General features: G+C 43.6%; 1 protein-coding gene across 1 annotated transcript; it reads right to left on the bottom strand.

Moving 5' to 3' along the window:
• Nucleotides 1–23219: 23219 nt before the first annotated feature.
• On the bottom strand, nt 23220–104731 carry LOC123482170 (DNA-directed RNA polymerase subunit beta''-like). Its single transcript, XM_045208938.1, has 2 exons — nt 104728–104731; nt 23220–24037 (listed from the first exon to the last, which is right to left on the bottom strand). The coding sequence occupies exons 1-2, from the start codon at nt 104729–104731 to the stop codon at nt 23220–23222; spliced, it is 822 nt and encodes a 273-aa protein (XP_045064873.1).
• Nucleotides 104732–144179: the final 39448 nt, after the last annotated feature.

Raw genomic sequence — 144179 nt, 5'->3', positions numbered from 1 at the left:
ATTTAAGTCAAAACTGTAACTCAGCCACTCAGGAACATTCCCTTTCTTCTTGGTAAGAAACTCCAGTGAAGATTTGGCATTGTGTTTTAGGTTATTGTAATGCTGAAAGTTGAATTAATCTCCCAGTGTCTGGTGGAAAGTAGACTGAACCAGGTTTTCCTCTAGGATTTTGCCTGTGCTTAGCTCCATTCCGTTACTTTTTTAACCCCAAAAAACTCCCCAGTCCTTAACAATTACAAACATACCCATAACATGATACAGCCACCACTATGCTTGAAAAAATGGATTGGTACGCAGTAGTGTGTTCTATTGGATTTGCCCGAAACATAACACTTTTTATTCAGGACCAAAAATGTATTGATTTGACAATTATTTTGCAGTAGGATGCCTGTAACTTTGTAGTGACTGGATGTATTGACACACCATCCAAAGTGTAATTAATAACTTCAACATGCTCAAAGGGTTATTCAATGGCTGCTTTTTTATTTGTACCCATCTACCTATAGGTGCCCTTCCTTGCGAGGCATTGGAAAACCTCCCTGGTCTTTGTGGTTGAATCTCGGATTGAAATTCACTGCTCGACTGAGGGACCTTACAGATAATTGTATGTGTGGGTTACAGAGATGCGGTAGTCATTCAAAATCTTAAACACTATTATTGCACACAGAGTCCTTATTACAGTGCATTCGGAAAGTATTCAGACCCATTGACTTTTTCCACATTTTTTTACTTTACAGCCTTATTCTGGTCTGATGAAACCAAGATTGAACTCTTTGGCCTGAATGCCAAACGTCACATCTGGAGAAAACCTGGCACCGTCCCTACGGTGAAGCATGGCGGCGGTTTTTCAGCAGCAGGGAGACTAGTAAGGATCGAGGTAAAGATGAATGGAGCAAAGTACATAGATATCCTTGATGAAAACCTGCTCCAGAGCGCTCAGGACCTCAGACTGGGGCGAAGGTTCACCTACCAACAGGACAACGACCCTAAGCACACAGCCAAGACAACGCAGGAGTGGCTTTGGGACAAGTCTCTGAATGTCCTTGAGTGGCCCAGCCAGAGCCCGGACTTGAACCCGATCGAACATCTCTGGAGAGACCTGAGTGGCCCAGCCAGAGCCCGGACTTGAACCTGATCTAAAATCTCTGAAGCGATGCTCCCCATCCAACCTGACAGAGCTTGAGAGGATCTGCAGAGAACACTGAGAGAAACTCCCCAAATACAGGTGTGCCAACCTTGTAGCGTCATACCCAAGAAGATTCAAGGCTGTAATCGCTGCCAAAGGTGCTTCAACAAAGTACTGAGTAAAGGGTCTGAAAAAGTACACTACTGGTCAAAAGTTTTAGAACACCTACTCATTCAAGGGTTTTTATTATTTGTACTATTTTCTACATTGTAGAATAATAGTGAAGACATCAAAACTGTGAAATAATACATATGGAATCATGGAGTAACCAAAAAAGTGTTAAACAAATCAAAATATATGTTATATTTGAGATTCTTCAAATAGCCACCATTTGCCTTGATTACAGCTTTGCATACTCTTGGCATTCTCTCAACCAGCTTCATGAGGTAGTCACCTGGAATGCATTTAAAATAACAGGTGTGCCTTCTTAAAAGTTAATTTGTGGAATTTAGGTTATGGCAAGAACAGCTCAAATAAGCAAAGAGAAACGACAGTCCATCATTACATTAACATTTCAATAACTTTTAACGTTTCTTCAAGTGCAGTCACAAAAACCATCAAGCGCTATGATGAAACTGGCTCTCATGAGGACTGCCACAGGAAAGGAAGACCCAGAGTTACCTCTGCTGCAGAGGATAAGTTAATTACGGTTACCAGCCTCAGAAATTGCAGCCCAAAATAAATGCTTCACAGAGTTCAAGTAACAGACACATCTCAACATTAACTGTTCAGAAGAGACTGTGTGAATCAGCCCTTCATGGTCGAATTTCTGCAAAGAAACCATTACTAAAGGACACCAATAACAAGAAGAGACTTGCTTGGGCCAAGAAACACGATCAATGGACATTGTCCAAATTTGAGATTTTTGGTTCCAACCGCTGTGTCTTTGTGAGATGCAGTGTGGGTGAACGGATGATCTCCGCATGTGTATTTCCCACTGTAAAGCATGGAGGAGGAGGTGTTATGGTGCTTTGCTGGTGACCCTGTCTGTGATGTATTTAGAATTCAAGGCACACTTAATCAGCATGGCTACCACAGCATTCTGCAGCGATACGCCATCCCATCTGGTTTGGGCTTAGTGGGACTATCATTTGTTTTTCAACAGGACAATGACCCAACACACCTCCAGGCTGTGTAAAGCTATTTTACCAAGAAGGAAAGTGATGGAGTCCTGCATCAGATGACCTGGCCTCCACAATCCCCCGAACCTCAACCCAATTGAGATGGTTTGGGATGAGTCAGACGGCAGAGTGAAGGAAAAGCAGCCAACAAGTGCTCAAAATATGTGGGAACTCCTTCAAGACTGTTGGAAAAGCATTCCAGGTGAAGCTGGTTGAGAGAATACCAAGAGCGTGCAAAGCTGTCATCAAGGCAAAGGGTGGCTATTTGAAGAATCTCAAATATAACATATATTTTGATTTGTTTAACACTTTTTTGGTTACTACATGATTCCATATGTGTTATTTCATAGTATTGATGTCTTCACTATTATTCTACAATGTAAAAAATAGTACAAATAAAGAAAAACCCTTGAATGTGTAGGTGTTCTAAAACTTTTGACCGGTAGTGTATTTAAATGTGATATTTCAGTCATTTAATTTTTCTATACATTTACATTTTTGTCATTTTGGGGTATTGTGTGTAGATTGATGGAAAAAAAACAATTGAATCTATTTTAGAATAAGGCTGTAACGTAACAAAATTTTGAAAAAGTCAATGTGTCTGCTGAATACTTTCCGAATGCACTATATGTGACTTGTTAAGCACATTTTTACTCCTGAACTTATTTAGGCTTTCCATAACAAAGGGGTTGAATACTTATTGACTTAAGACATTTCAGCTTTTGAGTTTATATTAATTTGTAAAAATTTTGAAATTCCACTTTGACATTATGGGTTATTGTGTGTAAACCAGTGGCCCCCAAAAAATCTAAATTTAATCAATTTTAAGGGATGTGAATACTTTCTGAAGTCACTGGATGACCAACTCTTCCAGGGCAATAGGATAAACCATTTCTCTCTATACTCATCCAGGGGGCAGAAGAATCATGTCTAAACCAATTTAGTATACAGTGGGGAAAAAAAGTATTTAGTCAGCCACCAATTGTGCAAGTTCTCCCACTTAAAAAGATGAGAGGCCTGTAATTTTCATCATAGGTACACGTCAACTATGACAGAAAATTGAGAAAAAAAATTCCAGAAAATCACATTGTAGGATTTTTTATGAATTTATTTGCAAATTATGGTGGAAAATAAGTATTTGGTCACCTACAAACAAGCATGATTTCTGGCTCTCACAGACCTGTAACTTCTTCTTTAAGAGGCTCCTCTGTCCTCCACCCGTTACCTGTATTAATGGCACCTGTTTGAAGTTGTTATCAGTATAAAAGACACCTGTCCACAACCTCAAACAGTCACACTCCAAACTCCACTATGGCCAAGACCAAAGAGCTGTCAAATGACACCAGAAACAAAATTGTAGACCTGCACCAGGCTGGGAAGACTGAATCTGCAATAGGTAAGCAGCTTGGTTTGAAGAAATCAACTGTGGGAGCAATTATTAGGAAATGGAAGACATACAAGACCACTGATAATCTCCCTCGATCTGGGGCTCCACGCAAGATCTCACCCCGTGGGGTCAAAATGATCACAAGAACGGTGAGCAAAAATCCCAGAACCACACGGGGGACCTACTGAATGACCTGCAGAGAGCTGGGACCAAAGTAACAAAGCCTACCATCAGTAACACACTACGCCGCCAGGGACTCAAATCCTGCAGTGAAAGACGTGTCCCCCTGCTTAAGCCAGTACATGTCCAGGCCCGTCTGAAGTTTGCTAGAGTGCATTTGGATGATCCAGAAGAGGATTGGGAGAATGTCATATGGTCAGATGAAACCAAAATATAACTTTTTGGTAAAAACTCAACTCGTCGTGTTTGGAGGACAAAGAATGCTGAGTTGCATCCAAAGAACACCATACCTACTGTGAAGCATGGGGGTGGAAACATCATGCTTTGGGGCTGTTTTTCTGCAAAGGGACCAGGACGACTGATCCGTGTAAAGGAAAGAATGAATGGGGCCATGTATCGTGAGATTTTGAGTGAAAACCTCCTTCCATCAGCAAGGGCATTGAAGATGAAACGTGGCTGGGTCTTTCAGCATGACAATGATCCCAAACACACCGCCCGGGCAACAAAGGAGTGGCTTCGTAAGAAGCATTTCAAGGTCCTGGAGTGGCCTAGCCAGTCTCCAGATCTCAACCCCATAGAAAATCTTTGGAGGGAGTTGAAAGTCTGTGTTGCCCAGCGACAGCCCCAAAACATCAGTGCTCTAGAGGAGATCTGCATGGCGGAATGGGCCAAAATACCAGCAACAGTGTGTGAAAACCTTGTGAAGACTTACAGAAAACGTTTGAGCTGTGTCATTGCCAACAAAGGGTATATAACAAAGTATTGAGAAACTTTTGTTATTGACCAAATACTTATTTTCCACCATAATTTGCAAATAAATTCATAGAAAATCCTACAATGTGATTTTCTGGATTTTTTTTCTCATTTTGTCTCATAGTTGACGTGTACCTATGATGAAAATTACAGGCCTCTCTCATCTTTTTAAGTGGGAGAACTTGTACAATTGGTGGCTGACTAAATACTTTTTTTCCCCACTGTAGTTCGAAATGTTAGTGCCTGGAAATACAATTTAAAGTTTGGTACGGATAGTCCTCCTAAGTATTTCCCTTTTTGTAATTGTGTTAATTTTATCCGGTATCTTTTACCTTGCCATTTAAATGTTGAAACCGCACCATGAATTTTATCCCAATAGCCAGAAGGGGGAGCCATGGGAAGCATTGAACTACAATACGAGGCAATACCTTCATGTTGACATTAGATATTCTGCCGGTTAAAGCAACTGGGACATTATTTCATCTACTGAGGTCGGATTGAATTGATTTGAGTGTTCCGTTAATTAAAGTTTCAGGCAATGGTTTTATCAAAGGAAGGAAATACATCTACTCACAAATATTTAAAATGGGAAACAATTGGGAATTCCATAAATAGAGATGGAGTCCTCCATTTGGGTCTTGAGAGGCAGAAGGGCTGATTTGGGGATGACATGTCCCCGCCACATTCTGAAATTGCATTTTTATCCCCCCTAGTTTTATAATTGGAATGTGATACAAAACAAAGCATCGGTGTGCTTTAGGACCATGCGGACACCTCCGAGCAGTCGGGTAGGCTGTTTGGAGTGTTTATCCGACTGGATAAAAAATAATATATATTATGTCCCCCCCCCCACTTCTAAAACCAAAGTTGTGCCCCTGCCTTAACCACTCGAAAGTTAATGCCTAAACTTAATTGTAAAAAATTGATGTTTACTTTCACTTCATAAATAGATGTTTATCCCCGCCATCTGAAAGTCTGATTCTGAAGTGAGACCGTGATACCTTGTTGACTGGATAGACTTAGTCAGAAGCTTGATTTGAACACTCACATAAATTCACAGGCGCACATAAAGTATCGGCATAGACAACAACGTGACACATACACACACACAGGTGCACCAATGCACATACTCACATGTGGTTTCCACATCAAGAAAGACCAATTGCTTCTTTGTCTACACGGCTGTCAAATACCACACACACACACACACTGGACACACCTTGAAAAAGCAATTACTTATGACTACACGCCTGTCACATACAGTAGAGCATGCTGCACATGATATCCCCCTCCCCCCACACACAAACACACAAACACACTATTAATCATTTAGCAAATCTACATCCACCCATGGTTTATCATTCCCAATTACTGTTCTCTCCCCTAGTCATTTATGCAGACCTATCTTCCCCTGCTTCCCCCTGGCCGGCTATATTTTTTCGTTTCATCCCTTCTTCATCTGGATGCTAAACACACTGTCAGAGTCTCTCTCTGTCTCGCTCTCTCTGTGTGATCATTAAAGAGAGGCTCTGTGGTCTACCACTGCTGTCCTCTTGCACTGAGAGGTCTTTAAAGAGCCCCAGGGGATGAACTGAGACCAAGGTCTCATTTGCAGAAGAGCCCTGTTTACAATACAAAGGAAAAAAACACATTTATGCACAAATACACAGACAAAAGACACATTAAGAAAAACAATCGCAATTAATATTTAACATTTAAAAGATCATAAATCATTTTTTTTGAATTGCCCAAGAGGCACCAGAACATCCATTCTACGAGTTTTTTGTAAATTGTTCCACATATAAGGTGCAGCATAACTGAAAGCGCATTTTCCGATCTGTGTAAAAAGTGGGGGGATCTGAAGTGTAATGTAATTCATTGACCTAGTTTTATCATTAGTAATTTTATAAGAGATTAGAGATCTCAGATACAGTGGCTTGCGAAAGTATTCAACCCCCTTGGCATTTTTCCTATTTTGTTGCCTTACAACCTGGAATTGTTGTATCATTTGATTTACACAACATGCCTACAACTTTGAAGATGCAAAATATTTTTTATTGTGAAACAAGACAAAAAAACTGAAAACTTGAGCGTGCATAACTGTTCAACCCCCCAAAGTCATTACTTTGTAGAGCCATCTTTTGCAGCAATTACAGCTGCAAGTCTCTTGGGGTATGTCTCTATAAGCTTGGCACATGTAGCCACAGGGATTTTTGCCCATTCTTCAAGGCAAAACTGCTCCAGCTCCTTCAAGTTGGATGGTTTTCGCTGGTGTACAGCAATCTTTAAGTCATACCACAGATTCTCAATTGGATTGAGGTCTGGGCTTTGACTAGGCCATTCCAAGACATTTAGATGTTTCCCCTTAAACCACTCAAGTGTTGCTTTAGCAGTATGCTTAGGGTCATTGTCCTGCTGGAAGGTGAACCTCCGTCCCAGTCTCAAATCTCTGGAAGACTGAAACAGGTTTCCCTCAAGAATTTCCCTGTATTTAGCGCCATCCATCATTCCTTCAATTCTGACCAGTTTCCCAGTCCTTGCCGATGAAAAACGTGGTGGTGGATGGTGTTCTTGGGGTGATGAGAGGTGTTGGGTTTGCGCCAGACATAGCGTTTTCCTTGATGGCCAAAAAGCTCAATTTTTGTCTCATCTGACCAGAGTACCTTCTTCCATATGTTTGGGGAGTCTACCACATGCCTTTTGGCGAACACCAAACGTGTTTACTTATTTTTTTCTTTAAGCAATGGCTTTTTTCTGGCCACTCTTCCGTAAAGCCCAGCTCTGTGGAGTGTACGGCTTAAAGTGGTCCTATGGACAGATCCTCCAATCTCCACTGTGGAGCTTTGCAGCTCCTTCAGGGTTATCTTTGGTCTCTTTGTTGCCTCTCTGATTAATGCCCTCCTTGCCTGGGCCGTGAGCTTTGGTGGGCGGCCCTCTCTTGGCAGGTTTGTTGTGGTGCCATATTCTTTCCATTTTTTAATAATGGATTTAATGGTGCTCTGTGGGATGTTCAAAGTTTCTGATATTTTTTTATAACCCAACCCTGATCTGTACTTCTCCACAACTTTGTCCCTGACCTGTTTGGAGAGCTCCTTGGTCTTCATGATGCCGCTTGCTTGGTGGTGCCCCCTTGCTTAGTAGTGTTGCAGACTCTGGGGCCTTTCAGAACAGGTGTATATATATAGAGATCATGTGACAGATCATGTGACACTTAGATTGCACACAGGTGGACTGTATTTAAATAATTATGTGACTTCTGAAGGTAATTGGTTGCACCAGATCTTATTTAGGGGCTTCATAGCAAAGGGGGTGAATACATATGCACGCACCACTTTTCCGTTATTACTTTTATAGAATTATTTGAAACAAGTTATTCTTTTCATTTCACTTCACCAACTTGGACTATTTTGTGTATGTCCATTACATGAAATCCAAATAAAATCCATTTAAATTACAGGTTGTAATACAACAACAAAAACGCCAAGGGGGATGAATACTTTTGCAAGTATTTGCATTAATGCTTTATAGATAAATAACATAAAACGCTGCTCTCTTCTGGTGGTTAAAAACCCCCAACCTACTTCTAGATATAAGGAACAGTGGTGAGTTTTAAAACCAGAGCCAGTAATGAACCTCAGGGTTCCAAGGGTTAATGCGTGCATGTACATTTTCTTTCTATTAACAGATGATAAACAGGTTTTGTTTTTGTAAAATAAACCAATCTTAAACTTCAACTTTCTTACCAGCTCCGATATACAGTATGTGTTTTGAAAGACAACCTGTCATCTAGCCATATACCAAGAAATGTATAATAAGGAACTAGTTCAACTTCTATACCAGATGGGATGGTGTATTGCAGATGGGATGGTGTATTGCTGCAGATGGCTGTGGTAGCCATGCTGGTTAAGTGTGCCTTGAATTCGAAATAAATCACCAACAGTGTCACCAGCAAAGCACCCCCACACCATAACACCTCCTCCTCCATGCTTTACGGTGGGAACTACACATGCGGAGATCATCCGTTCACCCACACCGCGTCTTCCAAAGACACAGCGGTTTGAACCAAAAATCTCAAATTTGGACTCCAGACCAAAGGACACATTTCCACCGGTCTAATGTCCATTGCTCGTTTCTTGGCCCAAGCAGGCCTCTTCTTCTTATTGGTGTCCTTTAGTAGTGGTTTCTTTGCAGTAATTCGACCATGAAGGCCTGATTCACGCAGTCCCCTCTGAACAGTTGATGTTGAGATGTGTCTGTTACTTGAACTCTGTGAAGCATTTATTTGGGCTGCAATTTCTGAGGCTGGTAACTCTAATGAACTTATCCTCTGCAGCAGAGGTAACTCTGGGTCTTCCATTCATGTGACGGTCCTCATGAGAGCCAGTTTCATCATAGCGCTTGATGGTTTTTGCGACTGCACTTGAAGAAACTTTCAAAGTTCTTTACATTTTCCATATTGACTGACCTTCATGTCTTAAAGTAATGATGGACTGTCGTTTCTCTTTGCTTATTCGAGCTGTTCTTGCCATAATATGGACATGGTATTTTACGAAATAGGGCTATCTTCTGTATACCCCCATACCTTGTCACAACACAAATGATTGGCTCAGACGCATTAAGACGGAAATAAATTCCACAAATTAACTTTTAAGAAGGCACACCTGTTAATTGAAATGCTTTCCAGGTGACTACCTCATGAATGCTGGTTGAGAGAATGCCAAGAGTGTGCAAAGCTGTCATCAAGGCAAAGGGTTGTTATTTGAAGAATTTCAAATATAACATATATTTTGATTTGTTTAACACCTACTACATGATTCCATATGTGTTATTTCATAGTTTTGATGTCTTCATTATTATTCTACAGTGTAGAAAATAGTAAAAATAAAGAAAAATCCTTGAATGAGTATGTGTGTCCAAACTTTTGACTGGTAGTGTATGTATTTTCTTTACATTTACATTTACATTTTAGTCATTTAGCAGACGCTCTTATCCAGAGCGACTTACAGGAGCAATTAGGGTTAAGTGTGGTCCTCTGTAGCTCAATAGGTAGAGCACGGCGCTTGTAACGCCAAGGTAGTGGGTTCGATCCCCGGGACCACCCATGCACAAAAATGTATGCACGCATGACTGTAAGTCGCTTTGGATAAAAGCGTCTGCTAAATGGCATATTATTATTATTAAGTGCCTTGCTCAAGGGCACATCGACAGATTTTTCACCTAGTCGACTCAGGGATTAGAACCAGCGACCTTTCGGTTACTGGCCAACGCTCTTAACCACTAAGCTACCTGCCGCAAATAAACTGGCAAATAAAATCAATCAATCAATCCAAACTGTGCAGCAGCCAACTGATGAATGGAAAAATCAATATTTTACAAAACACCAAAAAGTGTAATGACATTTGGAAATTGTCAAGCCAAGCCTTCGATACTGGTTAAGCCTACAAGGTAGGGAGGGATGTATTTTCTGTTTGTTGAGATTGACATAGTCTATTTATTGTGGTGTTGAAAACGCAAACCATGATATTGAAGTGCCCGAAGTCAGTATGCTTTGTTTATTGGTTGTGTGGTGCATTGGCACAGAAACATGTTAGTGGAAAATATGTTACATATATTTTATACAAATACATAAATATAAATATGGCATAAACATTTTGAAAATCTGATTTCCCCCTAGCTGATCATTGTCTGCAGCCTCCTCTGATCGTAGTGTAATGAAACAGGCAGGAAGAGTGAGCTCGTATGTGGTGGTCAGCGAACCCTCAACCTTCTGGCCCGTAGGCCTGCGTGGCATCAACTGTGCCACAAAAGCATGCTGAAGTGGCAAAGTCGATATCCATATTTATAAACGCAGGGTTGTTATTGCTATTTGTGGTTTTAAACATTATTTTGAGTTAATTATATTAGGGGGGAGGGTGTTCAATTTATTTCACAGTACAAGGAGAGGGTCATGTGAAAATATTTGTTACTTTGGGGAGGGGGGTGCATTTTATTTATGGCACCTTGAGTTGGACCAGCTCCTCCCCCCCAGTAAATTTCAACTCTCCCTGTCTATTGTATGTTCTCTGCATATAGATATACTGCAAGCCACTGAAGGAGTGAAATGCACTAGCTGAGAGCTTCTACTTTCTGAGTTACATCAGACTGTTGCATACAAATGTAACGCCAGAGAGGAGGCTGGAATTTTTCTGCATACATACAGTGGGGAAAAAAAGTATTTAGTCAGCCACCAATTGTGCAAGTTCTCCCACTTAAAAATATGAGAGAGGCCTGTAATTTTCATCATAGGTACACGTCAACTATGACAGACATATTGAGAAAAAAAAATCCTGAAAATCACATTGTGTCAGGGCGTGTGTAGGTGTAGTGTAGGAAATCAAATGCAGGACGCCGACTGTAGGTTCCAAAATGCTGTATTACTGGCCCGACACAGGCAACAGGACAACTAAGCCCAACAGCTAAATTACGCACAAGGCGAAAAGGCAAATGCGCACAAACAGGTGCGACAAACGAAGTGGTGCACGAACAAGTGCAACTATGCTCCAGCGCAGTGGAGAACCTATGCTCAACCGAGCAAACACAACACTGACGAAAAACAATCATACACAACACATGACAAACACAACGAGAAACTTATAGGACACTAATTACGTAAAACAGAAACAGGTGTGACACAAACAGACAAAAGCAAACGAACATGAAACATCTATCGGTGGCAGCTAGAATTCCGGAGACGACGAGCGCCGAAGCCTGCCCGAACAAGGAGGAGAGGCAGCCTCGGCCGAAACCGTGACAGTACCCCCCCCTTGACGCGCGGCTCCAGACGCGCGCCGACTCCGGCCTCGGGGACGGCCAGGGGGACGCGGCGCAGGGCGCGTCGGACGCCTCCGATGGAACTCCGTCAGGAGCGACGGGTCCAACACGTCTCTCCTCGGCACCCAGCACCGCTCCTCCGGACCGTACCCCTCCCACTCCACTAGATACTGGAGACCCCCCATCCGACGTCTCGAATCCAAGATGGATCTCACGGAGTACGCCGGTGCCCCCTCGATGTCCAACGGGGCGGAGGAGTCTCCAAGATCTCATCTTCTTGGAGTGGGCCCGCTACCACCGGCCTGAGAAGGGACACATGGAACGAGGGGTTAATACACTTATACTCCACAGGAAGCTGTAATCTATAACAAACCTCGTTCAACCTCCTCAGGACTTTAAATGGCCCTACAAACCGCCGACCCAGTTTCCGACAGGGCAGGCGGAGGGGCAGGTTTCTGGTAGAGAGCCAGACTCGATCACCAGGTGCGTACACCGGTGCCTCACTGCGGTGGAGATCAGCGCTCGCCTTCTGACGTCGGAGGGCCCGCTGCAGGTGGACGTGTGCAGCGTTCCAAGTCTCCTCCGAGCGCCGCGCCCACTCATCCACCGCAGGAGCCTCGATCTGGCTCTGCTGCCAGGGTGCCAGAACCGGCTGGTAACCTAACACACATTGAAATGGGGTTAGGTTCGTGGAGGAATGGCGTAGGGAATTCTGGGCCATCTCGGCCCAGGGAACGTACCTTGACCACTCCTCCGGCCGGTCCTGGCAGTATGTTCTGAGAAACCTACCCACATCCTGGTTTACGCGTTCCACCTGCCCATTGCTCTCCGGGTGGTAGCCCGAGGTGAGGCTCACCGAGACCCCCAACCGCTCCATAAACGCTCTCCAGACCCTGGAGGTGAATTGGGGACCCCGATCAGCCACAATGTCCTCGGGCACCCCGTAGTGCCGGAACACATGGGTAAACAGTGCCTCGGCAGTTTGCAGGGCCGTAGGAAGACCCGGCATGGGGAGCAAACGACAGGCCTTAGAGAACCGGTCCACAACGACCAGGATGGTAGTATTCCCTTGGGAGAGAGGAAGGTCAGTTATAAAATCCACCGAGAGGTGGGACCATGGTCGTTGTGGAACGGGCAGGGGCAGTAACTTACCCCTAGGCAGATGTCTAGGCGCCTTACACTGGGCGCACACCGAGCAGGAGGAAACATAAACCCTCACATCCCTGGCCAACGTGGGCCACCAATATTTGGCACTAAGACAGTGCACTGTCCGGCCGATACCCGGGTGTCCAGAGGAGGGTGACGTGTGAGCCCAATAGATCAATCGATCCCCGACACTCGAGCGGAACATACTTCCGACCCTCCGGGCATTGTGGTGGACTAGGGTCGGTGCGTAATGCCCGCTCGAGCTCAGAATCGAGCTCCCACACCACCGGTGCCACTAGACACGACTCCGGCAGTATGGGAGTGGGCTCCACGAACCTCTCCTCCCCGTCATACAGCCGAGACAGCGCATCTGCCTTCCCGTTTTGTGACCCAGGGATGTAGGTGATCTTAAAAGAGAAACGGGTCAAAAACATACTCCATCTAGCCTGCCGAGGGTTCAGCCTCCTCGCTGCCCGGATGTACTCCAGGTTACGGTGGTCCGTCAAAATGAGGAAAGGGTGTTGAGCCCCTCAAGCCAGTGCCTCCACACCTTAAGGGCCTGTACCACAGCTAACAGCTCCCTGTCCCCTATGTCATAATTTCGCTCCGCCGGGCTGAGCTTCTTGGAATAGAAGGCACAGGGGCGGAGTTTAGGTGGCGCGCCTGACCGTTGTGAAAGCACGGCGCCAATACCGGCCTCAGACGCGTCCACCTCTACCTGAAATGGTAAAGAGGGATCCGGATGCGCCAGCACCGGGGCCGAGGTAAACAGGTCCTTCAGCCTCCCAAACGCCCTGTCCGCCTCGACTGACCACTGCAGACGCACCGGACCCCCCTTCAAGAGAGACGTGATGGGAGCTGCCACTTGCCCAAAACCCCGGATAAACCTCCGGTAGTAATTCGCAAACCCCAAAAACTGCTGCACCTCTTTCACAGTGGTTGGTGTTTGCCAATTACACTACGGCCGGCCTTCGGTCTACCTCCATCTTCACCCCCTGACGCTGACAACTGATACCCCAAAAAGGAGATCGACTCCTGGAAAAACAGACACTTCTCTGCCTTCACATACAGGTCGTGCTCCACCAGCCTCCGCAACACTCTGCGCACCAGGGCCACATGCTCGACACGGGTAGGTGAGTACACGAGAATGTCATCTATGTACACAACGACTCCCAGTCCCTGCATGTCCCTGAAGATCTCATCCACAAATGATTGGAAAACCGATGGAGCATTCATCAACCCGTATGGCATGACTAGATACTCGTAATGGCCCGAGGTGGTACTAAAGGCTGTTTTCCATTCATCATCCTTCTTGATGCGCACCAAGTTGTACGCGCTCCTGAGATCTAATTTCGTGAAGAAACGCGCCCCATGCAACGACTCAGTCATGGTCGCAATCAGCGGGAGTGGATAACTATACTTCACCGTAATCTGATTGAGACCACGGTAATCGATGCACGGACGCAAACCACCATCCTTCTTCTTCACGAAAAAGAAACTCGAGGACGCGGGGAAGTGGACGGCCGTATGTATCCTTGTCTCAGCGATTCGTCTATGTAAATCTCCATAGCTTTCTTCTCCTCCTGAGACAGAGGATACACATGACTCCGTGGGAGCGCAGCTCCTGCCTGAAGGTTTATCGCACAATCCCCCTGCCTATGGGGTGGCAACCGCGTCGCCCTCGCCTTACTAAACGCGATAGCCAAATCCCCATACTCAGGTGGAATGTGCAATGCGGGCACCTGGTTTGGACTCTCCACCGAGGTAGCCCCTACGGAAACACCCAAACATCTACCCACACACTGAGCAGACCACTCCATCAGAGCCCTCTCCTGCCACGAAATCACTGGGTTATGGGTACTCAACCAGGGCATGCCCAGCACCACCGGATACGCAGGAGAGTCAATCAGGAACAGCTGAATCATCTCCTGATGATCCCCCTGCGCACACATCCTAAGTGGCGCCGTGACCTCCCTGATCAAGCCCGTACCCAACGGACGACTATCTAGGGCGTGAACGGGAAAAGGAACATCAACAGGAATGAGGGGAATCCCTAACGCTAAACAAAACTTTTTATCAATAAAATTCCCAGCTGCGCCTGAATCTACCAGCGCCTTATGCTGGGCATGAGGTGCTACCTGTGGAAAACATACAGGCATACAGAAATGGGCAACAGAGAGCTCTGGGTGAGTGGGGCGCCTACTCACCTGGAAGGAATCCCCAGTGCGGGGCCTGTCGTCATCTCCCCTAGGAGGCCATCCCCAGCACCTAGCCGCGGTGTGTCCTCCCCGACCACAGTTGGTGCAGTGGATGGACCCCCTAGCCTGCCGACCCCTCCTCTCTCTAGCGCCAGCGCCCCCGAGCTCCATGGGACAAGGCTCGGAGGCGCTGGAGGGTGGAATGGACGGACCCTCCGCAAGACGTCCGCGGGTAGCCAGCAGGTTATCCAGCCTGATGGACATATCCACCAGCTGGTCGAAAGTGAGACTGGTGTCCCTGCACGCCAGCTCCCGACGGACGTCCTCACGTAGGCTGCATCGGTATAGATCGATGAGGGCCCGATCATTCCACCCTGCATCTGCCGCCAGAGTACGGAATTCGAGCGCGAATTCCTGGGCACTTCTCTTCCCCTGTCGGAGGAAGACCAGACGCTCCCCGCCGCTTTCCCCTCCGGGGATGGTCAAACACCGCCCTAAAGCGGCGGGAGAACTCGGTGTACGTGATGGTCGTGGCGTCGATCTTCCTCCACTCCGCGTTGGCCCACTCCAACGCTTTTCCCGGCCAGGCAGGAGATCAGGGCGGACACGCTCTCATGCCCTGAAGGTGCCGGGTGCACGGTGGCCAGGTATAGCTCTACCTGGAGCAGGAATCCTTGACACCCAGCCGCTGTCCCGTCGTAAGCCCTCGGGAGAGATAGTCGGACTCCTCGAGGTTCCGGCGCTGGAATGGCCGGGCTGGCCGATGGTGCTGGCAGGGCGGGCGGTGGTGGAGGCGAACCCCAGCCTCGGAGTGTGGTAATCACCTCCTGCAGGGCGTTCCCCATCTGCAGGAGTTGCTCTTGCTGGTCCCGAACCTGGGCTTCCAGTCTTGTCTGGGCTGCTTCGGCTCCTGCTGATTCCATGACTGGTTGTATGATTCTGTCAGGGCGTGTGTAGGTGTAGTGTAGGAAATCAAATGCAGGACGCCGACTGTAGGTTCCAAAATGCTGTATTACTGGCCCGACACAGGCAACAGGACAACTAAGCCCAACAGCTAAATTACGCACAAGGCGAAAAGGCAAATGCGCACAAACAGGTGCGACAAACGAAGTGGTGCACGAACAAGTGCAACTATGCTCCAGCGCAGTGGAGAACCTATGCTCAACCGAGCAAACACAACACTGACGAAAAACAATCATACACAACACATGACAAACACAACGAGAAACTTATAGGACACTAATTACGTAAAACAGAAACAGGTGTGACACAAACAGACAAAAGCAAACGAACATGAAACATCTATCGGTGGCAGCTAGAATTCCGGAGACGACGAGCGCCGAAGCCTGCCCGAACAAGGAGGAGAGGCAGCCTCGGCCGAAACCGTGACACATTGTAGGATTTTTAATGAATTTATTTGCAAATTATGGTGGAAAATAAGTATTTGGTCACCTACAAACAAGCAAGATTTCTGGCTCTCACAGACCTGTAACTTCTTCTTTAAGAGGCTCCTCTGTCCTCCACCCGTTACCTGTATTAATGGCACCTGTTTGAACTTGTTATCAGTATAAAAGACACCTGTCCACAACCTCAAACAGTCACACTCCAAACTCCACTATGGCCAAGACCAAAGAGCTGTCAAAGGACACCAGAAACAAAATTGTAGACCTGCACCAGGCTGGGAAGACTGAATCTGCAATAGGTAAGCAGCTTGGTTTGAAGAAATCAACTGTGGGAGCAATTATTAGGAAATGGAAGACATACAAGACCACTGATAATCTCCCTCGATCTGGGGCTCCACGATCGGTGAGCAAAAATCCCAGAACCACACGGGGGGACCTAGTGAATGACCTGCAGAGAGCTGGGACCAAAGTAACAAAGCCTACCATCAGTAACACACTACGCCGCCAGGGACTCAAATCCTGCAGTGCCAGACGTGTCCCCCTGCTTAAGCAGGACAAGCAGGCGAGGTGAGTAGTCATGCTGTACTTCGCTCCGCAGGTAATATGACACATTACATTACAACGGAACGATTTGATTAGTGTAATGTTGGCTAGCTACATAGTTGTATTTGTATCAAAGATAAAGGTGTAGTATAGAGTAACTATCGAGGTTAGCTAGCCAGCTATATTCGTTCGCAGCGACGCCGTTTTTCAAACAAAGTCAACACCGCAGCCATTGCTAGCTAGCCAACACTACCAGCACTGTAGCAACTAAATACAATATCCTTTTAGCCAGCTACATTCATTCGCAGCGACGCCGTTTTTCAAACAAAGTCATCACCGCAGCCATTGCTAGCTAGCCAACGCTACCAGCTGGCAGTACTATAGCAACTAAATAAAATATAATTTTAGCCAGCTACATTCGTTCGCAGCGACGCCGTTTCTCAAACAAAGTCAACACAGCAGCCACTGCTAGCTAGCCAACGCTAGCAGTACTGTAGCAGCTAAATACATTATCTTTGTGCTAGCTAGCCAATGTTTAATTATTGCTGTGTTATGAAAGGAACTAGACACGGACACAAATTATCCGTTTAGCGTGTTAACACACTATTGGTAGTTTGTTGTAACCAAGTATTGGTGCTAAACCGTGTGTTATTGGATGCTAGCATGCTAGTTAGCTATGGCGTCATAGTTAGCTAGCTGAATAAAGTAAGTTGAGTCTATTCCTTGAAACATTGAACCGCTGTAGCTTACAACAATTCTAATTTCTAAAGTGGAAGTTGGGAGAGTTTTATTCGGGTGTTTCAGTGAAACAATTATAGTTTCTGAGGTGGAAGTTGGGAGAGTTATATTTGGGTGTTGTGGTAAGGGAGGCCCCGCTTTCTCCTTTCCCAGATGTTTAGTTCATTTCATTCCGATCTCCTCTGCATTATTGTAGCCATTTGCTACAGCCTGTCAACTATGCCTCTGCCTATCCCTGTTATCTCCTCTCCGCACAGGCTACACAAACGCCTCACACCGCGTGGCTGCTGCCTCTCTAACCTGGTGGTCCCTGCACGCACCACACACCTGGAGTTCCAGGTCTCAGGCAGCCTCTGGAACTGCCGTTCTGCTGCCAACAAGGCTGACTTCATCCCAGCCTATGCTACCCTCCAGTCCCTCGACTTCCTGGCGCTGACGGAAACATGGATTACCACTGAAAACACTGCTACTCCTACTGCTCTCTCCTCGTCTGACCATGTGTTCTTGCATACCCCGAGAGCATCTGGTCAGAGGGGTGGTGGCACAGGAATCCTCATCTCTCCCAAGTGGACATTCTAAATTTTTCCCCTAACCCATCTGTCTATCTCCTCATTTGAATTCCATGCTGTCACAGTCACTAGCCCATTTAAGCTTAATATCCTTGTCATCTATCGCCCTCCAGGTTCCCTTGGAGAGTTCATCAATGAGCTTGACGCCTTGATAAGTTCCTTTCCTGAGGATGGCTCACCCCTCACAGTTTTGGGGGATTTCAACCTCCCTACGTCTACATTTGACTCATTTCTCTCTGCCTCCTTCTTTCCACTCCTCTCCTCTTTTGACCTCACCCTCTCACCGTCCCCCCTACTCACAAGGCAGGCAATACGCTTGACCTCATCTTTACTAGATGCTGCTCTTCTACTAATCTCACTGCAACTCCCCTCCATGTCTCCGACCACTACTTTGTATCCTTTTCTCTCTCGCTCTCCTCCAACACTACTCACTCTGCCCCTACACAGATGGTAATGCGCCGCCGCAACCTTCGCTCTCTCTCTCCCACTACTCTCTCCTCTTCCATCCTATCATCTCTTCCCTCTGCTCAATCCTTCTCCCTCCAATCTCCTGATTCTGCCTCCTCAACCCTCCTCTCCTCCCTTTCTGCATCCTTTGACTCTCTGTGTCCCCTATCCTCCCGGCCTGCTCGGTCCTCCCCTCCAGCTCCGTGGCTTGATGACTCATTGCGAGCTCACAGAACAGAGCTCCGGGCAGCTGAGCGGAAATGGAAGAAAACTAGACTCCCTGTGGACCTGGCATCTTTTCACTCCCTCCTCTCTACATTTTCTTCATCTGTTTCTGCTGCTAAGGCCACTTTCTACCACTCTAAATTCCAAGCATCTGCCTCTAACCCTAGGAAGCTCTTTGCCACATTCTCCTCCCTGCTGAATCCTCCCCCTGTGGATGACTTCGTCAACCACTTTGAAAAGAAGGTTGACGACATCCGATCCTCGTTTGTTAAGTCTAATGACACTGCTGGTCCTGCTCACACTGTCCTACCCTATGCTTTGACTTCTTTCTCCCCTCTCTCTCCAGACAAAATCTTGCGACTTGTGACTACAGGCCGCCCAACAACCTGCCCGCTTGACCCCATCCCCTCCTCTCTTCTCCAGACCATCTCCGGTGACCTTCTCCCCTACCTCACCTCGCTGATCAACTCATCCTTGACCGCTGGCTATGTCCCTTCCGTCTTCAAGAGAGCGAGAGTTGCACCCCTTCTCAAAAAAACCAACACTTGATCCCTATGATGTCAACAACTACAGACCAGTATCCCTTCTTTCTTTTCTTTCCAAAACTATTGAGCGTGCCGTCTTTAGCCAACTCTCTTGCTATCTCTCTCAGAATGACCTTCTTGATCCAAACCAGTCAGGTTTCAGGACTGGTCATTCAACTGAGACTGCTCTTCTCTGTGTCACGGAGGCTCTCCGCACTGCTAAAGCTAACTCTCTCTCCTCTGCTCTTGTCCTTCTAGACCTGTCTGCTGCCTTTGATACTGTGAACCATCAGATCCTCCTCTCCACCCTCTCCGAGCTGGGCATCTCCGGCGCGGCTCACTCTTGGATTGCGTCCTACCTGACCGGTCGCTCCTACCAAGTGGCGTGGCGAGAAGCTGTCTCCGCTCCACGTGCTCTCACCACTGGTGTCCCCCAGGGCTCAGTTCTAGGCCCTCTCCTATTCTCGTTATACACCAAGTCACTTGGCTCTGTCATATCCTCACATGGCCTCTCCTATCATTGCTACGCTGACGACACACAACTAATCTTCTCCTTTCCCCCTTCTGATAACCAGGTGGCGAATCGCATCTCTGCATGTCTGGCAGACATATCAGTATGGATGACGGATCACCACCTCAAGCTGAACCTTGGCAAGACGGAGCTGCTCTTCCTCCCGGGGAAGGACTGCCCGTTCCATGATCTCGCCATCACGGTTGACAACTCCGTTGTGTCCTCCTCCCAGAGTGCGAAGAGCCTTGGCGTGACCCTGGACAACACCCTGTCGTTCTCCGCTAACATCAAGGCGGTGACCCGATCCTGCAGGTTCATGCTCTACAACATTCGGAGAGTACGACCCTGCCTTACACAGGAAGCGGCACAGGTCCTAATCCAGGCACTTGTCATCTCCCGTTTGGATTACTGCAACTCACTGTTGGCTGGGCTCCCTGCCTGTGCCATTAAACCCCTACAACTCATCCAGAATGCCGCAGCCCGTCTGGTGTTCAACCTTCCCAAGTTCTCTCACGTCACCCCGCTCCTCCGCACACTCCACTGGCTTCCAGTTGAAGCTCGCATCTGTTACAAGTCCATGGTGCTTGCCTATGGAGCTGTGAGGGGAACGGCACCTCCGTACCTTCAGGCTCTGATCAGTCCCTACACCCAAACGAGGGCATTGCGTTCATCCACCTCTGGCCTGCTGGCTCCCCTTCCTCTGCGGAAGCATAGTTCCCGCTCAGCCCAGTCAAAACTGTTCGCTGCGCTGGCACCCCAATGGTGGAACAAGCTCCCTCACGACGCCAGGACAGCGGAGTCACTCACCACCTTCCGGAGACATCTGAAACCCCACCTCTTTAAGGAATACCTGGGATAGGATAAACTAATCCTTCTACCCCCCCCACCTAAAAAAATAGAGGGTGAATGCACCAATTTGTAAGTCGCTCTGGATAAGAGCGTCTGCTAAATGACGTAAATGTAAATGTAATGTCCAGGCCCGTCTGAAGTTTGCTAGAGTGCATTTGGATGATCCAGAAGAGGATTGGGAGAATGTCATATGGTCAGATGAAACCAAAATATAACTTTTTGGTAAAAACTCAACTCGTCGTGTTTGGAGGACAAAGAATTCTGAGTTGCATCCAAAGAACACCATACCTAATGTGAAGCATGGGGGTGGAAACATCATGCTTTGGGGCTGTTTTTCTGCAAAGTGACCAGGACGACTGATCCGTGTAAAGGAAAGAATGAATGGGGCCATGTATCGTGAGATTTTGAGTGAAAACCTCCTTCCATCAGCAAGGGCATTGAAGATGAAACGTGGCTGGGTCTTTCAGCATGACAATGATCCCAAACACACCGCCCGGGCAACGAAGGAGTGGCTTCGTAAGAAGCATTTCAAGGTCCTGGAGTGGCCTAGCCAGTCTCCAGATCTCAACCCCATAGAAAATCTTTGGAGGGAGTTGAAAGTCCGTGTTGCCCAGCGACAGCCCCAAAACATCATTGCTCTAGAGGAGATCTGCATGGAGAAATGGGCCAAAATACCAGCAACAGTGTGTGAAAACCTTGTGAAGACTTACAGAAAAAGTTTGACCTGTGTCATTGCCAACAAAGGGTATATAACAAAGTATTGAGAAACTTTTGTTATTGACCAAATACTTATTTTCCACCATAATTTGCAAATAAATTCATGAAAAATCCTACAATGTGATTTTCTGGATTTTTTTTCCTCATTTTGTCTGTCATAGCTGACGTGTACCTATGATGAAAATGACAGGCCTCTCTCATCTTTTTAAGTGGGAGAACTTGCACAATTGGTGGCTGACTAAATACTTTTTTTCCCCACTGTACTACATACTGTACATAGACTACATCTCACCTAGAGTTCAAGCACATACAGTAATATGACAAAGAACTGACCTTTAAAAATCACCAACCCAATCTTCTAGTACATTTCCTCCATCTCCTTTTCCACTCCTCCATCTCCTCCATCCCCCACATTTTCTTGACTCATCTCTCCTCTTCTCGGCTTTCTCACCCAATTAGATCCTCCCATTCCACGGAAGACAGCTGCAAATTGGAGTGTTGTGACTGAAATGACTCCTCTGTCCCTCCTGTGTGTGTGTGTGTGTGTGCGTGTGTGTGTGCATGTGCGTGTGCGTGTGTGAGTGTGTGCATGTGTGCGTGCGTGTGAGTGTCTGTCCTTCTCAGACCTATTCTTAGATTTTAATCTCAGGTCTGCATTACCTCTGTTTTGTGGGGTCACATGGGTCATGCTCAGTAGGCACAAAAACAGGAGATAATGTTTGGAAACAGATTGAAACAACAAAGGTGTGTGAATTACAGGGCTGTGTTATCTAGGAGACCATCATCAGGGTGACTCAGTGACTGTTGATGAGCTTAGAACATATGGGAGGACACAAGTGGTCATTAGATAGGAAAGCTCTGTATGTTTCATTATTCAAAGCATGTGTGTGGTCGCCGTGTCTGTGAATGTGGGTCAGACGTGAATAATCACAGTGACTCTCCAAACAGCACTATAATAAAACAAATTCATCAGGGGAAGAAATGTTTTACCAATCAGAGAACTAACAAAGCTTGCGGCATGGCGACGAGCATTGCTGTAGATGATTAACTCCCCATGTGATTGACCTTGACAACTTTATTCTCCTCTCTCTACTATGAGACACTAACACACAGTACAAACTCAACACTAGCTGAAATTCTCTCTCTCTCTCTCTCTCTCTCTCTCTCTCTCTCTCTCTCTCTCTCTCTCTCTCTCTCTCTCTCTCTCTCTCTCTCTCTCTCTCTCTCTCTCTCTCTCTCTCTCTCTCTCTCTCTCTCTCTCTCTCTCTCTCTCTCTCTCCTTTGCTAACATCCGTAATACAGGAAGGAACAGATGTGAGACGAAGCTATAAAGAAGTGATGGGCTATAACAGGCCCCTCATCATTCCTAAAGTTCGGTATATGTTTGTGTGTGTGATCCTCTGGGAAATGATCTGAGACCAGAGTGCAGTCCCCTCATGGCTGGCAACAGATGCTGGATATGCTAACCCCCTTTAATACCCCTATAACAAGGTCACTCACCCACAGAGATGGGAAGACAGAGCTATTACTGTATGGGACACACAAACACACTGCCATGCTATGGCACACTTCTGGGTATAGAGGGAACAAGGCCCGCCAACCTAACTCCACTTCCATCTAATTCACAAACATTTTGAAAGTTAACATGCCAGTATGTGTGTAACCATTCAAATAAATTACATGACAGAGGACTCAAGGCACGGAGGCAGCTGTAGCACATAAAGGTGTTACATCCCCTATTAAAAATGCTCTAGATAGACAGTTGGTCTGAATCCACAGATTAGACAGTGGCAGTCTCCAAGAGCATGTTTAAATTAGTCTCTGTCACTTTGTCATTCTAATTCATTATAACCACAGTTATTTCTGATCTACAGTCTCCTCACACTGTCCCTTTACTCTCTTCACTTCTTTCTCACAGGTACTCCCTTCTCTTAATCCTTAACAGGCCTCTCTGTTGTCGCCGCTCTCTCCTCCATGACTTGTCAACCATCTTGTCAAGTCTCTCCTCATCCCCTTTTTTTATATCTTTGTCTATTGTGTACTCCTCTTCTATTGTGTACTCCTCTTCTATTGTGTACTCCTCTTCTATTTTGTACTCCTCTTCTATTGTGTACTCCTCTTCTATTGTGTACTCCTCTTCTATTGTGTACTCCTCTTCTATTGTGTACTTCTCTTCTATTGTGTACTCCTCTTCTATTGTGTACTCCTCTTCTATTTTGTACTCCTCTTCTATTGTGTACTCCTCTTCTATTGTGTACTCCTCTTCTATTGTGTACTCCTCTTCTATTGTGTACTCCTCTTCTATTGTGTACTCCTCTTCTATTGTGTACTCCTCTTCTATTGTGTACTCCTCTTCTATTGTGTACTCCTCTTCTATTGTGTACTCCTCTTCTATTGTGTACTCCTCTTCTATTGTGTACTCCTCTTCTATTGTGTACTCCTCTTCTATTTTGTACTCCTCTTCTATTGTGTACTCCTCTTCTATTGTGTACTCCTCTTCTATTGTGTACTCCTCTTCTATTGTGTACTCCTCTTCTATTGTGTACTCCTCTTCTATTGTGTACTCCTCTTCTATTGTGTACTCCTCTTCTATTGTGTACTTCTCTTCTATTGTGTACTTCTCTTCTATTTTGTACTCCTCTTCTATTGTGTACTCCTCTTCTATTGTGTACTCCTCTTCTATTGTGTACTTCTCTTCTATTGTGTACTCCTCTTCTATTGTGTACTCCTCTTCTATTGTGTACTCCTCTTCTATTGTGTACTCCTCTTTTTCTCTCTCTTTCCTCTGCTCTTATCCTCTATAATCTCTTATCTCTCCTCTCCTCTTTTCTTGCATGTGTGTGTGTGTGTGTGTGTGTGTGTGTGTGTGTGTGTGTGTGTGTGTGTGTGTGTGCGCATGCTTGCATTTGAGTCACCAATTACACTATGCTGTGAGTTACAAAAACTGTCAAAACATACTTCCCTATTCCTGATTTAGATGTAATTACATGACCCAGAACATTACAGGTCGATCAAACATAATTACATGATTGTCTCTTTATTTTACTGCATTCTGCCGTAATACTTCTGCCTGTTTCTTTTCTTTTTCTTCATCTTTCATTTCCCTCTATTTTTATCATCACTCTTTTCAGGTCTCAGAGCAGTTGACATCACTACTAGCGCACCGCTAACTAGCTAACCATTTCACATCGGCTACACTACCATTTCTCTCAATCTGTCTTCCACTCTAACCCAATATGAAATGTTCTCCCTCTCATCATCCTGTCCGTCTCTCTCTCTCTCTCTCTCTCTCTCTCTCTCTCTCTCTCTCTCTCTCTCTCTCTCTCTCTCTCTCTTCTCCTCCTCTTCCTGCTACAATTATCTTAAACCTTTCATCTGTAAAATAACTCGCCTCCTCCTAACCTTTCACTTCAAAGGTTCCGCAGGGCAGGCTGTTCTCCACCAATGACTTTGGCCTAGCCGACTATTACCACCGTAACACACTCACACACGCAATCACTCGCATGCACACAAGTGCACGCGCATGTACAGGCACACACACACACACACACACATGCAGACGCAGGTGCGCTCGCACGCACACACACACACACACACACACACACATGCACACAGGTGCACATGCACGTACATGCTCCCACACCTAGGCACACACACACACACACACACACACACACGCAAACACAAACCCTCCCTTGTTAAGTCTGTTTTTCCTGTGTCTCTCTGTCTGGTCCTTTGGCTCCATAAATACTGATGAAAGGTAAATGTGGGGTACACTTTTCTGTTACCGTGACGACAGACAGAAGACGAGTGAAGAGAGCAGGTCCATGAGAGGAATGCCGCTTTCGTGTGTGTGTGCGTGTCTCAAAGACAATACAAAAGAAACATTGATCACCTCGGGACACATACTATTGATGTCTGTCTCAGCAGACAGCCTTGGGATTGTAACACTCTTTCATAGACAGTATAAGGACCATATGAACCAGGGATTTCAGTCTATCCTGCATTCTTTTCAAACATTGTCGAGCAGAGGAGGCTGGTGGGAGGAGCTATGGGAGGACGGGCTCATTTTAATGGCTGGAATGGGACAGTATCAAACACATCAAACATATGGAAACCACGTTTGACTCCGTTCCATTAATTCCATTCCAGCCATTACAATGAGCCCGTCCTCCAATAGCTCCTCCCACCAGCCTCCACTGCTGTCGAGATGTGTGACGGCGTTCACCACTCAGCTGTCCCCACTGTTACATACCTGTAGGAGAGAGAGACAGAGAGAGAGGATGAAAAGGGAGGGCAGAGGAGTGATAACAGTGCAAATGCTTATTGGATCTGGTGCCAGTTGCGTAAGGTCAGGGCCCTGTATTTCATCGCAGATGCATTTTGTGTGTGTGTGCGCGCATGTGAGCTTTCATACAGTGTTTGTGTGTGCGCACTTTCATTCAGTGTGTTTGTTTGTGTGTGCGTGTGTGTGTTTGTGTATTCGTGTGTGTATGTCTCAACGTGGGTTGTGTTTAAAATGCCTGTGTATCCAGGCCTGTCAGAGGTCTCTGGTGACATGTTACAACATACTACCAGCAATATTCATCAACTATCTCTGCTCATCAAGCCTCTGTGGGGGGTTGGGGTCCAATCAGTTCATTTTAATGTGAGTTCAATGACAAAACACACTCACACTGAAAAACATACATACCATACATACCACCCTGCAACCCACAGCAGCATCCCACTGCTGCTTGCCTCTGAAGCTAAGCAGGGTTGGTCCCTGGATGGGAGACCAGATGCTGCTGGAAGTGGTGTTGGAGGGCCAGTAGGAAGCACTCTTTCTTGTCTAAAGAAATATATACTGTATATGTCCCAATGCCCTAGGGCAGTGATTGGGGACATTGCCTTATGTAAGGTGCTGTTTTTAAGGATGTTAAACGTGTGTCCCATGGCACTTATGGGACACACTGGCCCTCATACCATCATGGCCACCTAATCATCCCCAGCTTCCAATTGGCTCATTCATTCCCCCTCCTCTCCCCTGTAACTATTCCCCATGTCGATGCTTTAAATGAGAATGTGTTCTCAGTCAACTTACCTGGTAAAAAATAATATGAAGAGGCAGAAAGTTTCAGCACAAACATTGCACCATTATTGTACGTTTAGTTCGATCGATTTGCCTTCCCCCGTGTTTGAAATGCCTACATGTTTCTATCGAGCTAATTAAACCCTCAAGTGTTTGGAATTTTAAAAAATCGTTATCCAGGACTGCTACACAATCCCCCATGACATTTTCTTGTGTTTAGTATGCCAAGATGGGGTCTGCGATAATCACACTCACATTGTGGAGTCACAACATTAATTAAAAATGACCTTTTGGAGGCGGCAATTAGCCAGCCTAGGCTCCACTCCCTCCAAAACAAAAGCGTAGAATTAACAACAGTTAACAGATATCAACAGCCATGTCTATTATCAGGCTGGGGTCTGGGTAAAGCGGTTCAGATGCAGGGAGATATAATCAGTCAGGATCACAACAGCATTATATAATGGGACAGAATGCTGAGGAGGAGACAGACGGCGTGCACAGCTTAATCTGGTGAACAATAACCTCTCACGCTTATGGGCAATCATTATTTACCGCAAAAGATGCTTTCAGCTAAAGCTCCTGGACTCCAAAGTGTTCATGGACAGTTGTTCTTTGCTTTCTAACTCTACAGTAGCTCAACATTTGACTGAACCAGCTTTCAAAATCTTGACCCTTGCCTCACCTTCTCCCAAACACTTTCATTATCCAACCCTTCTCTAAAAGCCTATGCTAGCCTTGACTTCTGCACTTCAGTCTTACATCTTCCCCACTGGGCAAAAACTGGTTGAATCAATGTTTTTTTCAAGTCATTTCAACAACAAATCTACGTGATGACATTTAATCAACATTACATTAATATTTTTTACTAAACTTATTGGAATGCTCTGTGCTCTGGTAAGCGTGACCAAGGTTGTTGGCTGGATTTTTTGGTATATCAGAAACTCTGTGTTTTCAGACTTGCTTTCTTCCTCGCCAAACGTAGACAATTACAAAAAGTGAGGGGAACTTTTAATCTGGTAGGATACAGTGCATTCGGAAAATATTCAGACCCCTTCCCTTTTTCCACATTTTGTTACATTACAGCCTTATTCTAAAATTGATTAATAGTAATAATAATAATCCAATATACACACAAAACCCCATAATGACAAAGCGAAAACAGGTTTTTCGAATTTGTTTCTAATTTATAAAAGACATTTATTTAAATAAGTATTCAGACCGTTCGCTATGAGACTCGAAATTGAGCTCCGGTGCATCCTGTTTCCATTGATCATCATTGAGATGTTTCTACAACTTGATTGGAGTCCACCTGTGGTAAATTCAATTGATTGGACATGATTTGGAAAGGCACACAACTGTATATATAAGTCCCTACTGTTGACAGTGCATGTCAGAGCAAAAACCAAGCCATGAGGTCAAAGGAATTGTCAATGGAGCTCTGAGACAGGATTGTGTCGAGGCACAGATCTGGGGAAGGGTACTAAAACATTTCTGCAGCATTGAAGGTCCCCAAAAACACAGTGGCCTCTATCATTCTTAAATGGAAGAAGTTTGGAACCACCAAGACTCTTCCTAGTGCTGGCTGCCAGGCCAAACAGAGCAATCGGGGGAGAAGGGCCTTGGTCAGGGAGGTGACCAAGAACCCGATGGTCACTCTGCTATAGCTCCAGAGTTCCTCTGTGGAGATGGGAGAACCTTCCAGAAGGACAACCATCTCTGCAGCACTACACCAATCAGGCCTTTATGGTAGAGTGGCCAGACGGAAGCCTCTCCTCAGTAAAAGGCACATGACAGCCCGCTTGGAGTTTGCCAAAAGGCACCTAAAGGAAACAAGATTCTCTGGTCTGATGAAACTAAGTTTGAACTATTTTGCCTGATTGCCAAGTGTCACGTCTAGAGGAAACCTGGCACCATCCCTACGGTGAAGCATGGTGGTGGCAGCATCATTCTGTGGGGATGTTTTTCAGCGGCAGGGACTGGGAGACTAGTCAGGATCGAGGGAAAGATGACCGGAGCAAAGTACAGAGAGATCCTTGATGAAAACCTGCTCCAGAGCACTTAGGCGAAGGTTTACATTCCAACAGGACAACGACCTTAAGCACACAGCCAAGAAAATGCAGGAGTGGCTTCGGGACAAGTCTCTGAATGTCCTTGGGTGGCCCAGCCAGAGCCCGCACTTGAACATCTCTGGAGAGACCTGAAAATAGCTGTGCAGCGATGCTCCCCATCCAACCTGACAGAGCTTGAGAGGATCTGCAAAGAAGAATGGGAGAAACTCCCCAAATACAGGTGTGCCAAGCTTGTAGCGTCATACCCAAGAAGACTCGAAGCTGTAATCGCTGCCAAAGGTGCTTCAACAAAGTACTGAGTAAAGGGTCTGAATACTTGTAAATGTGATATTTAATTGTTTTAAATTAAATAAATCTGCTAAAATTTCTAAAAACCTGTTTTTGCTTTGTCATTATGGGGTATTGTGCGTGGATTGATGAGCAAAAAATACAATTCAATCCATTTTAGAATAAGGCTGTAACAAAATGTGGAAAAAGTCAATGGGTCTGTATAATTTCCGAATGCACTGTATGATGAAGCTTTGATGGTATGTTGCCTAGAAAGGGTGAGTGTGAGTAGGATGCTGCAAATCTGTTTTCCCAAGGCAGGGGGGTATACTACAAAGCAGGATCAACGAGTTAGCCAGCTGACTTTGATAAACAACCAGAAATAACTACTGATTTTCTGGTTCATTAAACTTAGATATGTGTTTTTGGTTGTTAAGGCAATTACACCATGCCCATTTCAAGCTTAGCCATTTTTTTTTTTTTTTTGAAAGTTAACTAATTGATACTGCTTCATAGTATACCCCTCAGGAGGGCATATAGGGTAGGATGGCAACTGACAGACATCTGTCTCCTCAGAGCCAGAGGTTATGTTGAGCATTTCATTAAACCCCATTATACCCCAGCTAATGGAGAGTTAATGAGGACAAGCTCGGCGGAGCGTCCTTCAAGTCTGGCTCAGGGGAGACTAATCGCTGCCTGATTTCCTGTCTGGGAGGATGGGACTTTAAACGTACACCTTACGAATCGACTGATGCTTGGGAGACCGGACCACATGCAGGAGACCTGGAGGGTCGAGAAAGAGAGATAGAGAGGGGGGAGAAAGACTGTGCATAGACAGATACAGAGAAAGTATGGTGCTCAGTATGGCAGAGAGAGGAATGTCTTTGCAGTGTATCACTTCTTCTATTGCTTCCTTCAGTGATGGATTGTCTTTTGCTTTGTGAATGTATATCTGTCCCAACAGGTCCAGGTGCCCGTTGACTGAAGAAAGTTCCCAACCAACAGACCACTTTAACTACAATGACATTCAAAGTAACGGTTACAGAAACGTTAAACTTTTTATGTGGTTGTCGCTCTGGATATAATAGTTTGTTAAATGACCAACATGTAGTTGTAAGTGTAAATATTAACACTTGCAACGCATGTACCGAATAAAAAATACAGGTTAAATGGGTTTCCATCACATTTTCATCTCTAATAATGGTTCTCTCACAAAAATGTTTGCATTATATAGTGAGTGTGCCCACTCTTGTATTGGCACATGCGCTCTAGCGAACAGCGCTATCTGCACGCTGTTGGCTACAACGCACGTATAACCTACAGGATGAGATTATTATTATTATTATGGACAAAAGAGCCAGTGTATAACAGGCTATGAGTACTTCCTTTAACCTGTCACACATGCAGTTTATTAGGCTACAAATTAAATAAATTATGATGAACTTCACTGGGTGGTGAAAGTGCAAGGTGATGAGTTTGATGCTCCTTTCCAATAAATATCCAGGATCTTACTCTAGTGACATGATAATCAATGCTTGGCTGCCATGTGTAAACGTTATATTGACTACTTTATTTTGTGGTGCCTAATTTAAGGGTAAAAGTGTTAATCTGTAATCTACTAAATGCTCTTAATCTATGAGCCTGAGATCGATTGCTCTGGTCTCCACCCAAGTTCCCGGGGAAATCGCGGTCTTTTCCTCATTACACTAAAGTTCTCAGTGAGAAAACATAACTGCATCACTCTCGTGATTATTTCTCCCCTTTTTCAGGTACGTTATTGATATAAAACAGAGTTAATTTAAATGTAATAACTTGCTAACATGTCAAGAGTGTTTAAGGTGTGTTTTAGTAACATATTGAGTAAGTTAGAGTTAAGTTTGCAGAGTATAATATGTGCGTGAGTGGAGCCCCGCTCGGTTGCAGCGAAGAATAGCTTTGTACTGAGAGTAGTTGCCATTTTATGTTAATTGTGAATGAACATGTACGCTGTTAATAATATATTTTGCGGTTATTTGTATAATGTGTTTCGAACACTTTATTGACATTGTTGATTAATTTAGTTATGGTTTATTTTATTCATTTTAGTCATTTAGCAGACACTCTTATCCAGAGCGACTTACATGAGCAATCAGGGTTAAGTGCCTTGCTTAAGGGCACATCGACAGATTTTTCACCTAGTCGGCTCAGGGATTAGAACCAGCAACCTTTCGGTTACTGGCACAACGCTCTTACCCGCTAAGCTACCTGCCACCCTCGTTTACTGAGCTAAAGCTACTTTATGCTTGACAAATTTCAATATTGAAATTAGTATATGTTTCAGTGAATTACAGTGTATGCTGTTGTGACTTGAAAAAGCCTTGTACCCTACAAAAATATATATTTCCTGTAGATATGTTGTTCTGTAAAATGTGGTATTTTTGTAAAATGATTACACTAAAGTCCTCAGTGAGGAAACATAACTGCATCACTCTCGTAATTATTTCTCCCCTTTTCAGGGGCGTAACACATGCTTTCTCGACGAGTCATAGTGGGAGGACCACACAACATGTCATCGCGTGACTCCAAGTTTACTTTGAAATGATGGTTATTATATCAATATTTGAGCATAAAAGCGTTTCCACCGACATTTCTCGCATAATTCATTTTACAGACACAAAAAGATCCCACCTTGTCCAGCGTATTTTGTTTTGTCAATTTGTTTTGTTTCCATCAGGCCTGTCATTACACTTTACTCGCACAAAAAGGTTGGATGGAAACCTGGTTACTGATACATTTTTTGTTGTTTTGGCTCTGTACTCCAGCACTTTGGGTTTGAAATGATATAATGACTGTCAGCTTTAATTTGAGGGTATTTTCATCCACATCGGGTGAACTATTTAGAAATTACAGCACTTTTTGTACATAGTCCCTCCATTTCAGGGTACCAAAAGTATTGGGACAAATTCACTACTTTGTCCGAAAGTAGTCAAAAGTTAAGTATTTGGTCCCATTTTCATAGCACGCAATGACCACATCAAGCTTGTGACTCTACAAATGTTGGATGCATTTGCTGTTTGTTTTGGTTGTGTTTCAGATTTTTTTGTGCCCAATAGAAATGAATGGTAAATAATGTATTTTGTCATTTTGCAGTCACTTTTATTGTAAATAAGAATATAATATGTGACTAGTTTCAGGAAACTAGGCATATGTCGCGCGTCACTAATTCCCAGGAGCGCCATTTTTTATCAAAATGTGTCAACCTTCCCGCTATCCATGATTGGCTGAGATAATGAGTGGGCTGGACATGCCGAGAGTTCGGATTGGTCTGCCATGTATCATGCTTCTGTCTATAATATGAGCTGGTCAGTATGTGTAGGAAATCCTTTCTAATGCAACTTTTTTGAAAGATATCATGTAGTAGAAGTGCATAAGTGTTGCTTTCCACTTTTTGGAGGACCGCGTTTTGAAATCAGTGGAATTAGAGTATGATAGCTAAGGAGATGGAGAAAATTCTGGCGTTTGATTGCAAAAATGCTGACGGAGTCGAAAAGACAACACAGAAGGCTCCGGATTACATCTTCAAACTAAGGGCAACCATGGCATCCGTGACAGAGAGGGAGAAGCGTCCATCCATGTATACGGGTAAGAGAGTTTAGCTAGCTCAATTTTCAGATATTACACGTTTCTAATTTTGTAGAAAGTTGTTTACATTTCAAGTTAAAGTGTACTGTTAGCTAGCTAGCTAAAGTTAGCTGGCTGGCTAGCTAGCTAACGTTACGTTTATGATCTGTCTAGTAATATTATTCGTATCTCAGAGCCATTTGCATTGCTTGTTATAGCCTAATGTTAGCTAGCTAACATTGAACATGGTTGGTTAGCTACCTGCAGATTCATGCAGGGTAGTAATGTTATGTGTTGGGATTATGGTTAATTGTTTAGCTAGCTAGCTCCACTATGCAAGGAACTATTTCAATAGAATGTTTATGATGTCACTGCGACAACTGTCGATAGACGTAGCTGGTAAATTCACTCTGGCTATCTACTCCGATTTCAGAGCACTCTCGTCTGAGTATGCCAGAGCGCAGAATAACTGACACATTTACGAACACTCAACACCCGTTGAATATGGCCGGTGTCAGTAAACGTTGGCAAAAGAAGCGTAATTAAATTGTTGCCAGCAGCACAGTTGCAGTCACCAACGCTCTGGATAACATAAAAACAGCCTAACCAGCTCTGCTAAGGCGAGTAAAATGGTCAGAGTGAGCTGTTCTCTCATTTGTGTCTGGAAGTAGCTAGCAAGCTAGCCAACGTTACCCAGTTAGCTTGGGTGCTTGACTGCTGTTGTTTGGTCAGAATGCTCGTATCAACCCTACTTTTCTGCCAGAGTGTCCAGTGTGCGCTCCAAGAGCGAAACACTCTGAATTTCCGAACGGCCAATCTGACAACGCTCCGAGTTTACGAACACCCAGAGCACACTCTGGCACTCCAGATTAAATGTACGAACACACCCGTAGTATAAACTAGCCTTTAGTCTGAAATCTTTGGTTGTTTAGTACATAGCCTCACATGTGAATCCTTAAAGAGATGGGTGGGGCTAAAGCTTAAAAGGGTGTGAACGATGCTGAATGGGTGTAGACAAAGAAGAGCTCTCGAGTAGCTACCAAAACATTCAAGGGCATTTTTCTCAAAAGTGAGGTTACAAGTTGATCAACTTTCAAAGCAGAATTACTTTCCCATTGTTCCTCAACTGTAGTGTATGATATACCATTTTCTAGCTCGGAGTCTCTACTTTTATCCAATGTAAAAAACACAATTTCAAATGTTGCTACATAAGACTGAATTGAGCCGGTCGGTGACATATGTTTCTAAACACTACTACATTAATACGGATGCTACCATGATTATGGATCATCCTGAATGAATTGTGAAAAATTATGAATGAGAAAGTTAGACGCACAAATATCATACCACCCCCAAAATGCTAAGCTCTCCTGTTATTGTAATGGTGAGAGGTTAGCATGTCTTGGGGGTATGATATATGTGTGTCTGTAACTTTTGACTACTTTAATACACATAAGTGAATTTGTCCCAATACTTTTGGTCCCCTAAAATGGGGGGACTATGTACAAAAAGTGCTGTCATTTCTAAACGGTTCACCCGATATGGATGAAAATACCTTTTAAATTAAAGCTGACAGTCTGGACTTTAACCTCATAGTCATTGTATCATTTCAAATCCAAAGTGCTGGAGTACAGAGCCAAAACAACAACAAAAATGTCACTGTCCCAATACTTTTGGAGATCACTATATGTTACTCTTACCCTTTTAGGTACAGTCAGGTCCATAAATATTATGGACATTGACCAAGTTATTATTATTTTAGCTGTCTACCACAGCATATTGGAGTTGAAATTAAATAATGAATATGAGCTGAAAGTGCACTTTCAGTTTAAATTTGAGGGTATGTACATCCAAAGCGGGTGAACGGTGTAGGAATTACAGCACTTTTTATATGTGGTCCCCCCCCCCCTTTTTAAGGGACCAAAAGTAATTGGACAATTGGCTGCTCAGCTGTTCCATGGCCAGGTGTATGTTATTCCCTCATTAGTTCATTTACAAGTAAGCAGGTAAAAGGTCTAGAGTTGATTTCAAGTGTGGCATTTGCATTTGGAATCTGTTGCTGTTAACCCTCAGTATGAAGTCCAAAGAGCTGTCGCTGCCAGTGAAGCAAGCCATCATTAGGTTGAACAATCAAAACAAACCCATCAGGGAGATAGCGCAAACATTAGGTGTAGCCAAATAAACTATTTGGTACATTCTAAAAAAGAAAGAACTGGTGAGCTCAGGAACACCAAAAGGCCCGGAAGACCACGGAAAACAACTGTGGTGGATGACAGAATAATTATTTACCTGGTGAATAAAAATCCCTTCACAACAGTTGGCCAGATCAAGAACACCCTCCAGGAGGTAGGCATATCTGTGTCAAAGTCAACAATCAAGAGAAGACTTCACCAGAGTAAATACAGAGGGTTTACCACAAGATGTAAACCATTGGTAAGCCTCAAAAACAGGAAGACCAGATTAGATTTAGCCAAAAAACATCTAAAAAAGCCTGTACAGTTCTGGAACAACATCCTATGGACAGATGAGACAAAGATCAACTTGTACCAGAATGATGGGAAGAGAAGAGTATGGAGAAGGGAAGGAACTGCTCATGATCCGAAGCATACCACCTCATCTGTGAAGCATGGTGGAGGTAGTGTTATGGCGTGGGCATGTATGGCTGCCAATGGAAAGGGTTCCCTTGTATTTATTGATGATGTGACTGCTGATAAAAGCAGCAGGATGAATTCTGAAGTGTTTAAGGTTATATTATCTGCTCAGATTCAGCCAAATGCTTCAAAACTCATTGGACGGCGCTTCACAGTGCAGATGGACAATGACCCGGGTAGCCATGATTAGCTGTTCAGGAGTCTTATGGCTTGGGGGTAGAAGCTGTTAAGAAGCCTTTTGGACCTAGACTTGGAACTCCGGTACGCTTGCCGAGCGGTAGCAGAGAGAACAGTCTATGACTAGGGTGGCTGGAGTCTTTGACCATTTTTAGGGCCTTCCTCTGACACCGCCTGGTATAGAGGTCCTGGATGGCAGGAGCTTGGCCCCAGTGATGTACTGGGCCATACGCACTACCCTCTGTAGTGCCTTGCGGTTAGAGGCCAGGCGGTGATGCAACCTGTCAGGATGCTCTCGATGGTGCAGCTGTATAACTTTTTGAGGATCTGAGGACCCATGCCAAATCTTTTCAGTCTCCTGAGGGGGAATAGGCTTTGTCATGCCCTCTTCACGACTGTCTTGGTGTGTTTGGACCATGATAGTTTGTTGGTGATGTAGACACCAAGGAACTTGTAGCTCTCAACCTGTTCCACTACAGCCCTGTTGATGAGAATGGGGGCGTGCTCAGTCCTCTTTTTTCTTTCCTGTAGTCCACAATAATCTCCTTTGTCTTGATCACGCTGAGGGAGAGGTTGTTATCCTGGCACCACACGGCCAGGTCTCTGACCTCCTCCCTATAGGCTGTCTCATCATTGTCGGTGATCAGGCCTACCACTGTTGTGTCGTCGGCAAACTTAATGATAGTGTTGGAGTTGTGCCTGGCCATGCAGTCATGGGTGAACATGGAGTACAGGAGGGGACTGAGCACGCACCCCTGAGGGGCCCCCGTGTTGAGGATCAGCGTGGCAGATGTGTTGTTACCTACCCTTACCACCTGGGGGCGGCCCGTCAGGAAGTCCAGGATCCAGTTGCAGAGGGAGGTGTTTAGTCCCAGGGTCCAATCCAAGCCAGAAGCAATGTATAGAAAACAGCAGACGCTTTGAGATGCCCCCCAACAAGACCAAGCTACTACAACTACTACTACTTTCTTCATGATAGCTGTCAGTTCTGAAGCTACTCAAAAGGCTCACAGAAGTGCAAGAGACAGATGGGAGCATTAATGTTCCCTACTGAAATCTCTGTTATGCCATTGTTAATTGGAAATAAAAATGTTTGAAGGTGATGTAGTGCTTTTTTTCATAAAGTTGGACGAATTATGTCAAATAGCTAGAACTGACGTAAGAGAGGTATTTTTTCCAGTTGTGTTGAAACATGATTACATGAATATATTTTGTAAATCTGACAATCATTTCTAACGATTATTTCTCAATTCAATAGTGTTTGAATAACACAAATAAATTAAGTACATCTGTAATATAATAATAATAATAATAATAATTTAATGTAAAAATGTCTCAGTTTGGTGTTACCACTGTCCAAAAGTAGATCCAAATACTTTTTTTGAGTTAGTCTGAAACCCAGACATAATACAGATTTCACTATTCAGAGCAAAATCCCAGTTGGCAGATACACTATTGTAGTATCTTGACAAGGAATGCCCACACGCATTTCAATATTACTTTCCTTTACTTTCAACCCATTAAATAAAAGGTGTACAGCCATGTACAAATGGTACAAAAACAGCAGAACGATACAGCCCACTCAACCTGTGGTAGATTCACATTGTACTGATCTGACTCTTGGTGATGACATCATCAAAGGGGAAAGGTCACGGTCAATGCCAATAATAACCATGCACACATGAATAGCAATCATACTATACTGCAGGTAAGTACAACACATATTCAATGTAATTATTTATATAGTGTCCACACTATAACAACTATATATACAAAAGTATGTGGACACGCCTTCAAATAAGTGGATTCGGCTATTTCAGCCACACCCGTTGCTGACATGTGTATAAAATCGAGTACACAGCCATGCAATGTCCATAGACAAACATTGGCAGTAGAATGGCCTTACTGAAGAGCTCAGTGACTTTCAACGTGGCATTGTCATAGGATGCCACCTTTCCAACAAGTCAGTTCGTCAAATTTCTGCCCTGCTAGAGCTGCCCCGGTCAACTGTAAGTGCTGTTATTGTGAAGTGGAAATGTCTAGGAGCAACAACGGCTCAGCCGCAAAGTGGTAGGCCACACAAGTTAACAGAACAGGACCGCCAAGTGCTGAAGTGCGTAGAGCGTAAAAATCGTGTGTCCTCGGTTGCAAAACTCACTACCAAGTTCCAAACTGGCTCTGGAAGCAACATCAGCACAATAACTGTTCGTCGGGAGCTTCATGAAATGGGTTTCCATGGCCGAGCAGCCGCACACAAGCCTAAGATCACCATGCGCAATGCCAAACGTAGGCTGGAGTGGTGTAAAGCTCGCCGCCATTGGACTCTGGAGCAGTGGAAATGTGTTCTCTGGAGTGATAATCACGCTTCACCATCTGGTAGTCCGACTGACGAATCTGGGTTTGGCGGATGCCAGGAGAACGCTACCTGCCCCAAAGCATAGTGCCAACTGTAAAGTTTGGTGGAGGAGGAATAATGGTCTGGGGCTGTTTTTCATGGTTCGGGCTAGGGCCCTTAGTTCCAGTAAAGGGAAATCTGAACGCTACAGCATACAATGACATTCTAGACAAGGGTTGCCCAACCCTGTTCCTGGAGAGCTAGATTAGGGTTGGAGCAAAAACCTACAGGACGGTAGCTCTCCAGGAACAGGGTTGGGCAGTCCTGTTCTAGACGATTCTGTGCTTCCAACTTTGTGGCAAGAGTTTGGGGATGGCCCTTTACTGTTTCAGCATGACAATGCCCCCGTGCGCAAAGCAAGGTCCATACAGAAATGGTTTGTCGAGATCGATCTGGAAGAACTTTACTGGCTTGCATTGAACCCTTACCTCAACCCCATCGAACACCTTAGGGATGAATTGGAACGCCGACTGCGAGCCAGGCCTAATCACCCAACAACAGTGCCCGACCTCACTAATGCTCTTGTGGCTGAATGGAAGCAAGTCCCCGCAGCAATGTTCCAACATCTAGTGGAAAGCCTTCTCAGAAGAGTGGAGGCTGTTATAGCAGCAAAGGGGGGGGACCAACTGAGATGTTCGACGAGCAGGTGTCCACATACTTTTGGTCATGTTGTGTATGTCACTGCCTCACAGGTTAATTTGAGCTAAATAGGAGAAATCTCTCCCTCTGTGCGATCTCGTAAACATTACTGGACCGTTAATGGATTGCTATACCCTACAGGTGGAAGACCTTTAATTATTGGATAACGAGCTGATTCCTGTTCATTAAAAGACAGGATTAGCCAGTGTGTGGGAGGGATGGAGGGAGGGAGGGAGGGAGGGAGGAGCCACAGGCAGACACGCTCAAGGTGACCTCTGACAAAAACATGCAAACAGAAAACTCCGTGGCCACACAGACGGATGAAAACAGATAAAAACGCACATGTATTTGTCACTGTCCATTTCAAAATGGCCCAACAAGACACATACAGTATATTACATTACAACAGGTAGAAACCTTTTCGCTCTAGCTCCCAATTTGCTTGCCAGATATGATGCATTACTAGAGGTGCTCGTCCCGTGTCTTATTTTATTGCATACAGATCTTCTCCTTGCAGTTGTTACAGATTTAAAAGGAACTTTATTCCTAATCTACCCGGTGACCGAAAATGGTTAGCTTGGAACTCTCGCTATAGTATCTCCCTGATTCTAGAGCTTGAACACCATTAAGTACATTGGCTCTCAGAACATGAGCTTTGTGCAGTAAGCTTCCTCGGCTGCTCTCAGAAATCTGGCTGCAGAGCCATGACGTTTAGCCAAGGATTCCACTCCAGTCCCTGCACCTTTTCCCATTCCTCCATTATCCTATACCACAATGTTGCTCTCCCTCTCTCTCTCTCTCTCTCTCTCTCTCTCTCTCTCTCTCTCTCTCTCTCTCTCTCACTCTCTCACTCTCTCACTCTCTCTCTCACTCTCTCACTCACTCACACACACACACACACGCACGCAAAGAGTTGACCCCCCCCACACACACACACACATATCCTCTCCTCATCCCCTATTTCTCCTCTCTCACCCTCTCTTTTTTTCCATCTCTCTCTTTTCACAGTGGGGTAAATCACATTAAGCTCTAATAGGCAGCTTAGATGAGCACCCAAAGCACCACGGGCCATTACCTACTCCATTTTAAGAAGATCTATTCAGTAATAACCGCTGGTTACTGGAAATGAAGGCACCTGCCTTCCGGCCACGGTCTGTCATGTCCGCGGAGATTTGGAGATGATCAAGTCCTACCGACGTGGCTTTACTGAGGAAGCAGGAGTGTTGAAGAGGAGGAGAGGAAAGAGGGAGAGAATGTGTGTGAGAGTGCAAGGGAGAAAGGAGATAGAAAGAGAAAAAGAGGGTCAGACAAAGAATGCACACACACACACACACATGAAACTGCCATGGTAAAATATATTTATTCAATACATGGTGGTCAGATAAGAATTGATACATTGTATTCCCTCCTAGACAGGTGGGTTTCTTCTACAAACCAAATAAACTACAAGCCCAAAACAGACTGGTATACTTCACTGATTTTACATTCCACACCGCCAAATCATTGCCTTCAGCAAGACAATACCAAGTTTTTAGCTATAACCTCCCACTGGGCACAGATGTCAGTTCAACGTCTAGTTTAAATTTATATTTGGTTGAGTTGTCAACTAACGTGAATTCAATTTGAAATCAACAAAAAATGTTACCATGTCATTGGATTTAGGTAAAAAAAAAAACATATGTTGATGACTTTTTGCAAATACAATCAGTTTTCCACATTGACTCAACGTCATCACATTGAATATTTGTTTTGAAATTATGTGGAAACAACGTTGATTCAACCCATTTTTGCCCAGTGGGCTACATACCTAGGCTAGGTTGCTGTAGATTTCCTTGAGCAATCATAAAACAATGAGACCAGCTAAAGCCCTGGGAATCCTCCCTCTAGAAGTAGTGAGAAATTGTGTTGATTACAGAAACATCTGTACCTATCTCCACCTACATGTCTCAGCCCAGGGCCTCTATCAGTTCATTCTCACACTCATCAGTTCCTGCCTGACCTTTGTTTGCCCCGAGAACTTCATCCCTTCATCTCTGTAAACCTTTTCATTGTCTTCTTCTTTGTGATTCTCTCCATCTCCTCCCCGTAACCTGGCAAACGAGAGGTGTCCTAGACAAAAGGAAAGAGAGAGAGGGAGAGCCTTTCTGCTGTCACAATGGCTGTTATTAATGCCAGGGATTTGTGTGGATCCTAATCGAGAAAGGTTTTACACAGTCAATATGGAGATGCAGTGAAAAAGGTTATCCGAGAGAATAGCGGATGTAGCCTGCTATAGAAAACAGCAACAACCCAAACAGACAGATGAAACCCAGTCAATCTTCCAAAGGCTTGCGACTATCATGTCCCTTTGGGAGAATTTCAGGTAAATCACATTCAACACATGAAAAACTCTCTCCCATTCGATTTCTCTCGCTCTCTCTCTCTCTCCACACCCACACACACTGCTTCTGACTGCTCTAACCACACTGTGAGTATCTAAAGGTGATGCCCTCTTCTCCTACCCATGTGTGTTAGGTATAATGTGAAGGCTATGGACCTGAGAGCATTGCCCTGTTGTATTATACAATAGTGAAAGTGGTTCCTCCACTCCCCACTGTGGTCTTTCTTATCTTTTCTCCTCTCTCTCTCCTCTCAGTGCATCTCAGACTGTGCAGACTTTGTGATCCAGTATGTGCTGATTATGCCAACTGCCCAGTAGACTTCTGCTTCCCAGCAGCAGCCCCGCTGTCTCACTTTGCCATAGAGGTGGAGGGAAGCAGACACGTTGTCAAGGCCCAACATACAGTAAGAGTGGGACTGAGGCTGAGTCTACATTTACATTTTTACATTTACGTCATTTAGCAGACGCTCTTATCCAGAGCGACTTACAGGAGCAATTAGGGTTAAGTGCCTTGCTTAAGGGCACATCGACAGATTTTTCACCTAGTCGGCTCAGGGATTAGAACCAGCGACCTTTCGGTTACTGGCACAACGCTCTTACCCACTAAGCTACCTGCCGCCCTATTCACTATAGTTATTAACTATTCACTATAGTTAACTAATTTTAACCGGAGCCCCTACAGAGCTCTGGTCAAAAGTAGTGCACTAATCAGGCATAGGATAGAAAAGGACTGATTACTCGTGCCTGATAAAGCTGTGCAATTACAACCAGCTAGCCTATGCCTAATCAAGTGTTCAATGAGGATTGATTCAGAGTGTCCGAGCCAGTCTCCATCACAGGTTTACTGAGTGAAGCTGATCATTAGGGATTGATTATGCTGAGGTTGGTCTAAGGTTAGGACTATACCACAGGAGGCTGCTGAGGGGAGCATGGCTCATAATAATGGCTGGAATGGAGCGAATGAATGGCATCAAACACATGGAAACCCTGTGTTTGATGTAGTTGATACCATTCTACTTATTCCGCTCCAGCCATTACCACAAGCCCGTCCTCCCAATTAAGGTATCACCAACCTCCTGTGGCCTATACTAACACACAGACAAGCTAAAACTTCAGATGAAAACCCTTCTATAAGGTTCTAGTTGAAACAAAGCCCCTTTGTCACGTCCAATCACGCTCCCCCATGTCTACTAACCACCCGCCTGGCAACCCATCTTTACGCACACCTGGCAACCATCATTATTCACACCTGCGTCTCATCAGTCACACCTGGACTTCATTACTCCCTTGATTACTTACCCTTTATATAGCACTCTTTTGTTATTAGTCATCAGGTAGTATTGCTTATGTTTCTATGTCAGACGGTTCTCTTGGTTTTTATCGCGCCATGTTCATTATTATTAAACTCACTAACTGCACCTGCGTCTTAGTTACACACTTGAATAAATGATTTGACACGGAAGAGACATATCACATTAATCCAATATGAGTTGTTCAAATTGTGGAGAAGATTCAATAGCCTATAATTCTGAGAATGCCTACATGTGAGCTGGGCTCCAGAGCTACGTATAATGTGAAATATTCAGGATGTTTTGCCAAGAGTGTGCAAAGCTGTCATCAAGGCAAAGGGTGGCTATTTGAAGAATCTCAAATATAAAATATATTTTGATTTGTTTAACACTTTTTTGGTTACTACATGATTCCATATGTGTTATTTCATAGTTTTGATGTCTTCACCATTATTTTACAGTGTAGAAAATAGTAAAAATAAAGAAAAACCATTGAATGAGTAGGTGTGTCCAAACTTTTGACTGGTAGTGTATCTTAGTGCAAACATTGAGTTTTATCCTTGTGTCCCTGCTAGGATCTCTGACCCTCCAGAGTCTCTGTCACAGCTCCAGTGGAGAGGGACAGGACAGAGGGACAGGGTCAGTGGACATTGTCCTCTACCCAACCAGCCCATCTGGACAGGTTGCTCCACCAGGACATCCCACCAGATAGGGGGAAAAGGGGGGACATGGTACACCTGCAGGGGGTGGAGGAAGAAGCTAGGGGAGTGATTCAGCACTTTAGCAGTGAACTGAACACACATGTACTATACATTACACACAACCTAAAATATACACACACACACCCTGAACTCACACACATCTCCAGACGGTGTCCTCACAGTACAGTGCTTAGCTCCATTGTGATGTTGGCTTTGGATGCCGTCAGAGAATATCGCGCTCAGGCAAGCAGATAAAAGGTCTGCTTCTGTGGACTGGGCAGCAGGAGAACTCTGATCGCTCCCGGCTCCTAGTTACCAGAAAGAGAAACACCTACAGCTGCTCCCTTCACAATCCCACTACGTCAGATTGGCTCACTCTCACAGCACTGAGTAAAGACAGTGAAACGAGTGCAGTTCAGTGAAGCTAGACTGTAACCGTTGGCATTCTGGCATGCTTAGAGACGTTTTTGGTTTTCATACAGCTGCCTTATGGAAGTAAATCTTGATTAGTTCACTGAAAACGAAGGATGGTAAGGGAACGAAAGAGCGTGAAGGGACACAACTATTGACAGTTTCTAGACAAGCTGGCTGTTTTTCTCACAAACAGTTTTTAGATAATAATATAACTTGGTCAATTAACTCAAAATGGAAGATTGACACAAAAGGTTGTAAGGCAACAAAATAGGAAAAATGCCAAGGGGGGTGAATAATTTCGCAAGCCACGGTATGTCTAAAGTTTAGTAAAGATGTTAGGTACAGTGGGACTTTTTGTAAAAGGGCTTTATAAATTAAAATATAGCAATGTTAATTTATTACAGAGTACATTATCAAACAGTTCTGCTGCCTACACAGCCCACAGGCAGTCTGGGTAACGTAGGCATTTTGCCCCCCTCTGCTACTGATCGGAGCAGTAGTACAGTATACTGCAGCCCACCACTGTGTCCCTGTATGACATGGGGCTCGGTTTTACTCATCCAAAAGAACACACATTGAGCAAAATACATTTTAGATGGATGGGCCATCACATTATCCAAAACAACAGAATGTCCAATACAAAATACTGCAACTAGATATTGTATCAGGTGGAATGCAATTTTTCACAGCAATACACAGTGGAGTTGTGGGCTGTTACGAGATGAAAGAGGAGAGACAGATGAGGGGTAGGAGGGGGAGGAGTAGGAGGAAGAGAGAGGGAGGAGGAGGAGGAAGAAGAGAGAGAGAGAGCGAGAGAGACTATTGGAGTGGAACAGATGGTAATTTATCTCTGCTTACAGAATGGAATCCCATTACCGCCAAATTTAATTTCATCTCAGCAAAACTGCAACAGATGCATTTGGGTGTTGCCACATAGAGGAGTTAAGAGTCGGGACAGGATATTGATGGCAAGGACAACATTATATGAATCTCTTTCGCTTTGCCACTTCTCTGTATTAGATAGGAGAATGTGATGAGACACAGAGATAGGTGTTGGAAACGACATACATCAACTCAGCGCAATGAGGAGAGGGAGTTTGGAGGGTTCAGGATGTTAGTGTAAGTGACTTCTCTCTGTTGTGAACAGTGTTCTTGGACAGCACACAACACACACATCTACACAAACATCCATCCTCAGTATCCCTCCCCTCTCTATCTTTTTTCTCCATACATTATGTCTCTAAGTCCCATCCCCCGCTCTCTCTCTATATATATATATTTTGTTTTCTTTCCCTCTCTTGCACACGTTCCTCTTTCTGTCCCTCTGTCTCTCACCTCCTCCTTTCCCCTCTTTTTCATCGGTCTACACTCACACCACATAGCACACACCCGCAGACAAACACACACACACACATAGACAAACACAAAACCATCAACTATTAAAGCAATTTAGTCTCACTTTTTGCCAAAGCTTTCGAAAGTATCTGACACACTCAGCAGAGTTGCCTGATGGCACCTCTCAACAGGTCTCATTTACACATACTGTAAACCTTAAGAAAAAACACACAGAATGCAAAAGCTGCAAGTCATCTTGCCAAGCAGATTAACCAATTTCAACCGTAACCAGTATGAATTACTTTGCCAGGATGAATCACTGAAACTGCTGAAAAGTGTGTGTAAGAGGCAGAGTGAGAATAAATGACAGAAGATGAGTTAGAGATAGGAATGTATATCCAGTGGCAGATGGTAGCAGGTGTCCATGTTAGATAAAAGTAATCACATTTTTACATTTACATTTTAGTCATTTAGCAGATGCTCACCTTTCCTGGACAAGACCCTTTCCTGGACATAGCTCACCTTTCCTGGACATAGTTTTCCTCTCTTCCTACATTTGTTTCCTTGTAATAACTGATGACTGAGACATACTGTAGATCTCCACCATATTGAATTGTATTACTCAGGTGCCAAAGAAAAGGTTTTTAATGATAAGGGTATTTAATTTTTATGATTTTCTGTAGAACTCCACTTATGGCCTATGGGCAATCCTGGTAGAATGCAGGCCTGCCGTGCACATGTTCACACGTGGGTTTAATTTCTTCTGCTAGGACTGTGTGTATCATGTTGTTGTTTTATACATGACTTAGAAACTTTGTGTGACCATGATCTAAGATGGTTTGTTATCATACCGTCCGCCTCGGCACTTACATACATCACCCTGGCTGAGTCATCGCTGCAGCAACGTGTTGTGCATTCTATGGTGTCTCCTGTTGGTCATTAGCTGGATCTGATACTCTCTTTAATTGCTATTTAGTATTTACTCTTCCTGGGGTCCAAATAGGAATAAAACAATTACAACACAACAAAACAACAGCCTACATCATATATAAAATAATACCTCATACAAGACATTATTACATTATTATACAATGGGTGGGTGATAGATTAATTATTAATGACTAATTATTACACCCTGAAACTGTGTGGAATGTGTTAGAATGTGTGAGTGTAGGACCAGTAAAGACTATGACATTGAGCTACCATTCAGCAATGTGAGTAAGAGTTAGGCCAGACAAATGACAAGGATAACTGTCTACAGACAACTGAGAAACCAAGATGAAGGGGGCCTCCCAATTTAGGGAGGAGAGAAACTGTTATGGAACATGGTGCAGAATATTGTGAGAAAGGCGATAACTGAGGAATGCAGGGAGTAGGCTATGATAAGAAAGTGTGTATGTGTGTGTGTGTGTGTGTGTGTGTGTATGCATGTGTGTGTGTGTGTGTGAACTGATGGTCAGGAGAGCAGTTTTAGAGTGGAAAACTACAGCCCGCCTACAGAGGGGAGGGATTTTTTTGTATGACGTATGAGTATAAAAGATGGACTCTGAAATTGTGATGGCAGAATTCTCAATGAATAAAGATCTCTGACTATGCAGATCGGGACTCTGTCCGTTACTTAAATCCCAAAAGACACTGAAATAGTTTGTTTAATAATTCACATAACAGTGGGTCTAAACCTGGACGCTGATTGGCTAAAAAACGGTGTCTATTCCACAAGTTACCACCGGCTGAAGCTATGACGTTGAAATGCCTATTTACTCTGTTCCATCTCACTGCACAATCCACTGTCTCATCAGCCCAGCCAGACAATGTATAAACTTAATCTCCACTGTAAAAAGCATCTAGACATTATCTCCCATTTCTTTTAGACTAGCAATTGGTTTTCAAGAGCGGAGATTTGTATAAAAATTGTGGTCTGTGTCTCTGACATTTGCAACATTGTTAGCTAGCAAGCATGGGATAAGAATGTTGCCAGCCTGTATGGCAATAGCACATTTAGAACAAATGACTGGGTCGTGTCCATAGATACAGAACAAAATTACTTAACGACTGGGTCGCGTCTCTGGCGACCGAACCGATAGAACGAACGACCAGCCGGCTTGGGTAACAACCCTAGATTTGTGTCAGGACTATATCTTGTGGAAGGATGAAATAGTATGAATAAATGAATCAAAATAAAGTTAATGAAAACATGTCAATAATGATTTGAATATGTTGGTAACCTGCTGTATAAAAGTGATAATGCCCTCGAAGCCAGCGTTTGGAGGATATATTGGCACGGTTTTCCGTCCCTTGACTTCGTCTTGGGCCTAACAACACCCGTGCTAATATATCTTCCAAACACCGGCTTATCGGGCATTGTCACTTAAATACTCTATTATTACAAATTACAATATTCAATGTACAATACTGCAATAATACAATATTACACTATTAAAATGTGTGTGTAGAGTACGTGTGTTAGAGTGTGTGTGCGTATGTGTGTGTGTCTCTCTTCACAGCCCATGTTGTGCCGTGAGGTGTTGTTTTATCTGTTTTTTTAATCAGATTTTACTGCTCATTTGAGTAACTTGATGTGGGTCATGGCTCTATGTAGTACCGTGTGTTTCCCAGAGTCTATTCTGGACATGGGGACTGTGAAGAGACCCCTGGTGGCATGTCTTGTGGGGTATGTATGGGTGTCTGAGCTGTGTGTTATCTGCCTGCACAGACAGTTCGGGGCTTTCAACATGTCAATACCTCTCACAAAGACAAGTAGGTATAAAGGGACAGAGAGTGGTTGAGGAGAGACATGGGGGCAGTGAAACTAGGGAAGATTGGAAGAGAGGGGTGAGGCATGGGGAGGGGAGGCAGGGGAGACTGGGGAAGATGGGGGCGAGACAGGGGAGCCTGGGGAAATCAAATCCAATTTTATTTGTCACATGCTTCGTAAACAACAGGTGTAGACTAACAGTGAAATGCTTACTTACGGGTCCTTTTCCAACAATGCAGCGTTAAGATAAAAAATAAAATAAAAAATAGAAGTAGTGACATGAGGCATAAAAACTCAGTGAATAACAAATAACAACAATGAGTAAAAGTAGTATGGCTATATACAGGGTGAACCAGTACCGAGTCGATGTGTAAGGGTATGAGGTAATTAAGGTAGCTCGGTACAGTCGTGGTCAAAAGTTTTGAGAATAACACAAGTATTGGTCTTCACAAAGTTCGCTGCTTCAGTGTTATGAGATATTTTTGTCAGAGGTTACTATGTTATACTGAAGTATAATTACAAGCATTCCATAAGTGTCAAAGGCTTTTATTGAAAATTACATTAAGTTTATGCAAGGAGTCAATAATTGCAGTGTTGACCCTTCTTTTTCAAGACCTCTGCAATCCGCCCTGGCATGCTGTCAATTAACTTCTGGGCCATATCCTGACTGATGGCAGCCCATTCTTGCATAATCAATGCTTGGAGTTTGTCAGAATTTGTGGGTTTAAGGTCTGGGGAGTTTCCTGGCCATGGACCCAAAATGTCCATGTTTTGTTCCCCGAGCCACTTAGTTATCACTTTTGCCTTATAGCAAGGTGTTCCATCATGCTGGAAAATGCATTGGTCATCACCAAACTGTTCTTGGATGGTTGGGAGAAGTTGCTCTCGGAGGATGTGTTGGTACCATTCTTTATTCATGGCTGTGTTCTTAGGCAAAATTGTGAGTGAGCCCACTCCCTTGGCTGAGAAGCAACCCCACACATGAATGGTCTCAGGATGCTTTACTGTTGGCATGACACAGGACTGATGGTAGCGCTCACCTTGTCTTCTCCGGATAAGGTGTTTTCCGGATGCCCCAAACAATCGGAAAGGGGATTCATCAGAAAAAATGACTTTACCCCAGTCCTCAGCAGTCCAATCCCTGTACCTTTTGCAGAATATCAGTCTGTACCTGATGTTTTTCCTGGAGAGAAGTGGCTTCTTTGCTGCCCTTCTTGACACCAGGCCATCCTCCAAAAGTCTTCGCCTCACTGTGCGTGCAGATGCACTCACACCTGCCTGCTGCCATTCCTGAGCAAGCTCTGCACTGGTGGTGCCCCGATCCCGCAGCTGAATCAACTTTAGGAGACGGTCCTGGTGCTTGCTGGACTTTCTTGGGCGCCCTGACGCCTTCTTCACAACAATTGAACCTCTCTCCTTGAAGTTCTTGATGATCTGATAAATGGTTGATCGAGGTGCAATCTTACTAGCAGCAATATCCTTGCCTGTGAAGCCCTTTTTGTGCAAAGCAATGATGACGGCACGTGTTTCCTTGCAGGTAACCATGGTTAACAGAGGAAGAACAATGATTTCAAGCACCACCCTTCTTTTAAAGCTTCCAATCTGTTATTCTAACTTAATCAGCATGACAGAGCCATGTCATCACCAGCCTTGTCCTCGTCAACACTCTCACCTGTGTTAACGAGAGAATCACTGACATGATGGCAGCTGGTCCTTTTGTGGCAGGGCTGAAATGCAGTGGAAATGTTTTTGGGGATTAAGTTCATTTTCATGGCAAAGAGGGACTTTGCAATTAATTGCAATTCATCTGATCACTCTTCATGACATTCTGGAGTATATGCAAATTGCCATCATCCAAACTGAGGCAGCAGACTTTAGTATTTGTGTCATTCTCAAAACTTTTGACCACGACTGTACATATTGTATTGCTTAGGTAGGGGTGACTAGGCAACAGGATAGATAGTAGACAGTAGCAGCAGCATATGTGTGTGTGTGTGTGTGTGTGGATGGGTGTGTGTGTGGCGTCAGTGCGCCTGCTATGTATGTGTGGGTGTATATAGTGTGTGTGTGTGTGTGTGTGTGTGTGTTTGTTTGGATGTCAGTGTAAGTATGTGTGAGTGTGTGGGTAGAGTCCAGTGTGTGTACATAGAGTCAGTGCAAGAGAGTTAGTGCAAAAAAGGGTCAATGCAGGTAGTCCATGATTAGCTATTTAGCAGTCTTGTTTAGCAATCTTATGGCTTGGGGGTAGAAGCTGTTTAGGGTCCTGTTGGTTCCAAACTGTGCACTGGTACCGCTTGCCATGGGGCAGCAGAGAAAACAATCTATGGCTTGGGTGTCTGGAGTCTTTGACCATTTTTGGGGCCTTCTTCTGACACCGCCTGGTGTAGAGGTCCTGGATAGCAGGGGGCTCGGCCCCAGTGATGTACTGGGCCGTACTCACCACCCTCTGTAGCACCTTGCCTTGCAGCTGCTGTACCAAGCAGTGATGCAGCCACTCAAGATGCTCTCAATGGTGCAGCTGTGGAACTTTTTGAGGATCTTAGGGCCCATGCCAAATCTTTTCAGCCTCCTGAGGGGGAAGAGGTGCTGACGTGCCTTCTTCACACTGTGTGGGTGTGAGTTAATTCCTTAGTGATGTGGACACCGAGGAACTTGAAGCTCTCGACCCCCTCCACTAAAGTCCCATCGATGTGGATGGGGGCGTGATCGTCCCACAGTTTCCTGTAGTCCACGATCAGCTCCTTTGTCTTGCTGACGTTGAGGGAGAGGTTGTTGTCCTGGCACCACACTGACAGGTCTCTGACCTCCTCCCTATTGGCTGCCTCATCGTCATCGGTGACCACCGTGTCGTCAGCAAACTTGATGGTGTTGGAGTCGTGCGCGGCCATGCAGTTGTGGGTGAACCAGGAAGGGACTAAGCACACACACTCACCTGTGGATCTGTTGGGGTGGTTTGCGAATTGGAGTGGGTCCAGGGTGACTGGGATGATGGTGTTGATTTGAGCCATGGCCAGCCTTTCAAAAAATGTAATGGCTATAGATGTGAGTGCTACAGGGCGATACTCATTTGGGCAGGTTACCTTGGTGTTCTTGGGCACGAGGACTATGGGGATCTGTTTGAAACAAGTTGGTATTACAAATGGGGTTAGAGATAGGTATAAAATGTCAGTGAAGACACTTGCCAGCTGGTCAGCACATGCTCTGAGTACGCGTCCTGGTATTCCGTCTGGCCCTGCAGCCTTGTGACTGTTAACCTGTTTTAAAGGTCTTACTCACATCGGCTACGGAGAGCGAGATCACACAGTCGTCTGGATCTGCTGTTGCATGGTTCAGTGTTGCTTGCCTCGAAACGAGCATAGAAGACATTTAGCTCATCTGGTAGACTCGCGTCGCTGGGCAGCTCGAGGATGGGTTTCACTTTGTAATCCATGATAGTTTTCCAAGGCAGCAGCTTCTCTTCCTGGGATCCAGCAAAATTAAGGCAGTTATACAATTTAAAAACGTTAAATTATGTGTACATCCAAGGGCCAGCCGTGCTGCCCTGTTCTGAGTCCTTCTGCGACAAAACTAGGGCCTGTGGACCTGCCTTGTTGATAGTGATATTTTTGTCTTGGTTTACGAATAGGCCCAGGCAAAATTGCATATGAATGGACCCAGGCTTATTTGGATTTCCAACTAAAATCAAAATATTGATTCTCCCTGAAAAGGCCTATCTGAGATGATACAAAGGAGAAGCATGATTGGATGGATTGTTATCTCTGCCAGGTAATTTCCTGTCCAAAGTCACCAGTGTGACTTTTCTCAAACAACCTCCTTTTTTTCAGCAGTGCTGGGTTTTTACCAGTTGGGCTAGTTACAGGCGAGCTGGGGATATTTTTGTATAAAACCGCCTGATCGTATCGCCTTAGACAGAATCCTATAAAACCACCACAGATGGCTTGTGAACACACATCTAACATGCAGGGTTTTAATATTGCGTGTGCAACACTTATGAAACACCCACTGGTTCCATGGGAGGTGCGTTCAGAGCACTCATTGAACATGTAACCCTTTACTGCTGTCTGATGTGTTTAATGTGTGTTAACTGGTATGTTTAACAGGCATGTAGTGCTTTTACACCCAATGCATGTGGTGTGTAACACCTTTTAGGCATGTCATGGCTTCACACGTGTGCCCCTGTGAGGTCTATCCGATTTCAATCAGGAGTGTGCGTGTGTGCGCGCATGTGTGGTTGTGTGTGTGTTAGTATGCATGTGTGTTTGTGTAATCACTTGTCCTATTCCAAATATGGCTGCGTTTATACAGGCAGCCCAATTCTGATATTTAATTAACTAATTGGACCAATCAGATCAGGTGTGAAAAAGATCTGATGTGAAAAGATCTGATGTGATTGGTCAAAAGACCAATTAGTGGAAAAAAAAGATCAGAATTGGGCTGCCTGTGTAAAGGCAGCCTTAGTCAGTCACCAGATATCTAAGGGTTGTTATTATTATGTTGAATATAAACCATACCTTCCCCCAATTTGTGGAACAAAGACCTGCACAATCATACAGAGAGACAGACTCATCTGTATGTTTGGGAAGAAACAGTGTGTGTGTGTGTGTCATAGGACATAGGACAAGTTTAACACTTTTTTGGTTAGTACATGATTCCATATGTGTTATTTCATAGTTTTGATGTCTTCACTATTATTCTACAATGTAGAAAATAGTAAAAAATAAAGAAAAACCCTTGAATGAGTAGGTGTGTCCAAACTTTTGACTGGTACTGTATACATACACAGAAACACACACATGCACACATAGTACAAAGCGTGTGCGCTCACACTTGCACGCACACACACACACCTTGATCTAACAGACTTTGGAAGTCCATTGAATGGAGCTGCCACATGCCTGATACTCTTTTTCACCTCTATGTACACTTTAGGTATTTTTTTGTCCTTACATCCTTACATCCTTCCCTCCTGAGTGGCGCAGTGGTCTAAGGCACTGCATCGCAGTGCTAGCTGTGCCACTAGAGATCCTGGTTCGAATCCAGGCTCTGTCGCAGCCGGCCGCGACCAGGAGACTCATGGGCGGTGCACAATTGGCCTAGCGTCGTCCAGGGTAGGAGAGGGAATGGCCGGCAGGGATGTAGCTCAGTTGATAGAGCATGGCGTTTGCAACGCCAGGGTTGTGGGTTCGATTTCCACGGGGGGCCAGTATGAAAAAAAAAAATATATATATATATAATAATAAAAAAAAGGTATTCACTAACTGTAAGTCGCTCTGGATAAGAGCGTCTGCTAAATGACTAAAATGTAAAATGTTGTACTGCATTGTCTAATGATTTATAACACAAAGAGGCCTAGCTTTGAGCCTGTAGAACACTATAAAAATAACAGATCTCTCCTTGTGTTTGAAGGAATAAAATGTAGCATTACTGAGGAAGGGCAGATGAGGGTTGAGCGAGAGAGGGAACGAGGGAGATTTACACTTATACTGTACACATCTGAGTCGAGTTGGACTGTTGGGGTGTTTCTCACACATCAACAATTCACACACCTGAGAGTTTGATGAACTGGTGCGCAGGCCTCTATCTTTTCTCCTCCTGTCCTCATCCCCTCCTTCTCTCCTCCATCTACCGCCCTCATCTCCTCTTCTCTCTCCTCCTGCCCTCTCCTCCTGCCCTCCTCTCTATCTATCACTCCTCCTCATCCCCTCCTCCTTTCAGTGGTGTAAAGTACTTAAGTAAAAATACTTTAAAGTACTACTTAAGTAGTTTTTGGGGGTATCTGTACTTTACTTTACTATTTATAGTTTTGACAACTTTTACTTTTACTTCACTACATTCCTAAAGAAAATATTGTACTTTATACTCCATATATTTTCCCTGACAACCAAAAGTACTCGTTACATTTCGAATGCTTAGCAAGACAGGAAAAACGTCAAATTCACGCACTTATCAAGAGAACACGCTGTCATCCCTACTGCCTCTGGCCTAGCGGACTCACTAAACACAAATGCATCTGTTGTAAATAGTGTCTGAGTGTTGGAGTGTGCCCCTGGCTATCCGTAAAAACAAGAAAGTTGTGTTGTCTGCTTTGCTTAATATAAGGAATTTTAAATGATTTATACTTTTACTTTTGATACTTAAGTATATTTTAGCATTTACATTTACTTTTGCTACTTAAGGATATTTAAAACCAAATACTTTTAGACTTTTACTCGTTGTATATTACTGTCTGACTTTTACTTTTACTTGAGTAACTTTCTATTAAGGTACCTATACTTTTACTCAAGTATGACAATTGGGTACTTTTTCCACCACTGCCTCCTTTCCTTCTCACTCCTCTGACCTCCTATCTCCCCCATCCTCATCTCTTTTGACATCTAGGAGTTGTGATGTTTTCCAGCATGAGATTTGAGTAAACACACCTACAACATTGAAACAGAATCAGAATCCGAATCTAACCAAAATCCACATTAATTAAATCAGTCCATGTGAGCGATATGGACTTGCTGTTTTATTATCCATTCATCAATATTGTTGGTTTCCATATTGTTTACTCATTTACTGTGGCTATGTTGATTGATAGGGCTGCGGGTTGAGTATTGTCTCAATACATAGTAACAACTTCATGAAATATACACTACCAGCACACCCGTCGCTATGGGCGGGCCATAGGGGGCCGGGCCCGCCCCCAAAAATGCTTGTGCCCCCCCCCCTTGAGGGAATTTATTATTAAATATACGTACTGTAGGCTAATAATAATTGTGCCCTGCCCTCCCATGCATTTCATATGCCCCCCTTAAGACTGAGGTCTGGCGACGGGTCTGACTACCAGTCAAACGTTTGGACACACATTTTACATTTTAGTCATTTAGCAGACGCTCTTATCCAGAGCGACTTACAGTTAGTGAGTGCATAAATTTTTCATACACACCTACTCATTCAAGAGTTTTTCTTAATTTTTACTATTTTTTACATTGTAGAATAATATGAAGACATCCAAACTATAAAATAACACATATGGAATCATGTAGTAACCAAAGAAGTGTTAAAAAAATCAAAATATATTTTATATTTGAGATTCTTCAAATAGCCACCCTTTGCCTTGATGACAGCTTTGCACACTCTTGGCATTCTCTCAACCAGCTTCATGAGGTAGTCACCTGGAATGCATTTCAATTAACAGGTGTGCCTTCTTAAAAGTTAATTTGTGGAATTTCGTTCCTTCTTAATGTGTTTGAGCCAATCAGTTGTGTTGTGACAACGTAGGGGGGGGGGGGTAAAAGACCAAGTCCATATTATGGCAAGAACAGCTCAAATAAGCAAAGAGAAATGACAGTCCATCATTACTTTAAGACATGAAGGTCAGTCAATACAGAAAATGTCAAGAACTTTGAAACTTTATCAAGTGCTGTCGCAAAAACCATGAAGCGCTATGATGAAACTGGCTCTCATGAGGACCACCACAGGAAAGGAAGACCTCTGGATAATTTCATTAGAGTTACCAGCCTCAGAAATTGCAGCCCAAATAAATGCTTCACTGAGTTCAAGAAACATACACATCTCAACATCAACTGTTCAGAGGAGACTGTGTGAATCAGGCCTTCATGGTCTAATTGCTGCAAAGAAACCACTACTAAAGGACACCAATAATAAGAAGAGACTTGCTTAGGCCAAGAAACACAAGCAATAGACATTAGACCGGTGGAAATGTGTCCTTTGGTCTGGAGTCCAAATGTGAGATTTTTGGTTCCAACCGCCGTGTCTTTGTGAGACACGGTGTGGGTGAACGGATGATCTCTGCATGGAGAGCATGGAGGAGGTTTTCCACTGTAAAGCATGAGGAGGTGTTATAGTGTGGGGGTGCTTTGCTGGTGACACTGTCTGTGATATATCCCATCTGGTTTGGGCTTAGTGGGACTATCATTTGTTTTTCAACAGGACAATGACCCAGCACACCTCCAGGCTGTGTAAGGGCTATTTTACCAAGAAGGAGAGTGATGGCGTGCTGCATTAGATGACCTGGCCTCCACAGTCCCCCGACCTCTTCCCAATTGAGATGGTTTGGGATGAGTCGGACGGCAGAGTGAAGCAGCCAACAAGTGCTCAGCATATGTGGGAACTCCTTCAAGACTGTTGGAAAAGCATTCCAGGTGAAGCTGGTTGAGAGAATGTCAAGAGTGTGCAAAGCTGTCAAAGGCAAAGGGTGACTATTTGAAGAATTTCAAATATAAAATATATTTGGATTTGTTGGTTACTACATGATTCCATATGTGTTATTTCATAGTTTTGATGTCTTCACTATTATTCTACAATGTAGAAAATAGTAAAAATAAAGAAAAACCCTTGAATGAGTAGGTGTTCTAAAACTTTTGACCGGTAGTGTGTGTGTGTGTATATATATATATATACAGTGCCCTCCACTATTATTGGCACCCCTGTTTAAGATGTGGTCGAGGACTTCCAAAAATTCTCATTTTTTTTTAAACAACATAGAACCCAAATGCAAAAAAATAGAAAAATCCAACCTTTTATTTAAGTACATTACTTTGGTGGTAAAAAAAAAAATCACACATTTAGAAAAAAAAAAAATTCATCATGTGTCCCACAATTATTGGCAACCCTAACAATTCCGCTGAAAAATTTTTTTGATTTTTTTTTTTTCTGTAGTTGCTAAAGTTGGTCAGGGTATCTAGGAACTTTTAATTAGTAATTCATGACTTCCTATTTCCCTGGGGTATAAATATGACGTGACACAGAGGCCTAATTCTCTTACCCATTTGTCAACATGGCAAAGACAAGAGAACACACCATTCAAGTAAGGCAGATTTGTGTCGACCTTCATAAGTCAGGCAATGGCTACAAGAAAATAGCCACTCGCCTTAACTTGCCCGTATCTACAGTCAGAGGAATCATTAAGAAGTTTAAAACAACTGGAACAGTGACAAACAAGGCTGGAAGAGGTCCCAAGTTTATCTTGCCACAACGCACAGTGAGGAGGATGGTAAGAGAAGTTAAAAAAAGTCCTAAGCTCACTGTCACAGAATTGCATCAAAGAGTGGCATCTTGGGGTCACAAAGTCTCCAAAACAACCATCAGACGCTCTCTACATGCCAACAAGCTGTTTGGGAGGCATGCAAGGAAAAAGCCTTTTCTCACTAACACTCACAAACGTAAACGTCTGGAGTTTGCTAAGCGGCACTGGGACTTCAACTGGGATCGTGTGCTTTGGTCAGATGAGACTAAGATTGAGCTTTTTGGCAACAAACACTCTAAGTGGGTCTGGCGTAAAACAAAAGATGAGTATGCCGAAAAGCATCTCATGCCCACCGTGAAGTATGGTGGAGGATCTGTGATGCTGTGGGCCTGTTTCTCTTCCAAAGGCCCTGGGAACCTTGTTAGGGTGCATGGCATTATGAACGCTTTGAACTACCAGGACATTTTAAATAAAAACCTGATGGCCTCTGCCAGAAAGCTGAAGATGGGTCGTCATTGGGTCTTTCAGCAGGATAATGATCCAAAACACGTGGCAAAATCTACACAAAAATGGTTCAGCAGTCACAAACTCAAGGTCCTCCCATGGCCATCTCAGTCCCCAGACCTCAACCCAATCGAAAACCTGTGGGGGCGAGCTAAAGAGGAGAGTGCATAAGAGAGGACCCAGGACACTGGATGATCTAGAAAGATTGTGCAAAGAAGAATGGTCAAAGATCCCTCTCGCTGTGTTCTCCAATCTTGTGAAATGTTATAGGAGGAGATTAAGTGCTGTCTTGTTGGCAAAAGGGGGTTGTACAAAGTATTAACATCAGGGGTGCCAATAATTGTGGGACACATGATTTCAAGTTTTTTTTTTTCTAAATGTGTGATATTTTTTTTTTCTACACCAAAGTAATGTACTTAAATAAAAGGTTGGAATTTTCTCTTTTTTTTGCATTTGGGTTCTATGTTGTTTAAAAAAAAAGGAGCATTTTTGCAAGTCCTCGACCACATCTTAAACAGGGGTGCCAATAATTGTGGAGGGCACTGTATATACAGTGAGGGGAAAAAAGTATTTGATCCCCTGCTGATTTTGTACGTTTGCCCACTGACAAAAATGATCAGTCTATAATTTTAATGGTAGGTTTATTTGAACAGAGAGAGACAGAATAACAACAAAAAAATCCAGAAAAACGCATGTAAAAAATGGTATGAATTGATTTGCATTTTAATGAGGGAAATAATTATTTGACCCCTCTGCAAAACATGACTTATTTGACCCCTCTGCAAAACATGACGTTTCTTGTAGTTGGCCACCAGGTTTGCACACATCTCAGGAGGGATTTTGTCCCACTCCTCTTTGCAGATCTTCTCCAAGTCATTAAGGTTTCGAGGCTGACGTTTGGCAACTCGAACCTTCAGCTCACTCCACAGATTTTCTAAGGGATTAAGGTCAGGAGACTGGCTAGGCCACACCAGGACCTTAATGTGCTTCTTCTTGAGCCACTCCTTTGTTGCCTTGGCCGTGTGTTTTGGGTCATTGTCATGCTGGAATACCCATCCACGACCCATTTTCAATGCCCTGGCTGAGGGAAGGAGGTTCTCACCCAAGATTTGATGGTACATCGTCCCTTTGATGCGGTGAAGTTGTCCTGTCCCCTTAGCAGAAAAACACACCCAAAGCATAATGTTTCCACCTCCATGTTTGATGGTGGGGATGGTGTTCTTGGGGTCATAGGCAGCATTCCTCCTCCTCCAAACACGGCGAGTTGAGTTGATGCCAAAGAGCTCAATTTTGGTCTCATCTGACCACAACACTTTCAAACAGTTCTCCTCTGAATCATTCAGATGTTCATTGGCAAACTTCAGACGGGGATGTATATGTGCTTTCTTGAGCAGGGGGACCTTGCAGGCGGTGCAGGATTTCAGTCCTTCACGGAGTAGTGTGTTATCAATTGTTTTTTTGGTGACTATGGTCCCAGCTGCCTTGAGATCATTGACAAGATCCTCCCATGTAGTTCTGGGCTGATTCCTCACCGTTCTCATGATCATTGCAACTCCACTAGGTGATATCTTGCATGGAGCCCCAGGCCGAGGGAGATTGACAGTTATTTTGTTTTTCTTCCATTTGCGAATAATCACACCAACTGTTGTCACCTTCTCACCAAGCTGCTTGGCGATGGTCTTGTAGCCCATTCCAGCCTTCTGTAGGTCTACAATCTTGCCCTGACATCCTTGGAGAGCTCTTTGGTCTTGGCCATGGTGGAGAGTTTGGAATATGATTGATTGATTGCTTCTGTGAACAGGTGTCTTTTATACAGGTAACAAGCTGAGATGAGGAGCACTCCCTTTAAGAGTGTGCTCCTAATCTCACCTCGTTACCTGTATAATAGACACCTGGGAGCCAGAAATCTTTCTGATTGAGAGGGGGTCAAATACTTATTTCCCTCATTAAAATGCAAATCAATTTCTAACATCTTTGACATGCGTTTTTCTGGATTTTTTTGTTGTTATTCTGTCTCTCACTGTTCAAATAAACCTACCATTAAAATTATAGACTGATCATTTCTTTGTCAGTAGGCAAACGTACAAAATCAGCAGGGGATCAAATACTTTTTTCCCTCACTGTATATATATGGAGAAATCTGAAGGGACACGTGTCCATGTGCTCCCTATTGTCATGAAGCCTCTGACTGGAAGAACTGTGCAAAGATGTCTGCAGATGTCAGCTATGACATAACACATTGACTCTTTTGGTTAGTATGTGAAGTGCATTTACACTCAATAACAGAATTACAGTAACATAATTACATTATGGGTCCCTTATCTGTACTATACAGAAATGCATAGTTATGGATATGAATATCATTCTCTTCATGGAGATGTATCCTGAATAGGTACAAAGATAGAAATATGAAAATTCCTCCTTTGCATATTTAGGTATTATTCTACACACTGGCTTTTATTCAAATAAATTCTACTGTACTGATCTATACTCTACTTTACTTTCTGTTCTGTACTGTACTCTACTGTGCACTACTGTACCATTCTGTGCTGTCCAAACTTGTGAAACATAAACGTCTATGATTGGTTCAGATTTGGTCCGGACCGGACCAAATCTGAACCCCAATCATGGACGTCTGTGTTTGGGCCAAATCAAGGCCAGTCCAGACCAGACCAAAAAACGACGTCTGTGGAAGCCAGGGCGGACAGACCAAAATCAACTACTTTTCAAATGCCATGGATGTTGGTCGGTGCTCAGTAAGTGAGGATGATGGTTACAGTAAACGGAAAGAGAGGGGGCTCTTGGGTAGGTGTCAGTAAGATTCGGGAGAGGTGACATTAACTGAGGAGAGAGAGAGATTTTTCACACTCGTGCTGTGACCACCAGACGACAGAAAGAAAAAGAAAACAGTTATGAGCTGAACATAACTGTATGCCAGTGGAATGGAGGACAGTAACAAATGACCCAACTGTGGTTTGTGACTATGATTTCCCATTGTAGCCAATTCAATTGCAGTAATTCTGTTACAGATTATTATAGTTTTTTACAGGTAACAGAATCACTTAATAATTCATAAACAAAATTGATATAAGTAAAAACACTATAACTAACTGCTAAGTCTACCTTTACTTGCTAGAAAATATTTGAACATTAAAAAAGCCGAGAGCGTCATGTGGAGGCAAAATGACTTTTCCTAAATGAGTCCATGTTAGAATCTTAATATCACAAACAGAATAGCATTTTATCGATAGCAATTTGAATGCACAGAGATACCTTGACGAGATCCTGAGGTCCATTGTCGTGCCATTCATCCGCCGCCATCGCTTCATGTTTCATAATGATAATGCCCCATGTCGCAAGGATCTGTACACAATTCCTGGAAGCTGAAAATGTCCCAGTTCTTCCATGGTCTGCAAACTCACCAGACATGTCACCCATTGAGCATGTTTGGGGCGCTCTGGATCGACGTGTACGACAGCGTGTTCCAGTTCCCGTCAATTTCCAGCAACTTCGCACAACTATTGAAGAGGAGATGAACTCTATGCAAAGGAGATGTGTCGCGCTGCATGAGGCAAATGGTGATCCACTCCCCTAACTTTGTTTAAAGGTATCGGTGACCAACCGATGCATATCTGTATTCCCAGTCATGTGAAATCCATAGATTAGGGCCTAATGAATTTATTTCAGTTGACTGATTTCCTTACATAAACTGTAACTCAGTAAAATCTTTGAAATTGTTACATGTTGCGTTTATATTTTTGTTCAGTATAATTTCAAACACATAATAATAGAGCTAGCCTAAAGACAATATTAAATTGACAATGGGTTTCAATATTATCACTTGTCAAATTGTTTATGAAGAGAAATCCTCCTACAGAGTCACATGCCAGTAAGAAGTTTGTATTATATCGTATCATAAAGAGCAGATTATGCAGTTTCTAAAACACTTACCTTTGTCAAATAACTCTCAAAATTGAAGAGGTGAGCTCTATTTCAAAATATAACTTTTCCAAGAATAACCGCTGTTCTATGTGCTCCCCATGTGAGCATTTGGCAGCATATACACTACATTACCAAAAGTATGTGGACACCTGCTCGTCGAACATCTCATTCCAAAATCAGGGGCATTAATATGGAGTTGGTCCCCCCTTTGCTGCTATAACAGCCTCCACTCTTCTGGGAAGGCATTCCACTAGATGTTGGAACATTGCTGCGGGGACTTGCTTCCATTCAGCCACACGAGCATTAGTGAGGTCGGGCACTGATGTTGGGCGATAAGGCCTGGCTCGCAGTCGGTGTATTCAACCCCGTTGTTATGGCAAGCCTAAATAATCCTAAATAGGTTCAGGAGTAAAAATTTGCTTAACAAGTCGCATAATAAGTTGGACTCATTCTGTGTGCAATAATAGTGTTTTAACATGATTTTTTTATTACTGCCACACATACAGTGGGGAAAAAAAGTATTTAATCAGCCACCAATTGTGCAAGTTCTCCCACTTAAAAAGATGAGAGAGGCCTGTAATTTTCATCATAGGTACACGTCAACTATGACAGACAAATTGAGAAAAAAAAATCCTGAAAATCACATTGTAGGATTTTTTTATGAATTTATTTGCAAATTATGGTGGAAAATAAGTATTTGGTCACCTACAAACAAGCAAGATTTTTGGCTCTCACAGACCTGTAACTTCTTCTTTAAGAGGCTCCTCTGTCCTCCACTCGTTACCTGTATTAATGGCACCTGTTTGAACTTGTTATCAGTATAAAAGACACCTGTCCACAACCTCAAACAGTCACACTCCAAACTCCACTATGGCCAAGATCAAAGAGCTGTCAAAGGACACCAGAAACAAAATTGTAGACCTGCACCAGGCTGGGAAGACTGAATCTGCAATAGGTAAGCAGCTTGGTTTGAAGAAATCAACTGTGGGAGCAATTATTAGGAAATGGAAGACATACAAGACCACTGATAATCTCCCTCGAACAGGGCCTCCACCCAAGATCTCACCCCGTGGGGTCAAAATGATCACAAGAACGGTGAGCAAAAATCCCAGAACCACACGGGGGGACCTATTGAATGACCTGCAGAGAGCTGGGACCAAAGTAACAAAGTGTTACGAACCCCGTGGCTTTTAAACGTCTAGGGTGACGGACATGAGACCCGTAACATAAATTCATGCAAATTATAAGTGTAGTATGGAACAGTGAGAACAAATAGGACACAACTACCATGAACTACCGTCAAACACACATGGTTTATTTCAGAACACACGGTAAGGGTTTGGGAAAAAGGGCTGAGCAGGACCCAAGAAATGAAACAATAGTGTAAAACCCCTAAACTGATCTAGCCTGCCTAAAGAACCGCTAGGCTACTGCTAGTCATACAAAAGTACAGTGGGTGGTCCGCTCAGGTCTAACTAGTGTTTTTAGACAGATTTCTTCCTACGGGTAATGTACGCCCAAGGGCAACTAGCTTAAACTCCCCTTTTCCCAGAAACACACCAAGCTACAAAACAGGGTAATCAGCAATAAAGTACGTACACAATACACAGGACACAACAGTATCCAAACTCACATAAAGAAATGGCTTCTAACAAAGTTACCAATAGGGTAACCAACAACTTAGTGAGTACACAACACACAGGACACCACCGTGTCCATACTCACATATGGCAAAAATCTCTCTCTCTTGCAACACACACAAGTTTGGTTTTTATAACATGGGATGTGTGATTGAACAAACGAGTAACAGGTGGTGCAATTCACAGGAATGTTCACTGATTGGTCCAATCATCAGACACCTCAACGACCACCAATCAGGAACATACAGGACACCTGTGATTAGGGCAGAAGGAGAGAAAAACACAGGACACAGGATACCTGTATCCGTAACACTCCCACCCTTAAAAGAGCAAACCACAATGGTTTGCGACACACGCACTATCACAACACCCAAATTCACAAATCATCCTGCCGGGATAACAAAAAAAACCTAGATCATTACACACGAGACAAAGCATCTGCCAACACATTATCCATCCCCTTTTTGTGGCGGATCTCCAAATTATAATTTTGCACGACAAGTGCCCAACGCATAAGGCGTTGGTTCTGGTTGTACATCCGGTGGAGAAAAAACTAAGGGGTTATGGTCAGTATACACTATTACTGGTAATGCACTGGAACCAACATAAACTTCAAAGTACTGCAGAGCTAACAACAAAGCTAGAGCTTCTTGTTCAATGGTGGAATAGTTTGTCTGACATTTGTTAAATTTCCGTGAAAAATAACAGACAGGATGGTCCACTCCACTCTGGTCTTGCTGCAGTAGAACAGCACCAGCACCTCTGGCACTTGCATCTACCTCCAGTTTAAACGGCCGTTCAAAATCTGGCGCAGCAAGAACAGGAGTACTACACAAGAGTGCTTTAGCAGTGTTGAAAGCAGTACAACAATCTTCAGACCATACAAATTTTCTCGCCGGACTGAGCAAATCCGTTAATGGAGCAACTACCGCAGAGAAATTTTTACAGAAACTACGGTAGTAGCCAACCATCCCTAAAAAACGGCGTAGCTCTCTTCTGGTGGTAGGTGCGGGAAATGCGTTTATAGCTGAGACCTTGGCATCTACAGGGCGCACCTGACCATGGCCGACCTGTTTACCAAGATACGTAACAGTGGCCTTCCCAAACTCGCACTTTGCTAAGTTCAGGGTTAGAGAAGCGGTTGCTAGACGTTCACACACTACCCTTAGAGTGTTAACATGATCAGACCACTCAGTTGAATAAATTACCAGATCATCAAGGTAAGCACTACAATTACGAACTCCAGCCAATACTGTGTTAACCAGGCGTTGGAAAGTGGCTGGTGCGTTCCGCATCCCAAATGCCATGACAGCATATTGTAGGAAGTGATCTGGGGTCACAAATGCAGAGATGTCGGAGGCACGTGGGGTTAACGGCACCTGCCAGTAACCTTTTAGAAGATCTAATTTGGTTACATAAGTAGCAGCACCAACAGTATCAATACAGTCATCCAGTCTGGGTAACGGGAACGAGTCGGGCACTGTGACAGCATTGACCTTCCGATAGTCCGTACATAATCTGGATGTCCCATCAGGTTTAGGAACCAGAATGCACGGAGAACTCCAAGGACTTGAACTTGGCATAGCCAGGTTATTCTCCAGCAAATAACCGACCTCACCCCTCATTATCTTTCTCTTAGCGACGTTGACACGATACGGATGTTGCTTGATAGGTGCAGCGTTTCCAACATTAATGTCATGTTCTAACACATTTGTACATGTAGGAACATCATTAAAAAGACATGGAAAGCTGTGTAATAGTCTCACAATATCATCTGACTGTCTGTCCGTTAAATGAATCAGGCTTGACGGGAGAGACAGCAGCATCTCTGAATTAGGCAATCTAGCACACTGCTGCTGAGTATTGCGCAACTCCAAACCATCTCCGTCCACATCATTAACATGACCTCCCACTACAGCCGTAGCAGCAACAGAGACAGCCAACTCGGCCAGTTTCTCTGGACTGTCTACCTGAGTGACGGGTCTGGTGTGGTATGTCTTCAACATGTTAACGTGGCACACACGAGATTGGCGTTTTCTATCAGGAGTCTGTATCACATAGTCAGTTTCAGTTAGTTTCTTTTCAATGACATAAGGACCAGAGAAACGTGCTGACAATGACGCTCCTGGCACAGGCAACAACACAAGAACTCGGTCACCTGGCTGCAGTGAACGAGAAACAGCCTGTGTGTCATAGTGTCGTTTCATCCGTTTCTGTGAGGAAGACAGCGCTTCCTTTGCTAGAGCACAGGCAGCATGTAGGCGCTCACGAAAGCGACTAACGTAGTCCAACACATTTTCTTTCACACACAACTCTTGTGACAAAAACTGATCCTTAAGGACTTTCATAGGTCCTCTCATGGTGTGTCCAAACACCAGTTCAGCTGGGCTGAACCCTAGGGATTCCTGTACTGTCTCACGGACAGCAAACAACACTAGAGGAACTCCCTCATCCCAATCTTTCTCAGATTCCATGCAATATTTACGGAGCATAGACTTCAGTGTCTGATGCCAACGTTCAAGCGCACCCTGAGACTCTGGGTGATATGCGCTTGACACACGGTGTGTAACTGACAAGGATTTTAACACTTGTTTGAAAAGTGTAGAAAGGAAATTCGTACCCTGATCAGTTTGTATCACCTTAGGTAATCCAAAAGTTGAGAAGAATTTGATCAACGCTTTACTCACCACTGGAGCAGTAATCCTTCGCAGAGGAATGGCCTCTGGGTACCTGGTGGCCACACACATAATTGTCAACATAAACTGGTTACCAGATTTTGTTTTTGGTAATGGTCCAACACAATCAACCATCACATGTTCGAATGGTTCACCTATGGCCGGTATGGGACACAGAGGCGCGGGGGAAATAACCTGGTTCGGTTTCCCAACTACTTGACAGGTGTGGCAAGTCCGACAGAACCGAGCCACATCTTGTTTTAAGCCAGGCCAAAAGAAATGTCGCAAAACTCGATCATACGTCTTGGTGACTCCCAGATGTCCGGACCACTGGTGATCATGAGCGAGGGATAAAACATTTTGTCGAAAGGCTGTAGGAATCACTATTTGGTAAACAGCATTCCAATCTCCGCCAGCGTCAACATGGGATGTCCATTTACGCATGAGGAGATTACCATCAATGAAGTATGCCATGTTTTCCTTCTTTAGCTCGTCCTCTGAGACAACACTAGAAAAACATTTAGCCAGGCTACTGTCAACCTGTTGGTTAGCGATCAGCTGCTCACGAGTAACTGGTAACTGTATTGCCTCAGCAACAAGTTCCACATCCTTCTTCCTTTCTCTGGGCTGTTGGTCAGACTGCACCAGCTTACCAGAGGTAGCACCCGAACTATCCTCTGGGTCACACTCTCTGAATAGAATCGTGTTCGACAAATCTATCACTTCACCCACTTGTCGTGCTTGAGCACGTGTGACAGCACAAGCGGGGAACACATCTGGATAACCTTGTGCCAGCTCCTCAGAGAGAGACTGGTCACTTTTATTCAATACCTCCAATACGGGTATCACCTTTCCTCCGGCAATATCGTTGCCCATTATAAATGTCACACCTTTTACTGGCAACCTAGGACGTACGCCAACTCTGAACAATCCACTAACTAATTCAGAGTGTACGTTCACAAAGTGCAATGGCACTGGGACGAAACCCATTTCAATTCCTTGTACTAACACACTGGAACCACAATATGTATTACTGGACAAGGGCAACACATCAGCGAGTATGAACGACTGCGCCGCACCAGTATCTCTGAGGATTCTAACTGGACGCTGAGACGCTTCATCATCTGATATAGAAACAAACCCCTCAAAAATGAACGGTTCATAACTGTGATCTGGGACAGGGACTTTCAAACCACATTCACTATGAGGCTTCTGTCTTGATTCTGGCCTTACAACCGTACGAATCAGCCCAACACCCGTTGGCGGCCTGGCGTGCTGAGTCATCCCCGGCTTGCGTTTAAGCAAAAAGCAATCACTAACCAAATGTCCCACCTTATGACAATAGAAACAGTGACGCACATCTTTTGGGCGTGCTGGATGTACTGCTGGTCGACTAGGACTAAAAGTTAGCAACTCCGCAGCCCTGCTCTCCGTACGAGCCGAAAACACGCTCTTATGCGTCAACACAAACTCGTCTGCCAATACAGACGCTTCCGACAGTGAGGATACTTTCTGTTCGTTCAGATAAACTACAATGCGTTCCGGTAAGCAATTTTTAAACTCTTCTAACAAGATTAACTCCCGTAGAGAGGTAAAATCAGTTACCTTACTAGCACTGTGCCATTTGTCAAACAGATTTCCTTTGTCTCTAGCAAACTCCACATAAGTCTGAGTAGGAGACTTTTTATGAGACCTAAATCTCTGTCGATATGCCTCAGGAACAAGCTCATAGGCACGAAGAACAGTAGCTTTGACCACTTCATAATTCAAACTGTCTTCAAGAGGTAGCGCTGCCAGAACCTCTTGGGCTTTACCTGTTAGTTTACACTGAAGTAATAGGCACCATACCTCTTCGGGCCATTTCAATGCTACCGCTATACGTTCAAACACACTGAAATAGGAATCAACCTCTGACTCCCTGAACACAGGTACCAAGGTGATCTGCCTACTAATATCAAACGTAGCAGCCGACACAGCTGGTGAGGATGGCTCACTAGCAGGCATAGTATGAGCAGCGACTAACCTCGCTGTTTCTGCCTCCAGTTCCATTTTACGCACCTCCAGTTCCATCTTACGCGTCTCCAGTTCTTGATCAAGCCTACGCGTCTCCAGTTCTTGATCAAGCCTACGCGTCTCCAGTTCTACCTCTAGCTTACGCGTCTCCTGTTCTGCCTCTAGCTTACGCGTCTCCTGTTCTGCCTCTAGCTTACGCATCTCCAGCTTGTCTTGCCTGATTTGTGCCCGCTCTTCCGCCTCCATTTGGAGCCGTGTCGAGCGGACATCGATCCTGGCATCACTGTCAGTCAGTGGGGAGAGTGGGTCATAACGGGCAATGTGGCTGGAGCCTTAGCCTCGTCCTCAGACACTGATGGGCTTACAGGAACAGCAACCACATCCCCTACAGGAGCAGCAGACTCAGGCGGCGGTAACTCAAGCACTCGCTCGTTTAACAATATCGCTAGCACTACTTCCCTAACTTCTGCTTTCACTAAACCCCTCGGTATGGGTACAGAAAAGTGGTCAGCCAAAGCCTGTAGATCCACTCTACGGCAATTATCAAAAACCTCCCACGTAGGGTTTTCCAAAAATGCCTCCAACTCAAAAGTAGCCATCCTACTAGCAACACGAGCCGTCGACTACCGAACACACACAAAAAAAAACAGGTAGTTACAGCTGCCAAGCTCAACACTGAACCAGACACTAACTAATTTATATGAGCAGCATGGGATAGATAGGATCCCAGACGAGCCCCCACTTTATGTTACGAACCCCGTGGCTTTTAAACGTCTAGGGTGACGGACATGAGACCCGTAACATAAATTCATGCAAATTATAAGTGTAGTATGGAACAGTGAGAACAAATAGGACACAACTACCATGAACTACCGTCAAACACACATGGTTTATTTCAGAACACACGGTAAGGGTTTGGGAAAAAGGGCTGAGCAGGACCCAAGAAATGAAACAATAGTGTAAAACCCCCTAAACTGATCTAGCCTGCCTAAAGAACCGCTAGGCTACTGCTAGTCATACAAAAGTACAGTGGGTGGTCCGCTCAGGTCTAACTAGTGTTTTTAGACAGATTTCTTCCTACGGGTAATGTACGCCCAAGGGCAACTAGCTTAAACTCCCCTTTTTCCCAGAAACACACCAAGCTACAAAACAGGGTAATCAGCAATAAAGTACGTACACAATACACAGGACACAACAGTATCCAAACTCACATAAAGAAATGGCTTCTAACAAAGTTACCAATAGGGTAACCAACAACTTAGTGAGTACACAACACACAGGACACCACCGTGTCCATACTCACATATGGCAAAAATCTCTCTCTCTTGCAACACACACAAGTTTGGTTTTTATAACATGGGATGTGTGATTGAACAAACGAGTAACAGGTGGTGCAATTCACAGGAATGTTCACTGATTGGTCCAATCATCAGACACCTCAACGACCACCAATCAGGAACATACAGGACACCTGTGATTAGGGCAGAAGGAGAGAAAAACACAGGACACAGGATACCTGTATCCGTAACACAAAGCCTACCATCAGTAACACACTACGCCGCCAGGGACTCAAATCCTGCAGTGCAAGACGTGTCCCCCTGCTTAAGCCAGTACATGTCCAGGCCCGTCTGAAGTTTGCTAGAGTGCATTTGGATGATCCAGAAGAGGATTGGGAGAATGTCATATGGTCAGATTAAACCAAAATAGAACTTTTTGGTAAAAACTCAACTTGTCGTGTTTGGAGGACAAAGAATGCTGAGTTGCATCCAAAGAACACCATACCTACTGTGAAGCATGGGGGTGGAAACATCATGCTTTGGGGCTGTTTTTCTGCAAAGGGACCAGGACGACTGATCCGTGTAAAGGAAAGAATGAATGGGGCCATGTATCGTGAGATTTTGAGTGAAAACCTCCTTCCATCAGCAAGGGCATTGAAGATGAAACGTGGCTGGGTCTTTCAGCATGACAATGATCCCAAACACACCGCCCGGGCAACGAAGGAGTGGCTTCGTAAGAAGCATTTCAAGGTCCTGGTGTGGCCTAGCCAGTCTCCAGATCTCAACCCCATAGAAAATCTTTGGAGGGAGTTGAAAGTCTGTGTTGCCCAGCGACAGCCCCAAAACATCACTGCTCTAGAGGAGATCTGCATGGAGGAATGGGCCAAAATACCAGCAACAGTGTGTGAAAACCTTGTGAAGACTTACAGAAAGTGTTTGACCTGTGTCATTGCCAACAAAGGGTATATAACAAAGCATTGAGAAACTTTTGTTATTGACCAAATACTTATTTTCCACCATCATTTGCAAATAAATTCATTAAAAATCCTACAATGTGATTTTCTGGATTTTTTTTCCTCATTTTGTCTGTCATAGTTGACGTGTACATATGATGAAAATTACAGGCCTCTCTCATCTTTTTAAGTGGGAGAACTTGCACAATTGGTGGCTGACTAAATACTTTTTTTCTCCACTGTACATGTTTTCCAATGCCTTGCAAAGAATGGCACCTTTTGGTAGATGGGTAAAAAATGTAAAGCAGACATTGAATATCCCTTTGAGCATGTTGAAGTTATTAATTACACTTTGGATGGTGTATCAATACACCCAGTCACAACAAAAATACAGGCGTCCTTCCTGTGACTTTAAAACAGTTCGAGTTTAATGGCTGTGAAAGTAGAAAACTGAGGATGGATCAACAACATGGTAGTTACTCCACAATACTAACCTAATTGACAGAGTGAAAAGAAGGAAGCCTGCACAAAATACAAATATTCCAAAACATACATCCTCTTTGCAACAAGGCACTAAAGGAATCCTGCAAAAAGTGTGTCAAAGCAATTAACTTTTTGTCCTTTATACAAAGTGTTATGTTTGGGGCAAATCCAATACAACACATTACTGAGTACCACTCTCCTTATTTTCAAGAATAGTGGTGGCTGCATCATGTTATGGGTATGCTTGTAATCATTAAGGACTCGGGAGTTTTTCAGGATAAAAAGAAAATGGAATGCATCTAAGCACAGGCAAAATCCTAGTGGAAAACCTGGTTCAGTCTGCTTTCCACCAGACACTGGGAGATGAATTCAGCTTTCAGTAGGACAATAACCTAAAACACAAGGCCAAATCTTCACTGGAGTTACTTACCAATAAGAGAGTGAATGTTCCTGAGTGGCCGAGTTACAGTTTTGACTTAAATCTACTTTGTCAAGACCGGAAAATGATTGTTTAGCAATGATCAACAACCAATTCTACAGAGCTTGAAGAATTTTGAAAATAATACTAGCCATATGTTGCACAATCCAGGTGTGGAAAGCTCCTAGAGACTTACCCATAAAGATTCACTGCTGTAATTGCTGCTCAGGGGTTTGAATACTTTTGCATATGAGATATTTCTGTATTTCTAAATTTGCTAACATTTCTAAAAACATGTTTTCATTATAGAGCATTGTGTGTAGACGGGTGAGATTTTTATTTTATTCAATACATTTAGATTTTGGGCTGTAACACAAACAAATGTGGAATAAGTCAAGGGGTATGAATACTTTCTGAAGGCACTGTATATCCTGCATGGTCAAACTTATATTTTTAACGCTACAATCTGCAGTTGTTACATCCATTTTTGGACTTATAAATTAATAATATATACCCCTTGATTCTTGAAGAATATAACTTCTAAATGCCAACTGTCGTTCCCCATCAGAACCCAAAATATGAGCTTGTCTTACTCCAATGTTTGTAAATGTAAACATGGTATAGCCTCAAAACATGGATGACCAGTCCCTGCATAGCTCTGTTTTTGAATTTGAGAGTGGTTACGTTTCTCCAGGCCCACCTGTCAGCTTTTTACCAAAACAGAGGCAGGGTCACCGCTTTGTTATTGTTTAAACAGCGATTCTAGCTTTAAGACGAGTTGTACAGCAGGAGTATAATAGGAACTATATCTACAGCACCCTTAATAATAATTTATGACTTACGTCAGGGGTAGGCAACCCTGTTCCTCGAGTGCCGCAGTTCCTGCAGGATTTTGTTCCAACTAGGCACCACACCTGGCCAACTGAGCTAATTGATCAGTTCAGTGATTGCCTAAATTCAACCTACCTGGTCTTCCAGGTCAGTTAAATCAAATACCTCCTTTCTCTACTAAGGTATGCATGTACTGTACATCTCAGTGGAATAGAAGTAAAAGAAAAACAAAAATATGGAAACTCTGTGGAGATGTATTTTATTTATTTTTTATCTATTTGACCATCTCTCTCCCTGACGTACTGTCTCCCGGCGCGATTAATATTTTAGAGAAAACTCGGGAGAAAACATACTCCATATGTAGTTTAAAACATCAAGGCAATGTAGAATAAAAACAACAACTCACTGCAAACTGAGGTTTTCATTTCAGTGGGCTATGACTCAGTATCAAATTAACTTATAAACCCTTACCACTGGAGATCTGCCCAGTCCCAAATAAATCCCTATCATTTTATCTCTGTGTGCTGATAAAGGGAAAGGAGGTAAAGAAAGGGCATTATATGGGAACTTTGCCACTATCTAACTTTAGGAGTGCATCTCAACATTCTAAATCAGCATCCTCTCTTTATTTCCCCCTGTCCCTACACATTGATGTGGAGAAACTTTACAGGTGAATGCATATTCCTTGTGGGCACCTACCACATTGCTTTCACCTATCCTTTGCTTTCAGATCATTGCAGATGAAGGAGAGGAGACAAGGGAATAGGAAGAAGGGAGGATGCATTTTAAAGCATTGGAGCAGGCCCCTGGACAGTTGGTAATAATAATCTGTTTATGAGGCATTTCTGTTGCCTCACAGGGACTCTATTGCCACTCAGGGACTCAGTCAGACCTTTGAGTGTTTTTTGAAGTGCAGATTTCTAGAATACTTATCCTGTCTTGTCACCCTTGAAGCCCTGTAGCACCTGGGCCAAGAAGACACATCCCCCTAGAGTAACCTGTCATTCAATCATCAAGCACACACACACACACACACTTCAATGACAGACACTCCTTAACAAATTCCCACCTGACTGACACATACAATCATGCAAGCATGCAAAAGCGCGCGCGCGCACACACACACACACACACACACACACACACACACAGAGAGAGAGAGAGACCCTCACAGACATCGAGACCAGAACAAACACTCCTCCAGTCCTCCAACACAAACACCTCTCCAGCTCCCTGGACGGATGATTTGGAACGATTAGTCATGTCTGAGATGAGGCGATAATGATAAATTAATCAACTTACGTCTGAAAACCGCTCCTCCTCAGTAAGACTGAGAGGGATTGGTGAGCAGGGGAACTAAATCTGTTCCCTTCTCTCTGGTGAGAAGCCATTTACAGAGGAGCTGTTTGCTCTTCAAGCCTGCATGGTTCCCCTTTCACTCATAAAACAGCATTTTGTCCTCCCCTGGAGTCTGAGGGGGGGTTTTCTCTCCTTTTCACTTTAATGATATTTAATCCAATTTCAAACTGAGCAAAGGTGGGGAGCACGTTTTGGAGCAGGATTGGGAGTATAGTCTTTCGAATGCTTTCAGAAAAATAGGATGTGAAAAAGTAGTGTGTTATTCAGTCAGTTACTCCCTGCTGTACAACGTCAGGGCGCAGACACGTTCTGAACATGACAATGAGATTTTGGGAAATGTGAAACCCTAATTGGAAGTACCACTCATTGTAAATGTTTGGGATTGTGGTGTAATTCAGTGAGGAACGATCTCTGAATCGCAGCAGTGCTCTTTTTTTTCCTTAAAAAAAAAAAAGATGAACAGAATAACATACAGAGGCGAAGCTCAGTCCATCTAGCCAACCACCCTAAACTAATATAGGCAGGTTTTGATGTTACTCTTTTTCAAACAACCCCCTTTGAACCTTTAAATACATCCAGATAGGACCCTAGAAGGACATGGTTTATTTAATCTAAACCCCTACACACTGTGAGGCACACCAGTACCATGCAGTGTTCCAGGCCCTGCAGTGTTTGACTTGGAGCCCATTTAGCTGCTGGCAAGTAGACAGACAGAGCAGAGTACAGAACAACGTGAGTGGGTTTAATGGGGCTGTGCTTTGAGCTGGGGCCAAGCTGGACTGCAGGCCTGTTGTAATGGTGAGGCTGCCAGAGCAACAGAGAAAGAGACACGCACCATGCTGGGAAGCAGGCTGACCAACCAGTTAGAGAGGCCACTTGGAGAGCACACAGCATGAGTCATGAGCGCAGTGGGGTCAGTGTGTGTGTGTGTGTGTGGGGAGGGTGGGGGGTGAACTCTAACCTTTAAGTTCAGACTGTTGTCTGCTCTTTGCCTTGGTTTGGAGTGCTGAGTCAGCAAGTGTTTCAGCACCATGGACAGAGGTCAGGCTAGCTGCATGGTATGTCTCTCTCTTTCTCTTTCTTTGTCTTCCTCTCTCTCTCACTCTCTCCTCCCGAGCCCTGTAGATAGTTCAGATTGATGGGGCTAACCTTCTCCCTCCTTAGTCAATAGCCTAGCACTTAGTCTCCATCACACATATCGAGCCGTCTGAGACACAGACATCCACAACAACAATATAATTAGCCTTTAGATTATGGAAATCCCCTGAACCAGCCTCACAACTGCTCCCCATTGTGTCGGCCCAATTTTGATCAACTCCAGAGGCTGAATCATAAACCTCCATTAATCAGAAATATTTATGTCCCTGCCTCACACAGAAGAAGAATCTCAATTCCTCATGTCCTCTCTCCTCGCCTTCTTCTCAAAAGCCATTGGATGAGGAGGTCAGAGGTCCCTTCTCTCTCACCTTCTCATCCAATCGGTTTTGAGATGGAGGCTAGGAGAGAGGACCCAAGAAATCAAGGAAATGCAATTGAGATTCTCCCAGAAAGACGAACAGAGGTTCTTTCACTCGCTCTCACGCTCTCTCTCTCTCACACACACACACACACACACACACACACAAAATACAGATAATGGACCAGAGTACAGAAGCACATCCATGCCATTATGACGAACCCCTTTAGCAAGAGCGGCTGTATTCATTTAAAGATGCCAAATATAGAGCTAGAGGATGGACACAGGCTAGAGTTTGAAGTGAGGAGTAGAGCTTGAGGCAGATCAGTAATGGTGTAAAATAAGAAAACCATGTTAGCATTTAGATGTGCCTGGTGTGTGGAAGGATGATGCCTAAATAATATGCCTGAATAATAAATAATAACATTGGTGTCACTGAACTCACCCACACGTGTTGAAGCATACATGTGTGCTATATCTATCATGTGTGATAGATTTAGGAACTGCTGACGGAGTGTCTCATTATTATCACAAACCCAACAAGACCATATTGATTTAACGTATTTCATTGATTTTACTGACTGTGTAGTGTATGAGTGCTGAAAGAGAGATAAATTGACTATATATTAGAAACCAGCATACTAAATCAACTGTCAGATCTGTCAAAAACCCATCATAGCTAGCTTAGTTTCTACTGCATCGATGGATTCCCAGGAGAGCAAAATCACTAGATTTTTAAATAGCAATGTTTTGCTGGGAGCTGTTTCAGACGATCAGTGGCATCAACTTATTGGCGACTACTTTTTGACACCTGAGCCGGAGAGAATCTGCACACACACACTACATGTTAATGTTTATATTTGTAATATATTTTTTGTTATATGTCGGACCAAAGTAAGACTAGCTGTCACCATTGGCGTCGGCTAATGGGGATCCTAATAAATAAAATCAAGTCTACATCAGTGACTCCGCAGACAGCACAGACACCGACTCAGATGAGCTCACCGAAGTCGAGGCCAAGCCCCTTCAGGAGGTAAGCGAGGAAGACCACCCATTAATGGTGGATCCGTCAATTACAGTGCTTCAGTTGGTCGAGGGGGAATATGTTAGGCTCGCAAGTTCAGGTGCACTTGCAAGTCCAATGAAGGAAAGCCCTACTATTTGCTGTTTACCCCAGAGGAGATGGTCAAGAGACGTGACCAGATTAATTCACTCACCAATGGTAAGTGTTTGCCATTCAACTATTAGTCATGTTTAGTTGGCTGTGAGTGAGTAATGTGTACAGTGTGCATTTATGTGTCTGTCTATCTGTCAGTGTCTGTGTTTGTATGTGTGTGATGAGGCACAAGTAGACTGACTTGCTAGCTAGTGTATTAAAGCCAAGTGTGTGTGTGTGTGAGTGAATGTGTGGTATGGGAGAGAGAGAGAGAAGTGGGGGATGTGTAGCCCACAAAGAATTTTCCAGTAACTTATGGGACCTGTGTGTTTGTGTGTGTGTGTGGTGGGTGCTTATATTTGTCATATTTTTCCAAAAGACATGTTACATAATTACATGAAATGGCCATCAATAAAGTTACCACATACCTTTATATCAAACATGAACCATTTACGGTACTAGCATTTTGTATGTGTGTATATACTGTTTGTGTGTGTGAGTGTTTGTGTTTGCATTTTATTTCAATGAGTGCAGGTTATGTGTAGTTATTGAAAGTGTGTTGATATTACTCGAAAATGTACAGTGCATTTGGAAAGTGTTCAGACCCCTTCACTTTTTCCACATTGTATTACGTTACAGCCTAATTCTAAAATTGATTAAATTGTTTTTTTCCTTCATCAATCTACACACAATACCCCATAATGACAAAGCAAAAACAGGTTGTTAGAAATTGTTGCAAATTTATAAAATAAAAGAAACTGAAATATCACATTTACATAAGTATTCATCCCCTTTACTCAGCACTTTGTTGAAGCACCTTTGGTTCTTGGGTTTGACGCTACAAGCTTGGCACACCTGTATTTAGGGAGTTTCTCCCATTCTTCTCCGCAGATCCTCTTACGCTCTGGATGGAGAGCGTCGCTGCACAGCTATTTTCAGGTCTCTCCAGAGATGTTAAATCGGGTTAAATTCCGGGTTTTGGCTGGGCCACTCAAGGACATTCAGAGACTTGCCCCGAAGCCACTCCTGCGTTGTCTTGGCTGTGTGCTTAGGGTCGTTGTCCTGTTGTAAGGTGAACCTTTGCCCCAGTCTGAGGTCCTGAGCACTCTGAGAGCAGGTTTTCATCAAGGATCTCTCTGTACTTTGCGCCGTTCATCTTTCCCTCGATCGTGACTAGTCTCCCAGTCCCTGCACCTAAAAAACATCCCCACAGCATGATGCTTCCACAATGCTTCACCGTAAGGATGGTGCCAGGTTTCCTCCAGATGTGACGCTTGGCATTCAGGCCAAAGAGTTCAATCTGTTTCTCATGGTCTGAGTGTCCTTTAGGTACCTTTTGGCAAACTCCAAGTGGGATGTCATGTGCCTTTTACTGAGGAGTGGCTTCCGTCTGGCCACTCTACCTGATTGGTGAAGTGCTGCATAGATGGTTGTCCTTCTGGAAGGTTCTCCCATCTCCACAGAGGAACTCTGGAGCTCTGTCAGAGTGACCATAGGGTTCTTGGTCACCAACCTGACCAAGGCCCTTTTCCCCCGATAGCTCAGTTTGGCAGAGCGGCCAGCTGTAAAGAAGAGTCTTAGCAGTTCAAACTTCTTCCATTTAAAAATGATGGAGGCCACTGTGTTCTGGGGGACCTTCAATGCTGCAGACATTTTTTGGTACCCTTCCCCAGATCTGTGCCTCGACACAATCCTGTCTCAGAGCTCTACGGACAATTCCTTCGACCTCATGGCTTGGTTTTTGCTCTGACATGCTTTGTCAACTGTGGGACAGGTGTGTACCTTTCCAAATCATGTCCAATCAATTGAATTTACCACAGGTGGATGCCAATCATGTTGTAGAAACATCTCAAGGATGGTCAATGGAAACACGATGCACCTTAGCTCAATTTCGAGTCTCACAGCAAAGGGTTCTGAATACTTATGTATTTGTACAACATTCTAAAAACTTGTTTTCGCTTTGTCATTATGGGGTATTGTGTGTAGATTGATGAGGAAAACATTAATTTAATCCATTTTAGAATAAGGCTGTAACGTAACAAAATGTGGAAAAAGTCAAGGGGTCGGAATACTTTCCAAATGCACTCTATTCAGTTCAGTGAGATCACAGTTAGATCGTATGAGAGAATAGACTAAAATGCTATTTTCTGGTGGTTTACTGTGTCATAAAATACACAGATATTATTCTAAAACACAAAATATTCACATTACATTGATAACATGTAGGGCAGTCATGGTAATAGAGGTGAAGTGGGAAGTTTACATACACCTTAGCCAAATACATTTCAACTCAGTTTTTCACAATTCCTGACATTTAATCCTAGTACAAATTCCCTGTCTTAGGTCAATTAGGATCACCACTTTATTTTAAGAATGTGAAATGTCAGAATAATAGTAGAGTGATTTATTTCAGCTTTTATTTCTTTCATCACATTCCCAGTGGGTCAGAAGTTTACATACACTCAATTCGTATTTGGTAACATTGCCTTTAAATTGTTTAACTTGGGTCAAATGTTTCGGGTAGCCTTCCACAAGCTTCCCACAATAAGTTGGGTGAATTTTGGCCCATTCCTCCTGACAGAGCTGGTGTAACTGAGTCAGGTTTGTAGGCCTCCTTGCTCGCACACGCTTTTTCAGTTCTTCTCTCACTCAAGCCTAGATGCATGCACATGTAACTTGGAGGTAATGCTTTTTAATATACTAATGTTAATAATGCAATACAGTTGTTTGAAAATTCTCTCTACACTCTCTCCTAGATCTCCTCCATACATCCATGATGGAGGGTGGTGATGGCAGTTCAGCTGCTTCCCAGGCCTTACTGATGGATGGCCTAAGGAGGCACTGGGCCTGAATGGAGAGGGCCGGGGTCCGCAGAGAGATGGAGCTCATGCCCCTGACCCAGCAGAACAACGCAAGGGGCCAGGGAAAGACAAAAGAGATGGAGAGAAAAAGGCTGGAGAAGGAGTGGGGAAAGATTGAGAGGAAAAGGAGGAGGATGGACAGAGAGGAGAAGGAGATGGAGGAGTGGAGGAAGAAGCAAGAGAGATGGGAGATGGAGAGAGAGAAGTTGATGATGGAGAGGAGAGTGCGGGATAGAGAGAGAGAAATAGAAGAGAGGAGGAGGGTGGAGGAAAGGGAGAGGTATGAACTTATGGAGCTCCAGAGGAGGAGAATAGCAGAGATCTACGAGATGGAGACATCTTTGCGGAGGGGTGTAGAAGGATGGAAAGATGGCATTAGAGAGGAAAAAGATGAGTGGAAGGAGGCCTTGAGAGAGAAGCAGAGGATGAAGAAAGAGCAGCAGGAAGACAGACAGAAGGAGGCGAGACAGAGATACATGGAGAGGCAGAGGAAGATGAGACAGGAGGAGAAGAAAAGGAGAAGTGATGTGAAATTAAAAGGGATATCTAGACAACATGAATGGAAGAGGAGAGAGGAGGAATGGGAAAAAAGGAGAGAGGAGAAAGAGAAAGAAAGGAAAGAGGATAGGAAGAGAGAGGAGGAATATAGTAGGATGCAAAAGGAGGAGGAGAAGAATAGGGAAGAGCGAGAGAAAATGCGACAGGAGCAGAGGGAGGAGCTGGAAGAGCTGAGGAGGGAGGTGGAAAGACAATGTCATGTAGAATAGAAAGAAGGAGGATGAGATGGAGATGGAGGAGATAGTGAGAGAGCTGGCCACAAATATAAAGCTAGAGAAGAAAAAGTGGAATATTGAGGAGGATATAAATAAAAGAGCGGAAGAGTTAATCAAGAACAAGTTAATCAAGAAGCTAGAAGACAGCATGATGAAAGTGGTAGAGATCAGAAGAGAGATGGAGAGAAAGTCTAAAGAAATGATAAAAATAATGGAAGAAGAAAGGAAAAGATTGGAGGAGGAAGAGAGAGAGAGAGAGAGAGAGAGAGGAGGAAATGAGAAAGAGGAAGCTGGAGAGGAAGATACAGAGAGATAAGAGGCAAAGACAATCTGAGGTGGAGAGGATAAAACGATTGGAGAAGAGAGTGAGTGAGATTTTTAAGCAAAGCCAGGGAGACCAAGAGAAAAAGACAGAAGAGGAGACCAAGAGAGATATAAAAACATTTGTTGCGGTTATTAGAATTGAAGAGAAGAGGAAGGAGAACGAGCAGAGAGAAAATAAAAAAGAGTGTGGAGTTGGAGAGGGGAAAAGAACAGGACAGGCTAGAAGAGCAGAAAAAGAGAGAGGTGAAAAGAAAAGAGGAGGAGAGACTAGAAGAGCAGAGAATAAGAGAGGAGGAGAAAAAGAAAGAGGGGGACAGGCTAGAAGAAATTAAAAGATAGAGGTGGAGAGGAGAAAAGAGGTAGCGAGGCTAGCAGCCCAACAATATCAAGAAGAGACAAACAAGTATCTGAATGAATGGGGGGTGGGAAAAGAGGAGGAGAAGAGAGAGATGAAAAACACAGCTGTGGGAATTGAGGAAGGTTGGTCAACATTAGATAGTGATAATAGCGTGATTGAGGAAATGATCCGAAAAGATCAAGAGGAGGAAAAGAAGGAGAGGAGTGATGGGAAAATAACCAAAGGTGATAATGGCGTGAGTGAGAAAAATAAAACAAATGATGAGTGAGAAAAGGGGGGAAAGACAGAGGAGCTTCATAGTGACAAAGCAATGACCACCAATTTTGTTAGGAATGATTATGTCATGAGTGAGGAAGAAAACAAAGTAAATGAAGAGGAAGAGGAGGATGAGATAGAGAAAGGGAACCCTCAGACTTCCATAGAATCCACAGATAGTGACGGAAATGTGTGTGACTGGATGGATGACCAGGAAAAAGAGGGAGAAGGTATCACTGAATGAGAGAGGCAATGATAGAGGGAAGGATGAAGGAAAGGAAAAGGAGAGCAAGCCAGACTCCTTCGTCCAAAAGAAGACAGAAGAAGAAAGTGAGGATGAGGAAGAAAAGAATGCCATGATAAACATGGATAACATCCAGAAAGAAAGTTGTGAAGACACAGGATCTAGGCCTAGTTACGAAAGAGGGAAAAACAGAACCGAATGGACAGACCGTGAGGATGAGGAGGAAAAGGATAACATCAAGAAGGAAAGGTTGGATGATCAGAGGAAAGAAAGGGAGAAGGTAGCACTGAAAGAGAGAGGCAATGATAGATGGAAGAGTGCAGGAAAGCGGAAGGGTGCAGGAAAGCAAAAGGAGATCAGTGAGGAGGAGGCGGAAAATAATGCAGTGAAACATATGGATACTATCCAGAAGAAATGTCCTGAAGACCCAACATCTAGTGATAATAGCACGATTGAGATGATAATGAGCCAATTTGATGAAGAGAGAAATTAGAAAAATAAAGAAGAGCGGGAGATAACCAGGGAGGAGAGAAAGCGAGAGGAGGAGAGAGAAAGGAAGGAAGAGGTGGAGCAAAAGAGAGAAGCAGACCTCGAACTGAGAGAGGATAGGAAAGTAGAGGAACTGAGGAGAGTGATGCAAGAGCAGAAGGAGAAGCAAACAAAAGAACAGGAGAAAGAGAGGGAGGGAGGTAGAAAGGAGAAGAAAGTGCTGTTTAAAGGAGAGGACTCTAGACAGAGGAAGGAGGGGGCCTCACAAGACATGCAGGATAAAACACAGAGACAGGGGGACAGAGGGGAGCAGCAGGACAGCATGTCACAGAGCAGAGGTAGGCCAGAGGCTAGAGACAGAAAATAAAACAGTAGTAGTAGTTAGAGTGTAGAGTTATTTAGGGCTTTATTCAATCTGTAAAGCTGAACATTCCGCAATATAAATGTAAATGTTAATTTCCGATTGAGTCGATATATGCAGCATTTAGCATAAAAGCACTCTCTGCAAAAGTGGGAACATTGCCTTTAAATTTCAATCACGCTTTAAAGCTGAACTTCCGCGATATGGATTGAATAGTCATTAATCAATGTACAAATTCAGGTGTGTTGTGAATCGCATAGCAATAAATGTGTGTATTTCAATATTTGAGCATGACATGTTCATTTTTCCCTCTTCTCTCCCTCCATCTCTTCCTCTCCCCCTGTCAGATTGTTCCATTTCTTCCCTTCGTCACCTCCAACAGACACGGTGCAAAGGTAAAAATGTAGGCTTACTCATTTGTTTATTAAGTCCCACTCAGTGGTGTAAAGTACCTAAGTAAAAATACTTTAAAGTACTACTTAAGTCGTTTTTTTTGGTATCTGTACTTTACTATTTATATTTTTTACAACTTTTACTTTTACTCCACTACGTTCCTAAAGAAAATAATGTACTTTTTACTCCATACATCTTCTCTGACTGTCACGATCGTCTGACGAATGAACAGACCAAAGCGCAGCGCGTTGAGTGAACATGACTTTATTAACTCAAAGTCTGGAACAAAACAACAAAACAAGAACGATTCGTGAAGTCCTCTGCTAAACTGACAGAACATGGAACAAAAACCCACAAACAACGGTGAAACCACACAGTATAAATATGGCTCCCAATCAGAGATAACGAGCCGACAGCTGACACTCGTTACCTCCGATTGGGAGTCATATGACTAATAAAGAACAATTAACCCAAACATAGAAATGAACAACCAGAAATCCCCAACATAGAAATACACCCAAACAATGAAAATGAACAACCCTGGCTCAAATATCAAAGTCCATGGAGCCAGAGTGTCACAGTGACACCCAAAAGTACTCATTACATTTCGAATGCTTAGTAGGACAGGAAAATGGTCCAATTCACGCACTTATCAAGAGAACATCCCTGGTCACTCGTACTGCCTCTGATTTGGCGGACTCACTAAACACAAATGCTTTGTTAGTAAATGATTGTCTAAGTGTTGAAGTGTGCCCCTGGATATCTGTAAATAAATAAAAAACAAGAAAATCGTGCTGTCTGATTTGCTTAATATAAGGAATGTGAAATGATTTATACTTTTACTTTTGATACTTAAGTATATTTAAAACCAAATCCTTTTAGACTTTTACTCAAGTAGTATTTTACTGGGTGACTTTCACTTTACCTCAGTTATTTTCTATTAAGGTATCTTTACTTTTAATCAAGTATAACAATTGGGTACTTTTTCCACCACTGATCCCACTGAAGTTGTACTAACCCATCCTCTCTTCTCCTTTCAGACTTTTCCATCTTTGCAGCAGAGGGAAGCGCCCAGCGTTCACCACTAGTGCCGCACAATGGTAAAGAAGGGCTGGCGGGATTGATAGATCAATGGATGGATGATTCCTTTTGATGATTCATAACCTTTTGAATATACACAATCTCACTTCACTCCCACTGTCTCTCTCCATCTCTCTCTCTCTCTTGCCCTTTACAGATATAGATGGTCGCTACAGTAACATCTTGATAGCGACAATTGATAACCATTCAGACAATTTAAAAAAATGCCGCATCAGAAGTGTCTGTACCTTTTCAGACAGTAGAATTCTGCTCCGGCATAGAATGTTCGGTATTGTTTTCCTGACAACAATACACGATGCTGATTGATGTGCTGCTGTGTTGTTTCTTGTGGTAGGGTAGCTTGCTGTGTTTTCTTTCTACTAAATGTCTTGGTAAATCACGGTATTTAATGAACTTTAACATACTTTTTAAGGAGAAAGTGGTCTGCGCAGTTCTGGTCTCCTAGTGTACGTTAGTCCCGCTTCAGAAGCGGCATTCCTTTACAGACTAGTAAAATGCCTTCGAAACTATCTCCAGAGACGCTTTTGTGTTGGCATTTAAATGCCATAGTGTACCCTTACAGACAAACAAACAAACATGCCATAGCCAAGGCGTTTTCAAGGCGGCACATTCCATGAAAAGGGTATCTCTCTCGCTCTTTCAGATTCCTCTATCTTTGCAGCTGGGAGAAGGGGTTTAGCTAAGATCCTGAAGTCCCTAAAGAGCAAAAAGTAGCCAGTCAAGGTGAGTGGAAAGGTGGCGGGAAAACATTTTGGAAACCTTTAGGGAGCATACTGAGAATGTTACGTTCATACAGTTGAATTCTGTTATTCACTGTCAAATGATCTCTAATGCTCTCCTTTCTTTCAGATAATTCAATTTAGTGACAAGAATCTACAACTAAAAACAAAGTTGTCCTATGAAGAGGGGGAATGGTTTTCCATACTTTTCTATTCTCTTTTCATACTGATTTAATTGTTCCTTTATTCATGCATTTTGAATAAAGCTGCTAGCATCGAACATCTATATGTGTGTTTGTTATTAATACATTTTCATTAGGAGGTCAAGAGGTGAAATGAGTTCATATTCACAAACACACACACTACAAACCAAAATGAAATGAATCTGTTTCCACCAATGCCTTCACATGTTTTGCACTTTACAATCTACAATCCTTAACAAACAAGTTTCCTCTTCTGTATGAGTTAATCTCTGACAATGACTTTGACATGATCTGCCTCTGTCAAGTCTACGTTTACTAACCACCGGTCCTGGCAATCCATCATGGCGCACACCTGCGCCTCATCATGAGGCACACCTGGACTTCATCACTACCCTGATTACTTCCCCTTCATCTAGCACTCCCTAGTGTCACTCTTCAGGCAGTCTTGGTTACGTTTTCATGTTCAGACTCTGCTCGTTTTATACTCGCCATGTTCGTTATTATTAAACTCTACGTTACAGCCTCACTGAAACATGGCACAGAGAGGGTGACTGTTACCATCTTAACGGAGCAGCTCCACCTGTACATTGCATTGAAAAGGCGCCAGCCACGGTGGAGGCCTTGCTGTTTTATGTAGACTGCTTTATTTTAAATCCACTGATTGATGCTGATTTTCTGTCTTTTGAGTGCCTTGCTTTTAAATGTAAACAACCAAATCCTCTCACTGTTATTCCTGTTTACAACCCCCCCCAAGGCAAGCACATTTTTTAACTCTGAGTTTTCTGAACTAATAACCTCTGTATGCCCCACCCCCTCCAACATTGTAATTTTGGGAGACTTTAACATCCATGTTGACTCACCCAAGTGCTCTATGGCTGCTGACTTCCTTAACCTGCTGGACTGTCTAAACCATGTGCAACATGGAAATGTTCCCCACCCACAACCGTGGACACACATTGGACCTCGTTATCACTTGCGATGTCGCTGCCTCTGACTTGGATGTCATCGAGCTAGGCGTCTCTGACCACAAGGCTGTGACACTGTCTCTGACCGCTCCAACTCCTCTCCACCGCCCAAAGAGGACCATTAAAGATGGCGGCAAGCATGTATTTTTCCTCTGATCAGAGTTTGTGGCTGCAAAGCTTTTTGTGGATTTGTTTCCATTTAGCTTTGTTTCATCTGGCTGTGAACACATTGGACAATAGTGTAATATTGCATACAGTGTTTTTAAGGAGAAACTGCTGAAACTTTTGAGGCCTACTTGGATGTACCTCGGCACCCTACTCTGCACTGGGGCATTATCTGAGCAGACACCTGCCTACTGCTGCTTTCATCCTTCCACTTGACATTGTGCCTTTCGTGTTTTTGGAAAGGGTGGGGAACATTTCCATGTTGCACATGGTTTAGACATTCCAGCAGGTTAAGGAAGTCAGCAGCCATAGAGCACTTGTTGAGTCAAAATGGATGTTAATCGCATTGAGTAAGTCACCGCTCTCTCCTTGTTGTTGTTATGCTGCGAGTTTTGTGCCTTGCTTGTATTTATTATGGCTAGTACTGGCTGGTTTCTAGTCTGTGGTTAGGTTCTGGCTTGCTGCCTATAACTGTGGTGATCCTACAAACTGTGTGATTAAATCTAACTAACTATCACACTGTGTGGATTGATTGACTTTTAGCTGATTCCTCGCCAACCTATTTTATTTGTGTGGATTTTAATTGACTTTTTCCAAAATGGCATCTACCACTTTCCGCCATACGGGGAAACAGACTTTTTCAGATTGGCAGCTACCACCTTCAGAGACTACGGTGATTGTTTCATCCCATGTAAGAGCTGCACCTATTTTGCACAGTTCCGGGGTAATATTGTGGAATGTGGACACTGTCAGCTTATAGAGAAATATATGTCTGAGCTGGACATCCAGAGTAAGCAAATTGAGACATTGAAGTGTATCCTGGATAGGTCCCACTCTAAGAGCTTTTTTTTTCTACTCCACTGCCTTCCTGCAGCAAAAACTCTGTGCTACCCGGGGCCTACGGTGAAGGATATTACAGGATTTCTTCAGTCCGTCCTACATCAGCAGCCAAGGGCTGCTGCTGTCGTTGTGCATGTAGGATCAAATGATATCTAAAAGAGAAAATCAGAGCTAATGAAACAGGATTTTATGGAGCTGATCAGCACCCTGAAATGCTCTGAAAAGCAGCTGACTATCTCTTCATATCTGGCTTAAAGACTACTGCCACTCTGTTGGCATAACTTTTATTGACAATTTCAACACTTTTTGGAAACAAAAGATGCTCTATAGAGATGATGGACTCCTCTCTTCACATTTCAAGGCCACATCAAAATATTGACTCAGAGACAGACCAAGCCCCGCTCAGGTAATACCGCCCATCCTTTCTAAGCGTAATCATCGTACTGTTGTCTATACTTCCAAGGGTGTTGTCAGTTGTAATCTTGTACCCATTTGTTTGAACTCCGCTATTGTTGGCCTTAAAAGAGAAGCCCACTGTGGTCTGCTAACACAGTGCTTTTAGTTCAACTGTCAATTCCATAAACTTGAATACCGCCTCGGTTTTCAAATCACGTAGAGGGCTTGGGCTGTTGGACGATAGCAACCAAAGCAAATGTAAGTCAGTTTATAACATTCCATTATTGGTTACTCTGAGAGTTCCCCATATTGACATCAGCTGCGGCCTCAGGCCCTATGCTGTTAACCTTGGAAAAGTATTTCCAATTTCTACTACTTCTTCTATTACCAATAGGGATAGACCAAATGGTGCAGTTCTATGCAATATTAGAGCCATACCAACTACACAGTGAGGGGAAGTATTTGATCCCCTGCTGATTTTGTACGTTTGCCCACTGACAAAGAAATGATCAGTCTATAATTTTAATGGTAGGTTTACTTGAACAGTGAGAGACAGAATAACAACCAAAAAATCCAGAAAAACGCATGTCAAAAATGTTATATATTGATTTGCATTTTAATGAGGGAAATAAGTATTTGACCCCTCTGCAAAACATGATTTAGTACTGGCAAAACCCTTGTTGGCAATCACAGCGGTCAGACGTTTCTTGTAGTTGGCCACCAGGTTAGCACATATCTCAGGAGGGATTTTGTCCCACTCTTCTTTGCAAGTCATTAAGGTTTAGAGACTGACATTTGGCAACTCGATTGGCAACTCCCTCACTGTATATCAATATCAACCATCAGACAGGGCCTGCAACCGCCTATTGAATGTAGCTTGTTTGAGTTGGAGACTCCATGTGACTTTAGAAATCGTAAAGGCCTTGTGTTGATGCATCTGAACATTAGGAGCTTACTTCCTAAACTGGATTACATCAAGATCTGGGCTATGGAAAAGAATCCGGACATTCTGGTATTGACTGAAACTTCGATCTCTGGGGACATTCTGGACTCTGATATTAATATTGAGGGTTATAATATGTTCAGAGATGACAGACAGGGCAGAGGTGGTGGAGTGGCCATTCTTATTAAAAATAATTTACCAAAACATTTAAGCTGGGGAAGAAATGTATCCATAACTGTTATAGGGGTCTACCGTCCTCCCACGTCTAACCTTAACTAGTTTGTTGTCTTCTTTTATCAAATCAGAAGTTATTATCCTGGGTGACCTAAATTATGATTGGGAAATGCAGGCTTCAGACAATCTAAAATACTTGTGTGATGATCTAAAACTAACCCAGCTGGTGACAAAGCCTACATGGCCCAACCCTGAAGATCTTTCAAAGTCAACTCTGATTGATCTTATCTTAACGAATACATCAGAGAAATATGTTTCTACTGGTGTCTTCGCCCAAGACATTAGTGACCATTGCCCAGTTGTTTGTGTTAGAGATGTGAGAATATAAAAATCTAACCCTCGTGTCATCACAAAGAGGAACTTTAAAAACCTCAGTGAACAGGCTTTGATTGTATTTCAGCTATCGCTGAACCTGATTTAGCTTTCAGCCTTTTTGCAGATGACTTCAATACTATTGTGGATAATTATGCTCCCTTTAAAAAATTAAGGGTTAAAGGTAGATCGAATGCCTGGTACACTCCGGAATTATCAGAAGTAATTCATAAACGAGATGATGCTTGGGTCAAGGCCAGGAACACAGGCTTAGCCCCGGACAGGGAAGCTATTAAGCAACGGAGGAATCATTGTGTAAGACAAATCAGGAAGGCTAAATCTCTATAACCGCTCTTTCGGATTGTAATGGGAACCCAGCTAAATTCTGGAAAACTGTAAAATCCCTGAAGGATTCAACTTCCTCCTCTCTGCCACAACAACTCAATTCAGACACTGGCCTCATTACGGGACAAAAATGCCATCATTGATGCATTTAATCACCATTTTATTTCAGTGGGCTATCACTTTTAAATAAATTCTAAGCCTATTCGCAATGGCATTGGGCTGGATGCTGACAGGGGAAACTTGTGAAATGATCAGAGAAATGATAGTCAAGGCTTTTCTTTTAGGCTATTTACAGAAAAAGAAGTCCTGGATGCTTTGCTAGCAATGGACAACAAGAAATCAACAGGGCCGACCAATTGGGTCCCGGTCTGCTTAAGTCATTGTTGTTGGCTCAATAACCCACATTTGTTATTGGACATTGTTATCAGGAATTATTCCAAAAGTATGGAAATCAGCTCTTGTGCTGGCACAAGGGCGGGGATAGTAGTGATCTTAATAATTATCGCCCCATTTCAAGGCTTCGTTGTCTAGCTACAATTCTTGAATCCTTGGTAAATGTACAACGTTGCTCTTTTTTATCCGACAAATGTATTTTGAATGTAAACCAATCAGGGTTTAGGCATGGGCATAGCACTATTAGAGCAACCACTTTAGTTAATACTGATCTTGTCAATGTTTTAGATACTGAAATTAAATGTGCTGCTTTTTTTTTGGGGGGGGGTGGATAGATCAGCTTTAATATTGCAGATAGATTGTAACTTCCATCAATGTAACTGTCTTAATCACTTCCAATCCCCCATATGTTTTTTCTCTCGCAAATATATATATATATTTATATATATTTGCGAGAAAAAAAACATATATATATATATATATATATATATATATATATATATATATATATATATACACACACATATACACACACATACAGTTGAAGTCTGAAGTTTACATACACCTTAGCCAAATACATTTAAACTCAGTTTTTCCAATTCCTGACATTTAATCCTAGTAAATTCCCTGTCTTAGGTCAGTTAGGGATCACCACTTTATTTTAAGAATGTGAAATGTCAGAATAATAGCAGAGAGAATTATTTATTTCAGCTTTTATTTATTTCATCACATTCCCAGTGGGTCAGAAGTTTACATACACTCAATTAGTATTTGGTAGCATTGCCTTTAAATTGTTTAACTTGGGTCAAACGTTTTGGGTAGCCTTCCACAAGCTTCCCACAATAAGTTGGGTGAATTTGGCCCATTCCTCCTGACAGAGCTGGTGTAACTGAGTCAGGTTTGTAGGCCTCCTTGCTCGCACACGCTTTTTCAGTTCTGCCCACACATTTTCTATAGGATTGAGGTCAGGGCTTTGTGATGGCCACTCCAATACCTTGACTTTGTTGTCCTTAAGCCATTTTGCCACAACTTTGGAAGTATGCTTGGGGTTATTGTCCATTTGGAAGACCCATTTGCGACCAAGCTTTAACTTCCTGACTGATGTCTTGAGATGTTGCTTCAATATATCCACATAATTGTCCTTCCTCATGATGCCATCTATTTTGTGAAGTGCACCAGTCCCTCCTGCAGCAAACCACCCCCGTAGCATGATGCTGCCACCCCCGTGTTTCACGGTTGGGATGGTGTTCTTCGGCTTGCAAGCTTTCCCCTTTTTCCTCCAAACATAACGATGGTCATTATTGCCAAACATTTCTATTTTTGTTTCATCAGACCAGAGGACATTTCTCCAAAAAGTACGATCTTTGTCCCCATGTGCAGTTGCAAACCGTAGTCTGGTTTTGAAGCAGTGGCTTCTTCCTTGCTGAGCGGCCTTTCAGGTTATGTTGATATAGGACTTGTTTTACTGTGGATATAGATACTTTTGTACCTGTTTCCTCCAGCATCTTCACAAGGTCCTTTGCTGTTGTTCTGGGATTGATTTGCACTTTTCGCACCAATGTACGTTCATCTCTAGGAGACAGAATGCGTCTCCTTCCTGAGCGGTATGACGGCTGCGTGGTCCCATGGTGTTTATACTTATGTACTATTGTTTGTACAGATGAACGTGGTACCTTCAGTCGTTTGGAAATTGCTCCCAAGGATGAACCAGACTTGTGGAGGTCTACAATTTTCTGTCTGAGGTCTTGGCTGATTTCTTTTGATTTTCCCATGATGTCAAGCAAAGAGGCACTGAGTTTGAAGGTACGCTGAGACTCGTACTATCCGCCTCCTGTGTCTGCATCTGGGTCTTAGCCTGAGCCGTGATACTGGCCACTTTAATATTGGAACACTAGTCACTTTAATAATGTTACATATTTTTTGCTTTACTCATGTCATATGTATATACTGTATTCTATTCTACTGTATTTTAGTCTATGCCATTCCGACATTGCTCGTCCTAATGGCTATATATTTCTTAATTCCATTATTTTACTTTTACATTCATGTGTATTGTATGTATTGTTGTGAATTGTTAGATATTACTGCACTGTTGGAGATAGAAACACAAGCCTTTCGCTACACCCGCAATAACATCTACTAAACATGTGTATGTGACCAATAAAATGTGACTTAATTTGATTAGATTTATTTATTTGAAAGGTAATTAAGAAACAGGCAATTGTTTTCTGCAAACTTCCCTTCTAAATTTGAAAGTAATCCTAGAAGTAATTATCCATTTATTTTTTCAAATGTATCGGTAATCAGATTACAATAATTTTGCTGGTAACGCAACGGATTAAAGTTGCAGTTTTTTTGTAATCCATTACATGTAACGGATTACATGTAATCTGTTACTCCCCAACCCTGGAGTCAGCACATGGAGACTTTCAAGATGAAATGCCTCTAATCGGCATTACAATTTTACTAGACACAACTTTTACTTGTATTGTCTTTTTTTTGTATAGAATTGAATGATATCAGTCAATATGGTGAGGGAGAAACCCTGTGTATTTTTGCACCAGAATCAGGGAACTCCTGTTGTATGCGGGACTCCACACAGGAAGTTATGACCACTCTGACATGTTTGCCAAAGCTAGCCCCATTGCCACCAGACAAAATGTCGATAGGCACAGTATCTGTATCGGCTGGGAATGACAAAAAAAGGTGAAAGGTGCACATTGTTATATTAGCAGAACACTGTATTATGTAAAGGGTTGTTTATTCCACATGGACCTGTTACTACATTTGAAAGTTATCAAAACACTTCGTATAGAATATCTACATAAATTCAGCAATTGCATTCTTCTTATATTACTCTGTAGGCTACTGAACTATTCTAAGCTTCCTTTGGCATCTCACCATACATCTGTCTGTAGTTATTGAACTCAACCTGCAGGAACTTTGTTTGTTGTGATAGAGTGGGGGGAAACCGCTGAGGGCAAGGTTCTGACAGATGGGTGTGTCTTGGTGGTGGCAAGGACACACCCAAGAAACACCAACGTCAAGCCACACCCCCAATCCAACTCACATTTGGCTTCTGTCAACCCTGCCAGCATTTCTTCCAGAGCAAGCAAAAATACGAGGCCAAATCAGCGGGTGCAGTTCCCCTTTAAATTGGTCAATGTAATTGAGGGAATACTGTTTGTTGGGACACAATCTGCCACACTGAGTCAAGCTAAGGCCAACTTCAACTTCAGCCAAATATGCAGTCAGTTAACCTGATGGCCAAATAAAATTCAGTCTCCCTCAGCCACACACAGATTCACATAATTAGATCTATACTGAACAAAAATATAAACGCAACATGTAAAGCTTATTTCTCTCAAATGTTTTGCACAAATTTGTTTACATCCCTGTTAGTGAGGATTTCTCATTTGCCAAGAGAATCCATCCACCTGACTGGTGTGGCATATCAAGAAGCTGATTAAACAGCACGATCATTACACAGGTGCACCTTGTGCTGGAGACAAAAAAAGGCCACTCTAAAATTAGCAGTTTTATCACACAGGAGTATTTCTGTCTGCAATAAAGACCTTTTGTGGGGAAAAACTAATTCTGATTGGCATGGCCCCCAAGTGGGTGGGCCTATGCCCTCCCAGGCCCATCCATGGCTGTGCCCCTGCCCAGTCATGTGAAATCCATATATTATGGACTAATTCATTTCAATTGACTGATTTCCTTCTATGAACTGTAAAATCTTTGAAATTGTTGCATGTTGCGTTTATATTTTGGTTCAGTATATACACTACCAGTCAAAAGTTTGGACACACCTACTCATTCAAGGGTTTTTCTTTATTTAAAAAATGTTTTACATTGTAAAATAATAGTGAAGACATCAGAACTATTAAATAACACATATGGAATCATGTAGTAACCAAAAAAGTGTTAAACAAATCAAAATATATTTTATATTTGAGATTCTTCAAAGCAGCCACCCTTTGCCTTGATGACAGCTTTGCACACTCTTTAACGCATACATTTTCCTTTTACAAACAGTAGTAAGTAAGATACAGTGTGTTTGAGCTGCAGCGTGCAAGCCACTGTGTGTGTGTGTGTGTGTGTGTTTATGCATTTGACTATTCTTGTGGGGGCCAGAAATCCCAAAAAGAATAGTAAACAAACATAAATTTGACCAACTGGGGACATTTTGTTGGTCCCCACAAGGTCAAATGCTATTTCTATGGGGTTTAGGGTTAAGGTTAGAATTAGTGTTAGGGATAGAATTAGGTTTAGGGTTAGGAGCTAGGGTTAGGGTTAGGAGCTAGGGTTAGGGTTTAGGTTAGGTTTTTGGGTTAAGGTTAGGGTTAGGGTTAGGGTAAATAGGATTTTGAATGGGACTGAATTGTGTGTCCCCACAAGGTTAGCTGTACAATACTGTGTGTGTGTGTGTGAACAGTGGTGTCTGATCTGTAGTATAAATGAGATACAATGGAGGAGAGTGACTTATATAATTACAATCATTACACAAACATTTGCATTTATCAGAGCCTCTTTCATGCAAAAAAAAAACAATTTGTCAGAATCGGACACATTCACACGGTTCCACCCCAAGCCCACCCCACCTACCCCATAATTTATCTTCCTGTCTTTTTCCCCCCTAGTAGTTCTACTAAAAGGTGTCTGATTGCCCTACTTTCTGGGGCTATTGAACCCGAAAGTGCTAAATGTTGAGCAGTTTAGCATTGTTCTCTTTGTTTGTTTTAACAGTTGCAGGCAGAGAAATCCTTGCCAGGGAGGACACTGACAGTTATTTGCAGACATTTTGTGCCAAAAAGCCCCACAGTCCTACCATGCTAGCTGTTTAGCGTAGCACTTTGAATTTGTTTTAGCGGTTGCTTTGATTCAGGCTGAGAGCACATTGCCAGTGTGATAACTAATGGTTGGCAAGCAGCCATTTTGTGTTTAGCTCTCATCCTGAGCACTTCCCTCTGCTCTTTCAGCACCATGGACAGCAGTCAGAGCGTCAGCATATAAATCTCTCTTTCTCTCGCTCTCTCTCCCTCTCTCTCTCTCTCTCTTTCTCTCTCTCTCCTTCCTCTCCCCTCCTCTCATGACTCAACTCCCACCACTTAAAAGCTAATGTCCGCAGAAACAGAAAGATGTCCACAAGCACTGGGGCACTGGGGATTTGATAACCCTCTACTGCCTCTCTATATCTCTCTCTGCCTCTCCCTGCATCTCTTTGTCTGGTGGTTTTGACCCTGATATGAGCAGATCTGATCTGATATGAGTCTCTGTACCCACTGGTCCTGTCTGGCCATGTCTGATAGCATCTATATGCCTCTCTATCTCTCACTCTGTACTAGTCATCTGTTCTCCCTCTATCTCTCCATCATCTGAGCCCTCTGTCCCTATCGGTCTGTCTCTCTCTCCCTCTAGAGCTGAGGCAGTTGTTTTCAGTGTGCTTCTGTAGTTGCAGTCAGATTTTGTGGCTGGAGAAAACAGAATTCCATCTATAGCTAGAGGCCATCTACTTTTATGTGCTGTCTGTCTTCCCAGTAACCTACTTGGTGTGTGAACTGCTGACTGCTCATAACTTGCAGCTGATTGTTGACACATCAACCAGTATTAAGGGGCAGGGCAATTTGTAACTGTTGTTGTTTTGGTAATCAGTGACTGTATTGGAGGGGGAGTGGTTTCTCCTCTCCTAGGCAATCAGCAATTAGTACCGGGAGGTGTGCTCTTCACCTCTGCTAGGCAATTAGAAATGAGTGTTAATACTTCAGTCTCCCCTGTTTTCTCAGCGGCAGCTGGAAGCGGCGGTCGTATCAGCGGTGGTCTCGTCGCCGAAACAAAGACGGTTCTGCCGAGTTGTTCGAGGCAGCCTCCACACCTCTCACTTGAGTATCTTACCTTGTTATTTTCAGATTATCTTATTTTGCTGTTTTGTAGCGTTGTCAACTCTGTGTGTGTTTTCTATTCCTGTTTGCTCCTCTCCCTGTAGGCTTTACAGACGCGCCCCACCCCTTGGCTGCAACCCTTGTAATTTAGTGTACCCTGCATACACAACCCATGTGGAATTTCTGGTATCTGGCAGCGTTTGGACCTGCCGATCTGCTGTCAAGAACGCAGAGTTCATCTCAGCCTATGCTGCCATTCAGTCCCTAGACTTTTTGGCCCTGATGGAGACATGGATCATCCCAGAAAACACTGCTACTCCAGCTGCTCTCTCTTCATCTGACTACGTGTTTTCTCAAAGTCCGAGAGCATCTGGTCATCGTTGTGGTGGCACAGGGCTACCCTTAGAGAGCTCCTCAATAAGCTTGACTATAAGATAATTTCCTAATGATGGCTTACCGCTCCTCGTACTGGGTGACTTCAACCTCCCGAAGTCTGACTTTCCCCTCCTTGACTCTTTTGAACTCACCCTTTCCCAGTCCCTTCCCACTCACAAGGCAGGCAATAAGCTTCACCTAATATTTACTAGAGGCTGTTCGCCTACTAATCTCACTGCAACCCACCTCCAGGTCTCTGATCACTCATTTGTTTCCTTTTCTGTCTCCCACTCCTCCAACCCTACCCACTCAGCACCTACCCAGATGGTCATGCGCCACCTCTCTCCCACTACTCCCTCCTCATCTATACTCTCTCATTTCTGCTAAATCCTTCTGCCTCATGTCTCCTGATTCGACACCTTTCCTCCTGGCCAGCCCAGCCCTCACCTCCTGCTCCGTAGCTGAGTGACTCATTGTGAGTTTACAGAACAGAGCTGTGGGCAGCTGAACAAAAATGGAGGAAAACTCAACTTCCAGAGGACCTATCATCCTTTCACTCCCTCCTCTCTACCTTCTCTTACTCTGTATCCGATGCTAAAGCCACTTTCTAACTCAAAATGTCCAGCTTCTGCCTCCAACCCTAGGAAACTATTTTCCACCTTCTCCTCTCTCCTTAATCCTCCACCCCCTCCCTCCTCCCTCTCTGCGGACGACTTTGTCAACCACTTTGTAAAGAAGGTTGATGACATCTGCCTCCTCATTCACTCAGCCTATTGTGTCCACTGGTCCCATTCACACATAACTACCCTACACTTTGACCTCTTTGTCCCCTGTTAGGGGCGGACTGCCAGGTAGGATGCAATCCAACAGTGTGCAGAGCTTGAGACGCCCAGGAGAGGAGGATCAGATGGTTCATGGTGTCGAAGGCATTGAACAGATCTAGGAGGATGGATACAGAGGAAAGAGAGTCAGCTTTGGCAGTGTGGAGAGCCTCCATAACACAGAGGAGAGCAGTCTGAGATGGAAGGAAGTTCCATGCAATAATGGCTCTATAAAAAACTGTACGCTTTCTTTAATTAGTTCTGGATTTGGGGACTATGAAAAGACCCCTGGTGGCATGTCTGGTGGGGTAAGTGTGTGTGCCAGAGGTGTGTGTAAGTTGACCATGCAAACAATTTTGAACACATTAATGTTTCTTATAAAAAGAAGAAGTGATGCAGTCAGTCTCTCCTCAACTCTTAGCTAAGAGAGACTGGAATGCATAATATTTATATTAGCCCTCTGATTACAATGAAGAGCAAGACAAACCGCTCTGTTTTGGGCCAGCTGCAGCATAACTAGGTATTTTCTTGCAGCACTCGACTGCACGACTAGACAATAATCAAGATAAGACAAACCTTGAGCCTGCAGGACTTGCTTTTTGGAGTGTGGTGTCAAAAAAGCAGAGCATCTCTTTATTTACGGACAGACCTCTCCCCATCTTTACAACCACTGAATCTATATGTTTTAACCATGACAGTTTACAATTTAAGGTAACACCAAGTAATTTAGTCTCATCAACTTATTCAACAGCCAAACCATTCATTACCAGATTCAGGTTTAAAACTTAGGGAATGATTTGTACCAAATACAATGCTCTTAGTTTTAGAGATGTTCAGGACCAGTTTATTACTGGCCACCCATTCCAAAACGGACTGCAACTCTTTGTTAAGGGTTTCACTGACTTCATTAGCTGTGGTTGCTGATGCGTATATGGTTGAATCCTCAGCATACATGGACGCACATGCTTTGTTTAATGCCAGTGGCATGTCATTGGTAAAAATAGAAAAGAGTAGAGGGCTTAGAGAGCTGCCCTGCAGTACACCACACTTTACATGTATTACATTAGAGAAGCTTCCATTAAAGAAAACCTGGCAGCAAGCTGCTGGGTCTGCTGCTAGAACCAGTAAAGGCCACTTTACCACTTTTGGGTAGCGGAATTACTTTGGCTTCCCTCCAGGCCTGAGGACAAAGACTTTCCTCCAGGCTCACATTAAAGATATGACAGATAGAAGTGGCTATAGAGTCAGCAACCATCCCCAGTAGCTTTCCATCTAAGTTGTCAATGCCATTTAAAAAATTGTACGCCCCTTACACTTCAGTGTTGTGATGCAAAAAATCTAGCAAAATGTATAGCGCACAGAATTCAAAAGGTATTGTCAGACATTATTCATTCTAATCAGACAGGTTTTTTTACATGGACGATACATCTGAGATAATATAAGGCAAGTACTGGAAACAATAGAACACTATGAAAAATCTGAGAAACCAGGCCTGCTATTCATAGCTGACTTTGAAAAGGCTTTTGATAAAGTACGACTGGAGTTTATATATAAATGCCTGGAAAATTTCAATTTTGGAGAATCTCTTATAAAATGGGTTAAAATCATGTATAGTAACCCTAGGTGTAAAACAGTAAATAATGGCTAATTCTCCAAAAGTTTTAAACTGTCAAGAGGAGTAAGGCAAGGTTGTCCACTATCGGCATATCTATTTATTATTGCCATCGAAATGTTAGCTATTAAAATCAGATCCAACAATAATATCAAGGGATTAGTAATCCAGGGTTTAAAAACAATGGTGTCATTGTACGCTGATGATTCATGTTTTCTTTTAAATACCTCCACAGCCTCATAGAGGATCTAGATAATTTTTCTAACCTCTCTGGATTGCAGTGTACTGTATTACGTATTGGATCACTAAACATACAACTTTTACATTACCATGTAGTTTACCAATAAAATGGTCTGATGGTGATGCCAATATACTCCGGTATACATATCACAAAATAAATAAATGATCTCACACCAATACATTTTTATAGAAAGTTAGCAAAAATAGATAAGATCTTGCTACCATGGAAAGGTAAATACCTGTCTATTTGTGGAAAAATCTACCTAAATTAACTCTTTAGTAATAACCCAGTTTACGTCCCGAGTGGCGCAGCGGTCTAAGGCACTGTATCTCAGTGCTTGAGGCGTTACTACAGACCCCCTGGTTCGATTCCAGGCTGTATCACAACCGTCGGTGATTGGGAGTCCCATAGGGCAGCACACAATTTGTCCGGTGTAGGCCGTCATTGTAAATAAGAATTTGTTCTTAACTGACTTGCCTGGTAAAATAAAAATAAAATATGCTTATGGTCTTGCTAGCAAACAGTTTTTTTAATTATATGAGAAAAAAATATTTGGAACGGAAAGCCAGACAAAATTAAATGGGCCTATTTATATAATGAATATGAATTCGGAGGGCAGAAATAATTAAATATTAAAGCACTAGACCTCTCACTAAAGGCTTAAGTCATACAAAAGTTATACATAAATCCGAACTGGTTATCTAGCAAATTAGTAAGAATGTCTCACCTTATGTTCAAGAATGGCCTTTTTCCTTTTATTCAGATTACAACCTCTCACTTTCAGTTATTTGAAAAGGAAATCATCTCCCAAATATTGCTACTTTTAAAACAAGCCATAGAAAGTTGGTTGCAATTTCTATTTAATCCACCAGAAAGGACAGAACAAATAATGCAAAAAAATGTTGTGGTTAAACTCAAATATACTAATTGATAAAAAATATATATTTTTTTGAAAGAATGTTTAAAAAAATTATAATCTTCATAAATGATATCATAGGTAGGACTGGTGGAGTTATGTCGCACATGCAGCTAACAAAAACATATGGAAATGTCTGCTCTACCCAAAATTACAACTAACTAATTGCAGCATTACCGCAAATATGGAAGAGGAAAGTAGAAGGGGGAAAAAGTAAGGAACTTGTCTGTCGGTCCTGCATTAAAGAACATAGTTGGTTAAAGAAAATTGTGATAAATAAAAAAGTGTACCTGTTTCGTTTAAGGACCAAAAAATTGACAGCCATGCCATATAGATTGCTAAATAGTTGGGAAGAGATTTTTGAATTCTATGGCACATAGTTTATGAATTGATACGCAAAACGACGCCGGATTCATACAAAATTCTTGCAACCTATAGAATGTTATTTATATGGGGGATACAACCTTCCCAGCTCTGCAGATTTTGCTGCGAAGAGACAGAATCATTAAATCATTTGTTTTGGTACTGTCCATATGTAGCTTGTTTTTGGTCACAGGTCCAGGAATGGCTGAAGAATTGCAATATTTACCTGGAGCTAACCCTGCAGATAGCACTACTGGGTGATCTGAAAAGTCATAGTCAATCGATCAATAATATAATAATACTTTTAGAAAAAAAAAATATATATATTTACAATGAGAATAGAAAGGTTCACAAATGTTGTGAAACATCACAGCACAGTTGAAAAATATTTAGCAAATAGAAATCCAATATGGATGGTGTTAAGAGATAGATTGGAGGGGTTGAATGGAGCTGAAGGTTGGGACTAATAACAACTAATAACAACAAGATAACTAATGTAAAACATACAGCGTCCTTAAAACTTATATAGGTTATAGCTTAAGAACTTTTGTGAAAGAGCACAGTTTGAAAGATATGGCAAATAGAAATCAAACCGGATGGACATCAGAAATAGTTGGGAGAGATTGAGGGTAGAGGAAGGACAGGAGTAAAAACAAACAAAATGGAACTATTGTAAAATAGACTGTGTCCATAAAATGTATATATCGGCTTGAACAATGGCGTCGGAGGGGATGGCTGCTGTTTTATGGGCTCTTAACCAACCGTGCTATTTTGATAGCATTGTTTGTAACTTATTTTGTACATAATGTTGCTGCTACCGTCTCTTTTGACCGAAAATAGCTTTTGGACATCAGAACAGCGATTACTCACCTTGAACTGGACAAATAATTTTTTTTAAATGAGTCGGACGAAAGGGATTTGCTACAGACACACGACAGGGCCCTCATCCCTGTCATTCGCAGTAGAAAGAGACAAAGATATCGCGGAAGGAGATTGGGGTGCCTGGTAAGGAGCTGGCGATGAGTGGCTAATCTGCCTTTGCCTTCATACTATTGGCCAACGTACAATCGCTTGATAATAAAGTGGACGAACTACAAGCACGTATATCCTACCAATGGGACATTAAAAACTGTAATATCTTATGTTTCACCGAGTCATGGCTGAATGACGACATGAATAACATACAGCTGGTGGGTTATACACTGTATCGTCAGGATAGAACAGCAGCCTCTGGTAAGACAAGGGGTGGCGGTCTATGTATATTTGTAAACAACAGCTGGTGCACGATATCTAAGCAAGTCTCGAGGTTTTGCTCGCCTCAGGTAATCTCATGATAAGCTCTTGACCACACTATCTACCAAGAAAGTTTTCATCTATATTCTTCGTAGCTGTCAATTTACCACCACAAACCGATGCTGGCACTAAGACCGCACTCAATGAGCTGTATACGGCCATAAGCAAACAAGAAAATGCTCATCCAGAGGCGGCGCTCCTAGTGGCCAGGGACTTTAATGCAGGGAAACTTAAATCTGTTTTACCTAATTTCTACCAGCATGTTAAATGTGCAACCAGAGGAAAAAAAACTCACTCCACACACAGAGACGCGTACAAAGCTCTCCCTCGCCCTCCATTTGGCAAATCTGACCACAATTCTATCCTCCTTATTCCTGCTTACAAGCAAAAATTAAAGCAGGAAGCACCAGTGACTCGGTCAATAAAAAATTGGTCAGATGAAGCAGATGCTAAGCTACAGGACTGTTTTGCTAGCACAGACTGGAATATGTTCCGGGATTCTTCCGATGGCATTGAGGAGTACACCACATCAGTCACTGGCTTCATCAATAAGTGCATCGATGACGTCGTCTCCACAGTGACTGTACATACATACAGTGAGGGAAAAAAGTATTTGATCCCCTGCTGATTTTGTACGTTTTCCCACTGACAAAGAATTGATCAGTCTATAATTTTAATTGTAGGTTTATTTGAACAGTGAGAGACAGAATAACAACAACAAAATCCAGAAAAACGCATGTCAAAAATTTTATATATTGATTTGCATTTTAATGAGGGAAATAAGTATTTGACACCCTCTCAATTAGAAAGATTTCTGGCTCCCAGGTGTCTTTTATACAGGTAACGAGTGCTCCTAATCTCAGTTTGTTACCTGTATAACAGACATCTGTCCACAGAAGCAATCAATCAATCAGATTCCAAACTCTCCACCATGGGCAAGACCAAAGAGCTCTCCAAGGATGTCAGGGACAAGATTATAGACCTACACAAGGCTGGAATGGGCTACAAGACCATCGCAAAGCAGCTTGGTGAGAAGGTGAAAACAGTTGGTGCGATTATTCGCAAATGGAAGAAACACAAAAGAACTGTCAATCTCCCTCGGCCTGGGGCTCCATGCAAGATCTCACCTCGTGGAGTTGCAATGATCATGAGAACTGTGAGGAATCAGCCCAGAACTACACGGGAGGATCTTGTCAATGATCTCAAGGCAGCTGGGACCATAGTCACCAAGAAAACAATTGGTAACACACTACGCCGTGAAGGACTGAAATCCTGCAGTGCCCACAAGGTCCCCCTACTCAAGAAAGCACATATACAGGGCCATCTGAAGTTAGCCAATGAACATCTGATTGATTCAGAGGAGAACTGGGTGAAAGTGTTGTGGTCAGATGAGACCAAAATGGAGCTCTTTGGCATCAACTCAACTCGCCGTGTTTGGAGGAGGAGGAATGCTGCCTATGACCCCAAGAACACCATCCCCACCATCAAACATGGAGGTGGAAACATTATGCTTTGGGGGTGTTTTTCTGCTACGGGGACAGGACAACTTCACCGCATCAAAGGGACGATGGACGGGGCCATGTACCGTGAAATCTTGGGTGAGAACCTCCTTCCCTCAGCCAGGGCATTGAAAATGGATCGTGGATGGTTATTCCAGCATGACAATGACCCAAAAAACACGGCCAAGGCAACAAAGGAGTGGCTCAAGAAGAAGCACATTAAGGTCCTGGAGTGGCCTAGCCAGTCTCCAGACCTTAATTCCATAGAAAATCTGTGGAGGGAGCTGAAGGTTCGAGTTGCAAATGTCAGCCTCGAAACCTTAATGACTTGGAGAAGATCTGCAAAGAGGAGTGGGAAAAAATCCCTCCTGAGATGTGTGCAAACCTGGTGGCCAACTACAAGAAACGTCTGACCTCTGTGATTGCCAACAAGGGTTTTGCCACCAAGTACTAAGTCATGTTTTGCAGAGGGGTCAAATACTTATTTCCCTGATTAAAATGCAAATTAATTCATAACATTTTTGACATGTGTTTTTCTGGATTTTTTTGTTGTTATTCTGTCTCTCACTGTTCAAATAAACCTACCATTAAAATTATAGACTGATCATGTCTTTGTCAGTGGGCAAACGTACAAAATCAGCAGGGGATCAAATACTTTTTCCCTCACTGTACCCCTACCAGAAGCCATGGATTACAGGCAACATATGCACTGAGCTATAGGGCAGAGCTGCCGCTTTCAAGGAGCGGGACTCTAACCCGAATGCGTATAAGAAATCCCGCTGTGCCCTCTGACGAACCATCAAACAGGCAAAGCGTCAATACAGGACTAAGATCGAATTGTACTACACCGGCTCCGAAAGCTCGTCGGATGTGGCAGGGCTTGCAAACTATTACAGACTACAAAGGGAAGCACAGCCACAAGCTTCCCAGTGACACAAGCCTACCAGACGAGCTAAATTACTTATATGCTCGCTTCGAGGCAAGTAACACTGAAACATGCATGAGAGCATCAGCTGTTCCGGACGACTGTGTGATCACGCTCTCCATAGCCGATGTGAGTAAGACCTTTTAAAAGGTCTACATTCAAGGCCACAGGGCCAGATGGATACCAAGACGTGTACTCCGAGTATGCGCTGACCAACTGGCAAGTGTCTTCACTGACATTTTCAACCTCTCCCTGTCTGAGTCTATAATACCAACATGTTTCAAGCAGACCACCATAATCCCTATGCCCAAGAACACTAAGGTAACCTGCCTAAATGACTACCGACCCGTAGCTCACTCAAATCAACCGTACCGACTCAAATCAACACCATTATCCCAGAAACCCTAGACCCTACAAATTCCACAAATTAACTTTTAAGAAGGCACACCTGTTAATTAAAATGCATTCCAGGTGACTACCTCATGAAGCTGGTTGAGAGAATGCCAAGAGTGTGCAAAGCTGTCATCAAGGCAAAGGGTGGCTATTTTAAGAATCTCAAATATATATAATATATTTTGATTTGTTTAACACTTTTTTGGTTACTAAATAATTTAATGTGTTATTTCATAGTTTTGATGTCTTCACTATTATTCTACAATGTAGAAAATAGTAAAACATTAAGAAAAACCCTTGAATGAGTAGGTGTGTTCAAACTTTTGACTGGTACTGTACAAAAAAAGAAAAGTCAATGCCAAGGTTTGTCATTATTGACAGACAACAAAAAAATGTCCACCTCTCCCAAACTAACTTTACAAAATTCAAACTTGCAATACCTTTCAATCATTATTTGTTTGTTGATGCATGAGTTGGCTGGGCTCCCCGGTTGTGCCATCAAACCGCTGCAACTTATCCAGAATGCCGCAGCCCACCTGGTGTTCAACCTTCCCAAGTTCTCCCATGTCACCCCACTCCTCCGCACACCACTGGCTTCCAGTCAAAGCTTGCATCCACTAGAAGACCGTGGTACTTGCATATGGAGCTGCAAGAGAAACTGCCACTCCCTACCTTCAGGCTATGCTCAAACCCTACACCTCTCATCTCTTGGCTCTCCCACCCCTCTCAGGCCAGTCAAAGCTCTTTTCTGTCTTGGCTCCCCATGGTGGAACCAGCTTCCCCCTGAAGCTAGGACAGCAGAGTCCCTGCCCATCTTCTGAAAACTTCTGAAACCTTACCTCTTTAAAGAGTATTTTAAATAATCCCACAGAACCCTCTCCCCCCCATTTTAATTGATTTATTTGCCTTTCGTAAACTAACACTAGCACTTTACTCCCCCGGTTGTCAGTGTGCTTCTGTAGTTGCAGTCAGATTTTGTAGTTGGAGTGTATACAATTCTAAAGTTGTAAAGTTGAATACTGTGTTGAACCATATGGTAACAAATCTGCATCAGAAATACCTATGCACTTACAGTGATTGATTGGTTGTACGAATCCACAAAGCTCATTCTAGGTGAAAGTCTTATTACGCTCCAGAGGCTCTGGAAGAAAACCAATCCCTTTGATGAAGGCTGTTTTTGAGGTCCTTTGATTTTTCTGATGGATTTCATGTTCCTTGCTGTTACAGGAGAGGCCGCTGAGTGTGTCTATTGAGGAAGCAGAAAGGTCAGGGCTTTAATATCACACAGTGACTCTGTGAGCGCATGGCTGGGTCTGGGTCTGCCTCAGTGAGACGCACTCATGTCTAGAGCATACACTGACACCACTGCGCCAAGTGGACAAAGACGCAGAAATGTCACCAAGAGCTGACCACAATGTGTGGGGAGAGAGAAGATGGGGGAGGCGAGGGACATGGAGAGGAGAGGTGTCAGGAAAGAAAGAGGATATAGAGACTGCTGGTGAGAGATGGAGAGAGATGTGAGGAAGGAGTGAAAGAGAGAAAGAGAGAGGGGGGTTAAGTAGCAGAAAAAGAGAGGAAGAGGGAGGCAGACGTAAATTGAAGGATATAATAAAGGACAGGATATAATATTTGATTTAATTACATTTCAGCTTTATGCTTTTAACAAGACTGTAGAGCATTGTTTCTGTAAATGCGTTCATCTTTCAGTGCAATAATCTCTGCATTAATTCAGGCAATTCATTTAGGTTTTAATTGCTTATAATAATAAAAAATGTTTTATAAAGAATAAAGAGTGGTGATAACTGGTTATTATGTATCTTCAGTATTTAAAGCCTGCTCACTACTTAATTACATTTAGAAGCACTCAGCTGGAGTAAGCATTGCAGACTGTGCTGTGTACACTATAAATAATATATTGTAATAATTGTCAATACCAGCAAAACAATTATACTTTCATGACCATAAAAACCTCCCTTTTTATAATTTCTACTAATTTCTGTGCTGTGTTAGGAGTATTTCATTAAATGCAACTCCTAAACATTTCCTCTGAAAACATGATTCACCTACACCAGCTATAGGCGGTCTCGGGGTTGGAAGCAACTCAGCAACAACCACTGGTAAGAGGCCAACAGAGCTCTCCTGATACACATAAATGAAGCAGTGAGTTCGTTGCTGATATTTTCTACCATGGTAAATATGTGGTAAGAAAACATAGCCCTCTCCTTGGCATCCATCTCACCCGTTTATTCCAGATGATAAAAGTCTCCATCGCACTATAGAAACCTTACCTTTATGATATAGACTCTGAGGAAGGCCATGACATTTTGTACAGGTCTCACAGATCCCAATAGAGTGGGGGTTTTAAGAGTTGGACTGAATGGAGGTGCTGTAGAGTTGAAGGACAGTATTACAGACCTGTTAGTGTAAGTGTGTTATCTGAACAAGCTGTGGGCTTATTCAGTGAACATTATAGTCTGAACTTTTGTTAAACTCTAGCAGATAGAGACATCAGCGCTCTGTGATTGCTTAGACAGTTTTGATTGAGCAGTGTTTCTTAACGTGTTTTCATTGTTCAGTTTCTGTGTGGTGATACTAATGGTTTGTTGGGACTGATGGTTTGTCCACATAGCAGATAAGGAGAACGAACGTAGCATGTTAGGATAATTAACATAGCAGGTTAGGATAATTAATGTAGCAGGTTAGGAGAATTATCGTAGCAGGTTAGGAGAATTATCGTAGCAGGTTAGGAGAATTAACCTAGCAGGTTAGGAGAATAAAGTAGCAGGTTAGGATAATTAACATAGCAGGTTAGGAGAATGAGGTTAAGGTTAGGAAAGGGTTAGGTTTAGGCTTAGCTAAAATGTTCTTACTGTTGCAGCCACGCGAAACGCTCTTGAGTGGCAACAAATCTTCCCAATTAGCTGTTTGCTTTCCATACACCCACTTGATACGCCCATTTATGTTGACACACCAACGTTCTGGCAGCCATGTTGAATTGCAGTTACCCATGACTCCTTTTTTTTTCTTTGCCTTTGAGTGCTATCAGGGAGAGTGCTTTGAGTGTTTCAGCACAATAAACAGTGGTCAGGGTAGCAGTATGGTATCTCTCTCTCGCTCTTTTTAATCAGGCAGGAACAGAACAGAAAGTCAATGGTGTGCTTCAAATAGTCAATTAGTATTTCACTCAGAGCAGATGGGTTTGATATAAATAAATTATTAGAAATTCTTTTAATTTCAATGGGGGACTGCAGTGTGTTATGTTTTTTTAAAACAAACAAACACTTGTTCTTAGTTGAAGCTGACATTTATTTCAACGAGTAGCATCTCAAAATACAACGGAAATAGAACCACCAAATCACGTAGTCATTTCCAATAAAAAACATATAGTCAAAATAGACTGTCCAATCGATGATACGAATCATGGATGCTATACTAGATAATCAGTGATGATTTTAAACTAGGCATGAAAGGAGGGGATAAACTGCGCCTGAGTGGCGCAGTGGTCTAAGGCACTGCATCGCAGTGCTAACTGTGCCACTAGAGATCCTGGTTCGAATCCAGGCTCTGTCGCAGCCGGCCGCGACCGGTAGACTCATGGGCGGCGCACAATTGGCCCAGCGTCGTCTAGGGTAGGGGAGGGAATGGCCGGCAGGGATGTAGCTCAGTTGATAGAGCATGGCGTTTGCAACGCCAGGGTTGTGGGTTCGATTCCCACGGGGGACCAGTATAAAAAAAAATATGTAATCACTAACTGTAAGTCGCTCTGGATAAGAGCGTCTGCTAAATGACTAAAATGTAAATGTAATAAAGTCTTGAAGGTGAGCAGGTCGAGAGCACACCCTTACAGGCCGCAGAACGGGTGCTGCAGCGACAGCAACAGGTCCAAGGGAGAGTGTGCCACCGGTAGTGAACCACTCAAGGTGGCATCAATGGCAGAGTGGGGACATGCAGGAGGGGGCACCTTCCTCAGTCGGCTGGCATGCCAGCGAGAGCCGTCAGTCAGTTGAAATGTTGCTGGGCCCAGCTGACGTTGAACTTCACACGGTGTTGACAAGAAGGTGCAGAGCTTGTCTACGCGGTGTGGTCGTTGCACCCTGACCCAATCCCTCACTTGGATTCCAGGAAGCCGTGCTCTCTTTCTTTTTTTGTAGCGCTCCTGACTTTTACGTTGTTGGCTTGCACTGCTGATTTGACTGTCGAGGCTGTCGGGTTGCCAATAGAGGGACGGAGTCTTTGTAGGGTCAGCTGTAGTTCACGTCCTAACATCAGCTTGGCAGGAGAGACTCCGGTGGTGGAGTGGTGAGCAGCTCTGTAGTGCAGCAGAGCAAGGACTCAGTGAAGGAGCAACCCTGAGCTAGGTGAGCTCTCAGTCCATTTTTAAGAGTTTGTTTGAGAGAGTGGACAGCCTGTGCACAGTCGGGTGTCCAGGCCCAGGACACCTTCTTCAACAGCTGTCGCAGAGGGGAAGTGATGGCCGAGTACTGGGGCAGTAAGTGCATGTAGTAACCTGTCAATCCCAGAAATGAGGCAAGTTTTGTAGATGTCGGTTCTAGGACACAATGGATGGCTTCCACGTTTGACTGCAGCGGCAAGAGCCCTCGGGCTGACACGCGGAACCCGACAAAGTCGATCTCTGGCACTGAGAACAGGCACTTCTCAGTGTTGAGTGTGAGGTTGTGTTGGCTGAGCGCTGCGAAGATGTCGTCCAAGTAGACAGCCACTCCAGAGACCCCGGCAAGGATAGTGGATATTATCTTCTTGAAACAGCTGGGGGCCGAACTGAGACCAAAAGGGCATCCTTGTGTAGCGGAACACCCCAATATGAGTGGCGAAGGCTGTCAGGTTCCTACTCTCTGGGTGTAGGGGAACTTGGAGGTAGCCCTTGCGAAGGTCCAGCTTTGTGAAGACAGTCGACCCAGAGAAGTGAGTGGTCAGTTCCTCCATGGTTGGCAGTGGGAACCGATCAGGTATGACGGCCTTGTTGGCCGCTCTCAGATCCAAGCAGACCCGCAGCTCTCCAGACTTTTTTTTAGCGATGACCAAGTTGGACACCCATTGGGAGGTGTCCACTGGCTCGATTAATTCATCCTCCAGCTGCTTCTGTAGATCCTTAGTGACCTCCTCATGTAAAGCCAGTGGAATACGGCGTAGAGGTTGAATGACTGGAGTCACTGTAGGGTCGAGGAGGGGCTTATGTGTGAATGCTGTAAGGGCACCTACACCGTTGAAGAGGGTGGGCCATTGCTCTTGCCATGGGGAGGCAACGTGCAGGACTGTTTAGCCACTGTTGTCCAACAGAGAGAACCCCAGGCTGGTGAACAGGTCTAGACCTAAGATATTAAGCCCTGCCGTGTGATGTGGAAGGGGAACTGAGTGAGGGCCTTGATGCCATACTGCACAGGAGTGTATGAAGCCAACGACATCAATCACTGAGCGCCCATATCCGTACAGGCTAAGGCTGGGAGGCTGGAGGCGAAGGTGGGACAAGAACTGCTCGTAGGTAGCCATGTTGAGGAGCGACACCTTTGCTCCTGTGTCTAGCACGAGAGGAATGCAGGAGTCACCCAGGTATACAGCACGAGTGGAAAACCCAGCCGGGTTTGAGCCAACAGTGTGAATGACAGCAGGGGGTGTATCCATGGGGCTTGAGCTTTGGTGCACAGGGGGCTGGAGCTGACCTACACCACTTTGCCAAATGGTTTGGTTTCTGACATCGTCCACATGTCTGTCCATGAGCGGGTCAGTCAGGGGCACATGAATTGTGTCTATTGGAACCACAGTTGACGTGCCTGGGTTCTCATCAACTGCACTGAGGCACTCATGTCACTGTCTGAGTGACAGCTACAGTCTGAGTCCTGAGACTGCTGCTCAGCTTGAACAGCACTGGAAGCAACCGCACAGTAAGCTGCTGATTCCACTTGGGAAGCTATGGCTACAGCTTTTGCTAAAGTCAGATCATCATCTTCAAGGAGAAGCCTCTCGCACACGTGTGAGCTTGAGGTTCTTTCAATTAACTGGTCCCTAATCATTTAATCTCTAAGATAACCAAACTGACATGACTGCGCTAGTCCTTTAAGATCACTGACCTACTGTGTCATTGACTCACCCACGCGCTGTGCACGATGCCGAAAATGCAGCTTCTTCAGAAGCACACTCTGTTTCTTTGCGAAATGTCCATCCAAAAGTTCAACAGCTGTATCATATGTATGTGCTTCCCCGAGTGTTTGGAAGATGCGCTGGCCCTCGGCGCCGAGACAGTGGAGAAGAATGGCCCTTTTCCTATCAGGGCTAGCATGTACGTCTCAAATGACAACTTCCATCTGTCCCATGAGATTGTTGGTTCGCCCGCATGAGGCAAGAACTGCTCCGGTGGAGGTAGGGATATTCTAGAAATACTTTCAGCCATCCTCACTTGCTCTCAGTTGAAGCTGCCGTTTATCTCAATGAGTAGCATCTCAAAGTACAATGGAAATAGAACCACCAAATCACCTAGTCATTTCCGATAAAAAACATATAAACAAAATAGACTGTCCTATCGATGATAGGAATAATGGATGCTATACTAGACAATCAGTGATGAATACAATACAACACAGTGATGTTGAAACTGCCCTGTAGATAGATACAGTTTTAATAAAGGGGAAGGCTGTGATTTGGCTACTGAACTCACTTTCACCTCTTTGCACCACCAATGATCCGTTACAACACTTTAAATATTTGTTAAGATTCAGAACTCTATGTGTTGTTTTCAGTTGAAATGTCATTGTATGAAGAAATCAAAGTCATGTTTCTCTCCCGGGTAACATACCCTTCTCAATGAAGAAACATGGAGGGAAAAGTGTGACTTATCTCGGAGGCTGATTAGCGAACGGCGTGACAGGATCATCTTCAGAGCGAACAGCACTCAGGCAGGAATTTACATAATTAACAACAACATCTTCATCTCTGTCAGCTCAATGAGCTGTACTAATTAACAATGGCTCCGAGCTATCCCCCAAAAAAGTCTGCCTCCTCGCCCCTCCTGGCCCAACAGACGGGAGCAGAGAGAGAGAATACTTGTGTGTTATACTTTAGTCAAATTATATAAGTAATATATTGCTTATTCATGGTACATTGAATTCATTGAGACTAACCCTTCTAGCTATTTAAATCTTATGCCACCCCTTACTCAGCGAGATGTCTGGGAATACAAAACAAATATTTCAGCTTCTAACATCAACCCTGACCCTAACACTATTCTTACCTAACAACCCACAGTATGAGTCAAAAACAGAACATTATCTGTGTGTATGCAGACACACAGGGTAGACTGCAACAACAGGGCCCATAATGTGATATACAGTATTCAATCCCACGACACCTGGTACAGCTTTCCCAGAATCCACTGGGCCATCTGATAGCCAATTAGAGAGAAGGTTAGGAGAGTACAGTTGGCTGCTCCTGTTTCATACTAACCACCTCAATAATAGATGTTTTTCATAACGTGGTTGTGTAATATGTCTGTGACTGTGTTTAATGCAATGGCTGTATGATGGCCGGTATCACACTGTCTGACAACTGGATTAGATTGGTGATGTAATATTCATACTGTGATGTAGTTAAGTGCTGAAAGGTCAGGGCTGGGTCAGATGCTGTGGTGTGATGTTATTGTTTTAGACCAGTCTAACCCATCATACCATTCTCAAGTAAGACATTGTCTTATGGAAGTGTTTTGTTTCCTAGTGTGAATTTGTGAATACAATGGCACGCTGGTACTGTTGAATGTTTTCATGGAAATAGATTGCGTGTGCGTGTGTGTGCATGCGTGTGTTTGCTTGCCTGCTTCTCTGCTAGGGTGTGTTTTTGTAGTTAGTCATGTCTGTGACACATTGCCCTTCTCTGACGCTGGAGGGCTGAAACTCTCCTGATTAACTGATGGATGATGCAACACTGGCCACAGCTCTTAAAACCTACCAATAAATCCTCATTATAATGACACGCACACACGCGCACACACACACATGCACACACACACTGTTTACCACTCACCCTCACACTCCCCCTGCCGAATTCACAGCCTACTGTATAGAGAGGTCAAGTCAATCAAATAAAAATACACGATCACCATAACACACTCACTCTGTTTCAGTAAATTAGTCAATCAAAGCAATAGACTCAGAGAGAGAGTCACACTGTGCTGCATTATCGATGTTCAATAAGCAATTTGACTGTGTTTTTATGATTATGATTGCTTATTACAATTTAGCCTGTGGGGAGTTGCTACAGTACCTGCATGTATTGTAAGGAAAGTAAATTGTTCTCTCTCTAACAAACTTGACTGGCCTCTCCCTGAACTTGTGAGCTTTGGCATCAACACTAAGTAGGCATTTAGGAAGAGTTTGAGATGAACTTATAGGAAATTGTTCATTAGGTAACAGGTACTGTACTACTGGGGTGATCTGAAAAGTTATAGTCAATCGATCAATAATATAATAATACTTTCAGCAAAAATATTTATATTCAATTTACAATTTGTAGAAACAATGAGAATAGAAGGGTTCAGAACTTTTGTGAAACATCACAGTACAGTTGAAAAATATATGGCAAATAGAAATCCAATATGGATGGTGTTAAGAGATAGATGGGAGGTGTTGAATGGAGTTGAAGGATGGGACTAATAACAACTAACAATAACTAATAACAACAAGATAACTCATGTAAAGCATACTGTGTCAATAATAAGTATATCGGTTATAGGTTGAGAGCTTTTGTGAAAGAGCACAGTTAGAAAGATATGGCATATAGAAGCAAACCGGATGAACATCATGAAAATGATCGGAGAGGTTGAGGGTAAAGTTCAGGAGTAAAAACAAACAAAATAGAATTATTGTAAAATTGACTGTGTCCATAAAATTTATATAGTATGTATAAGCTGGAAGTAGAGGCCTAAGCATTGTTGTTCACTAGTTTACTCCAATTAGGGAAGGTGTGGCGGGGTTGGAAAGTAATAAAGGGAAATATATGTTTTTAAAGGATATGTATATATGTATGTATATGTATTTATATGTATATATGTGTATATGTATATATTTGCGAGAAAAAATAATATGGGGATTGGAAGTGATGCAGACAATTACATTGATGGAAGTTACAATCTATCTGCAATATTACTGCTGATCTACCCCTAAAAAAATAAAAAATAAAAAATTGGTACTATACTAACATTCAGCAGTCAAAGTCCAAGAAAGGTATAAGCATTGCTACATTAAAATGCTGGAGCAGCTACACAGTGTACTTGTATTCTGCTCTCTTTTCAAATCATTTATTTAGACCATACTCCTAGGCAAAAACTCTCAGCTTTCTGACTGCGCTAACTCCGACCTTTACGTCAGCACTTGATTAATGCTACGTCTGCTCAACCAATCAGAACTCTCCATGTGCGGCCCATAGGACCCAGCGGTCTGTCTTGTTTATTCACCTCTCGTACTGAAGGAGCTGAGAGGCTCCAGTTCCACAGTGTTTTGTATTGCAGCCCTGACCGAGTGGAAACTAAGAGCCGCGATGTAATAACATTTCTAAAGTTTATCCACTTCCTCCTTGTGTTTGTATTCAGTTCTTTGAGTAAGGAACCTTTTCATTAAATATTGACTGTGTCAGGGTGAGGTTGGGGTGGCGTATGGTGTGTGTGCGTGTGTGTGTGTGCGCATGCATCCATGTGTGTGTGAGCTGTTCCTCTGTGGGGTTTTCTAAGGTGTAGTAAGGGTGTGATATGCCTGCTTCTGTCATACCCTACACAGCAGCAGAAACAGAGCAAAAAAAACATGTTTATTTTTAGTTACTTTGTTCTGCTGATAAGAATGCACTCTTGTCATTTTCCTTCCCCTCTCTCATCTACTTTCCTCTTCCTCCCTCTTTTGTTCTCTCCTCCTTGCTCATTTTGGAGTGAGAATGCACATTCTAAACTGCTGATGTATCCGAAACTCTAAATATCTCTGTGCCCCTGAGGGTAAGAGGGGGCTGGAGTTTGGGTTGCAGCTATGATAAGACAGTTCATCTCATCTCAGCTCAGCTGGACACAGTGAACTTATATATAATAATGTGGTACACTTGGCTATGGAAGAGAGAGGAAAGGATCAAAGACTGTATAGGTAGAAGTCAGCCTCAACAACTGATCCAAGGTCAGATTATCCTACCCCAGCCCTAATCTTTACCCAGTGGCGTCAATAGGCCTGTTTTTGATCCAGCCCCGAACCTCTTCATGGTAAATAATATACACAGTGCATTCGGAAAGTATTCAGACCCCTTTTTTTCAGACTTGTTCCACATTTTGATACATTACAGCCTTATTCTAAAATGGATTAAATAGTTTTTTTGCCTCAATCTACACACAATACCCCATACTGACAAAGCAAAAACAGGTTTTTAGAAATGTATTAGAAATTATAAACTGAAATATTATATTTACATTAGTATTCAGACCCCTTTTTTTCAGACTTTTTCCACATTTTGATACATTACAGCCTTATTCTAAAATGGATTAAATACTCAGTACTTTGTTGAAGCATCTTTGGCAGCCATTACAGCCTCGAGTCTTCTTGGGTATGACGCTACAAGCTTGGCACACCTGTATTTGGGGAGTTTCTCCCATTCTTCTCTGCAGATCCTCTCAAGCTCTGTCAGGTTGGATGGGGAGCGTCGCTGCACACATATTTTCAGGTCTCTCCAGAGATGTTCGATCGGGTTCAAGTCCGGGCTCTGGCTGGGCCACTCAACGACATTCAGAGAACTGTCCCGTAGCCACTGCGTTGTCTTGGCTGTGTGCTTAGGGTCGTTGTCCTGTTGGAAGGTGAACCTTCGCCCCAGTCTGAGGTCCTGAGCGCTCTGGAGCAGGTTTTCATGAAGGATCTTTCCCTCGATCCTGACTTGTCGCCCAGTCCCTGCCACTGAAAAACATCCCCACAGCATGATGCTGCCACCACCATCCTTCACCATAGGGATGGTACCAGGTTTCCTCCAGATGTGACGCTTGGCATTCAGGCCAAAGAGTTCAATCTTGGTTTCATCGGACCAGATAATCTTGTTTCTCATGGTCTGAGAGTCCTTTAGGTGCCTTTTGGCAAACTCCAAGAGGGCTGTCATGTGCCTTTTAATGAGGAGTGGCTTCCGTCTGGCCACTCTACCATAAAGGCCTGATTGGTGGAGTGCTGCAGAGATGGTTGTCCTTCTGGAAGGTTCTCCCATCTCCACAGAGGAACTCTGGAGCTCTGTCAGAGTGACCATTGGGTTCTTGGTCACCTCCCTGACAAAAGGCCCTTCTCACCCGATTGCTCAGTTTGGCCGGGCGGCCAGCTCTAGGAAGAGTCTTGGTGGTTCCAAACTTCTTCCATTTAAGAATGATGGAGGTCACTGTGTTCTTGGGGACCTTCAATGCTGCAGACAATTTTTGGTACCCATCCCCAGATCTGTGCCTCAACACAATCCTGTCTAGGAGCTCTACGGACAATTCCTTCGACCTCATGGCTTGGTTTTTGCTGTGGCATGCACTGTCAACTGTGGGATGTTATATAGACAGGTGTGTGCCTTTCCAAATAATGTCCAATCAATTGAATTTACCACAGGTGGACTCCAATCAAGTTGTAGAAACATCTCAAGGATGATCAATGGAAAGAGCATGCACCTGAGCTCAATTTCGAGTCTCATAGGAAAGGGTCTAAATACTTATGTAAATAAGGTATTTCTGTTTTTAATTTTTAATACATTTGCAAACATTTCTAAAAACCTGTTTTCGCTTTGTCATTATGGGGTATTGTGTGTAGATTGATGAGGAAATAATTGTGTTTAATACATTTTAGAATAAGGCTGTAAAGTAACAAAATGTGGAAAAGGTCAAGGGGTCTGAATACTTTCCGAATGCTCTGTATATATATATGTATACAGTATCCGTCAAAAGTTTGGACACACCCACTCATTCAAGGGTTTTTCTTTATTTGTACTATTTTCTACAAGTCACATATAGTGCATTCGGAAAGTATTCAGACACATTGACTTTTTCCTAATTTTGTTACGTTACAGCCTTATTCTAAAATAGATTCAATTGTTTTTTTTCCATCAATCTACACACAATACCGCAAAATGACAAACAAAAAAAACATTTCAAACTTTTGCAAATGCATACAAAATAATATAACTGAAATATCACATTTGAATACAATACCGGTCAAAAGTTTTAGAACACCTACTCATTCAAGGGTTTTTCTTTATTTGTACTATTTTTTACATTGTAGAATAGTAGTGCAGACATCAAAACTATGAAATAACACATAAGGAATCATGTAGAAACCAAAAAAGTGTTAAACAAATCAAAATATATTTTATATTTTAGATTCTTCAAAGTAGCCACCCTTTGCCTTGATGACAGCTTTGCTCACTCTTGGCATTCTCTCAACCAGCTTTTCCAACAGCCTTTAAGGAGTACCCACATATGCTGAGCACTTGTTGGCTGCTTTTCCTTCACTCTGCAGTCCAACTGGTGGCAGGTAGCTTAGTGGTTAAGAGCGTTGTGCCAGAAACCGAAAGGTTGCTGGTTCTAATCCCCGAGCCAACTAGGTAAAAAATCTGTCGATGTGCCCTTGAGCAAGGCACTTAACCTTAATTGCTCCTGTAAGTCGCTCTGGATAAGAGCGTCTGCTAAATGACCAATTTATTTAACTCATCCCAAACCATCTTAATTGGGTTGAGGTCGGGTGATTGTGGAGGCCAGGTCATCTGATGTAGCACTCCATCACTCTCCTTCTTGGTCAAATATCCCCTATACAGCCTGGAGATGTGTTGGGTCATTGTCCTGTTGAAAAACAAATGATAGTCCCACTAAGCGCAAACCAGATGGGATGGGATGGCGTATCGCTGGTTTCTGATGTCTCTCGCTATGTCAACTCCTGTTCCGTATGTGCCCAAACGAAGACACCTCGGAACGCCCCGGCAGGCAAACTAGTTCCTCTACCAGTGCCTCAGCGACCTTGGTCACACCTGTCCATAGACTTTGTCACCGACCTCCCACGGTCTGATGGCTTCACCACTGTCATGGTGGTTGTAGATCGGTTCTCAAAATCATGCAGTTTTTTGCCACTAGCTGGTCTTCCTTCTGCTCTCCAGGTCGCTGTGGTCCTGTTCCAACAGGTCTTCCGGCACTATGGACTTCCGGAGGACATAGTCTCGGACCGTGGCCCCCAATTCACCTCCCGAGTGTGGAAAGCTTTCCTGGAGAAGATCGGGGCCACGGCCAGCCTCACTTCTGGGTATAGGCCTTAGTCAAATGGGCAGGTGGAGCATTGAAACAGGAGCTGGGGAGGTTTCTTCGTTTCCACTGTCTGGAGCGGCAGGGTGAGTGGGTGAGGTTTCTTCCCTGGGCAGAATATGCCCAGAACTCCCTCGTTCACTCCACAGGGCTCACTCCCTTCCTGGGGTACCAGCCGGCCCTGGCCCCTTGGACACCCAGCCAGACCCTGGGGAATTCCTGATTCTACCTGGATTATGTTGGAGAGGCTTCCATTAAAGAGCACCCTTTGTGTTCTGTTAGACAGGTAACTCTTTATCAACAATATAGCAGGGGGTGTAAAGCAATAACACATATGTTTTTCCAGCAGCAGACTATGATCGATAATGTCAAAAGCCGCACTGAAGTCTCTCAGCCAATTATATCAGTCATTTGTGTAAGTGCTGTGCTTGTTGAATGTCCTTCCCATAAGCATGCTGAAAGTCTGTTATCAATTTGTTTACTGTAAAATAGCATTGTATCTGGTCAAACACAATTTTTTCCAAAGGTTTACTAAGGGTTGGTAACAGGCTGATTGGTCGGCTATTTGAGCCAGTAAAGGGGGCTTTACTATTCTTAGGTAGCGGAATACTTTTGCTTCCCTCCAGTCCTAGGGGCACACACTTTCTAGTAGGCTTAAATTGAAAATATGGCAAATAGGAGTGGCAATATCGTCTGCTATTATCCTCAGTAATATTCCATCCAAGTTGTCAGACATGATAGCCGACAAATAAAAATACACTTCTTCCACGCTCACTTTACTAAATTCAAAATGACAATGTTTGTCTTTCATAATTTGGTCAGATATACTTGGATGTGTAGTGTCAGTGTTTGTTGCTGCCATGTCATGCCTAAGTTTGCTAATCTTGCCAATGGGAAAATCATTAAAGTAGTTGGCAATATCAGTCGGTTTTGTGATGAATGAGCCATCTGATTCAATGAACGATGGAGCTGAATTTGACTTTTTTCCCTACATTTCATTCAAACTTTTTTGCTATCATTCTTTATGTCATTTATCTTTGTTTCATAGTGTAGTTTCTTCTTTTTATTCAGTTTAGTCAGATGATTTCTCAATTTGCAATGTTTGCCAATCGGTTGTGCAGCCAGACTTATTTGCCATTCCTTTTGCCTCATCCCTTTCAACAATACAATTTTTCAATTCCTCATCAATCCACAGGGATTCAACAGTTTTTACAGTGATTTTCTTAATGGGTGCATGCTTATTAGTAACTGGAATAAGCAATTTCATAAATGTGTCAAGTGCAGCGTCTGTTTGCTCCTCATTACACACTACGGACCAACAAATATTCTTTACATAAACGTATTGTATGACCTCTTATACACTATATTAGGCCCAGCCTTTGGAACTTTGGTTTTCCTAGATAAGGCTACTACATTGTGATCACTACATTTGATGGATATGGATACTGCTTTCAAGCTAATTTCTGCAGCATTAGTAAAGATGTGATCAATATATGTTGATGATTTCATTTCTGTGCTGTTTGTAACTACCCTGGTAGGTTGACTGATAATCTGAACCAGGTTGCAGGCACTGGTTACAGTTTGAAGCTTTTTCTTGAGTGGGCAGCTTGATGAAATTCAGTCAATATTTAAATCCCCCAGAAAATATTCCTCTCTGTTGATATCACATACATTATCAAGCATTTCACACGTTATCCAGATACTGACTGTTAGCACTTCGTGGTCTACAGCAGCTTCCCACAAGAATGGGCATTAGGTGAGGCAGATGAACCTGTAGCCATATTGCTTCAACAATATTTAACATGAGATCCTCTCTAAGTTTTACAGGAATGTGGTTCTGAATATAAACAGCCACACCTCCACCATTGGCATTTCTGTCTTTTCTGTAAATGTTATAATCTTGTATTGCTACCACTGTATTGTAAGGGATCGGGGGTTGGCTGGGCCTAGTCAGAGTCTGACACTTCCCCGATCTACTGAGAGGGGGAGTCATCAGACTCGATCTGGTTCACCTGAGTTCTGAGCACACCTGTCAGTAATTAGTGTAGGATTTAAGATGTGCTCAGAAGTTCAGTCGGTGCGAGGTATTGTTCCTTTGTGACTTGCTAAGCGTTTTGTTCCGAGAGAGAGAGAGAGAGAGAGAGAGAGAGAGAGAGTTTGTTGTTTTTGATTACCCGTGTATCCGACCTGTGCCTTGTTGTTTGACTCCCCGAATTGCTTAATCCTCTACTTGTCTACCCCAGTGATTACCGTTCTCTGATCCTGTGCCTGTGTCCTCGACTACGACTAAGCCCGCTCCCTTGGTACCTCTGCCTGTCTCTGCCTGGCCCGGTTTTGACCACAGCCCGCCCGACCACGATTTAGCTATTCCCTTGTCTGTACTCTAATAAAGCATCGCGATTCTGCGATTGGATCTTACCACTCTGTCCGAGTATTCATTACAGAATACCTCGCCATTACCATGGATCCAGCGGAATTACAGAGGCGATGGGAGATACAGGAGAAACGCATGGATGAACTCCTACAGCTACTCAACGCTGGTGCAGCTGAAGGCACCACCCCGAGCACGGTCAGTCCTCGTCCTACACCTCCGATTTCTCTACCGACTAGGAACGACGGGGAACCTGGTAAATGTCAGGGGTTTCTACTTCAGACGTCCCTGTATATGTCGTATAATCGTACTATGTTTCCCGATGACCATAGCAGGGTGGATTTCATGATTTCTCTACTAACGGGAAGAGCACTAGATTGGGCTACTGCGCTTTGGGCAGCTGAGGTTCCCGAGTTGAATGCGGAAGTTCAGTTCAAGAGACTGTTCCAGGAGGTGTTCGACCACCCAGTATCTGGGCGTAGTGTGGGAGACCAACTATGCGAACTTCAGCAGGGCCGTCGCACCGTAGCCGACTACGCTTTAGAGTTCCGTACTATAGCAGCCGGTAGCGGATGGAGCGAGACGGCTTTGCTCACCGTTTTCCGAAGAGGGCTGCGCAAAGACGTACAGACTGAGTTGGCTTGTCGAGGAGATATCACTGCGCTACATGAATTTATCAAAATAGCCATCTCTATTGATAATCTGATAGTGCAACACAAGGTATCCACAGTCCGGGAGCCCTCGATCACTGGTCCTCAGCAATCGACAGAGCGGAGGAGAGAATCTGAGGAGGAACCTATGCAACTGGGACGGTCACCTCTCCAAGGGTCGGTGAGACAACAACGTCGGCAAGACGGACTATGCCTGTATTGTGGTCAGTTGGGTCATTTCGTTCGTCAATGTCCGGTACGACCAAACCGTACCCCAGGATATCGCCTCGGAACTGTCAAACCGGTGAGTGAGACTCCAAGTGCGCAGGTTGGAAGGACTTATTGATTCCGGAGCGGCTGCCAGCTTTCTGGATATGGGTCTTGCTGAGGAGTTGGGAGTTCAACTTATCCCAATTCAACCTCCCCTGCGAGTCAACGCGCTAGACGGTGAGCCCATGGGCACTGCGTTCATTACGCACCGTACCGAGGAAATCAAATTACAAGTGGGCTCCCTGCACCATGAGAACATCATTCTGTTCGTCATCTCCGCTCCATGGGAGCCGCTAGTCCTCGGCCACCCCTGGCTCGTTACCCATGATCCGGTCATCTCCTGGAAATCTGGCGATATCACGGCTTGGAGTGAGGTATGTAGGGCAGAGTGCCTCATTTTACCTTGCAAAACGTCTACTGTGGAGGATGCGACGGGTGCGGTGTCTACTGTTGTTCCTACAGAGTACCAGGATTACGCGCAGGTGTTCTCCAAGGAGAGGGCTACCGTGTTACCACCGCATCGGGCCTGGGATTGTGCAATTGATCTGCTATCCGGGGCTACACCTCCTCGCGGGACGAATCTACCCTTTGTCACAGCCGGAACGAGAATCAATGAGCAAGTATATTGATGAGGCACTACAGCAAGGGGCCATTCGCCCATCTACGTCTCCCGCCGCATCCAGTTTTTTCTTTGTTAAGAAAAGGGATGGCGGACTGCGTCCTTGTATAGACTATCGAGGTTTGAACGATATTACCATTAAAAATCGTTACCCCCTTCCTTTGATTCCAGCAGCCCTCGAGCAGGTGGGGCAGGCCTCCATCTACAGTAAACTGGACCTCAGGAGTGCGTACAATCTGGTGCGCATTAGAGAAGGGGATGAATGGAAGACCGCCTTCATCACCCATCGAGGACATTATGAATATTGTGTCATGCACTATGGACTTACTAACGCGCCCTCTGTGTTCCAGGCGTTCATGAATGACATTTTCAGGGACTTGATTGATCGCTTTGTCATAGTGTACATTGATGACATCCTAATCTACTCTAACTCTCTGAGTGAACATGTGTCCCATGTACGACAGGTTCTGGACCGACTCCGACAACACTCTCTGTTCGTGAAGGCCGAAAAGAGTGAATTCCATGTCACGACGATTTCCTTCCTTGGGGCCATACTCACTCCCGACGGGGTAAAACTGGATGAATCCAAGGTGCAAGCTGTACTAGACTGGCCTCAACCACAGACGGTGAAAGAGCTCCAGAGATTCTTAGGGTTTGCCAATTACTATAGACGGTTCGTGCGTAATTTCAGCACAACCGCAGCTCCCCTGTCGGCGATGACTAGCTACAAGGGTCGTGGTCTGAAATGGACGGAGGGGGCAGTGCGGGCTTTTGAGACATTGAAACAACGATTTACCACCGCTCCCATTTTATGTCAGCCGGATCCTACCTTGCCGTTCATCGTGGAGGTGGACGCCTCGGAGGTTGGAGTTGGAGCCGTGCTATCCCAGCGCCAAGGTGAGCCGCCCAAATCACGACCCTGTGCTTTTTTTTTCTAAGAAGCTGAATCCGGCCGAGCAGAACTACGACGTGGGAAATCATGAATTACTGGCGGTGAAGTTAGCACTGGAGGAGTGGAGACATTGGCTGGAGGGAGCAGCTCATCCGTTCCAAGTGCTCACGGACCACCGCAATCTGGAGTATCTTCACAGTGCTAAGCGACTGAACTCCCGACAGGCAAGGTGGTCTTTATTCTTCACCCGGTTCCAATTCACTGTCTCTTATATTCCCGGGTCCAAGAATTGTAAGGCGGACGCGCTTTCCCGACGGTTCGAGCGCGCTGAAAGACCGGTGGAACCAGAACCTATCCTCCCCATGAGTTGCCGTGCTGGTCCTGTGAGGTGGGCTATCGATGACACGATTCAGGAGAGCCTACAAGCGGAACCAGCTCCTCCAGAAACCCTGGTGTTGAAGGTGTTTGTACCAGCTCCGCTTCGACCTCAACTGATGGAATGGTGCCACACGTCGCTGGAATCTGGTCATCCCGGAATCACTCGAACTACACGACTCATCAGCCGAAAATACTGGTGGGATTCCCTCACAGATGATGTCAGAGACTATGTCTTATCCTGTCCAGTATGTGCTCAGTCCAAGGTACCTCGTGCACTACCGGAGGGTAAGCTGATGCCATTGCCAACTCCTCAACGACCCTGGTCGCACATTGCAATGGACTTTGTTACCGACCTACCAGAATCAGAGGGCCATACTGTAATTCTCGTGGTCATCGATCGTTTCTCCAAGATGTGCTGGTTGGTACCCATGAACCGTTTGCCTAACGCCACTCAGATGGCTGAGACTATGTTTACCCAGGTGTTCCGGCAGTTTGGTGTCCCGGAGGATATTGTTTCCGACCGGGGACCCCAGTTTGTATCCCGGGTCTGGAAGGCCTTCTGCGAACGCTTGGGCATCTCGGTTAGCCTAACCTCCGGATATCATCCCCAGGCCAAAGGGCAGACAGAACGGCTCAACCAGGAAATTGGGAAGTATCTACGGCAACAATGTTCGCGGCAGCCGCAAGAGTGGAGCCGATTCCTTCCTTGGGTAGAGTATGCTCAGAACTCTCTCATTCACACCTCCCTACGTCTAACGCCCTTTCAGTGTGTTCTAGGGTATCAACCACCCCTGTTCCCGTGGGATACCGCACCCGGGATGGTACCGGCGGTGGACGAGTGGTTCCGTCGGAGTGCGCAGGTCTGGGAGACGTCCCATCAACATCTCAGTCAAGCCTCACAACAGCAAAAGACCTACGCCGACCGACGCCGGAGACCTACTCCCACTTATCAACCCGGGCAGCGAGTGTGGCTGTCTACCCGAGACCTGCGGTTCCGACGGAGCTGCAAGAAGCTCCAACCCAGGTACATTGGTCCCTTCAAGATACAGAGACGTATTAACCCTGTCACCTACCGTCTGTTACTCCCTCGACACTACAGGATAAACCCTACGTTCCACGTCTCCCTGTTGAAACCTGTCCATTATAGCCCGATGTACCCACCAATCGCTCAACAACCTACTACACCACCTTTGGAGGATGAACAGGACACCACCTATACAGTCCACGAGATACTGGAGTCAAGACGGAGACGAGGGGGCATCGAATATCTCATGGACTGGGAGGGATATGGACCGGAGGAACGGTCCTGGGTCCCTGCTAAGGACATACTAGACCCCGCTCTCAAGGCCACTTTCCACGCTGAACACCCAGATCATCCCGGACCCCGACCCAGAGGAAGACCACCCGGTAGAGGTAGAAGGCCGTCAGGAGCCGGCCCTGGGGAGGGGGATACTGTAAGGGATCGGGGGTTGGCTGGGCCTAGTCAGAGTCTGACACTTCCCCGATCTACTGAGAGGGGGAGTCATCAAACTCGATCTGGTTCACCTGAGTTCTGAGCACACCTGTCAGTAATTAGTGTAGGATTTAAGGTGTGCTCAGAAGTTCAGTCGGTGCGAGGTATTGTTCCTTTGTGACTTGCTAAGCGTTTTGTTCCGAGAGAGAGAGAGAGTTTGTTGTTTTTGATTACCCGTGTATCCGACCTGTGCCTTGTTGTTTGACTCCCCGAATTGCTTAATCCTCTACTTGTCTACCCCAGTGATTACCGTTCTCTGATCCTGTGCCTGTGTCCTCGACTACGACTAAGCCCGCTCCCTTGGTACCTCTGCCTGTCTCTGCCTGGCCCGGTTTTGACCACAGCCCGCCCGACCACGATTTAGCTATTCCCTTGTCTGTACTCTAATAAAGCATCGCGATTCTGCGATTGGATCTTACCACTCTGTCCGAGTATTCATTACATGTATCATCAAAGGTATTATCGAAGTGAGTTTCAGAGAATGTAATCTGTTATTAGAACATTATTGATTTATTGAACCTTGTTTCTTAAGCTACATATGTTAACGTGGGCTATTTTGAGCACTTTTCTTACTTGTTTTCATTGCTTTACTGGGAAGCTTAGCAGAAGTAGATATGCTCATGTTATTTATGTTAGTGCAGGGTGAGCTGCACACAGTGGACTTCCTACTAGGGCACACCGCCTCAGTGCTAACAGTATAAATCTGGTTCATAGGCACATGATTACTGCATACAATATCTGTAGGATCAGCAGAGGCATTCAGGGCAGTTAGAGGGACATAAATTAGGTTCCTTACATTGTGTCTACCAATGCCCCTGCTATAATGTACATTTGCTGAAGCATTATGACAACTCAGCATCACAATGGTAGGGATTGACTGAGCTGGGCTTGGGTCATTGATAAATCATTGTCTCAACGCAGCCTTAAAATGCTGTGAAAGGATCCACGAACCCAAATGATTTGGGTGGATCCCATCCTCCTTATAAAACGTTTTGTTTCCTAAAGGTATTGAAATTGTCAACAAATGTTACACCCATTGAGCTGCAATAATCACGTAGCCAGTTGTGAAGAGAAATAATCCTACTAAAGCGTTCAATGCCACTATTCAGAGAGGGTACAGGGCCAGATATGATGGGTCTTTTATTGGTGTCTAGCAGAGAGTCAATCAGCTTTTTAAAATCCAGTTTAAAATGTTCAGAGCTGCCCTTCATAATGTCATTAAAACCCACAAGGACTACGTTAGAATCAATTTCCATGTCCTGACGTAGTACATTTGGGAGTAGCTTAGGACATTGTTTTTGCACCAGGAACGGTCACATTTCTTACCATGGAGCTGCCCAAAATCACGGCTGGCGAGAAGGACGAGGTTATCCGCCCACTCCCACACTTCACAGGAGTCGGAGAACCCTTTATGGACGGGCGAGAGGCAGGATAACTTGAGCCCATTGCTCCCGACGCCTGGTGCAGGCCTCCGACAGATGTAGAAGCCCCGCTCGATGCAGAGCAGGGATGGAATGTTGTCAACTTAAAAATAGTAGGAATAGGCACTGCGGCCGCAGACACAGATACCCCCTGCGATGAAGGTGCAGGAAGATCAGGCTCCAGGGCGGCGAAACTATTCGTTGTTTGTATCCACTCTGGGCCTCTTGTTAGCAGTTTTGTGGGAGGCTGCTGTCTTCAGCTTCCACGGCTCGTGACATGCAACCATCATTGATTGCCTTGCACCTCTTGCTGTGCTCCTTTGACCCCGCTATCAGATGGGGGTGCTCTGGGCAACAGCGGCCAGTCGGATAACAACAAACAACAAGGCGGAGATGCATCCAACAAGCGCGAATTCCGTCCAGCCACCGGCGTAGAAAAGGTCAACATTCCACTGTTTCCCCAGTTTCTTACATAGGCTGGCAACCTGCGTGATCAAGGAAGCCACCTCAAGCCTATAATCCTCTGCAAGCAAATAGTTGCCACATTGGAACTCTGAGTGATCCAGTTTGTCCCAAAACAAAGCGTAGTAGATAAGGCGCTGGAACTGTTCATTTATTTCTCCAGACAAAGAGGGCTCCATTGCAAAACTCATCTGGGACTAACTTTGTTAACTTGATAGCTAGCAGCTTAGCGGCTCTGTCAAGCAGGCTTCAACCTGTCTGTTAAGTGGGATTCCGGGACAAGAAATAGCAGTCCTAGCTGTTAAAAGCTAACCGTGTCGCGGAATCCACGCAAAATCAGGTTTGGTATGTATGTTTAACTAATATTGGTTATGTTTTTGTCAAAAATAACAAACTGAGTGTTTCCAGCATACAGTGTTCAGCTGCGCACTCTGATGACAAGAGACAGCAACAGGAGAGGGCAGACAAGACAGACAGCAACAGATGACACAGAGAAAGCGATGGACAGAGGCAGAAGAGGGGTGAGCACACACTAGACTATATCACTTAAAACTGCTCTATGGATTCTAATTAGTGCAGAGAGAGAGAGAGAGAGAGAGAGAGAGAGAGAGAGAGAGAGAGAGAGAGAGAGAGAGAGAGAGAGAGAGAGATAACTGTGGGATTCTTTATCCTGTTTGGCTCAGGTCAGACTCTACAGTCGTGGTCAAAAGTTTTGAGAATGACACAAATATTTTCACAAAGTCTGCTGCCTCAGTTTTTTGCCATGAAAATGAACTTAATCCCCAAAAAACATTTCCACCGCATTTCAGCCCTGCCACAAAAGGACCAGCTGCCATCATGTCAGTGATTCTCTAGTTAACACAGGTGAGAGTGTTGACGAGGACAAGGCTGGAGATCACTCTGTCATGCTGATTGAGTTAGAATAACAGACTGGAAGCTTTAAAAGGAGGGTGGTGCTTGAAATCATTGTTCTTCCTCTGTTAACCATGGTTACCTGCAAGGAAACACGTGCCATCATCATTGCTTTGCACAAAAAGGTATTCACAGGCAAGGATATTGCTGCTAGTAAGATTGCACCTAAATCAACCATTTATCGGATCATCAAGAACTTCAAAGAGAGAGGTTCAATTGTTGTGAAGAAGGCTTCAGAGCGCCCAAGAAAGTCCAGCAAGCGCCAGGACCGTCTCCTAAAGTTGATTCAGCTGTGGGATCGGGGCACCACCAGTGCAGAGCTTGCTCAGGAATGGCAGCAGGCAGGTGTGAGTGCACGCACAGTGAGGCGAAGACTTTTGGAGGATGGCCTGGTGTCAAGAAGGGCAGCAAAGAAGCCACCAGGAAAAACATCAGGGACAGACTGATATTCTGCAAAAGGTACAGGGATTGGACTGCTGAGGACTGGGGTAAAGTTATTTTCTCTGATGAATCCCCTTTCCGATTGTTTGGGGCATCCGGAAAACACCTTGTCCGGAGAAACAAGGTGAGCGCTACCATCAGTCCTGTGTCATGCCAACAGTAAAGCATCCTGAGACCATTCATGTGTGGGCTCACTCACAATTTTGCCTAAGAACACAGCCATGAATAAAGAATGGTACCAACACATCCTCAGAGAGCAACTTCTCCCAACCATCCAAGAACAGTTTGGTGATGACCAATGCCTTTTCCAGCATGGTGGAGCACCTTGCCATAAGGCAAAAGTGATAACTAAGTGGCTCGGGGAACAAAACATCGACATTTTGGGTCCATGGCCAGGAAACTCCCCAGACCTTAATCCCATTGAGAACTTGTGGTCGATCCTCAAGAGGCGGGTGGACAAACAAAAACCAACAAATTCTGACAAACTCCAAGCATTGATTATGCAAGAATGGGCTGCCATCATTCAGGATGTGGCCCAGAAGTTAATTGACAGCATGCCAGGGCGGATTGCAGAGGTCTTGAAAAAGAAGGGTCAACACTGCAAATATTGACTCTTTGCATAAACATAATGTAATTGTCAATAAAAGCCTTTGACACTTATGGAATGCTTGTAATTATACTTCAGTATACCATAGTAATATCTGACAAAAATATCTAAAAACACTGAAGCAGCAAACGTTGTGAAGACCAAAACATTTGACAACGACTGTATGTTTGAAGTTGTTGGCTGTTTTCTGGCAGTACACCATACATGTCTGTGTTCCAGAGTAGAGAGAACCACTGTAGCAACTGTAATTGAGTTCTGGCAATATTCTAATCTCTCAACGTTCATTTCAAAGTGCACCAGATTCATGCATTTAGCTGTTGAAATCCCACATTTTTTGCAGAGGGAGAATGCACTCGGACACCCCGACTGGCTTTGGGCTAAACCCGAATGTCTTTATTTTATATTATTAAAATCCTAGAAACGCCCATGTCTTCACCCCAGCCATAATCGTTATTAGGAACTGAAAGAGAAACTGATCTGAGATCTAAGGGACCTCACATAAAGATAACCCATTCACTTAAGCTTAAAACATTGACAATGATACATCTGTATAGGGTTTGAAAGTTAGACCATCGTTTGAGGATTAAATCTAGAGGACAAACATTTCTGTAGAGAAGTGAGTGTATTGTCTTGACTGTAGTGTATTCTTCAGATGGATATGTCCTGTTTTAAACATTCTACACCTCCCTGCTCCACTGTATAGCGAGGAGGTGGAAGCTCTCCAAATCTATGTTGTCAGCTCCGCTCTCATTCTTTTAATAGAAACATGCATTTCTTCCTCCTCTTCCTCTTCTCTTTCACTCCCCCTCTTATCATAGAGGATCCCTGGTTCAAATGTAAAAGTACGTTTCTTGAAAACATCAAAGGCTCTGATTATAGTGTCTGAAAAAACACTAAACACACATGCAGGCATGCATGCACACACACACACACACACATGCACACCAGTGGAGGCTCCTCAGAGGAGGAAGGGGAGGACCATCCTCCTCAGTGAATTTCATAAAAATACAAATTGAAAAAAATTGAAAAAGTTATACTTTTTAGATAAAACTATACTAAATATATTAATGTCACCAAATAATTGATTAAAACACACTGATTTGCAATGAAGGTCTACAGTAGCCTCAACAGCACTCTGTAGGGTAGCACCATGGTGTAGCCGGAGGACAGCTAGCTTCCGTCCTCCTCTTGGTACATTGACTTCAATAGAAAACATAGGAGGCTCTTGGTTCTCACCCCCTTCCATAGACTTACACAGTAATAATGACAACTTCCGGAGGACGTCCTACAACCTATCAGAGCTCTTGCAGCAAGAACTGACATGTTGTCCACCCAGTCAAAGGATCAGATAATTAATCTAGTACTGAAAGCATAAGCTACAGCTAGCTAGCACTGCAGTGCATAAAATGTGGTGAGTAGTTGACTCAAAGAGAGAGAAAGACAATAGTTGAATAGTTTGAAACAAATTAATTTCTTCAAACATGAAGGAGAAGCAAGAGTGAGAGAGAGATTTCGTATTTTTTACTTTCAGTTTCCCTTACTTAGCTAGCAAATGCAGCTGGCTAGTTTAGTTACTCAAACACCCGGCTCAAACAGATGGATGCTATGTTAGCTAGCTGGCTATGACTATCCAACAAAACACTGGAACTCTTCCAAGTCAAGGTAAGCTTTTGATTGTATTCATTTATTGCCACTGGGGACTGCTGGTGTAACTGCTTACTGACTATACACTGTAACGTTACTGCATGATTGTAGCGGGTTTACTAATGCATTAGTTCTATTAGCTACGTTGACTAGGACGTCACATTAGCTAATATGGGGACAACAATATAGGCTGTGTGTAGCGGTTATGACATGGTTGTGCTTGGAAGGTTTTTTTCGCCTGGTCACATACAGCTGATGTGTTGTTCATTGAAGTCCACAAACGAAGGGAAAAGGTGAGAGGGAATATAATGTGGCTGCTATGAAAGTGAACTGTGTTTATGCGTGATCAGGGGTGTATTCACTCTGCCGATTCTGTTGAAATAACGTTTCTTAAATGGAAGCAAACGAAACAGGGATAAAAATACCTGAATTTGTCCAATAGAAACTCTCATTTGCAACTGTTGGACTAATGATTACACCCTAGATAAGCTAGGCAAGAGTGTGCAAGGCGGTGTTGAATGTGTCACTGTCTGTCCATGTGTCACTATCTGTCATCTCAAATCTTTCTCTCGAACTATGTGCACCTACATTGTAAACTTTCATTCATGGGCTAGGTTGTAGAAACCTCATGATGGGTATAGGGAAAATTCAAGTATCATGTAGTAGCCTAAACCTATCCATGTTACATTGAGCTGGGTAAATGGAATATGAATTACAGTCATCCAACATGCTGTAATAGAAATAAGGCCATGCTCATGAAAAAAAAAGTCATCCTCCCTCATCATAAATGGCACTGACCGCCACTGATGCACACACACACGTGCACACACACACTCACACAGACACACACACACACACACATATAATCATTAGAGGCATCTTTCAGACACAATTGAAGTGAGGTGGTCATTGTCTCAACGAAAGCAACAATCATATTTTTAGCTTTTGAGTATGATCAATTATCATCCATGTATAATGACTCTGAGTGCACTTACATATGCCTATATCCAAGTGCAGAAGAGCTAATGTATACAAAAAATGGAGCCAGTGGCTCTGAGAGATGAATGCTCCAGATAACCAGCGATGGTCTGAACAGAGGATGCATAAAAATGAGAGAAGGGAAAGCTTTTAGATGAAAAAAACACAGCTCTCAATCTGGTTCAGGGGAAATGGATGTAGATCCAGAGGGAATGCCTAGTTTAATGATGACATAGGTATACATACACCACTATGCACTCCATATAGACTCAGAAAGGAAGGATGCATTAGTGTGTATCTGCATAAAAACACATCTCTGTGTTACAGCAAAGATCCACGCTGCTATTTCAGGTTAAGTACTCTGAATGCTGTAGAGTTTTATGGAGAAGACTGACTGATGTAGAGGACTGGTCATGTGTTGATGTATTTTTTATTTCTAACCAGATGCATCCCACAGAGTTAAAGACTCTATTTTACCTGTAAGTTTAAGAAATGTACACACACATACACACACACACACACACACACACACACACACACTTCACGCCACCCATAACCTGTCTGATGAGATATCCAGGAAAAGTTTCACACACCTGATGAGGTGAGATATGAGTGTGAAACCCTACCTATCAAGCAATAGACAGACAAGAGAGAGAAAGAGAGAGAGAGAGAAACATGCACAAAGCTATACAATTACACAGAGATACACACACATATAGTATACATTCACCGGCCAGTTTGTTAGGTACACCAGCCCGTTCACGAAAAGGGATCGCTCCTACAGACAGTTAGTCACGTGTACAGAGAGATCCTTCATGAAAACCTGCTCCAGAGTGCTCAGGACCTCTGACTGGGGTGAAGGTTCACCTTCCAGCAGGACAACGACCCTAAGCACACAGCCAAGACAACGCAGGAGTGGATTCGGGACAAGCTTCGGTGAATGTCCTTAAGTGGCCCAGCCAGAGCCCGGACTTGAACCAGATCAAACATCTCTGGAGAGGCCTGAAAATAGCTGTGCAGCAATGCTCCCCATCCAACCTGACAGAGCTTGAGAGGATCTGCAGAGAATGGGAGAAACTCCCTAAATACAGGTGTGCCAAGCTTGTAGCGTCATACCCAAGAAGACTCGAGGCTGTAATCACTGCCAAAGTTACTTCAACAAAGTACAGAGTAAAGGGTCTGAATAGTTATGTAAATTTTATAATTCTAAAAACCTGTTTTTGCTTTGTCATTATGGGGTATTGTGTGTAGATTGATTTTAGAATAAGGCTGTAATGTAACAAAATGTGGAAAAAGTCAAGGGGTCTGAATACTTTCCGAATGCACTGTAACTTAGCCTACTTCAATATAATCAATAAATCATGAATGAATGTCTTTACACAGCATACGAGTCATTCATGCCTTTAAATACAATCAAGCATTTTATTATTATTATTTATAAGATCGGGATGGGCGGTTGGGCCCGTCGGGTTGGGGCTGAGAATGAGAACTCCACCGCAAACTGTCAAGTATCAGACGCCTCAAGCTCCCGGTTACTATCCAATCAAATCCACATTGGCATTATCCCTTAAAAAGCCAAACGTAAAACAATATCTGTCAATTAATTTCCAGCAATATTGCCCCTTTATGTCTGTGTGGTGTGCGTGTTTGTCTATAATTCACTTTGTGTAGCCAGGCTATGTTTCTTGTAGGCTTACACTGGTGTGACGTTTTGATAACCATGTAAATCTCTCTCGGAGAAGGTGAATTTTATCAATATATTTGGCTCTATTTACTCTCAGATTCGAAAATGCTAATTAGCATCAAAGTAGCCATCATGCAAAACTACAACTCCCTGCAAGCTCCTGCACATCATCTCTAGCTGACACCTTTGCTAACAGGTACTGTGTCAATTTAAAACTTGCACAAGACAGTTCACAGAATTGTCCATTTAAAGAAATGTAACCAATTTACTCATTACTACATTTAGCTAACATTAGATAGTTAATCCAGAGATTCTTACCTTTGCCTCGATTCGGCAGTCTCATCCAGATCATCATGGCATTTATAGTTCTTTATGATAGCCATATTAGCAGCTAATTAGTATTTCATTTTGGGGGGGTAAATACAGGCATATATATTGATAAAAGTCACCTTGTCCTAGAGAAATGTACACAGTTATCAAAATGTCACGCCAGGGTAAGCCTACACAAAACACAGTCCTTATTGTATGTGTTTCTAAAATCCCGATGGGAAAAATGAATGGTGAAACATTTCCCTGTTTGACCACTAGGTTTTATGGGTATTATGACTGTACCTAATAAACTGTCTGGTGAGTGTATACACACATACATCTCTCCCCATGGGGTCTGACTTGTTTACTGTGATATCTGTGTGTGTGTGTGTGTGTGTGTGTGTGTACAAGAAAAGTAAACCAACAAAAATTCAGAGACATTAAGACATTTTGCCGGTCCTCACTTGTAAAAAGGCTATTAGGGTTAGGTTTAGGTGTAAAAATTAGGGTTAGGGTTAGGGTTTAGGGTTAGGAGTTAGGGTTAGGGTTAGGGTTAGGGTTAAGGTTAAGGTTAAAGGTTGGGTTAGGTTAGTGAAAATAGGATTTTGGAATGGGTATCAATTATTGGCCCCAAAAAGTCCTCACAAGTATAGTAAGACGTGTGTGTGTTTATTATTTGTTAGAAGACCCATGGGGCTGTAAATGTTTTTAAAAAATATCCCGCTCTCTCAAGAGATAAGAGGAGTGCCATCGACAGTAGAACAAATATTTTTAAAGGGCAAAAAAATAAACATGATCAGAATATTCCTGTTTGAATGTGCCCCGCTGAGCAAATTCTAAAGAAATATATACCACCTTTCTGAGCTTACCTTTGACATTTTTTGCTTGTTTTTGTTTTTCTCTCCAACTTTCCCAAAGCACATCGATACTCGCCTACGGCAAACTCAAGCCTGTCACGGTTCAGGAGCAAATGTGTGTTTAAGGGCGAGTGAACGTGTGCGTGCGTGTCTTCGTGCGTGCATGTGCTTGCATCAGGGATGAGAGGAGTTTTCCAGAAGAGCGATCCGGTGTTTGATCCATAACTCATGGTAATTTCTGCCTTTCTCTGCAGGAGCCTCCGTTACTCATTTCCACAACATCCCAACATCACAGCCACATGCCATCAAATAGACAAACAAACACGCACACACGGGTGTGCGCACACACCACACACAAACACACACACGTACACACACACATCAAACATCAAGCAGGCTCCATCTTCCAGGACCCAACTGAACAGGGTTGTGTGTGTTCTGTGTTTCAGATCACAGATCTTTATTTATTGTTTAGTGGGGGAATGTCTTACATATTTACAAGACTAGTTGGCAGAAACAGGAACAACAACGGTTGGCATAAATGGAGAGAGACTTTATCTATAGCGGTCTACTTCAATCCTGGTCGTAGTTGAATCACGTGTTTTAGTACTGGGCTGGAACAAAAGCCTGCAGACTGTGAACACAAATCTATAGGCAGATTCCTACATATCCTATCCATCAAAAAGTGTTCACTGTAGGATGACTGGACCAGAGTAGCATCCTAGAACCATCTGATTTTCTACTTCAGTCTCACCTAAAACTTCATGAAATTATGAAACTCTATCAATTCCTTAATCGTGCAGAACCAATATTATCAGGTGGCGTACCCAAACTGAGTGTAATTTCATTTGTGATCCCAGAAAGTAATGTACACAGTGATAAGCCTATCTCTTCTCCACTGTTCATTTCATTATCAAGTTCAGCACGTCTGTGTGAATCTGTAGTAAGTGTATTTCCACCACCGTGGGTGAAATAACAGGCATATTTACAACCAGGTTAGGGAATACTTATCGATTTCTGATATGAGCTACTCTCTCCAATCGTCTCTCATTCTCGCTCTGTTTGCCTAGCCGAAGGCGATGGAGAGAGGGAACAAGGAAGAGAAACATTAATATATTGTGATTATATCGAGCAAGATTGAAAAGAGTGAGAGCTGTGGAGTCAATGGGAATTTGTTGCTGATGCGTCGTCTCCGTGTGTGAGAGATGAGTAAATGAAATGAGTTGAGTCTTCTTCGGTCTCAGCCGACAACTTTCATTTTTTGATTAAACGTTATTACTTTCCCTGTTACTTTCTAAAGGTGAATTATTTCCCTGTCGGCTGCCTCTCCTGAAGTGACAGGAACTTTTCTGATACGTTGACATCTGCAATAATCTCCATGTTTTATTAGTAGTCGAGGTAAAGTGGATTAAAACAGAAGGGAGCAGAATCTACACCTACACAAAAGAAGGGGAAGGGAGGGAGGAGAATAAAAAATTAAAAAACTTTCAGTCACTTTAATAATAAGAATTACACTCAATAGACAGTTTATTAGGTACATCACGCCGTTCACGAAAATAGTTCGCTCCTACAGACAGTGAGTCACGTGGCCATGGCTTGCTATATAAAGCAGGAAGACAGGCATCGAGGCATTCAGTTACTGTTCAATTGAACGTCAGAATGGGCAAAACGAGTGACCTAAGGGACTTGGAGTGTGATATGATCATCGGTGCCAGGCGCGCTGGTTCCAGTATCTCAGAAATGGCCGGCCGCCAGGGTTTTTCACGCACGACAGTGTCTAGGGTTTACCGAGAATGGTGTGACAAACAAAAACATCCAGTCAGCGGCAGACCTGTGGGCGAAAACAGCTCATTGATGAGAGATCGAAGGAGAATGGCAAGAATCATGCAAGCTAACAGGTGGGCCACAAACAGGCAAATAACTGTGCAGTACAACAGTGGTGTGCAGAACGGCATCTCGGAACGCACATATCGTCAGTCCTTGTCACGGATGGGCTATTGCAACAGACGACCACACCGGTTCCACTCCTATCAGCTAAAAACAAGAAGTAGCGGTTCCAGTGGGCACGCGATTACCAACACTGGACAATTGAGGAGTGGAAAAACATCACCTGGTCCGACGAATCCCGGTTCCTGTTGCATCATGCTGAGATGGCAAAGTCAGGATTTGGCGGAAGCAGCATGAATCCATTGCCCCATCCTGACGGGTGTCAACGGTACAGGCTGGTGCAGGTGGTGTAATGGTATGGGGAATGTTTTCCTGGCACATGTTAGGTCCCTTGATACCAATCGTATAACGTTTCCATGCCCTGAAGAATTCAGGCTGTTCTGGCGGAAAAGGGGGGTCAGACCCAGTACTAGATGGGTATACCTAATAAACTGGCCACAGAGTATACCAAACATTAGAAACACCTTCCTAATATTGAGTTGCACCCCCCCTCAATTCGTCGGGGCATGGACTCTACAAGGTGTCGAAAGCGTTCCACAGGGATGCTGGCCCATGTTGACTCCAATATTTCCTATAGTTGTGTTAAGTTGGCTTGATGTCCTTTGGTTGGTGGACCATTCTTGATACACACGGGAAACTGTTGAGCATGAAAAACCCAGTAGCGTTGCAGTTCTTGACACAAACCAGAACCTACTACCATGCCCTGTTCAAAGACACTTAAATATTTTGTCTTGCCCGTACACCCTTTGAATGGCACACATACATAATCCATGTCTCAACTGTCTCAAGGCTTAAAAATCCTTCTTTAAAATGTATCCTCCACTTCATCTACACTGATTGAAGTGGATTTAACAAGTGACATCAATAAGGGATCATAGCTATTACCTGGATACACCTGGTCAGTCTATGTCATGGAAAGAGCATGTGTTTGTAATGTATGGTACACTCAGTGTACAGTCGTGGTCAAAGGTTTTGAGAATGACACAAATACTAATTTTCACAAAGTCTGCTGCCTCAGTTTTGATAATGGCAATTTGCATATACTCCAGAATGTCATGTAGAGTGATCAGATGAATTGCAATTAATTGCAAAGTCCCTCTTTGCCATGAAAATGAACTTAATCCCCAAAAAACATTTCCACTGCATTTCAGCCCTGCCACAAAAGGACCAGCTGCCATCATGTGAGTGATTCTCTCGTTAACACAGGTGAGAGTGTTGACGAGGACAGGGCTGGAGATCACTCTGTCATGCTGATTGAGTTAGAATAACAGACTGGAAGCTTTAAAAGGAGGGTGAAATCATTGTTCTTCCTCTGTTAACCATGGTTACCTGCAAGGAAACACATGCCGTCATCATTGCTTTGCACAAAAAGGGCTTCACAGGCAAGGATATTGCTGCTAGTAAGATTGCACCTATATCAACCATTTATTGGATCATCAAGAACTTAAAGGAGAGAGGTTCAATTGTTGTGAAGAAGGCATCAGGGCGCCCAAGAAAGTCCAGCAAGCGCCAGGACCGTCTCCTAAAGTTGATTCAGCTGCGGGATCGGGGCACCACCAGTGCAGAGCTTGCTCAGGAATGGCAGCAGGCAGGTGTGAGTGCATCTGCATGCACAGTGAGGTGAAGACTTTTGGAGGATGGCCTGGTGTCAAGAAGGGCAGCAAAGAAGCCACCAGGAAAAACATCAGGGACAGACTGATATTCTGCAAAAGGTACAGGGATTGGACTGCTGAGGACTGGGGTAAAGTTATTTTCTCTGATGAATCCCCTTTCCGATTGTTTGGGGCATCCGGAAAACACCTTGTCCGGAGAAACAAGGTGAGCGCTACCATCAGTCCTGTGTCATGCCAACAGTAAAGCATCCTGAGACCATTCATGTGTGGGGTTGCTTCTCAGCCAAGGGAGTGGGCTCACTCACAATTTTGCCTAAGAACACAGCCATGAATAAAGAATGGGACCAACACATCCTCAGAGAGCAACTTCTCCCAACCATCCAAGAACAGTTTGGTGATGACCAATGCCTTTTCCAGCATGATGGAGCACCTTGCCATAAGGCAAAAGTGATATCTAAGTGGCTCGGGGAACAAAACATCGACATTTTGGGTCCATGGCCAGGAAACTCCCCAGACCTTAATCCCATTGAGAACTTGTGGTCGATCCTCAAGAGGCGGGTGGACAAACAAAAACCAACAAATTCTGACAAACTCCAAGCATTGATTATGCAAGAATGGGCTGCCATCATTCAGGATGCGGCCCAGAAGTTAATTGACAGCATGCCAGGGCGGATTGCAGAGGTCTTGAAAAAGAAGGGTCAACACTGCAAATATTGACTCTTTGCATAAACTTAATGTAATTGTCAATAAAAGCCTTTGACACTTATGGAATGATTGTAATTATACTTCAGTATACCATAGTAACATCTGACAAAAATATCTCATAACACTGAAGCAGTGAACTTTGTGAAGACCAATACTTGTGTCATTCTCAAAACTTTTGACCACGGCTGTATATTTACAGTCACTTTCCCTAATGGTTCTGGTGTGTAATGTCAGCTTTTTGTTTGTGAAGGGTCCAAGAGTACAGAAAATGTAAGAAAGTAAAGCCAAATCTGCTTCCCCTCCCCATTTTTACATGGTCCTTCGAGCCGGATTTGACTCCTACTTCTAGCTTTACAGTATGTAGCCACTGAACACGATAGGGGGCGATGAAACTATGGAACCCATTCATTTTCAATGGAGGGAAGCGAAGTGGGCAGGAGGACCGAAGGGCGATACAAACATGGGCGAGGGAGGGTTGGAGAATGTCTAATTTTTCAAACACCTAAAGCCAACGTCATAAAATGGCTAGGTGGCTAGTATTACATAGAAACAACAAAACTATTTTGCATTATTTATTAATTAAGTTGGTAGAGCATGGCGCTTGCAACGCCAGGGTTGTGGGTTCGATTTCCACATAATTATTTTAGAGGGGGCACAAAGTATGTGAGGATGGAGGGGGGGTTGGAGAATGTCTAATTTTTCAAACACCTAAAACAATTTCCTACAATCTAGAGCCATAATCATTATGCCTAATTATATGTCCAAATGTGTCTATTTTTCTGCATAGGTTACCTAAGCATACCTCTTTACCTGTTCAATTGTCATTTTAATAAGGGTGTCATTCTGACTGTTGTAAATTATACATCTCAATATGCTGCACTAACATGCCTAGGATATTACATCCTAATTACAACACAGTACATGGCATCATAATTAATACACAAATATCATGATATTATCATAAATTGCCAGATTACATTTCAACCAAGTATTTTTCTGCATATCTAAGCATACCTCTTGAGCTATCTGTATCCTCCTAACTGGTGGTTCTTTTTTTAAACAAACGTAATATGCTTCTCTGCGTCTCTGCTAAAATCTGGGTGAAAGGAATGTGAGTCTTATTGAGTACATTTAGTAATTGCTTGATTTTCTAAAGTCTGGCAACCAGCAGCCAGCTAAGATAGTTAGACAAGCTACTCTGTAACACTTTACTTGACACCCATCGTCATAACACGTTATCATAGTATGTCATAACTGCTGACATAACCTTTCATAACCTGTCATAAAATGGTCATAACACTGTCATGACACATATATTTAAACCTGTTGTGACATATATTGCGTTATTTTATGGCTGGTTATGACACCTACATAAGAGTGTCAAAACTCACAAAACCTACCACACAAGGCAAAACATTCCAATACACCATAGCCTACTTGTCAACCGTATCATCTGCTAAATGACGTAAATGTAAATGTAAATGTAATGTTTATGTTATATAACATTTTCTGAAATTGACCATATGAAATCATAATTGTAATTGCTCTCACATTGATGTCAGACATGCACCTACCCCAATGCTTTTTGACTGATGACTGACATAAGGGCCTGTACATGATAGGCCTATCTGGCTTATATGATTATGATGGTCATAATGCTTCTTGACAGAGTCATAAAGTGTATTTTCTACAAGTTAGTAAAAATATGTTGAAGAAAAAAAACATGACTGTAAATAATTCATTACAACAACAACAAAGAAACTTAAGAAACAAATTTTCAAACGAAAGGAAACTTCTTGGCAGGGAAAAATGGTGAATAACGCAATATATGTAAATAACGCAATATATGTCACAACAGGTGTACATATATGGTCATGACAGTGTTATGGCCATTTTATGACAGGTTATGACAAGTTATGCCAGCTGTTCTGATATATTATGACATGGTTATGACCGTGTCATAACGTGTTATGACACTGGGTGTCAAGTAAAGTGTCACCAGCTACTCTAATTTGATTGACAGCCTGAAATGGCTTGGTATGTATTATGAGGTTGGGAGATTGGGAACCTATCTAGCTTGCTATCTAAAGCCAACGTCATAAAATGGCTAGGTGGCTAGTATTACAGAGAAACAACAAAACATTTTTGCATTATTTATTCATCAAGTTGGTAGAGCATGGCGCTTGCAACGCCAGGGTTGTGGGTTCGATTCCCACGGGGGGCCAGTATGAAAAATTTATGCAATCACTAACTGTAAGTCGCTCTGGATAAGAGCGTCTGCTAAATGACTAAAATGTCAATGTAAATAGGATACATAGCTTGATCAAATTCATTTACAAACATACCTCCTGCGAGTCCTGCCTATCATGGGCAGCAAAAACCAAATAAAACGCTATGTGTCTTTGTTCTGTGGTGCACCTTGGAAGGGGATAGTGGAAATCCCTTGTCATCCATAGTACGACAGAACACCTGAGATTTACCTTTGGATTTAGTTTGGAGGATGGAGAACATATGGAGCTTCACACAACAGCTCTTAGCTTTTAAGTCCATGGATGATAAACAGTAACTACAGTACAATGCAGTCTGACTGTGTAGGTGTGTACACTGGCAAACGCAAATATCCCAAGCTGTTGGAACATGTGATTTTTAATTTCCTTAAGTTTATTCTCTGTGTATGCACTTACATGAATCCATTTTAGTAGTTTAGTAGTCATCCCACTTTCCTGCCTGGAGGTAAATTACATAAACTGCTCAAGCACGACCAGACCACCTGTACATTCAATATAATCTACACTCATACATTACACAGCATGAATAAATCTCTCTTTATCTCGCTGTCTCTCTCTCTCCTTCTCCATCTCTCCCTCCCGTCCTTCTCTTTCTCTCCTACTCCCTCCTTTCTACTCTGTCCTCCTCTCCAGCCCTCTCACTCCCATACTAGAGTTCTCTAGAGTCTACTTGTCACGACTTCTGCCGAGGCTGCCTCCCCTCCTTGTTTGGGCAGGTTTCGGCGTTCGTCGTCACTGCTGCCGATCCATTTATCATCACTCCACTTGTCTTGTCTAATTAATCACACACACCTGGTCCTTATCCCCAATTAGTCAGTGTATAAGTGGTCCCTCTGCTTCCTTGTCTGTGTGGGTGATTGTTTGTTGTGAGCTGTGTGTAGCTCGGTTGAGCTACCCTTACCTTGTTGTTTGCCAGGGTAGATATTTCCCCTGTGCCTGAGTTTTGTTGTCGCATGCTTGCGCAACTGTTTATCGACGGAATAAACCTTTGGGATGCGTTTTACTCTCCTGCGCCTGACTCCTTCTATCACACGCATCACACTACGAGAGTTCTGTTTCATGAATATCATAGTTTACACATGTATACTTGAATACAATAATTCAAGTGTGAAATACTGCTGATGAATAATGCAGCAGTGACCCAGAGAAATGTCCGAGGTGTATGTATCTCAGCCATCAGTGTGAACCCTGACCCCTTGCGGAGGGAAATATGAGTTCATAGTGTCAGAGATCATCGCCATATTCATCCATTATCATACCAACCCTATGCTATGTGTAATGCCCAATCTATGGGGGGAATGCTGACTTAAAGCTGCAATATGTAACTTTTTGGGGTACCTGACCAAATTCACATAGAAATGTTAGTTATAGATCTGTCATTCGCATTAAAAGCAGTAGAGTTGAAAATACAATATTTTTTTGTTATGGAAAATACATTTCACAGTGGTTTAGATGGTACATTGATTCTCTACACTATACAGTACGTGCTTGTTTTGTCACATAAACTGAAATATTAACTGTTCGAATTTTAGCAACCAGGAAATGGCGGAGCGATTTCTGCATATTGCAGCTTTAAGTAAATCTCTGAGTAAATCATGCATTGATGTCAGCGGGCAATTTGCTCATTCTCTTTGGAATAGCCTATGAGTTTAGCCCAATGGGAGAAAGAGAAGAAGGAGTGTTGGACTATGTGGCTGAGACAACTTATTACTGATAAAATTCAGGGAAGTGAATGATCCCTTCTTACTTTTTTCACTCTTCTTCTCTCTTTATCTCCCTGTCTATCACTAGCTCTCTTCTGCTCATTCTTTCTTGGCAATGCCCTCTGTATGTCCTTTCTCTTTGCCTCACTTTCACACGCTCTCCCCCTTGCTGTATCTCTCTTCCCCCTCCCTCTGCCTCCCCTTCTCCCATGTTCTCTATCCTTTGTTCTTCCCTTTACTCTACCCCTCTCCTCCTTTCTCCCTCCCTCCATCTCCTTCTCTCTCTCCCATCTTCTCTATTCTTTGCTCTTCCCTTTTCTCTACCCCTCTCTCTCCTCCTGTCTCCCCCTCCCTCTCTGCGACTATCTCTGTGAGCTGTGCAGTGAGGCTTGTAAAGCAGATAGGCAGGAGCTCATCCTCAGTAAATGTTTCCATCGCGCCTTTCAGGGGAGATTATTTGAATATTTATCACACATACATACACACGAACACATACTACATTCCTCTCCCAGGTATATGAAGATGGAGAGCCAGGTTTAGACGTCTTTAGTGCATCATAAAACAAGATGAGAAATTAAGATTCTGTTAATGCAGGCTTTTACTGAAGCCTTTCAAACCACCTGCATAAGAATGTCTGACAGCCAAAAGGACAGTGAAACTCTTCTCAGTCTCAAGGACATGACAGAATGACCTCAAGTTCCAAGGAGATAGGTTATTGTAGTGTCCCTATATACTGTATAACCCTATGCCAAGAGGTCTGGACCTGTATGGTACAGGACATCGTATGCTTACCCAATATGCAGAAGGTCATTGGTTCAAGCCCTGGTCCAACTCTTCCACTTCATTTGCTGGGCTTGGTTTCGTTCCAATCTTCAGTAGATCATGATGATCAACAGTGCTATTATTGTCAGAGCGACACATGCACGCACACACACATTAATAGTCAGATACACACACAGATTGGGAAAAGACAGCTTTGAACATTGATGTTAAGATTTTTCTGCCTCTCTAATGGTTCATTCTGAAAGGTCATTTGTTCATCATCAGAACAGCTCGTGTTCAGTCCTTAAAGGTTTGTAGCTAAATTTGCCTTGACACCCAACTGCCGAGGGGATCATTTAGCTCAACCTTTTCAGCAGTCAGGACACTTAAATTCATTACGCTTATGACTAGTGACTAATTTTAGAGCGCTGACTTTGTGCTGGATACTCAATGCAAAAACTTAAAGGTACTTCAGGATATTGATGATAATTACATAAATATGGAGGGTAACTATTTTACTATGTTGCTTCAAGGACATTGCAATCTCCATATCCATTTAGCATGTAGAACTGTGTATACAGTACATGCTTAGCGGGATAAAGTGACAGTTACCTTATACTCCTCCTCGCTTTGTAAGCAATCTCCGGAGATTGAGAGGCTTAAGAAGTGTGTGTTGAAGGTACAGTTCTGTCTGATTGATGGTTCTGCTGATGGCGAGGCAGGAGGGAACAGCTGCCTTCGCCGTTCTGAATAGCAAACGTCCCATGACCTTCTCCTTACTTCTCCAAACTTCTCATAAGTTAATAAAACACTAATGGAAGATGTTCTGAATTCATCGGTGTATGTGTGTGTATTGTATGTGTGCGTGTGAGTGAGTGGGTATTTGTGTGCGTACACATGCACACGTGTGTATACACAAGAGGATATGCATGAGTGTGTATGTGTGTGCACCTCTGCACTCCTACAAACTCTCTGATATACGGTAGTCTCTCGTCTCTCCAATCTCTGGGAATGAGAGGAGCGAGGAACAGCTCTCTTTGTTATGTAAAGTCTGACATTCTCGACAACACTGCTTTTGCTGTGTGTATACACCAGCTAAAGTTTGTTTCAGCTATTAAAGAGTTGCCTGGATGACTACGACACATATACACACACACACACACACACTGTTCTAATGCTCAAGCTCGGGCTCTGTGGGGAATTGACTGTAGTAGACTCAACAGTACTTTTGCTTCTAGTCTCTCCTCTAGTGTCAGTTATGTTTGATCCTCCTCCGCTACCATATTTATGACCCTACAGATCCCAGCTCGAGGAAGAGTCTTGGTGGTTCCAAACTTCTTCCATTTAAGAAAGATGCATTCGGAAATCATTCAGAACGCGTCACGTTACTTTACAGCCTTATTCTAAAATTGATTAAATAATTGTTTTTCTCATCAATCTACATACAGTACCCCATAATGACAAATTGAAAATAGGTTTTTAGATTTTTTTGCAATCCTTATTTACATAAGTATTCATACCCTTTGCTATGAGACTCGAAATTGAGCTCAGGTGCATCCTGTTTCCATTGATCACCCAGGAGACGTTTCTACAACTTGATTGGAGTCCACCTGTGGTAAATTCAATTGATTGGACATGATTTGGAAAGGCACACCTGACTATATAAGGTCCCACAGTTGACAGTGCATGTCAGAGCAAAAACCAAGCCATGAGGTCGAAGGAATTGTCGGTAGAGCTCCGAGACAGGATTGTGTCGAGGCACAAATCTGGGGAAGGGTACCTAAAAGTTTCTGCAGCATTGAAGGTCCCCAAGAACACGGTGGCCTCCATCTTTCTTAAATGGAAGAAGTTTGGAACCACCAATACCCTTCCTAGAGCTGGCCTCCCAGCCAAACTGAGCAATCGGGGGAGAAGGGAGGTGACCAAGAACCCGATGGTCCCTCTGACAGAGCTCTAGAGTTCCTCTGTGGAGATGGGAGAACCTTCCAGAAGGACAACCATCTCTGCAGCACTCCACCAATCAGGCCTTTATGGTAGAGTGGCCAGACTGAAGCCACTCCTCAGTAAAAGGCACATGACAGCCCGCTTGGAGTTTGCCAAAAGGCACCTAAAGGAGTCTCAGACCATGAGAAACAAGATTCTATGGTCTGATGAAACCAAAATTGAACTCCTTGTCCTGAATGCCAAGCGTCACATCTGGAGGAAACCTGGCACCATAGTGGTGGCGGCATCATGCTGTGGTGATGTTTTTCAGTGGCAGGGACTGAGATACTAGTCAGGATCGAGGGAAAGATGAATGGAGTAAAGTACAGAGAGATCCTTGATGAAAACCTGCTCCAGAGCGCTCAGGACCTCAGACTGGGGCGAAGGTTCACCTTCCAACAGGACAACGACCCTAAGCACACAGCCAAGACAAGGCAAGAGTGGCTTCAGGACAAGTCTCTGAATGTCCTTGAGTGGCCCAGCCAGAGCCCGGAATTGAACCCGATCAAACATCTCTGGAGAGACCTGAAAATTGCTGTGCAGCGAAGCTCCCCATTTCAACCTGACAGAGCTTGAGAGGATCTGCAGAGATGATTGGGAGATTCTCCCCAAATACAGGTGTGCCAAGATTGTAGAGTCATACCCAAGAAGACTCGAGGCTGTAATCGCTGCCAAAGGTGCTTCAACAAATTACTGAGTAAAGGGTCTGAATACTTATGTAAATGTGATATTTCAGTTTTATTTTTTTTATAAATTGGGAAAACTTTCTAAAAACCTGTTTTTGGTTTGCCATTATGGGGTATTGTGTGTAGATTGATGAGGAGGGGGAAAACAATTTAATCAATTTTAGAATAAGGCTGTAATGTAACAAAATGTGGAAAAATTCTAGGGGTCTGAATACTTTCCGAATGCACTGTATGATGTGTGTGTGTGTGTGTGTGTGTGTGTGTGTGTGTGTGTGTGTGTGTGTGTGTGTGTGTGTGTGTGTGTGTTGGAGTGTAAGTGTAAGTGAATGTGTGGAGTCCTGTGAGTGTGCACAAATAAATTGTGCAAATGTAAAAAATAAAATACAAGGGTCAACTCAGATAGTCCTTGTAGCTATATTGTTAGCTTTTGAGCAGTCCTATCAGCAAACTTGAGGATGGCATTGGAGTTGTGCGTGGCCACACAGTCGTGGGTGAACAGGGAGTACAGGAGGGGACTAAGCACACACCCCTGTGGGGCCCCCATGTTGAGGGTCAGCGTGGCAGAGGTGATGTTTCCTACCCTCACCACCTGCGGTCGGCCTGTCAGGAAGTCCAGGATCCAATTGCAGAGGGAGGTGTTCAGTCTCAGGGTCCTAAGCTTGGTGACGAGCTTGGGGGGACAATAGTGTTGAACACTGAGCTCTAGTCAATGAACAACACTCTCTCAAGTCTCTCAAATCTGTGGAGGGAGCTGAAGGTTTGAGTTGCCAAACGTCAGCCTCGAAACATTAATGACTTGGAGAAGATTTGCAAAGAGGAGTGGGACAAAATCCCTCCTGAGATGTGTGCAAACCTGGTAGCCAACTACAAGAAACGTCTGACCTCTGTGATTGCCAACAAGGGTTTTGCCACCAAGTACTAAGTCATGTTTTGCAAAGGGGTCAAATACTTATTTCCCTCATTAAAATGCAAATCAATTTATAACATTTTTTTCTGGATTTTTTTGTTGTTATTCTGTCTCTCACTGTTCAAATAAACCTACCATTAAAATTATAGACTGATTATGTCTTTGTCAGTGGGCAAACGTACAAAATCAGCAGGGGATCAAATACTTTTTTCCCTCACTGTAGGTGGGAGAGGGCAGTGTTGAGTGCAATTGAGATTGCTTCGTCTATGGATCTGTTGGGGTGGTATGCAAATTGGAGTATTTCTAGGGTGTCTGGGATGATGGAGTTGATGTGTGCCATAACCAGCCTTTCAAAGCACTTCATGATTACAGATGTGATTGTTACAAAGCTGTAGTTATTGTGGCATGAAGCCTTAGAGTTCTTGGGAACAGGAATGATAGTGGTCAGTTTAAGAAATGTGGGGATTACAGACTGGGACAAGGAGAGGTTGAAAATGACCGTGAATATGCCTGCCAGCTGTTCTGCGCATGAGTGACGACGGGTACACTAGCCCACCTTAGTAGGGGTCCTACTCCATACTC

The sequence above is a fragment of the Coregonus clupeaformis genome, chromosome 3 (genome assembly GCF_020615455.1).
Source record: "Coregonus clupeaformis isolate EN_2021a chromosome 3, ASM2061545v1, whole genome shotgun sequence".
NCBI lineage: Eukaryota > Metazoa > Chordata > Actinopteri > Salmoniformes > Salmonidae > Coregonus > Coregonus clupeaformis.
This window is presented reverse-complemented; position numbering and strand designations above follow the sequence as displayed.